A 144,179-nucleotide genomic window follows, 5' to 3' on the forward strand; every position below is an offset into this window, starting at 1 on the left:
TTTGCTGACAGGACCCTGATATAGCTGTCTCTTGTGAGGCTATGACAGTACCTGGCAAATACAGAAGTGGATGCTCACAGTCATCTATTGGATGGGACACGGGGCCCCTAATGAAGGAGCTAGAGAAAGTACCCAAGGAGCTGAAGGGGTCTGCAACCCTATAGGAGGAACAACAATATGAACTAACCAGTACCCCCCCCCCCATGCTGTGTCTCTAGTTGCATATGTAGCAGAGGATGGCCTAGTAGGCCATCAATGGGATGAGAGGCCTTTGGTCTTGTGAAGATCATATGTCCCAGTACAAGGGAATGCCAGGGCCAGGAAGCAGGAGTGGGTGGGTTGGGGAGCAGGGCAGGGGGAAGGTATAGGGGACTTTGGGGATAGCATTCGAAATGTAAATGAAGAAAATATCTAATAAAAAACAATAAAAGAAAAAGAAAAAAGAAAACCCACCAGCTTGTCTGATGGGGGTGTCAGCGTGGTAATGGACTTCAGAGAGTGTACATTTGAATTAGGCACTTTGCATTTCCTTTGCTGCAAAAACATCAATTAGGATTGAGTAATCCATGGGTTTCTCCTCCTCCCCATTTTCAGTCAGAAGAAAATCAGCACAAATTGTCTGGAGTCTCTCCTCTTCCAGCTTTGGTCATTCGTCCTCTTTAGCCCTTTCCTATGTCCTCCTCTAACTAAGCCACACTCCCAGGCCTGATACTCTGTGTACCTTACCAGGTCATTTGTCCAGTCTCCTGTATAATGAAGATATGCATTGTGTTTTCGAGGCTGGACCTATTGAGAAGGTGCCCATCTGTTTTGCTTAAGGCATGAGAAGGGCTTATTCAGAGTCCTTTCACAGGTTGGTCAATTGGCTTTGACCTCACAGCTTGGTCCCTGGCCAGTGTTGCCCTGGTGTTTTAGCCAAACAGATGTGTCTCCGCCAGCCCACCATCTGATACAAGCCAGAGAAAGGCTCATTTGTCTTTGCCAGCTCCCCCTGAACTCAGACTCTTTTGTTGAAATGGTCCTGGAAATGCTATGTTCCAAGAATAGGTCTCAGTAAGGACCCTTCCATCATCCAGGAGCCTGGTGTTTGTTCCAGTGGCATGGGTGGTTCATGGCCAGCCTGACAGGAACCTGGCTGCCCGTGGTGAAGAGGTCTCTCAGAAGGCTCTACCCTTGCTTCTTGGCTCCAGTACTCCCAAAGCTTAAAGAACAATTTTTTTTCCTATGGTGGCAGATTATCAAAATGGATCACATACTCTGCCTGGTGAAGTGACAGTGAAGTGATGAGGCAGCTGCTATGCCAATGATTTTATTCAGGCAACGGGGTTCAGCCTATAAGACATTATCTGCCCCATTTTCCAGATGAAGAAGTTGAGGCACAGAGACGTTAACGTGGTCATTCTGGTTGATAGAATCAAAGTTTCTACCCAGGTCTGAATGGTTCTAAGGACTGCTCTTTCTTTAGGTTTTTTTTTTTTAGATGATGTAATACCTTGTAATATTTTAATTACACAAAGAAACATCTCTCTCCGTATATATTTTATATATAATCAAACCTTTCCTTCAATTTATCCTCCCTTTCCTAAGATGTGCTATTCTGATGGCTGCACACATCACCCCACATGTGATGTCATTTTCTTTTTTTTTTTTTTTTTCCATTTTTTATTAGGTATTTAGCTCATTTACATTTCCAATGCTATACCAAAAGTCCCCCTTACCCACCCACCCCCACTCCCCTACCCACCCACTCCCCCCCTTTGGCCCTGGCGTTCCCTTGTACCGGGGCACACAAAGTCTGCGTGTCCAATGGGCCTCTCTTTCCAGTGATGGCCGACTAGGCCATCTTTTGATACATATGCAGCTAGAGTCAAGAGCTCAGGGGTACTGGTTAGTTCATAATGTTGTTCCCCCTATAGGGTTGAAGATCCCTTTAGCTCCTTGGGTACTTTCTCTAGCTCCTCCATTGGGGGCCCTGTGATCCATCCATTAGCTGACTGTGAGCATCCACTTCTGTGTTTGCTAGGCCCCGGCATAGTCTCACAAGAGACATCTACATCTGGGTCCTTTCAGTAAAATCTTGCTAGTGTATGCAATGGTGTCAGCATTTGGAAGCTGATTATGGGGTGGATCCCTGGATATGGCAGTCTCTACATGGTCCATCCTTTCATCTCAGCTCCATACTTTGTTTCTGTAACTCCTTCCATGGGTGTTTTGTTCCCACTTCTAAGGAGGGGCATAGTGTCCACACTTCAGTCTTCATTTTTCTTGAGTTTCATGTGTTTAGGAAATTGTATCTTATATCGTGGGTATCCTAGGTTTTGGGCTAGTATCCACTTATCAGTGAGTACATATTGTGTGAGTTCCTTTGTGATTGTGTTACCTCACTCAGGATGATGCTCTCCAGGTCCATCCATTTGGCTAGGAATTTCATAAATTCATTCTTTTTAATAGCTGAGTAGTACTCCATTGTGTAGATGTACCACATTTTCTGTATCCATTCCTCTGTTGAGGGGCATCTGGGTTCTTTCCAGTTTCTGGCTATTATAAATAAGGCTGCTATGAACATAGTGGAGCATGTGTCCTTCTTACCAGTTGGGGCTTCTTCTGGATATATGCCCAGGAGAGGTATTGCTGGATCCTCCGGTAGTACTATGTCCAATTTTCTGAGGAACCGCCAGACTGATTTCCAGAGTGGTTGTACAAGCCTGCAATCCCACCAACAATGGAGGAGTGTTCCTCTTTCTCCACATCCTCGCCAGCATCTGCTGTCACCTGAATTTTTGATCTTAGCCATTCTCACTGGTGTGAGGTGGAATCTCAGGGTTGTTTTGATTTGCATTTCCCTGATGATTAAGGATGTTGAACATTTTTTCAGGTGCTTCTCTGCCATTCGGTATTCCTCAGGTGAGAATTCTTTGTTCAGTTCTGAGCCCCATTTTTTAAGGGGGTTATTTGATTTTCTGAGGTCCACCTTCTTGAGTTCTTTATATATGTTGGATATTAGTCCCCTATCTGATTTAGGATAGGTAAAGATCCTTTCCCAGTCTGTTGGTGGTCTTTTTGTCTTATAGACAGTGTCTTTTGCCTTGCAGAAACTTTGGAGTTTCATTAGGTCCCATTTGTCAATTCTCGATCTTACAGCACAAGCCATTGCTGTTCTGTTCAGGAATTTTTCCCCTGTGCCCATATCTTCAAGGCTTTTCCCCACTTTCTCCTCTATAAGTTTCAGTGTCTCTGGTTTTATGTGAAGTTCCTTGATCCACTTAGATTTGACCTTAGTACAAGGAGATAAGTATGGATCGATTCGCATTCTTCTACATGATAACAACCAGTTGTGCCAGCACCAATTGTTGAAAATGCTGTCTTTCTTCCACTGGATGGTTTTGGCTCCCTTGTCGAAGATCAAGTGACCATAGGTGTGTGGGTTCATTTCTGGGTCTTCAATTCTATTCCATTGGTCCACTTGTCTGTCTCTATACCAGTACCATGCAGTTTTTATCACAATTGCTCTGTAGTAAAGCTTTAGGTCAGGCATGGTGATTCCACCAGAGGTTCTTTTATCCTTGAGAAGAGTTTTTGCTATCCTCGGTTTTTTGTTATTCCAGATGAATTTGCAAATTGCTCCTTCTAATTCGTTGAAGAATTGAGTTGGAATTTTAATGGGGATTGCATTGAATCTGTAGATTGCTTTTGGCAAGATAGCCATTTTTACAATGTTGGTCCTGCCAATCCATGAGCATGGGAGATCTTTCCATCTTCTGAGATCTTCTTTAATTTCTTTCTTCAGGGACTTGAAGTTTTTATCATACAGATCTTTCACTTCCTTCGTTAGAGTCACGCCGAGATATTTTATATTATTTGTGGCTATTGAGAAGGGTGTTGTTTCCCTAATTTCTTTCTCAGCCTGTTTATTCTTTGTGTAGAGAAAGGCCATTGACTTGTTTGAGTTAATTTTATATCCAGCTACTTCACCGAAGCTGTTTATCAGGTTTAGGAGTTCTCTGTTGGAATTTTTAGGGTCACTTATATATACTATCATATCATCTGCAAAAAGTGATATTTTGACTTCCTCTTTTCCAATTTGTATCCCCTTGATCTCCTTTTGTTGTCGAATTGCTCTGGCTAATACTTCAAGTACTATGTTGAAAAGGTAGGGAGAAAGTGGGCAGCCTTGTCTAGTCCCTGATTTTAGTGGGATTGCTTCCAGCTTCTCTCCATTTACTTTGATGTTGGCTACTGGTTTGCTGTAGATTGCTTTTATCATGTTTAGGTATTGGCCTTGAATTCCTGATCTTTCCAGAACTTTTATCATGAATGGGTGTTGGATCTTGTCAAATGCTTTTTCTGCATCTAACGAGATGATCATGTGGTTTTTGTCTTTGAGTTTGTTTATATAATGGATTACATTGATGGATTTTCGTATATTAAACCATCCCTGCATCCCTGGAATAAAACCTACTTGGTCAGGATGGATGATTGCTTTAATGTGTTCTTGGATTCGGTTAGCGAGAATTTTATTAAGGATTTTTGCATCGATGTTCATAAGAGAAATTGGTCTGAAGTTCTCTATCTTTGTTGGATCTTTCTGTGGTTTAGGTATCAGAGTAATAGTGGCTTCATAAAATGAGTTGGGTAGAATACCTTCTACTTCTATCTTGTGAAAAAGTTTGTGCAGAACTGGAGTTAGATCTTCTTTGAAGGTCTGATAGAACTCTGCACTAAACCCGTCTGGTCCTGGGCTTTTTTTGGCTGGGAGACTATTAATAACTGCTTCTATTTCTTTAGGGGATATGGGACTGTTTAGAAGGTCAACTTGATCCTGATTCAACTTTGGTACCTGGTATCTGTCCAGAAATTTGTCCATTTCGTCCAGGTTTTCCAGTTTTGTTGAGTATAGCCTTTTGTAGAAGGATCTGATGGTGTTTTGGATTTCTTCAGGATCTGTTGTTATGTCTCCCTTTTCATTTCTGATTTTGTTAATTAGGATTTTGTCCCTGTGCCCTTTAGTGAGTCTAGCTAAGGGTTTATCTATCTTGTTGATTTTCTCAAAGAACCAACTCCTCCTTTGGTTAATTCTTTGAATAGTTCTTCTTGTTTCCACTTGGTTGATTTCACCCCTGAGTTTGATTATTTCCTGCCGTCTACTCCTCTTGGGTGAATTTGCTTCCTTTTTTTCTAGAGCTTTTAGATGTGTTGTCAAGCTGCTAGTATGTGCTCTCTCCCGTTTTTTCTTGAAGGCACTCATAGCTATGAGTTTCCCTCTTAGAAATGCTTTCATTGTGTCCCAAAGGTTTGGGTACGTTGTGGCTTCATTTTCATTAAACTCTAAAAAGTCTTTAATTTCTTTCTTTATTCCTTCCTTGACCAAGGTATCATTGAGAAGAGTGTTGTTCAGTTTCCATGTGAATGTTGGCTTTCTGTTATTTATTTTGTTATTGAAGATCAGCCTTAGTGCATGGTGATCTGATAGGATACATGGGACAATTTCAATATTTTTGAAACTGTTGAGGCCTGATTTGTGACCTATTATGTGGTCAATTTTGGAGAAGGTACCATGAGGTGCTGAGAAGAAGGTATATCCTTTTGTTTTAGGATAAAATGTTCTGTAGATATCTGTCAGATCCATTTGTTTCATCACTTCTGTTAGTTTCAGTGTGTCCCTGTTTAGTTTCTGTTTCCATGATCTGTCCATTGGTGAAAGTGGTGTGTTGAAGTCTCCCACTATTATTGTGTGAGGCGCAATGTGTGCTTTGAGCTTTACTAAAGTTTCTTTAGTGAATGTGGCTGCTCTTGTATTTGGAGCATAGATATTCAGAATTGAGAGTTCCTCTTGGAGGATTTTACCTTTGATGAGAATGAAGTGTCCCTCCTTGTCTTTTTTGATGACTTTGGGTTGGAAGTCAATCTTATCAGATATTAGGATGGCTACTCCTGCTTGTTTCTTCATACCATTTGCTTGGAAAATTGTTTTCCAGCCTTTCATTCTGAGGTAGTGTCTATCTTTTTCTCTGAGATGAGTTTCCTGTAAGCAGCAAAATGTTGGGTCTTGTTTGTGTAGCCAGTTTGTTAGTCTATGTCTTTTTATTGGCGAGTTGAGACCATTGATGTTAAGAGATATTAAGGAAAAGTAATTGTTGCTTCCTGTTATTTTAGTTGTTAAAGGTGGCATTCTGTTCTTGTGGCTGTCTTCTTTTAGGTTTGTTGAGGGATTACCTTCTTGTTTTTTCTAGGGCGTTGTTCCCGTTCTTGTATTGGTTTTTTTCTGTTATTATCCTTTGAAGGGCTGGATTCGTGGAGAGATAATGCGTGAATTTGGTTTTGTCGTGGAATACTTTGGTTTCTCCCTCTATGATAATTGAGAGTTTGGCTGGGTATAGTAGCCTGGGCTGCAGTTTGTGTTCTCTTAGTGTCTGTATAACATCTGTCCAGGCTCTTCTGGCTTTCATAGTCTCTGGTGAAAAATCTGGTGTAATTCTGATAGGCTTGCCTTTATATGTTACTTGACCTTTTTCCCTTACTGCTTTTAGTATTCTATCTTTATTTAGTGCATTTGATGTTCTGATTATTATGTGTCGGGAGGAATTTCTTTTCTGGTCCAGTCTATTTGGAGTTCTGTAGGCTTTTTGTATGTTCATATGCATCTCATTCTTTAGATTTGGGAAGTTTTCTTCAATAATTTTGTTGAAGATGTTTGCTGGACCTTTGAGTTGAAAATCTTCATTCTCATCCACTCCTATTATCCGTACGTTTGGTCTTCTTATTGTGTCCTGGATTTCCTGGATATTTTGAGTTAGGATCTTTTTGCATTTTCCATTTTCTTTGATTGTTGTGCCGATGTTCTCTATGGAATCTTCTGCACCTGAGATTCTCTCTTCCATCTCTTGTATTCTGTTGCTGATGCTCAAATCTATGGTTCCAGATTTCTTTCCTAGGGTTTCTATCTCTAGTGTTGCCTCGCTTTGAGTTTTCTTTATTGTGTCTACTTCCCTTTTTAGGTCTAGTATGGTTTTGTTCATTTCCATCACCTGTTTGTATGTTTTTTCCTCTTTTTCTGTAAGGACTTCTACCTGTTTGATTGTGTTTTCCTGTTTTTCTTTAAGGACTTGTAACTCTTTAGCAGTGTTCTCCTGTATTTCTTTAAGTGATTTATTAAAGTCCTTCTTGATGTCCTCTACCATCATCATGAGATATGCTTTTAAATCTAGGTCTAGGTTCTCAGGTGTGTTGGGGTTCCCTGGACTGGGCGAAGTGGGTGTGCTGGGTTCTGGTGATGGTGAGTGGTCTTGGTTCCTGTTAGTAAGATTCCTCCGTTTACCTTTCGCCATCTGGTAATCTCTGGAGTTAGTAGTTATAGTTGACTCTGTTTAGAGATTGTTCTTCTGGTGATTCTGTTACCGTCTATCAGCAGACCTGGGAGACAGATTCTCTCCTCTGAGTTTCAGTGCTCAGAGCACTCTCTGCTGGCAAGCTCTCTTACAGGGAAGGTGCGCAGATATCTTGTATTTGGACCTCCTCCTGGCCGAAGAAGAAGGCCCAAAACAGGTCCTTTCTCAGACACTGTGTTGCTTTGGCAGTTCCCAGGTGGTACAGACTCTCACCTAAGCAGACTAAATTCCTAAGTTCCTTGGAGTCCCGGGACCAAGATGGCGACCGCTGCTGCTGTGGCTTAGGCCGCCTCCCCAGCCGGGTGGGCACCTGTCCTCCGGTCCGGAAGGTGGCCGGCTGTCCCCGGCCCACACAGGGTGCTGCCTCAGCGCCTCTGTGCTTCTGCCTGTTCCAGAAGCTGTCAGGTTCTCTGGCGCACCCTCTCACCTGTTCAGACTAATTTCCTAAGTTCGGCGGGTCTGGGACCAAGATGGCGACCGCTGCTGCTGTGGCTTAGGTCGCCTCCCCAGCCGGGCGGGCACCTGTCCTCCGGTCCGGAAGGTGGCCGGCTGTCCCCGGCCCACACAGGGTGCTGCCTCAGCGCCTCTGTGCTTCTGCCTGTTCCAGAAGCTGTCAGGTTCTCTGGCGCACCCTCTCACCTGTTCAGACTAATTTCCTAAGTTCGGCGGGTCTGGGACCAAGATGGCGACCGCTGCTGCTGTGGCTTAGGTCGCCTCCCCAGCCGGGCGGGCACCTGTCCTCCGGTCCGGAAGGTGGCCGGCTGTCCCCGGCCCACACAGGGTGCTGCCTCAGCCCCTCTGTGCTTCTGCCTGTTCCAGAGGCTGTCAGGTTCTCTGGCGCACCCTCTCACCTGTTCAGACTAATTTCCTAAGTTCGGCGGGTCCCGGACCAAGATGGCGACCGCTGCTCGTGATGTCATTTTCATGTCATGTAAGTGTAACTGTGAATACATGATTTCACTGTTCTGCATTTAAATTTCCTATTTAATTGCCATCGGCTTGCAGATTTTCTTCTTTCCTTCTGTGGATTGTTTTTGACTCAGTGCTGATGTCTCAGTTATCATACATGTTGATAGTGTACTTCTATTTCATTTAGGGCTGCTGGCTGTTCTTCTATTATTTGAGAAGCCCAATTTCTTCATCCATTCTCTGGTTGATGTGTAGTCTGGTCATTTCCAATTTTCCAGCATTACAAATAGTGATGCTCTGACACTCATTATTTTGTCTCTGTGTAAATGCTTGGAATTTCTTCCTCAGGAGTGGGGCTTCTGGGTCGTTGAGCATGGGCCTCTTCAAGTCTGGTTATTTCTGAATTGTGTAGCAAAAGAGCTGGGAGTTTCTCTTCCCTCGGCATGCTCATTGGTGCCTGGTATGTTTAGACTTTTACATTTTTTTTTCAGAACTCCTGATGTAAAATGGTTTATAATTGTTGTTTTCTCTAATCCGTTTCTCATTTTATAACCAATTCAGGAAAATAGAAATAAAGGTCAAATGGGGCTCTTGCTTGGCTCTGATTTGCTTTCTTAGGAGTAAGAAGCATGAGCATTAGGCGTAGGCTGGGTTGCCCAGATATTTGGATCTTTATTATGTATCTTGGATGTTTAAGATGCACAGTACCCAGAACTGACAGCTAATCTTCATATGCTTGAAAAATCCCTCATGGTATGTCTACTGCCCACCTAGGTAGACATCAGAAACCTGGAAGCCAGGACTTGGGCAGTGTTTATGATCTAACAGGCAGATGTACCCACAAACATGTGTGTGATTTAATGGATGAATGCTATGTAGGTTCTAGGCTGATAAATAGGTGGAGAGGTGCCCTGATTTTGCAGTCTACAGTGGTGGCTCTGCCTAGTATGTTGTCCTCAGCCATACTCAGTTGCGATCCTGTCTTCCCTGCAGAAGTTCATCAGGAGGTACAGTTGTGCATAGGTTGGATAGCAGAATTTATGATTTGATGCTGTGAGGACTAGCAGAGTTGATTTCTGGTGTCTACCTAGCTGGACAGGGGGGATTTTCAAGCATAGGAAGTTGTTTGGCAACATAAGGTACTGTGCATCTCAAATAGTGCAAGGTGTAGTGGGAAACACTCCACTATTCGGGAATGGAATCCCACTTTTCTGTCCCTCTGTGTGCACTCGAGTAAATCCTGTTGTCTGTGATCAAGAATGCCTTCATTGCTCTTAATTTCTATTTGCTGATGCTTTGTGTAACTATCTTGAACCCTCTCTCAAGCACTCTGCAGTACTGGACATTACTACCAGTCTAGCTTTAGAATGAGAACACCCAGACACCAAAGAGTAATTCACCCAAGGACTTGGCAAGAGGTGCTGGCACCCCAGCATTAGCCTGCCGCAGAGCCTATTAGGTGAGACCTACTTTCTTCCACCTCTTGATGCTCACCTGTCCATCATCAGACATCTGTCTGTCTGTCTGTCTATTCATCCATCTATCCGTTTTTCCTTCTTTCCTTCCTTCCACCATCTATCTATCTATCTATCTATCTATAGCACTTTTCACATTTTGAAGTTGTCTATTTACTTCCTGTTGTTCACAAGAAGTGCATCCATTACATAGAAAGCAAAGACATTCCTCATTCTCCATTGCATCTCTAGTCCCAAGCAGAGCTGACACACTGAGAGGGCATGCTAGTGAACAGGATTCTATACCATGGCTTTTATAGGGGGAGATAACCAGACTAGACTCCAACCTGCTTGACAATGTTTCTCATGCATGTTTTATTCAGTAGTTGCACACTATGACATCTCAGGCCTCAGGAGCTGAAGCTCTATCCAATGCATACTTTTCTGAAATTCCTTGAAAATTTAAAATCTTTCCAATACCGAATCAAGTATGCTTCAACATCTATGCCCTGGGTCCACATGACCATAGAAGTTCCAGGGGGTCTCTAGGTAAATGATGAGCCCCTGTCAGAGGCAGTCAGGAACCAAGTGAAGAGATGCACCCCCACCACTCACTGCCTGTCTTCTGCAGTATGGCTTTGTTACTGGAACCTGATAGCCTCAGATCTTCACTGATGAGAGGGCCAATTGCCTTTGTGAAGTACCTGGAAGGTGTCTGTCACTCAGCAGCTATTCTATTTCTATCTATTCTTTTCAGCTTAGATCTCCCCACTTACATCCTTTCCCTTCGATCCTCCCTTTTGTGTTCTCTCTACTCTTTCAATGATTGCTGTGGTTATTAAAAAAAAAATCAACACCAAACTTAATGGCCTTTGTACTTCTTTGGTTTTTCTTCTTTTTGTGGAGTGTTTATGCGTGCATATGTTTGTGCTCACATCCTTGTAGCTATGTTTATGTATATATCATCTACATATATGTGTATATATAGAGAGACCAATGTAGATGTTGGGAGTCTTTCTTAGTCACTCTCCACCTTGTTCATTAAAGCAGGGTCTCTCAGTTGAATCCAGAGTTTACCCATAATGCTAGTCTACAGCTTGCTCTGAGGATTGCCTGTCTCCACTTTTTAAGTGCTGGAGTTACAGGCAGGCCGCCATGCTTTCTGCAGCAGTTGCTGGGGCGCTGGGGATCTGAACTCCAGTCACCATGCCTACGCAGCAAGCACTTTAGCTGCTGAACCATCTCCCCAGCTTCAAGGATAGCTGTTGATTTCCAGAATTAGCAGGATTGTAAAACCCACTCTGGCCCCCTCCTCCACTCACATGGTTAAATCTGGATGCTGGAACAAATGTAATGGGTAGAGAGAACTTTAAAGAGGTGCCACAAAAGGCAAAGAAATTCTGACTGCATCTGTGGGTGCTTTAGTTTCTCTCAGACTCTTACATGTATACAGTTGTCTCCCATATCTATGTTTTTGTGTGGGTACATTGGACAAGGGGACAGTCACATTCTGCATAGGGCAAAGCTGGCCAGGCTGTCTAGAGCTTTCTCTGAGGTGCTCACAGCTATACAATTTCAACTCATGGATCACTATTTCTGTATTCCTATTTTTTGATATTTTCAGCCTGCAGATCACTAGTCAAGGAATGCAAGATATCAGGTAGGAGTTGCTACGTCAGTTCCTGGTGTGAGTGAAGAAGCAAGAGTGTGTGGAATTAGCCAGACAGTCATAAATCCAATTCTACTCCATCTACTAGCTCTGGCCTTGGGAAAATTGCTAAGTTTAACCTCTTTAACAACCATTTTCCTCATTTGTAAACAACCCTATGGGGTATTGTACAGTTTAGAGATAATGTATGTAAATCACTCACAGAGCATATACTTACTGTTCTTATCATGGCCAGGTCAGGGCCTAGCTTCACTGTGCTCCCCATTTCTGGTTCACTTCCCTAACACACACACACACACACACACACAAACACACACACACACACACACACATACATTTGAACACAAATATAGATCTAAATGCCCATATATATCACATATATAAATAACACACTACTCATACACAGATCATATGCAGCACATAAGACACAGCACACACACATGTACATACAAACATGCAATTTTGCATCACTCCATGCAAACACCCTATATATGTACTGCACACACAGGCACATGTACACACAGCATTCATAGCACAATACTCCATACCCATTGTAGGCTCCATTCCCATCCACTCATTTGGCTTGCTGAGATAAGAATCTCTTCTATGATTTGAACATATTGAAGACCCATTTGATTTCACTGAGAGAAAAAAGGGATGCAATTTGGCCATTCTACCTGACAGCAAAGGAGAAAAAGAACAACGCTTGGTTCAGAAAACAGTATAAGAAGAGAATAACAGCATCTACTGAGCTTGTTTAGTTTCAGGTAATGCACACACTCTTGGGGAACCCTAAGAGTTGGGGTTTGAGGTGCTTCGTCTCTTCTTTGCAGAGAACAGGGCTGGCTCTTTGTCTTACATAGGCATAATACCAGAGGTGATGAGAGTCTCAATAGCACCATCACCTTAAAATAGTATCAATTGCTTCTGTCCTCCTTGGAGTGTGTGATTGTGGAACATTTCTTGGGACATGTCAAAACCAACATCCAGCTGCTCTCATGAGCATTAGCAACATAGCAACTTGTTTAGGCTCACATTGGATTATGTGTTCAGACCCCATTCACTAACTAGACAACAAGAACAATACATCTAAAGGTCTATTGCATGTCACATAGGACACTCCTTTGGCAGGATGACCTGGAACATGCCCTTTTCTGAGGAGTAAATTTGATTTCGTAAGCACTCACTGCTGGCCTTCATATCGTTGCTCACCAACTCACAGGAGTTAGGTGTTGCTGTCCTTCCCATTTCACAGATGACAAAACTGAGCCAAATAACCTGCTTAGGGGAATGCTGGTGAGTAGCAGCCGGGTTTCAAAGCCAGGCAGCTCTGTCTCCCACATACTAAGCTAAATGGGATGTCTTCTAGAACATCAAGAAGAAGGTCAAAGGCACAATATTAGGAGCAATAAGCCTTCCCTGTGGGAGAATGGGCCATGTTTCCATTAGTGCTGATGTGGGATAGATATGCTTGCACCTTGAATGAAGCAGAGAACCAGTGGTGGACATGATCTGGGTTGGGTCTTGTGATGGTTTGGCCTCCATAAAGTCATGTGTTTGAATGCCTGCCCGACAGGGAATGGCACTATTAGGAGGTATGGCCTTGTTGGAGTAGGTGTGATCTTGTTAGAATGGGTGTGTCATTATGGGGGTGGGCTTGTCTGCTCCTATGTTTAAGCTTGACCCAGTGTAGAATTCCTGGCTGCCTTTGGATCAAGATGTAGAACTCTCAGCTCCTCCAGCACCAAGTCTGTCTGCATGCTGCCATGCTTCCTACCATGATGATAATGGACTAATCCTCTGAAACTGTAATCCAGACCCAATTAAATCTTTGCCTCTATAAGAGTTGCCTTGGTCATGTGCCTCTTCGTGACAATAAAACTCTATGACAGGCCTTATCTCTGCTCTCATTTCCAGCACTGTATACTTGGAATGGAGATGGAGTAAGACCACTTCTGCCATATTAGATGTTTAACCTTGACCCTTGAACACTCAGTGCCAAAGTGTGCCTCAGTCACTGTGGCTGTCTCCTGGACTCATCACCTGAACATCTTCCTGCTCTGCTTGAGAACTAAAAGAGTCTTGTAGAAGCCTGGCATGCTAGAGTTTGAAGGGCGTGGGATGGTTTTGAAGGGGCTGAATCCTTTAGGAGATGGGGGAGGTTTCCATTGTCAAGAGGATGACAATCAAAGGAGGAGAAGGAGGGATACACTGGGGACCAGGAGGAAGGTGGTATACAGCAGGGGGTGGGGCGTGAGAAACTCCATCCTGGGAGCCTCTGCTGAGTAGGCCATCCTCTAGCGAGCTTCTGCTTCCTGATACTGCTCTGCTCTGGATCTGACCTGTATGAGGTGGACTGGGGAGACGTCTTTCACCTTATGGCAGGGGCCCCCTCTTCAGCTCTGTGACTCTTTCATGGTCTAAATACCCCCTTGAAAAACACGGACACTGTAGCTATGGATATAACATTGACATAAGATTTTTGGAGGATAGTCCATTCAGTGATAAACTCAGTAGGTGTCACACTTTCCCATAGCCTACAGCTCTGGGTTAGTAGAACAGCTATTATTGGTAAAAATGTCCTGGAGAGATGGGGGTGGGAGGAGGGAGGGAGGGAGGGAGGGAGGGAGGGAGGGAGGGAGGGAGGGAGAAAGAGAGAGACAGAGAGAGAGAGAGAGAGAGAGAGAGAGAGAGAGAACACAAGTAAAGGAGGGAGGGAAGTGCAGAATTAGTTGTAGCCTCACTGTCTGTGTTAGTTCTATATCTCTATAACAAAAAGCCTGAGATATCAATTTATAAATAGAAGAGGTTTACTTGGGCCACAGTTCTGGATATCCCAGTGCACAACATGCTAGCTCTGCCCTTTGGGCCCGTGGAAGGTATCACGCAGTGTGGCACATGTGGACTCAGGTGACCAGAGCACTCGCTTCTTCCCTGATGTTGTCCCTGGTTCTGTCTTTTGTTCTCTGCAATCTAATCTCAACATGGCTGTCAGAGGAGTCCTCTCAAAATTCAACTCAGAGCATGCCTCTTATACTTAAGCTCTCAGCTCAAAACCCTCCGGCGGTTTCTCACTTTGTTCATAGCAACAGCTAATATCTTCATAATGGCGTGGCACAGCCTGTACTTTCTGCTGTGACTACTTTTTTGACCTCACATTCTTTTCTATCCTCCTGGGCCATTCTGCCCCATCACTGTCCCGGCTCTCAAATCCTTGGCTGTCTCCTGCTCCCGTTCCTGTTTTCAACATGCCCTCTTCTGCTGCTTGGCTCTCTCCCTCCCCTTAAAAAAGCCTTTGCCATGATCATCTCAGTAGTGAGACTCTCCCTGGCCACTTTGAAATAGCAAACAGCGCTTCTCTGATCCCAATGCCACTTAGCCGTCTCATGTCCCCTTTTGATCACAGCGGTTGCTACTGCGCCTAACAAACCAGATCACATACTTACCCAGTGATATTTTTCTTCTTCAAGGACCGAAACTCCATGGCAGCAGTGGAGATTTTTGTCTGATGTGTTCACAGGTGTATTCTTGCTGCTTAGAACAGCGCTAGTAAGAGCTGTGTAAGCATCTCACTCACAACCGCAACAAACTTACCCAGATTGCCTGTAGGTCAGTGCTTCTCTACCTCCCTAATGCTGGGACCCTTTAATACAGTTCCTCGAGTTGTGCTGACCCCCAACCATGAAATTATTTCCCTGCTACTTTATAACTGTACTTTTGCTATGGCTAGAATTCATAATGTAAATATCTGATAGGCTGGATATCTGATAGGAGACCCCTGTGAAAGAGTCAGTTGGCCTGCAAAGGGGTCTCAACCCAGAGGTTGAGAAACACTGCCATAGGGCATTTTTCTTGATTCATGATTGGAATGAAGGACCCAGCTCTCTGTGGGTGGTGCCACCCTTGGGCAGGTGAGTAACATTGTTGCCTTGAGTGGAGAGCAATGACCTGAGATCTAACTGACATGCTTTCTAAGGATTCTTGTGTCTTGTTTGGGAGTCTTTAAGTGTGGAATCCCTTGTATAGTCCCCGATCCACCAACCTGAGTTTTAGCAGTTAGCAGGAGAAACCCCTAAGATAGCCTGAGCTCCTGGGATATCTCAGGTCTTTTGCTTAAGCTCTGACCAGCTTGGTCCAGAAAACCATAACATTCCATCCCTCAGTGGACCTCTGGTGTGTAGGCCTCATTTCCCTAGAGTCTGTCTCTGATCTTATTTTCTTGAGCCTAAGTTTGAGGCCAGAGTGGGAGGAGACTTGGAAGAAGAGGGAGTGAGCACCTTTGAGGATGCCGAGACAAGATTTGGTGGGGGAGCCACAAGATTTCTTCGAAGCTAGGGATGAAAATTGTTTTCGGTTAGTTTAAAGGAATTGAGGCAGAGGAGCCAGTGGAGAGACAAAAGATGACCCACAAATGCTAAAAGTTAGAATCTCTCAGTAGGTTAGGGATTCTTTAAAATTATAACAAGCTTTCAGCACTTATTCTGTTTGCTGGCCTCAAAGGAACACGGAAAGCAAAGAGCAAGAATAGGCTCCAAGGCAGGTCATGAAGTCTAATGCAGCTGTCGCCTGGGCTGTGTTCAGCTTCCATCTGATTCTGAGATCCTGCTCAATGCAGGAGGTCGCCTTTGGGCTTTCAACACTGCAGGGGATGATTTAAATCTAAATAATAATAAAAAGCTACTGCTTTTTATTGGACTTTTATTTTGTAAGTGGATGGAAACATTTCATATCCACATTAGGTTTTGAAACCCAATCTAGGGACTTGCTGAGTCCCAGAGGGGTCGTTCAGCTGCCTGGGAGTTCCCTGATATTTGAATCTTTCCTCCAAGGCAGAAGGGAAAGTGCTTTCAGGGAAGCCATGATAACATTTTTTTATTTGAAAGAATTCACACTCCAAGAGAGGCACACACGTTCACAGGTACATGTGCACACACAGTCTTTTATACTAGATATTCTGTAAAATTACAGAGTTGTAGATTGGAAGGGGCCCCGGAGATTATCTAGTCTAATGTTGGGATACTTCAGATGAAGACCCTTCTGCTACATGGGTTAAGTACCTTAGGCAAGGTCACAGGCATCTAGTGGGAGAGAGCTGGCTACAATTCAGCTTCCTCGACTCAGGTCTAATTTTCTTTCTGCTACACCACATTGCCTTCCAAATAAGATAATGTATATGAAATCACTTTGAAAACTAGAATGCATTACACAAGTATTGGGCATGGTGAGAGAGAGAGAGAGAGAAAAAATGATAATGAGCTAGCTTTCTTCGGAGGCAAGTGTGACCTGCTCGGGTCTCTTTCTGAATAAAGAATATTCATGTTTCATGAACCCTATTTCTAATTATGTTTCTGCATATGGCCTCCAGAAAATGAGCATCAGAGGTGCCAAACCAAAATACATTCTTCATTCAAGTACATCGGTGAACAGTTGACCCTCCATTTTTGAAGGCTTTGCATCCATGCATGCAACCAACCATGAACTGAAAATATTAAAAAAAGAAATTTAACCCATATTGAATATGGATAGGTTTTCCCCTGTCATTATTTCTTAACCAATGCAATAAAGGTTTACATTATGGTAGGTATTATAAGTAATCTAGTGGTGATTGAAAATATACAGGAAGCTGTGTGGAGCAAATCCTGTAACATTTTATTATCAGGGACTTGACACCCACAGATTTGGGTATCTATAGAGAGACCCAGAGCCAAACTCCCCCATACCCAGAGAATGAACTCCCCCCCTCTCTGTCCACCTCTCTCTAGTGTCTGCTGTTAGTTATTGCATATAGACCAACAGGCCACAGCATCCCAGATGCACACAGTCATACTATGTCATATGTCTAAATGAGCTGGTCTAGTTCTTGATATCAGCTCCTGTTATCAAGGTCAATTAATATGTTTTCCACACCAAGAATAACTGACTAATAGAAAGGATATTGTTTTAAAAAGCCTTTAATATAGTTTTGTGATGTGAATGGTAATGTTCAAAGTTTGGTTATTAAATTGGTTTTCGTAGATTTGAAGCACATAAAATTGCTTAAAACTAATTGAAATGTTTTAATTACAAAAAGATATACTCTCTTAGAGGTAGAAGGGCTATTCATTTAATTAACAAATGATTCATCAAAAGAATAAATTGCTACTTAAGATACTGCCGATTATTAAATATTATTGCAAATTACTTGAGGAATTAAAATTTTATTTTTGCACTATTAATAGACTAATTTACTAAATCAAATATTAATTATGAATAATTTAAAAGTAGTTCTATGTTGCTTTCTCTGGTGAGTGTGTGTGCATTAGTCCTTATCCATTGTAATGTCTGTGTTTTCTAGAAGGAACATGACAGACATTCACTATCCCAGTCTATGGTTATGACAACATGTGAAATATTGGTGAGAAAACCCATGCCTCGCAGTTTGGAGGCTCTCTGGTAGTCCTGGCTAAAGTACTCTGGATGGATTAAAATGGGCTGTGATGAGTCTGTGGGCACTAGGTTTTATTTCTTATTCATTCACATGTTAGCAAGTGGGAGCCTCCTTGTTCCCAGTCCTCTCTGTGACAAGTCAGCTCTCTCCTCCCTACTTGACCCTTCACCTATCCTCCACAGTCCTCATTGTCTAGACACATCTACCCAATACACATACATACACACAGACACACACACACACAGACACACACAGACACACACAGAGACACACAGACACACACAGACACACACACAGACACACACAGAGACACACAGACACACACACAGACACACACACAGAGACACATACACACACACAGACACACACAGACACACACAGGCACACACACACACACACACACACACACACAGCCTCACAGCCATCCTGGAGTTCTTGGAGAAGGGGACATATACTAGGGCTGGCTGCATTTGCTGCTTCATTGCGTGGCTCAGCAGGACAGACTTTCCTGTAGGCTGTGTCTTTTGCAGATAACTCTTTTTAAAAAGAAACTATCAAATAACAGAGGAGTGGAAATCCAGTTGCAAATAAAACTGTTTGCAGTTTTAAGTCTAAAGCAAATGCTATTTTAATACTTGGACATGGTGTGCTGTACTGCTAGGAGAAATGACCAGGTTCATGACCTCAAGGGTAGACCAGTACTGCTCTTATGCTGGAGATCTGGGTGGCCTTCGCTTCATTGCCTTCCTGTTTCCTGCATCGTCTTCTAATGGCAGACCTCTTCCCTGCCAATGTAATGGACCTATGGCCCAGAAGAGACCATCACAACCTCTTAGATCTAGTTCCAAGAGGAGTTCGGAGACAGACACAGCATAACAAACAGAACTTCTCTGAAGTGGTCTCCTTTGTGAGCTGTAAGGGGAAAGGACTCTGGCAGTCAAGGAAGCAGCCTAGCAGGCTGTGAAAGCTGAGGGGCAAGCCTACCTGCGACAGATGCAGGGATGCAGGACTAAGGATGCCCTGATGCTTTTCAGCAGCTTAAGATTTTCTCTCTGGTATAAGAACCTCAGATAACAGAAATGACTCTCGGGGTTTGGGTGGGAAGATGCCCTACTGAAACAGTGGTTACAAGGACAGAAATTCTATCTTTAATTAGCTTCAGTACAAAGCCAAGTGTTGGCTCCCAGAACAACGTGAAGAGCCTTTCCCTTAGACTCCCCTAGACTCAGACATTCAGATGGCATCTTTAGAATCCCATTTCCCTCTGACCCACTGCTTTGCTTTGCAGAATTAATCTGGTTCTCCAGTGGCGTTCTGTTCATGTGGCAAATATCTGCTGCTGCCTGCTCCATCCACCCAGGGAGCTTCAGGCTTGCTTCTTAGTTTTCACAACGTAGAAAGATCCCTCCCATCATCATCATCACCACCATCATCAAAATGCCTCCCCCCACACACACACATACACACACATACACACACACTCACCACCTCCTGAAATCGGGTGACCAATTTAGGTTCAGGCACTTCCCTTGGTGACATGGAAGACTGAGCTACGTCCAAAGCATAGCATTGTTACCATGGATCTGGAAGGAGACCCCTTTCTGGATGACACAGAAGATGGAGTGCTATGGCTGTTACAGATGAAGTGTGGGGCACGGAAATGGGAAATGCAGATGAAGAAGCAGATGTGCCCGGATGGGACTTCAGGTACTCCCAGCAGGAAGCCTCATGGTCTCATCTGGGAAGGCTGGATTCAGGCGTCTGACCCACTCCTGTGCAAACACCAGGGCAATGGCCGACTAAACAGTTGGGTAGTGGTGATGTCCTAGAAGGAACAGGCACAGGCAGCCTGTATGCTGTACCACACAGGGCAGGACTAGCAACGGGGACAGCAGGAGAACCACCCTGCATGTACTGAGCACACATGAAATCCTCCCTCAGACCAGCTGTTTCTCTTTTCTGTTTACTGTACTGGGTTGCTCTCTCCCTTGGCTTGACCATCATGAGCAGGGAGGGAAAGAGGGATGAGTTGTGGACACTTTGCCAGGATTCTCTTTACATGGCACAGGTGTGACGGCTACCAGGTGTCACCTGGGCCTCAGACTGGTCAGGTGTGGAAAACAGGGCTGTTAACAAATGCTAATGGCCTCAGCCTATGCAGCTAACTGGAGTGTGTTCATTCATTCTGGGAACTCTCTGGGATTTCTCTCTGCCACTCTCTGTCCTGGGACGACAGTGCTGGACGTGTCAGGATGACATCTTCGGGGAACCGGCTATCATTTTTGCACTAGCTCCCTCCCTTCACACAGAAATGGTTAGCAAGAAATTCCAGGCTTAGAAATGGGTTAGAGGGTAAGGGGATGCCTGGCTTCGGAAAAGGTTGTGGGTTTGGGGAGACTGTGTAGATAACTTCACCCTCCTTCACTAGGGGCTTTCTGATCCTAGGGCCCTAAAGCAAAAAGGGATTCAGAGGCAGGTCTAGTTAGCTGTGGAAGTCCTTGGCAAGGCCATAAATCCATCTCAGCTGAGAAAACTGTTTACTTACAGAGCCAAACCAAGCAAGTCGGCCCTTAATAGACTAGAGCTGGCTGGCTGCTCCCATTCCTGAATTTGGTCCTATCCTCAAAATACTGATTTAAGGCTCTTTTGATTTCCCACAGTCCTCTCAAACTGGATGAGGTGGAGGCTTAACCTTGACTTTATGTGGGAAAAGCCAGAGGGAGTGGGAAGAGGACAGATCTTGGTGGCATGGTACTGGCTTCAGATACCATCTTCCTGTAGAGCAGTGGTTCTCAACCTTCCGAATGCTGCAACCCTTAATATGGTTCCTCAGGTTGACCCCAATCATAAGGCTATTTTCATTGCTACTTCACAACTGTAATTTTGTTACTGTTATGAATCATAAGGTAAATCTCTATGTTGTCCAATGGTCTTAGGTGACTCTGGTGAAAGGGATATTTGACCCCCTCCAAAGGGTTCGCCACCCACAGGTTGAGAACCAATGGTGTAAAGAACCTAGGGTGCAGGATGTGGCCCTGGGACTTAGAGATGAAGAGCTGGTATCTCCTGCAGGTATGACAGTGTGCAAGGCCCATTGGTGTGCTCTGGGGACACACAATGACAGCACATAGCAAGAGTCGCCAAAGGCATGTAGAACGTCTCTCCTCCCTGGGATAGAAGCTCCCAGCTCAGGACTTGGGGCTAAGAATCACGGCTAGAGTTCAGAAGATGCTGCTCCCAGGCTAGTCCTCAGCAGAGCTAGAGGGGAGCTCGACTTCCATTTTCAGGATGGAAAGAGAAAAATTGCCTAATAAATCACTCAGCACTCACTGACAGCCTGCTGGGAGGGGCACGAAGGAAGGACTTGAGAGAGACGCTGGAGCTGAAATGTGTCCACTAATTCTGTTAGACCACGGATTCTTTAGACACCTCTGCCCAGACCCAGCTAGGGCCCACCCAAGTAGGTAGGGGAAGGAGGGAGGGGGGGAAGGGCAGAATGGAGGCTGGCAGGGCGCAAGAGAGTGGGATTTCACTCAATGTGCAGGGCAGAATTCTGAATACTGTGAGCCCCAGGTGTCGCTTGTGTTGCCCTGTATACTCAGGTCTGGGACCCCGAATCCATTGAATAGCACATGCAGAAAGAGCCAGCACACTTTGACATGGTTCTAGCAACAACTTAATCTGCCTTTAAACTCCCGCTTTCCAGTGGCGAGAAGTCAGAACAGGTTGAGAGTTGGCTCCCCTCGCCCCATCTTGGGAACTTGGGGAAATGAGAAGCATGAGTGCCTGTTACTGTGTCTTTAAGTCTACGGTGGAGGAAACTTGTGGTCACTGCTTCTGTTACCTGTCAGGTCTTGGCTGAAGCCACATGTCGCTAGGCACTCTGTTTGTTCCTAACAGTCTGCAGGTGGTATTGTGGTGGAGAAGCCACTGATCCTGGGTGCTGTGTGTGAGGGAGTCCTCACCACTCACAGGTATGGTCAGCTCTTCCTCTCTGGTCTTAAGACTCCCACCGCTTTTTGAAACGAGCTCTTCCCTTCCAGTCTTCCCTGGGTGTCCTACTCTTCCAGGTGGGCAAGTGCTTTTTCCTGGGCACTTGCAACTTCTGGCTGTAGCTCCAAACTAAAGTGCCAAGAAAACTCTCCTGAGGTGAAGGATCCCAGATACCCCAAACAAAGACCTCTTGGGATAGGAAAGGGGCATGCACCTCTCATTTTCTCAGTCCCCTGAAGCCAAACTGAGGCAAATTATTTTCCCAGTCAGCAATTCAGGTTTGGTAGAGGTGGCTCCTTTTGTATCTACATAGTTCCATAGAAGCAAAGAAGCCCAGAGACGTGAGGTCAGTGGCCTGAGCACCTTTGCTGCTCTCATACCCTTTACTTCATCATCATCATCATCACTAATGCATGAACATGCATACACTAATGCATGTACACACACACACACACACACACACACACAGAGAGAGAGAGAGAGAGAGAGAGAGAGAGAGAGAAAGGGGAGGGATACTCCCCAGTATAGAACCATTGAGCTCTGTGTTGACCTGCTAAGCTGGTAGCGATAATTTATTTGAAAATAACTAAATCTTCCCTGCAAATCCATGTTGTCTGTACTTGTTCCTGCTCCTGTCACCACTATTATCAGAACTGCCAATCACATCAGAAATCAGGGAGGGACGTGCCAATTTAGGTCATTGCCCGCCTCTCCCTGGAGGACCATGTGAGTCCTCCCCATCTTTGCTAGGACTGGTCTCTAGAGGTCCCTGACTCGAAGTCCTGTCACTCCCTGGGGAGGATGGCTAGATCTCATCACGAGGACAAGCTTTCCTTTATTATCCTTCTCCAACTTTCTTTTCTAAATGTCATCCTAGCAATCATTAATCAGTGAATAAGAAGTTATAATTAATAGAGGCCCGGATCGTTCAAGTGGAAGATTATTCTTTTGAATTCTTGTATTTTTCTTGGAAGATGTCCTCGAGTTAATTATTTAGTATTTGGATTTTATTTTATTTTTTCGAGCTCCAGTCTTGTATCTGAAATGAACAAATTGATCACAGCCATGTGGGGGATGAGGGGATGATGTCTAAATGTTTGCAGGAGACTGGTGTGAGGAATCTAAGCAGGGCTGGGAGCTCTGCTGCTCCCTCTGCTGGTATTAAAGATTGGAAGCAAACAAGCCGCCAGCCTCAGAGCTGTCCAAGCCCTAGGAAAGCTCTGGGGTGCTCAGGGCACACCCAACAGAGACCAGAGCCTGCAGGTCAGATTTCAGGATGACTGGCTGAGAGTGGAGGACCCTGGTGAGCAAATTAGCAAGGAGAAGGTAGCACAGGGCTGGATTTGGTGGCTGCAGGGTCCCTGAGACCTGTCACCATTTCTTTCAGATGAAGCCATCTTATGTTTCCATGCATATTGGAAACACAGACCATTTCAAGTTCTACACTGAGCTAGAGGAAGACATTGTTCAAATGTGAGACGCAGGAGAGTGCAGATTTGAGACCATGCAGAGTCCTCGGATGGAAAGTTAAACGGGAAGAGTGAGTGGGAGTGTCTCCAGAGGTACTGGCCTTGCCTGTATCACGCAGACTGCCTCTCTCTTGCTGGTATAAGGATCATATTCCCAAGTACAGTTCATATTTATACCCCGATTCCCTTGTTGCACTCGCTGGTATCAGTTGTTTTTAAAGAGGACACCACTGTGTATTTTTCCCCTGGCTCAGCAACTTCCGGAGGAGTTCTGTTATGCCACCGCTCTCTGTGTGGTTCCGTTCATATCTTTTTGGCATTAGGTTACAATGCCTGGACCACATTCCTGCTGACCTCAGTTCACTGGTCTTGGGGATGCCCTGCGTCGACATCTGAAACGGCAGCAGGGCTCTATGAAGGGGAGGCTGGGCAGCTCCAGGGGAAGTCCTGAGCTATGCAGGGATGAGGATGAAGTGGCAATGCTGAAATCCCTGTTTGGGGGCCTGAAAGTCATTCATTTATTCACTACCCCACCAGACAATGACAGTTGTTTATCTGCCCCTGTAGGAGCAATACACTACAAGATGAGCCTATGCCTTTTAAGGACAAATATTTCATAGTTAGAGGTCTTTTCACATTGCGGTCAATTGCTGGCTAAAGTGGACTCGATTCTCTTCTTGTATCCGATTTTATTTTTATATTGTCTTTGCAGTTTCCTCCCCTTAGAGACGACTCTGCCCTTGAATGTCCGATGTTCTTCTGACCAGTAACAATGGCAGGAATAATGACACGCAGTTTGGCCATCAGTAACTGAGCACTTCAGGACCCAGCAGAAAGTCACCCTGTGTCGGAAGAACAGAGGTTACTTGGAGTAGTAGCCATCCTTCCCTGATGGTTACCTTCCTACCTGCTGTGCTCTAGTCAGTGTAAGTTCATCTACCCCCTCATCCCCTGCTGACCGAAGAGACACCAGTGAGGCCAGGTGAGAACAATTGTCTTAGTGACTCGTGGACATACCCCTCAACTGTACTCTTACAAGTCACTGTTTTAGGATAATTTCTAATATGGCAATATCACACACACACACCAATTGGGGAGGAAAAGCATGGCTATAACAAGGGCACCTTTACTGTATTTACCTTGTGCTTATGGTAGTGAGCACTTGGTGATGTTGGTCAGAGCAAGCAGAGGGAGGGGAATGGGGAGGCATTCCTGGTGTTGCCTAAAATGGAGCCCAGACTTGACTAGCTGGTTGGACACAGTGTTAAAGGAAATGAGAGGATGCTAATAAGACATACCCTTCTCAGGGATTCAGAGGAAAGAGAGACTACGTTGGGTGGCAATAAGGAAGGGGAGGCCACATAACAACAGGAGCTCTACTCTGGGCTCCAAGAAGGGAGGAGTCTGACTGTTTATCCCTCATAGCCTTGTCATTACCTCCTGTAATGTGAGAGGAACTTTTGCTACTGGGTCCTCTGTCCTGTGGGCAAGGGGGCAAGGGGATTCATACTTATATGATTTATTAGACCATCAAGCCTGCTGTGTGCCCTGGGTGTCAAGGAGCCAGGACATCACAGCCATTTCTATTGATCATGACTGGTTGGCTGTTCTGTGTACTGAAGCAGTAGGAGGGGACTCTCAAGGAACATCTGTATAGGCTCATACTACTGATATAGGCTGCCTCTAAACTGGACTTCGATTCTACTCTATAAAGAGTGGTCTTCAGGGGCACCTCTGTCAGTTTCAAATGGACGGCTTGCTAGACAAGTGGAGTCCTTGGTCCCCCGAGCCTCCTATTTAGGGATTAGGGGAATAAGAATCTGCCCATTTTGCAATCTCTCCTGATGGTGCTTCAAGGACTGGAAAACCCCTTTTTGAAGTATCCTGTCCTATGCCTGCAGGACCAGTAGGGGGCCTCATGTAGAGGCAGGCCCCATGGCCAGGGAGCAGGTCCAGGGCTCCCTTAGTTCTTGACAGGACTGGTTTTCCATACTATATTCCTCTCCCTGTGGCTTCCCCAAATATTTCCAAACTAGAATTGCCAGAACAGACTTTTCTAAAACGCATGCTTCAAGGCTCCATCTGAAATGCAGTAAGTCCAAATCTCATGGGCTAGGGCCCAGGAATAAACATTTAATTCTAAGAAAGAAAGAAAGAAAGAAAGAAAGAAAGAATAGATGATAGCCCCAAACAAAGTTTCCAGTGGTCTTTGTGCTCAGTCAGTTATGGGAATGACTGGGTTGCTCCTACTCTGCATCATATATAGGTGACGCTCAGCAGTGACCCATTCTTAAATCAATACTCAAGAATCAAAATCCATAACCAGCTTTTTGGTATATTTACTTGGGCCTTTGTGCTTGTTTTCCCCTTTTATTTTGGGGGCGCTCTGAGTCAACTAATTTTTGAGTCTTGGGAAAACAGAGAAGAATAATAACCATGAGCTTGTGGGAGGCAAACTGAGACAACATACCATCTGCAGTGAAGTCGGCATAAATCCCCCAAATGGCACCGAGCTGCCAAGATGACTCTCTAAGGCTTCCTGTCTGCCTCAGTGGAGTGCGGGCCCTGGAGAGGTTCAATTATCCTCCACACATGTGCTTTTAGGGAGCCCAGCAAGAGAAGGATCTGGAACGCTCAGTAATGAGGTTCCCAGGGTTTCAGAATAAAGGGAAGGGCAGGTAAATGGGAACTCGACTTGCGATTCTATTGTGGCTGTGATTGCTAATCATTACCCAATGTTTCGGTTGTGATACTTGCATTATTGACCTAATTGAAAAATAACTGGTGGAGAGTGTCCCTATTAGAGACACATAGTACAATTCAATATGCATTCACTCCTCCACAATCATCAGTTTGCCATGTACGGAACACCAGACAACTGAGATGACTTCTGTTTCTTTGCTGCTTATGGGGTGATGGGAGGCAAAGAAAGATGCTAAGGAGTTGAAGGGGGATACTCAGTTTCAGAAAAGTCAGGAGCTGTTTAGGGAGCATGTGGAATTTGACTTGGGCCTTGAGAAGGTAGCTTTGGAGAGGGAAGCTAACACAAGCCATGAACAGGACAGGCAACTGTAGGATAGGTTTGGGAAGACTTCGGGTTTTGTTGTGTATTTTTATTTTTGTTGTTAGGAGACTAGAGAACTTTAAGGCTAAGAAGATGCTGATGGCAGTCTGGATGCCTGAGGTCCCTGGAGCACTGGGTATCTTTTCACCATTTACCAATACCCAGGAAAGATGCCACCAACACATCCTGGCAACATTTCACTAATTCCACACAGGCTCAAGAGTCCGTTCTTACCCTGTGCTCTACAGAGCCACTAATCACATGGAGTTGGCTGATGAGGAAAGACTCCTTCTAGGCTCCCTCCCTCCCCTGCCCCTTTGGTGAGCAAAGGAATTAACATCTCTAGAGACAATGTCTGGGGGAGAAGGTCTTTTGTTTCCACTTGAAGCTGTATATAATCAAACATGAACCGTTGGATGATTAATCTGTAAACAGACTCTGGGATGGAACAGGCAAGGATGGGGAGTGAATTAATCTGGCAGGTAAACTAGGAGTCTATTGCAGTAATTCAGCTGGGAGCAACCAAGCCCATAATTAGGGCAGTGGTGATGGACACAACACGGGAGAGAGAGAGGCGGAAGACTTTTTGAGGGTACAGTTGCAAGGTCTGGAAGCTCACAGAATATCTGGGGCTGGGAAGTGGGAGAGGTCAGATGTTGGGAAGTTTGTGTTTTAGAGTATTTGATGTCCCAACAAAGGAGGGGGACTCAGAAGGACAGTGGCCTTCTAAGGGGCATGTGGTGAACTTAGTTCTGGAAAATTGGGCTGGAGATGCAACACAGTGGTGGTGGTGGAGTGTTTGTTGCTGGCTAGGGTGGCATTGTGTAAAATTTGAAAGTATATAATCAAGATCAAGTAAAAAGAGGAACTTGAAATGTGCCTTTGGGAATTGTGTCCCTCATCTTCATGAGGGTGAGGGAAGCAAAATCACCAAGAAAAGAGTGTAGAGAAAACAGGAGGAGGGAGAGAAGGGAAGGAGGCAAAAGCCCAGAGCAGCCTTTGTGGTGAGTCTTTTATAGGACAGACTGCATGCATTTATCTTCTTGGGTCTAATTGTTTCCGGCTCATTTGAAAATATCCATTTTCATGCACTAACAGTCTCTGGTGATTATAGTATACTCTGACCCGATGCTCCATCCCCTAATTAATCAGGTTCAGGACAAGACCTGAAACTCAGTCACCAGTTGACAAAAATCAGTTGTCGATCCCCAAGGACACTGGGGTTTTGTTGGTATGCAGAGTCAGGCACAGAGACATGGCCCTGCAAGTGCACTTGGGGGTGCCCCTCCCGAACCCAGGAGTTCTACGTGCTTTTTCTCTTAATGTTCCAAAGTTGGCCTTCATCCTAGACAATAGAAAAAGAAAGAGATTTCCAGAGCTTGCCTTGTTCCTGACAGATGACCAGGCAGTGTCACTAAAGTAAAAACGAGTTCCTTTGACCTCTTCCTACAGCAGTTCTTTGGGTTGATGGTTGAAAATGAATGACCCACCCAGGCCGACCCTCAAACCTGAATGTTCCCAGAGCCACAGACATGCAAAATGTCTTAGGTCCTGCCTGCATGTCTTACTGAACTGACAAGCCCCCGTTCAGTATTTGAGTTAAGCTACCTTAATGAATTCCAAAGCAGGCTATTCAAACAGGCATCTAGAAAAACTGTAGGAATCTGTGCTGTAATTATTTCAGCAAAGTAACTCTAAAGTACCATGACCCGTGTCAGCTGCCTAAATGTTTTTGAGATCATTTTCCTAGAAGCCTGTGGTGGGCCCTTTACTCTCTGGCCTTTTCCTTGGCTCTTGTCAGGTAGAGATTTTTGTTCCTCCGGCCTCTATCTGCAGCTCCCTCCTCACTGCTGGCCTCCTGCAAATGCCATCCCATGACTCCTTTCAGATCCCCAAGGTCTGCCTCAGCCTCCTGCTGTTCTTCACCTCAACTGCTGTCTGTTTCATAGGACATGTTTTTTTCCATGTACTGCATGGTTGGGCTCCCCTTTTCTAGGCAAGTGACAAGCCTGTCTTGCTATGGAAGTCAGGGCTGATTTCTGACCAGAGGAGGTATTAACCCCACTTAATCAGGATTAATGAGAACATGGTCTTCATCTTTGAGTCATCCACAGATTTCACCATTCACTTGATCCTAAGAGAGCAAGAATAAGTCTGGGTAGGTGAGCCAGGAGATTATGGCAACACTTCATCTGTGGATCCAGTATGGAGACAGGAGTAGCAAAATCCCAACCACTGCGGCTGCAGGGAAGGCTCTGCAGTTACTTGCTACTCTCACAGAGGACCTGAATTCTGTTCCCAGCATCCACACCAGATCACAACCACTCCACATAACTACTGTCCAAGGGGATCCAGCACCCTCTTCTGTCTTCTACAGACACAAGGGACTCATGGCACACATATGTCCATGCGGGAAAAATGAGCATACATAAAATATAAATAAATAAATAAATAAATAAATAAATAATAAAGAAGGGAGCCTGACCGCAGATCACCCTAAAATCTTCACAGGGGATTATGTCTTATAATAACTATAGAGTCAAAGTAGGCGCAGTTAACTATCTTCCTTCACAGATGGGAAAACTGAGAGACAGGCTCACAGTGCACATAAATCCCTGAGCACTAGACAGGAGCTCCGTCGTTTCAAGAGTCTGTTTGTCTCCACTTGGCTGTGACCTTGGGAGACACCTGGTTTCTCTGAGCCCTGCTTCCTCACCTGGGTACTGTGCAGCGCCTGCAGCCTTCCTTCCTGCATTCTTCTCATCTCACCACTGATTTTCTGCAGAAAGAGGCTTATTTTCTCAGACATTTCCTCCTCTCCAGCTTTCCCTGGGCTTTGCAAAGCAATAATTGCTTTACTACTCTGGAAGCATCAAGAAAGCATCTTGAAAAAGTACCCAGGAGGCATTTTGCTGGCTCCTCTTTCTATCAGAGGCCTGTGGAGTCCAAGCTGCTGCAGCTGTCTCCAGGAGCCTTCATTAAACCAGTATTTTGATGCTAAATCAATGTTTCCCACCCCAGGTTCCCTCTGGGAAAAGTGAGGGAAGAGACTTAGGTCATGACATCCTCAATCACATTTCTTTCCTTAGATCTTATCTCTGCTGCGTTAAGATGAGTCCCAACCATCGTGGGACTTGGCCAGAACAGAGGTTAGAATCCAGGGCTCCCCTTGGCCATCAAACGATTTCTTTTTCCTGGAATATCTAGTGATAGGCAGTATGTTGGTTTTGCTTCTTGATCTGTGGCCATTTATAGGCGATTGAAGTTCTGAGCTCCTGGTACCCTAGAGAGACAAACAGACCCACAGGTTGGTCATAGGGGCCAAACACCACAGAGCTGGCAGGATGTCCTCTGATCCAGTTCTATAATGTGTAGTCAAACAACCTCCCTGGGACTCTGGTGGGCTCTGGCCAGGGTGCTGAAGGACAGAGTTAAAAGGAAGTTGTCTTTGACTTTTCTGCAAAGCACAACCTAGCAGCCTTGCCAGAGCAGCGTGGTGAAAGCCTGCTGGGTATTAATAGCAACAGCTAACATTTATGGAGCATTTACAGTTTGCCGAATACTATGCTAAGCACAGTTAAATCCTCACTATGACCCTTGGAATGAGGTATTATCACTGCAATCCTTTGTAGCTGCGGACCCTAAGATTAAGATAGTTGAGCTACTTGCCTGAGTCACACAACTCAAACTTGGCTCCCAACACCAGATCTCACATCCTTACCCACTGGATTCTGCGAATGCTTCTCCATATCCTTTTGCTAAGGATCCCCAGTGCAGATCAGGTGACCTGAGGACACAGTTAAGAGGCTGCTTTGGCTCTGCCATTTTACAGGTCTATATTTCTGAGACCTTCAATCTCAGGCCATGGTCTTAGTACTATGAACCCTGAAGCTCTGTGATAAGTCTGTCTAGGAAATATGGCGCTTGGGAGTGATTTCTATTGTTCTCACATGAGCATTCAGGGCACCAGCCTGCAGACATTAGCATGCTTGGCAATCCACTCCTCTGCCTGCAGGGTGATTTCTCTTGGCAGGGAGTCTTTTCAGGAGGTGACTGAGGACACAGAGAAATGATACAAGGGAGATCCTCATCAATGAATAACTCAATTCTCATCTGCCTACCCTCCCTTCTCTTTTCCTCTCTCCTCCCTTCTCTCTTCTCCTATCCAGATCTTTCTCCTTGATTAATTTGGAATTCAGAAAAAAAAAAAAAACTTAAAAAATTTTTATTAGGGAGGTTCAAGTACATTCTTCTCCAAATTTTATTTCTCAATATTCCCCCTTAGGCCCCCAAACTATAGCCATCACAGTACTTGTAAGCTCACGCCCTGTCACCCTCGGAACACAGACCTGTTTCACCAGCTGAGAGGAGAATGTTTCTCCTTCAGCTTGGATGCCAAGTCTCAGTCCCTGGTGCCCAGCACCCCTGGGATGCTGAGGAAGGAACTGCTTCATCCTGAGGCAGTCAAGGGGATAGATGGTGGAAACATCTGCTCTGGAAACACATTTCTCACAGCAAATAACATTTGCATGCTTGTGCCTGCAAATATCACCGAGGCATTTGTAAAGTTAAACACTGCCTTTGCTTCTCTGGCCTTCCCCTTGGCCAGCTCCTGAGCGCTCCATGGATCAAGGAGTTCAGTTCAGGGAATGCCCCTCCCTCCCTTCCTCTCTGTCCTCTGAGGCTAAGATGTTTCCTTCAGAACCTCACAAACAAACCCAGGTTTTAAGCTGATCAGAACCCAGTGGCCTCTTCAGTTTTCTGCTTCTCACGAGCTCACACACACTAAGATGGGCCTTTCTGTCTGTATGAATATAGTGCCTTCTGTATAAGCCCTCCTCTTGTCTTGATATTTCTGTAAATGTGTATTGTCTCCCCCAGAAGACATACTCCTGGCAGAGGACTGAATACTTCAACACAGCGAATCATCTGTGCACTTGTGTTTAGAAGCACACATGGCAAGGAATGCTAAAGCATTGTCTGTATAAGATTATGAGCATAAGGAAACACACTTGTTGGCATATATTAGATTGTTAAGTGTAGTATCTAAATGGAGAGGGTGCCTCATGGACATGCAAATAGACTAGGAAGGTGCTTAAGCTAAGGAAAGGAACACAGGCGCATGTCTTCCTGATTTGTGACTTGCTTTTTCCTCCCACAAGCTCTCATGCCCTTCCTTTCCAAATTAGGTCTAGCAGAAGTGTGTGTGGCAGAGAGAAGCTAGTAGTATAAGGGCTGTTCTGAGAATGCACTTTCCACAGTCACAAGAACATCTGCAGAGTAGTCGTCAAGAAGCCTGCCCCTCAGAGACTCAAAGAAATCTAGAAGTTTCTCATGGAGGAGATGGGGAGTCCAGAGGTACACCTTGATTCCAGGCTCAACAGAGCCATCTGGGCCAAAAGAACAAGGAATGTCTCATATGACATCCATGTACATTGATCCTGAAACCACAGTGAGGATAAAGACTACCATATCAGTTCTCTGTCCCTGTTACCATGTTTAAAAAAAAATCTAGGCAATATGCCTGAAAACTAATTGCTTTGTGTCAGCTGAAGCTATAAATCTGAAAAAGAAAAAGGAAATCTTTTCTCCTGAGAAATGTTCATGGTATATGATAGTTTGAGAAAAGGAAGGGAGAGGGAGAAAGATAGAAAGAGAGAGAGAAAGATGGGACAGGAAGGAAGAAGGAGGAGGAGGAGGAGGAGGAGGAGGAGGAGGAGGAGAAGAAGAAGAAGAAGAAGAAGAAGAAGAAGAAGAAGAAGAAGAAGAAGAAGAAGAAGAATTCAGTTATTTATGATTTTTTAAACAAAATTCTGTGACTGTGTACTGTAAAGAAATTAATATCAAATATAGTTAAAGACAAGCAGACTTGTGTATATCATAGACACTGGGAAACATTTAATGAAGAGATAAATGCTGAATGGTGTTCCATGTGTGATACGTTCATAGATTTGGATATTCAAGGAGCTATTTGTTAGCCTATGACAGTGCCAGCAGTGTGTTCCTGTGGTCACACTTACCAGTGCTCTTTGGCTTGGGATGATCTGCTTAAAAGGCTGCATACACTTCAGTTATCCTGTTCATTGACCAGAACAACTAGAGTGATGCTCAGTACGAAAATGATAGACAGCCACCCCTATTCACCAACTTATCATGGTGTGTGTGTGTGTGTGTGTGTGTGTGTGTGTGTGTGTGTAGCTGGGAATCTGTATTTTCACAAGCACTCCAGGGGATTTTTATGCCCATTAAGGCTTCAGAACTATCGCTCTAGGCACCCTTAGACTGCCACAGTGCTGTCTCTCACGATTAATTCCACTCAAGCAAAACAAATGAAGGTTTTTATTATTTATAATATGTAAAAACAAAATGGAACAAAACAAACCCCATTGTCTGACCTTCCTTTGCTTCAATGCCAGCATCTAGAAAACTTAATTCATGTGAACTTTCTAATGTATGGCTAGAACTTCCCATGAATCCATTGAACTTGGCAGGAACTAAGTCAAATGACCCATATCTCTTGCATGGCAGCTTTGTGTACCATTGACCTGCCCAGGGGCAAGAATTTCAAGTCTTTTCTCATCCTTAAACAAATTTCAAAGAAACAAAGTCAATAAATATATCAAACACGAACAAGCATGGAGGGTAATATAACAGCCACCAAGCTCTTACTGCACGGCTTTGACCAGTCTTAACATGTTGCTACCCATTCTTCAACTATATTTCTTCATAAATAAAGCATTATAGGAAAATTTATGTAGACATCTCCAACCCATTCTTCTTTTCTCCTTCCCCAAAGAAACCGCTGTGCTGAATTCAGCCATTTTATTCCCAAACATATTTATATTTATTGTAGGATACGTGCATACACAATTTGCTTAGATGTGGTTTTGGACTTATAGAAATGGTATTGTATAGTATGCATTTTTCTCTCCTTTTTCCCATTCTACCATTTTTTTTATAATGCCATGAGACCACTTTTTTTTTTATTATTTTATTTCTTTACATTCCAATTGTAGCTTCCCTTTTCTTCCCCCTACCCCACTGAGCCCTTCTCCCCTTTTGATCAGAAAAAGGGAGGCCTCCCATGGATGCCAAACAGCCTTTGCATATCATGTTGCAGGAAGATTAGGCCTATCTTCTGTTGAGGCTGGATGAGGCAGCTTAGTTAGGGGAAAGGGATCCAAAGGCAGGCAGTGTAGTCAAAGACAGCTCCTGCCTGTGCTTTAGGAGTCCCACATGAAGATCCAGCTGCATAACTGTCACATTGCGCAGAGGACCTAGGTCTATCCCATGATGCTCTCTGGCTAGCAGCTCGGTCATTTTGCGTCCCCAGGAGCCTAGGTTAGTTGATTCTGCAGGTTTTCTTGGGACATCCTGGGACCTTTTTGGCTCCTTGAATCCTTTATTTTCCTCTTCCACAGGATTCTTCAAGCTTCCCTTAATGTTTGGCTGAGGGTTTATGCATCAGGTTCCATCGGAGGCAGGATGAAGCCTCTCTGATGACTGTCCTGCTAGGTGCCTGTCTGCAAGTACAGCAGAGCAGCATTAGTAGTACGAGGGGTGGGCTCTCTCTCATGGCATGAGTTTCAGGCTGGTTGGCTCTTCCCACAAATTCTGCTCCATCTTTCATCCCAGAACATATTATAGGCAGATCAAAATTTGAGTCTAAGATTTTATGGGTGGGTTGGTGTCACAATCCCTCCATTGGAAGTCTTGCCTGGTTATAGGAAATGGCAGGTTCAGGATCCATATTTCCCAGGGCTAGAAATCTTAGCTAGGATTACCCTCATAGATTCCTGGGATTTTCCATTGGCCTAGGTTTCTAGCTCCTCCCAGAGATGTTCTCCTCCAATCCAGTTGTCTCCCTTCCTCCCTTCACCTCATCCTTCCTGTTCTCACCCAGAACCCTCCTCCCATCCAGTCCCCTTCCTCTGTTCACCCTCAATGTTTAATCTATTTCCCCTTCTTAGTGAGAATCAGGCATCCCCCAACTTGGGTGCTCCTTGTTACTTAGCTTCTCTGACTCTGTGGTTTGTAGCATAGTTATGACTTTGTGACTAATACCCACTTATAAGTGAGTACATACCATGTTAGTCTTTCTGGATCTGGGTTACCTCACTCAGGATGACTTTTTTCTAGTTCCATCCCTTTGCTTGCAAATTTCATGATGTCATTGTTTTTAATGGCTGAGTAATACTCCATTGTATCAATGTACCACATTTCTTTTTTTTCATTCTTTGGTTGAGAAATATCTAGGTTGTTTCTAATTTCTGGCTATTATGAACAAAGCAGCTATGCACATAGTTGAGCACGTGTCCTTCTGGTATTGTGGAACATCTTTTGGGAATATGCTCAGAAGTAGTATAGCTGGGTCTTGCAGTAGACATATTCCCATTTGACTGAGAAACTGACCAATTTGTACTACAAGGTGGTTGTCCAAGTCCCACCAGCAATGGAGAAATGCTTCATTGCTTCACATCCCTACCACCATGAACTGTCTCTGAGTTTCTGATCTTAGCCATTCTGATGGGTGTAAGATGGAATCTCAGTCATTTGTGATTTGCATTTCCCCAATGACAGAGGATGTCATTGTGTGCTTCTTGGCCATTAGAGACTCCTCTGTTGAGAATTTTGTTTAGCTCTGTATCCCATTTTTTAATGGAATTATTTGGTTTGTTGATGTCTGGTTTCTTGATTTCTTTATATATTTTGAATATCAGCTCTCTGTTGCATATAGGGTTGGTGAAAATCTTTTCCATCCTGTCAGCTGCTGTTTTGTCCTTATGACACTGTCCTTCACCTTACAGAAGCTTTCCAGTTTCCTGAGATGCCATTTATTAATTGTTCATCTTAGTGCCTGAGCTGTTGGTTTTCTGTTTAAGAAGTTGTCTCCTGTGGCAATGCATTCAAGGCTATTCCCCACTTCTCTTCAAACAGATTTAGTATATATAGTTTCATGTTGAAGTCTTTGATCCACTTGGACTTAAGTTATATTCAGGGTGATACATATGGATTTATTTGCATTCTTCTACATGGAGAAATCCAGTAAGACCAGCAACATTTGTTGAAGATGAAGGGGTGTTGAATTTTATTAAAGGCTTTTTCAGCATCTAATGAGATTATTGTGTGTGTGTGTGTGTTTCAGATAGTTTATATGACAGATTACATTGAGGGATTTTCATATGTTGGAATGAAGCCTACTTGATTATGGTAAATAAAATTGTTGTTGATGTATTCTTGGGTTTGGTTTATGAGCAATTGAATTGAGTATTTTTGCAGCAATGGCCTGAAATTCTCTTTCTTGATTGAGTCTTTGTGTGGCTTAAGTGTCAGGGTGACTGTGGCCTCATAAAATGAATTTGACAATGTTCCTTCTGTTTCTACTTTGTGAAATAATTTGTAAAATGTTGGTATTAGCTCTTCTTTGTAGTTCTGATAGAATTCTGCACTAAAACCATCTGGCCCTGGGCTTTTTTCATTGGGAGACTTTTGATGACTGCTCCTATTACCTAAGTGGTTATAGGTCTACTTAAGTTGTTTATTTAATCCTGATTTAACTTTGGCAAGTGACATCTACTGAGAAAATTGTCCTTTTCATTTAGGTTTTCCAGTCTTGTGGAGAACAGTTTTTTTGAGATAAGACTTAGTGATTTCTTGGATTTCTTCAGTGTCTTTTTTTTTGTTTTTTTGTTTTTGTTGTTGTTTTGTTTTGTTTTTTGTTTTTTTGAGACAGGGTTTCTCTGTGTAGCCCTGGCTGTCCTCAAACTCAGAAATCCACCTGCTTCTGCCTCCCAAGTGCTGGGATTACAGGCATGTGCCACCACTGCCTGGCCTTAAGTGTCTGTTGTTATGTCCCTCTTTTCATTTCTGATTTTGTTAATTTTGATATTCTCTTTCTGCCTTTTATTTAGTTTGGTTAAGGATTTGTCTATCTTGTTTATTTTCTCAAAGAACCAACTCTTTGTTTCATTGATTCTTTGTATTGTTCTCTTTGCTTCTAATTTATTGATTTCAGCCCAAAGTTTGATTATTTCCTGATATTTATTCCTCTTGGGTGTGTTTGCTTCTTTTTGTTCTAGAGTTTTCAGACGTGCTGTTAAGTTGTTAGTATGAGATCTCACTAATTTCCTTATGAAGTCACTTAGTGCTATGAACTTTTCTCTTAGCACTGCTTTCATTTTTGTCTCATAAGTTTGGGCATGGTGTGTCTTCATTTCCATTGAATTCTAGAAAATCTTTAATGTCTTTATTTCTTCCTTGACCCAGTGTCATTGATTAGAGGGTTGTTCAGTTTTCTTGTGTTTGTAGACTTTCTATTGTTTCTGTTGTTGTTGAAGTTCAGCTTTAATCCATGGTGATTTGATAAGATATAGGGAGTTATTTCAATTTTATTGTATCTGTCGAGACTTGCTCTGTGGCCAAATATGTGGTCAATTTTGGGGAAGGTTCTGTGATGTGCTGAGGAGAAGGTCTATTCTTTTGTGTTTGGGTGAAATGATCTGTACATATCTATTAAGTCCATTTAAGTCATAATGCCTTATTTTCATTATTTCTCTGTTTAGTTTCTGTTTGGATGACCTGTCTATTGGTGAAAGTGAGGTGTTGAAGTCTCAGACTATTAGTATGTGGTTCAATATGTGATTTACACTTAATAATGTTATTTTACAAATGTTGGTGCCCTTCATATGGGGCATAGATATTCAGAATTGAGATGTCATCTTGGTGAATTTTTCCTTTGATGAATATGAAATGTCATTCTCTATCTCTTTTGGTTAATTTTGGTTGGAAGTCTATTTTATTAGATTTTAAAATAGCTACTCTAGCTTGCTTCTTGGGTCTGTTTGCTTGGAAACTTTTTTTCTAGCCCTTTACTCCGAGGTAATGTTTATCTTTGATGTTGAGGTGTGTTTCTTGTATGCAGCAGAATGATAAACCCATTTTCTTTTCATCCATGCTGATAGCCTGTGTCTTTTTATTGGGAAATTGAGTTCATTGATATTGAGAGATATTAAAGACCAATGATTATTAAATCCTGTTATTTTGTTGGTGTGTGTGTGTTTCTTTTTTTGTTTGTTTGTTTTTGTTTTTTCTAGTGTGAAATTATTTCTCATGTTTTCTTGGGTGTAGTTAGACTCCTTGGGTTGGAGTTTTTTTGTTTTTTTCTAGTATCTTCTGTAGGGCTGGATGTATGGATAGATCTTGTTTAAATTAATTGTTGTTATGGTATATCTTGTTTTTTCCATCTATGGTGATTGAATTTTGCTGGTTATTATAGTCCAGACTGGCATCTATGGTCTCTTAGAGACTGTAAGACATCTATCTGCCCAGGCACTTCTGACTTTTAGAGTCTCTATTGAAAAGTCAGGTGTAATTCTGATAGGTCTGCCTTTATGTATACTTGCAACTTGGAACCTTCTTTTATTGTTGTTGCTGTCATTCTATACATTTAGTGTTTTGATTATTATGTAGTGAGAAGATTTTTTTTTCTGGTCCAATCTATTTGGTGTTCTGTAAACTTATACATTTATAACCATCTTTTTCTTTAGGTTAGGGAAGTTTTCTTCTATGATTTTGTTGAAAATATTTTCTGTGTCTTCAATCTGAACATCTTCTCATTCTTCTACTCCTCTTATTCTTAGGTTAGGTGGTTTCATAGTGTCCCAAATTTCTCAAATGGTGCCAGAAGTATTTTAGGTTTAACATTTTCTTTGACCAATGTAATAACTTATTTTTTGGTATCTTCCATGACTAGGATTCTCTCTCCCATATCTTGTATTCTGTTGGTGATGCTTACATCTATAGTTTCTGTTCTCTAACTTAGGTTTTTCATCTCCAGGATTACCTCAGTTTGTATTTTCTTTATTGCTTCTATTTCCATTTTTAGGTCTTGAACAGTTTTATTCATTTTCTTGACATGTTTGATTATATTTTCCTGTATTTCTTTAAGGGAGTTATTCATTTTCTCTTTTAAGGACTCCATCATCCTCATACGATTGAATTTAAGGTAATTTTTTTACACTTCAGGTATGCTAGGGTATCAGCTGGGCCCTGGTGGTTCTATATTTCCCTGGCTCTTGTTGATTGTGTTCTTACTCTGGCCTTTATCCATCTGGGTTTTATGGCTATTATAGGTTTATATCCTGATTTCTGAGTTTATCTTTGTTGGATGGGTATTTTTTCCCCATTCTTTCCCCCTATGGTTTCTGTTTCCTCTTTGTCTTTTGGCCTGAATGGCCTAACATTCTGGTCACTAGGGGTTTTGTTGTTGTTGTTGTTTGGTTGTTTTGTTTTGTTTGGTTTTGTTTTGTTTTGTTTGGTTTGGTTTGGTTTGTGTGGCCTCTGGGGTTTTAAGTGCTAACTTGCCCCTGGGATCTCTAATACCAACATGACCTGGGATTTCTGGTGCCAACAGGCCTCTGGGAAAGCAGGCCTAGTTGTGGGCAGGAAAATAGAGAGCAGGGGGCAGTAGTTTACCACTTTTAGGTTTTTTAGGGAGATTTGACAGACAAAAGCTTGAGGCAGGGTTTTATGTGGCATTCACTGATTTGGGCAGGTATCCGGAATTGCAGACAGAGTTGTGGGCTTAAAATGGAGCTCAGAAAACAAGATGCAGTTCAATAAGCAAGGGATTGGGGTCATGTCTTACCTGGTTGTCCCTGGTGTCAGCAGGCCTCTGGGACAACAGGCAGAGTTATGGGCAGGAAAATAGAGTGCAGGGGACAGGGTGAAGTTTACCAGTGTTGGGTATAAGAAAGAAACAGTACTATGAATTCATTTAATTACTAGTGGCACATGCTCTGACTGTTCTTTGTCCAGTCTAGAATCATATTTTGAATGTGACCACCTCCTTTCAAACACAAGTTTGAAAACACAAGTTTGCTGGTGGTATATGGCTTTCCTTGCCTAGGGCAGATGCTCCTGTTGTAAGCCCCACTCTTGGGGACCCGTGGCTGCCAGACTCCATGTCTAGACCACTCTGATAGTAAGGCTTGACCCCTTGAGGTGCACAGAGTGGCCAGGTCCCACTCCTGAAGAACTTCAATGGCCAGGCCGCCACCCTACCCTCTCAAGGCCAGAGAGTGCCCAGACCCTACCCTACAGAAAAAAAAAAAAGAGAGAGAGAGAGTCCAAGATCAGGCTACAAAATCACACTAGTCCCTGAGTTTGTTCCAAGATCAGGCCACATTATCCCTTCAATCCCAGGCCATCCTAGAACGCAACCCTGATCCCACCAGAGAAACCCTATATAAACCCTGTTGTCTGCTTAGTCCTCTGCTGCTTCTTGCCCTCCTGGATTTTTTCCCTCCTAACAAATCTCTTGTGTGAGGTTTGTTGTGTGGTGTGACTTTTTTGTGGTGTTCCTTGGCTTCTGACTGCCAGGATCCCTTTCCCTTCAGAGCTGTAACACAAGCACGGGGAAGCCTTCCCCCACCAGAACAGAGCCATAACACATTGGGGAAACCTTCCCTTGTCAGAGAAGAGTTGTAACATTTCCATCTGGTAAGCCTTTCCACTCAAGAGCTGTAACACTTACAACTGGTGTATATGGGTGAAGTCCTGATGACCAGGCATTGGGAAATGGAGATTCCAACACATCTGTGTTGATTGCTTAAAAACTGAGTGGGAAATTTATATGTAAAATATAAATAAAAGTTAATTACTTAAGTAACAGTTTAACTGTGCGAGAGAAACGATATCCCTGGACAGTACAGATTTGTTACTAAATAAATTATACCTACATTAATTCTATAAGAGTTCAGAAGATGGAGAGGTCGAGGTTTACTTGACTCAGATTCTAATTTGCCACAGAATGGTTTCCTAGCAACCATCACTAGATGAGAATCAGCTAACTCTGCTGTTTTGAACCAGACATAACTGTGTTGGAAATATGAGTCAAATAAACGCCTGCTTAAGGTTGCATTTTACCTCCTAAAGCTGTATTTGAGATATGTGACTGCTGAACAAAGGGCTAAAGAGGTTTCCGTTTCCAGAACCTAACACAGCTGATAGGGAGAATTGAAAATGGCACTAGATTTAGGAATGTAGACGCTTATATTTTCTCAGAAAATGGACTTGAGCTGTGCTGAATGAAGAGGTGAAAGACAGGGGAAATGGGAGGAACATGGAAATGCATGCAGGGAGTATGGAATCCAGGAAATCCTTAGCCATACCCAACCTGAGATTGATGGGACCAGAATCAGCATACGATATTGCAAGACCCAAGTTCTCAGCACAAAGGAGATTCATTTGCCCCAGAGGGACAAAGGGCAGGGACAAAGACAGGAGCAAAAGGATATGGGAGAAGGGAGAAAGGAACAAGGGAGAGGGGGAAGAGATATTTGTCCCCTAACCACACATACCCCAGGGCTATCTCTGGATAGAGAGGAGACAGATGTGGCTCATAGGCAAATGGCAGTTTATAAAGGTAAAGAGGGAAATCTCATGTTAGGATGAAGTGTTTAATTTTAATTGGGCATGCTAACTAGGTGAGCCAAAGGGACTTTTAACTGCTGAACTCCAATACTTTGATAGATGGACCTTGGTAGTCAGCCTCAAAAGGAGGAAGCTGCCAAATAGGGAATAGACTTTGATGGCTAGCTTCAAGAATGTAATCTAATGGTGTTTAGCAAGGGAGAGCCAATGGGGAGAAGGACAAAGCCTGCCAGAGCCATGTTTTCCAGGCCTGGGCTGGCTTGAGTCCCTTCAAAGATGTTTCACATCTTTGCCACACTTAAGCAGCATCCCTGGGCACTTGCTCATCACTGGCTTGTTACAGGAAGTGGGCTCCAAAGGCTGGACCATGCTTCCAGCAGATAAACAGCATTATAAAGTCAGCTTATTTCTATTTGTCTCATCTTTTCTGACCATCTCATGGTGACTATGTGGCTTGAAAAGGGAGGACACTGTAGATATTCAGGCAGTACCAGGATGAAGGTCCATGAGAAGCTTGCTTGTATACTTTTGAACTTTGACATATCTATCACTGAACTCTTGGCTTTAACATAGAAAGCAGTCCTCAGGGAACAAAAGGCTTTCCAACATACATCCTTCAGCCAGTGCCATAAAAAGAACATATTTCCATTTCTAAGTGCCTCATTTAGAAATGTGACTCTCGGGCTGCTAGAGCTAGAAGAGACCTCTGCAGATTAAATGTGTCCACTGAAAAGAGGGGGACAATTCTGCCTTGTTGACAATTTGTGCCCGACTTCTCTGGGAGAGGAAATTGCCTCTTTACCTTTTATTTTTTGTACAAAGGCAGATTTATCCTCAGATACTGTCAGGGACATCTACAAGAAAACACATTTTAAAAAAAAATTAGGCTTAGCCAGTAAAACTGAGAATAAAATACAAGATGAGAAATCCTGCAAAGATTTCATATTATTCTTGAAGTTTTTCAATGTTATAAGTTTAGTTGAAATTCAAGTAAAAAAAAATCACAATTCACTTTTGTGCAGTTTTCCAGGCAAGCTCCTACTCCACACTAAGTGTCATTAGATACCAACGTCAACACATTTATCAACTAATATTTTGCTTCCACTCGTGCACTCAACTGTGAGCCCTTTAGATGCCCCTCATTTGATATAGCAACTTTCATTAAAGGTAATTAGATTCTTTGAATCCAGCCACAGCATCAGATATACAATAAGCATCTTGGTTTACAAAATTCACCAAAGCTTGGTGGGATTCCTAAGCTTTTCGATCACCTGCATTCAGCCCGTGTGTTGGTAGATACAGTGGTGTGGTGGAGCTGGCTCATTCTAGCCTGGAGAGGCATGGTATGACACTTTTGTTTCCAAAATTAAACGCTATAGACTCTCATTTAAGTGAATTATGTTCAAATCCAATGTAAGAAATACTCCAGACACATCCCTTCCTACCCATTTGGCTAGGTGCTGCTAGTACCTATAGGGGTTTGTGCCTCTTGAGTCTGTCTGGACATTCTGTGTAAGAGCTGCTCTTCTTAGCTTAAGTTCAGGGACATCACGATGGACATTATTAAAAGTGGCAAGCCCCACAAATCAAGACTTTTATTGGACAGCTGGTTGTTGGACACTTACCAGCAAACTCCTGGGGTAGGTGTCATGCCTGCCTGACATCACAGTGCACTCTAAATCCTCAGTTGACAGCCATTGTTGTCATCCCATGAGGCACCGGGACTCTGGTTCAAAGCTTAACTTGTAACTTCCTCTGTGGTAATAAACTCATCTTCTCCAGTTTCATCCACAATAACCAACAGCCAGAAGAAAGAAAACCATGAGCACGTGATGGTCTGCACACTGCCACTGGAGCCTTGTCTCCCCATGAGCACAGCTTGTGTGTGCCCTTTAAGTAAAATACAGCCAGAAAGGAACTCTAGAACCACTTTTAGACCTCACAGCAATTTGCATCCATAAATAGCTTTTAGGAATACCATTTTGTTTAGCAATATCTATCCCCATAGAAAACAGAGACCTCTTTGTAAAGCCAACTCTTCTTGAATACTCCTTATTTGTCTTCCCCAACACAATAGCTCTCCCACCTGTTGGGGAGTTCTCCCCTCCTCCTGCAGCTTTGATGCAACACCCTTTGCAGAGCTCCAGAGGAGCAGAGTTAGAGTGCCTTTGGTTCGCCATGCCTATTAGCCGATTAGCTCCTTGAGTGGGAAGCATACTCCCTCATGCTGGTAAAATCCCTTGTTTTTTCCTCTTGGTTGCACTAAGATAATCTCTAAGTATTCATCACACAGGGCAGCACACTAGGGCTGCTGTCTGGCAAGCAAAAAAGTAGCTTTCTTTCACTAAAGCTCAGGGCCAATCCAGCACAATAGAGATTGAATGAGCAGTTGGGATGAGCCCAGAACACAGGTATGTGGAGTGAGATCTGCCTCTGGTCTATGCAAAGCCAGAGGCAACTGAGGCAAGGCCACATGCCACACCCTGTACTCTTGATACATTTCTCATGATGCTAATGTACTCTTAAAGAATAAAACAAAAAGTCAGTGGTGAAAAATATACCACCACTTGGGTTGGGGATTAAATCCTTTTAGGTAGAATAGATGTGTATCAATCCATCTTTCTATCGGACTACCCACCCACCTACCCACCCTATGATCATTTATTAGATAAAACAGAAATCCTGGAGCAAGTGTGCCCAGATCCCTGAGGGTTCTTGTGCTCATGGATAGACAAGGCTCTGGTGGCAGAGTGTGCAGAGCATCTGGTTTACTTCCTTCTGGTTATTGTTCCTTGTGGATGACAAGGAAGAACATGAGTTTGTTACCATAGAGGAACTTACAGTTTAAATTTTAAACCAGGTGGCTGTTGGCCACCATGTCATCTGCAGTGTTAGGGTGAAGATAGTTTGTGTTCCCTGTGTATTCTGCTCCTTTTAGCTTTTAAACAAGGTCATTTAGAAACAAAACAAAACAAAACAGTGTATGAAAGGCACCATTGATATTAGTGTGTAAGCTCTTCTAAGCCCTGACTTCCTTTCCAAACTCCCTTGCTTTTCTTAAAGGTGTGGGGGTGGGGATTGAAACCTGATCTCCAGCATAGCCAGAGGTTTGCTTGCTCCCCACCTGATGTCTGTCCATCATGTTTTGGGGTCACAATATACCCCAGACTCTGTTCTGCTGCGGTGTCGCTTCCCACTAGTTGAGTCTTATGCTGTGTTGGTCCCACAGACGCAATTAGTTACCCAACAACAACAACAAAAGCCTGTTCTGTTGTTGGCAGGTATCATGGCACATTACCCACAGAACAGATGGCTTCTGGTTCCACAAATGAGATTTCCAGATTATGGCATAATAGTGTGTCAACAGCCACTCCTGCCTTGCCCTTCCAGCCCCTCAGACAACACATTGGAACTAGTCTAGATAAGTTCATGACCTCCTACCAATCAACCGTTCCTGTGGGTGGGAACAGAAATGAGGCTGAGGGAAGGCTGGAGAATGTGCTCTTTGAAGACAGTCGATTCATCTGCAATGTGCATCTCCTCTTGTCCTTTCCTCTAACTCTCATTTTGGGTTTCTTAAATTATCCATGTGCTGAGCAAAAGGCACTTGCTTTCTCTTCAGTCTGCTTTGATGACCATGTGGGATGGTCTCCTTGCCACAGCACTCTTCTTCCTTCCCATTCAGATTGATATAATGCCAGCAAGAGTCTTGCTGCATTTCTGAGAAGTGAGCTGACAGAAGCTGGCCACAGGATTGCCTGTCCATATTCTCCTGACCCTTCTTTCGTGTGGAGGTCTTATGTTACCCTAACAAGCTAGAAGTAGATTTTTTGTCATACAGTCTCCTTCCTACTCCACTTGCCACTGACCAAGGAAGAGCTATTTTTAAATTTTTTATTTTATTAATTTTTTAAAAAAATTATTGGGTATTTTATTTATTTACATTTCAAATGTAATCCCCTTTCCTGATTTTTTCCCTCCAAAAAACACCCTCCCCTATCCCCTTCCCCCTCCCCCTGATCAACAACTTACCCACTCCTGCTTCCTGGCCCTGGCATCCCCTCACACTGGGGCATAGAACCTTCATAGGACAAAGGGCCTCTCCTCCATTGATGTCTGAGACTAGGCCATCCTCTGCTGCATATGCAGCTAGAGCCATGAGTCCCATGCCCATGTGTGCTCTTTGGTTGGTGGTTTAGTCCCAGGGAGCTCTGGAGGTACTGGTTAGTTCATATTGTTGTTCCTCCTGTGGGACTGCAAAACCCTTCAGCTCCTTGGGTCTTTTCTCTAGCTCCTTCATTGAGGATTCTATGCTCAGACCAATGGATGGCTATGAGCATCCACCTCTGTATTTGTGAAGCCAGATGTACCTCAATAGAGGAGTGGATACAGAAAATGTGATACATTTACACTGTGGAGTAAGACTCAGCTATTAAAAACAATAAATTTATGAAATTTGTAGGGAAATGGATGGATCTGGAGGATATCATCCTGAGTAAGGTAACCCAGTTACAAAAGAACACACATGATATGCACTTACTGATAAGTGGATATTAGCCCAGAAACCCAGAAGCCCAGAACACCCAAGATACAATTCACCAACCACATGAAACTCAAGAAGAAGGAAGACCATAGTGTGGATACTTCTATCCATCTTGGGGGGGGGGGAGGGGACAAAACACCCATGAAAGGAGTTAGAGACAAAGTGTGGCCATGAAAGGAGTTAGAGACAAAGTGTGGAGTAGAGACTGAAGAAATGACTATCTAAAGACTGACCTGGGATCCATCCCATTTACAGTCACCAAACCCAGACATTGTTGTGGAAGCTAACAAGTGCTTACTGATAGGAACCTGATAAGAGCTCATTTTTAACTGGTCATAAGGCAATCAGATTTTCTTTCTTGGGATACAAAAATGGAGGTGTCAGGAAGCAGAGCATTGTAACTGGCAGACAGCAGAAGAAAGATGTGCTAGTTGTTGTTTGCCAACTTGCCACAAACCTAGACATATCTGAGTAGAAGGAATCTTAATTGAAAAGATGTCTTCATAAGTCTATGAAGTCATCGTAAGTTTCTTATTGATTAATGATTGATGTTGGAGGGTCCATCTCACTGAGGATGGTGCCATTCATGGAAAGTTGTCCTGAGTTGTATAAGAAAGCAGGCAGAGAAAGCCATGGACAGCAAGCTAGTAAGTAATGTTCCTCCATAGCTTCTGCCTTGATTCCTGCCTCCAGATTGCTGCTTTGTGTTCTTGGATGGAGTGTGACATTAGCTATAAGATGAAATAAATCCTTTCCTCCTTGGGTTTTGGCAACAGGAATAGAAACTCTAAGTAAGACAGAAGAGGTCTAAGGTCTGGGCTTGGTTCAGAGGTCCTACTTGTCTGTTTTCTCCCTTTTCATCCAGATCTTTAGGATAAATTTCAGTTTGTTTGAATGGTTTCTGTCTAGTCAAGGTGATTCCTGTGTGGCATCTCTTCTTACTCTGCTCTATTTTCTAAAGAAAAATAATAGCAACCACACAGATGTCTTGACAAAACTATCTCAAATTCTGAACGTCAAATGTCTATGGCTATATGAGCAAGGCATTCTTGAATAGAAACCATGGTCAAGTTCAATTACTGATGAAGTATGACCTTATCTGAGTGTCTGCACCTGTGGCCTACAGCTAGTGAAGCTCACATGCCTGTATGTCCCCAGGACAACATGCCAATGCTCTTTCCCCAGTTGCCAAAGGACCTCACTAAAGGAGCTTTGACAAATCAATGTTTCTAGTTCATTATACCAGTTGTGTTAGGTATTCTTTGTGCTAATCACTTTTCTTATTTGTGTTGAGAGGTGGTTTGTAGTATAGCAGAGCAGTGTCTCTCCCAACAAAGGGAACTTGGGTTGTGCACAGTTCACCAGCAAGGACTACAGCTGTGCTCAAGTTCAGGTGAAGGCCAGGTCCTCAAAGCAGGGACAGAAAGAAAACCATTCGTCAGACTTGGTTTTTACTTGGTTTGATTATTTTTTTCTGTAATTTTAAACAAATGTATACATCAAGATGTTCTGGGAACCCCTTGACTCAGTCTCTTAACTGAGTTCGTCTAACTGGTTCATTCTGCATCTGAGGACAGCCCCCTTCCAAATCACTGTGTGGGAGAGCAGAGGCACTGCCCTTGACCCTCGTTTAGGTCCCTTCTAGATTTGGGATCTTAGAGGCCAAGTCCTGTCCAACTCAACCAAGACTATTAATCCATTAGGGACAGTCCTGATATGAGCCACTAGAGAACGGCTAGCCAGCAGTAAAGGAGACTCAGGATGAGACACTGTCTCCATTGTCATATTACATGGAGGTTAGGTGATGAGCCTCACTCCCTCTCTAACACGTTCCTTTGATATATTTTTGCCTGTTTGTAAGATACTTGCTGACTCCTGTCTGACATTAAAGTCAGTGTGAGTAATGTGCTAGGCTGGCTAGATCATCCTCTTTGGCTAGTAATGTGTGACTTTGTAGCTTATACAAAGCAGGACGGTGAGATAAGTTGGGTCTAGTTTTAGCACAGAGCCAGCTGCTTTGTGCAATAAGGCTAGTGGCCCATGACAAGGGTTAGCCGAGATTTCAGCAAAAATTGGTGCTCTTCCCGTGGTCTCTAATCTCTTATCTTCTCTACCTGCATGCTGGCCTGGCATTTTCTCTTAATTCCCTAAGAGCTTATAACCAAGTAACTGTAAAATATATTTACACATTTGTGAAATGGGGGAAAATAAGACAGTCTTAGCTCATAGCCATATTACAGGCTGCCACAGTTTTCTGAACCTCACATGGTAGACCATCCCTGGGGACAAGTGGCTTTCCATGCTCTGAGTCCTGGGTGAGAAACTGTTCTTGTCCTTTCTTGAGTACACGTGTCTTTTGGCCTCTAGCCAAAATGTGTCTTTGTGACTCCTTGGGATGGGGGCAATTTTGAAATGGGTAGATCTTGAATTCACCACCTGGAAGAGTAACTACACCCCAATAGCATGATTAAAATGTATTCATATGTGACACATAAATACCATAAGCTAGACCTTAATAGACACAAACATGATATATACTACATAATATTGTCAGAGCAAAAATATATCAAAAGGCAAACTATAGGGTCATCAGTGAGTGCTGCAGTGGTTTTACAGGAAAGTTTCCAACCTCAGCCCCTCTCTCTTCATGTTCTCTTCACAGAGCGCCGCGCAATGCAAGATTGACATCATGCCGATACCTTTGAGGTTACACCAAGCCTGTCAGGCGATGTCTATTAGGTGTTTGTTTTATGAAAGGTCTGGGATTAAGGGCTAAGCGAAGAAAGAGAAAAAAGAGATCTGTATCTTACGATCGCATTGGAAGGTATCCTGTGGGTCAAACAATTTAAAGGTTCTCTGAAAGCATAAGCTACACAGCACCAGTGGCGTAAGGGGACCACAGAGGAAAGGGTTGAGACGCTGGAAAAAAAATCCACCCGTCTTATCTGGGACAGTAAGTAAACACATTCTGGATGGAGACACATCTAAATATGTTCTGGATCTAGCCACGTTCGTGAAAGTGTCGTGAGGGTCTTTGATTGGCTTGTTTCTTGAATGTCAAGGATGTTTGGGTAGATTTCCTGATGACATCACTATGGCACTTTCACGTTTGGGACTGTCCATCAGCGCTCCAAGTTTGTTAACCACTGACTTCCTATATCTTGGCAGTCCTATGAGGTAAGACTTTATTCCTTGCCTTGTCCCACATGGCAACCAGTCTGTGTCATCCCTTCACTGCTAATACATGTAAAATTAGTGTCTGTGCTGGGTAAGAAGGCAAACATATGGACATGAATGCACAGGAAAATCTATATGGGTATAGAGAAGAGTGCATACGTGATGAATTCCAGTGTGCTTTCTGTATGCACAGGTGAATGGCCACAATAAAGTGCAAGAGTTTTTATTTCCACCACTAGTTCTCATAAGGCTGCTTATTCTGTCCTGTGCTCTTGGCTAGGATTCAAGGGGATGGGCACCATATTGGGCATCAACTCAAGAAGCTTCAGTTCATTTAACCAAAGGGAACAACATATGCTGCCCTCCTTCCCCCCAAAGCACCCTTTTATTAAAACAGTTAACCACATGCATTTCCTAAAACATGACTACTGACTTTTAAAATGGCCTGGATGTACCTGATAAATCTTGGCACATTATAAAGACAACCAGAGAAATCCAAATGGTGTAGGGGGTGTGCTATATCCTACACTGGCCAAAGATGAGGCTAACAAAGTTTTAGATTCATTCTTGGGTTGATGATCAATGCGGCAGACATTGAGGAAAGTGAAGAGAATGTGCACATGACTGTAATTTAAATGAGAAATGGTGGTCTCTGCACTTTGCACCTTGGCAAAACACTCCTTGGGACTAAGTTGGGAAGAGAACAGTGGGCCCATCTCACTCGGCCTAGGAGCACAATGCGTGTGGCCTGACAGCAGCTCTCCTCATTAAGGTGATGTGTGATATTATGGATGACCTTGTCTAAGACAATTAAGAACTAAGAATAAACGGGATGGCTCTGGCCCAGCTGACTGCCAGTTCAATAAAGACCTGCCAAGCTTGGGTAACTGCAGCTGCATTAGGAGGAGCCTGGGGACTAGGCTGAGACCAGAGATGCTCTCCCTGCATCTCTCCATGCACTGATCACTTCTTCCATGGTCTGATCCACAGATGCAATGCCAGGTGTGGCTGATGTGCCAACTTTGAGAGGTAATGGCCAGGCATGCATGCACACCCTGACTTGCTGCAGTTCTCAAAGAGGGTTCATTTAGTGTCTCATGAATTTTACAATAAACCCATGGTTTAGCAGATAAGAAAACTGGGCCTTAGAGAAGCTGCTAGGCTGGCTTCAAGGCAGAAGCCCCAGGATGTAAGCAAGCGCCTTGGCTCCATATCGGATGTTAATTCTACTATAGCACACACACTTTTACTGCCTGCTATAAACTCACAGGCAGGTAGGTGATTAAGGAAGCTTCTGGAAGCCGCATCCTGGAGGGAGCCTTGGAGAAACTGGAGAAGCAGGACCTAAAAAGAGATGTTTCAGAGAGTCCCTCATAACAGTTGTCACATACTCAAACCTGTCATAAGGGGAGGAAAGAGAATTCTCTGTATGAGAATTGGCACTAATTGGTCAGAGTCATATGCAAAACCAGAGGGTGGATGTAAGGTACTGGGACTTCTAAACTGTGTCAGCACTGGCCACTGAAGCAAGGCCCTGAGAGCTGCCGGGGAGCCCAGGGAGCCCGGGAGGGTGAAGGCCAGCGTGCTGTGCGGGTGGCAGAGCAGAAGGGCCGCCAGCATGAATGTCTGCTGCTGGATGGCCGCTGCTTTTTGTGAGTGGACTGAATCTGCCTTCGCTTGGTCCCTGATCAAGTGTTTTGTTCCAGGCTGGCTTGCCATCGCCATGTAGCTTAAGTGGGTATGTAGGCTGGCTTTGAACATGTGGTCCTTCTCAAGTGCAGGGATTGCAGAGGTGTGCCACCACATCTGGCTACCTGTTTGGTTTAGGCTCACCCAGCAGCATTTTTTTTTTATTTTTTTTATTTTTGGAGAGACTTCCTGGAGAGGAGTTGGTTTCAAAATTCATAGTTCCAGTGCCCACCACTGATCCTTTGTCTAACCCTACTGGTTTGGGCAGGGTTGGCCCAGTTGCAGTCACGGCTCTCAGCAGGCCTATAGCGCCTGCCATCTGTTAGCTCTTGTGGGTTCTGCCACACTAGGTCGATAGCAGCCCCTGGGATGCCCCTAGCTCTGCCACGGCTGCCAACAACACCCAGAGGTTCCAGTTGTCCTTCTTGGTATTTGAGGCTGTGGAAATACTTCATCCACTGTTTGTTTGTTTTGTTTTCTGTTTTCATAAATGTATATGGCTTGCGTTTTCTTTTTGTTTTCTGACTCATAGCTACTTTCACTTTAGGTGGGAATTTAGGAAACTTGAAAACCAATGCTAGACCCCCACCCCACCCCCACCCCCATCTTGCCAGATCTACTTTTCTGGACCTCTTGCTGTAGGTCACCTCAAGTTATTTTTTCAGCTCTGTGGCTAGTCCTAAAAGTCTCCATATTTTTATTGAACCCAATTAACTCTTAGAAGCAATCATTACCCTCTAATAAAACAGACATCTTTTTGAAAAAGAGCCTGGAGTTACAAAATAAACTTTTTTTTTTTTGAACACAGCTTTAAAAAGAAAACAGGAGATTGGGAGACAGATATAAAAGGTGTTGTTTTTCACCATGAGTTATGGCCCCAGCCCCATGAGACATGCACAGATCCACATTTTTCATTCTCTACCCCAATGGAGAGCAGCTCTCACAGTTGGGTGTCCGGCTCAGTACTCTGTTGGTTTTTCCTGACTAAAGTTACATCATTGATTGATGGCAAATCTTGGTCAATTAAAGGTTCATTTTTCTTTTGGCCCTTGGCAAATGCAACATTGATTATGGGTTATTAGCATCCACCCTCTCAGATTCCGAATATGCTGAGAGCATTTGTCTGCATACCAACGACAGCAATAGCAACCAGGGCTCTGAACCACCTTTCTATTCTGGGCCCAAGGACACCTGCCAGCCTGTCTGACAGCAGGCAGGAGATTTGCTTTTCAGGTCCTTCCTAGCAAGATTAAAAGAAACTTCCCCCAGCCTATATTTAACTCCCTGCCCCCTACTCCAAGTCAAGACAAATGGGGATATTTTGTGATAATATTTGGAATCTCTTTACTTGTCTATTCACATATGCATCCGCTCATTGATTTGTTCATTTAATAAGTATGATTGAGTGCTGACTTCTAGGGGAAATAAAAAAGGTACAGAGACTATGGAGAGATGAGACAGGTCTTCTAAGCTGTCTAAGAAGTGTATGTCCTTTTGGCACAAACTCCTCAGAAGCCTACTGAAGCCACAGCCAGGATCGCTGCCCCAACTTCCCACAATACCCTTCCTCTGTGGCATTTTGAGGAGAGAAAAGCCCCCCTTTTTAAAATGGCATTCATTCGCATTGTCCTGTCCTCTATTTTGGGATGTCATTATGGCATAGTCCCTACCTCCTCCGGGAGCTGTGTAGAGCCTCCAGTAAGCCTGAGATTTCACAGGAATGGCCAGTAGCTGCTCTTCTCTGCATGCTGAGGACCTTCCTCTGAGAGCCCTCTGGTGGGATGGGATGGGATGGGATGGGATGGGATGGGATGGGATGGGATGGGATGGGATGACATGGGATGAGGTACCTATCTCAGGTGCACCCTGGCCCATCTCCCTGTGCTTCTGACTAGCCTCAAAGGCCTCTGCCATTCCTCTGTGTGCTTGTGTGCTTGTTCTGGTTTAAATGACTGTGACTTAATTATCCCACAGCTCAGAAATTCAGAATCCTCCCTACTGTGACCTCTGGGTCTTGGCAGGACTAAGTTCCTTCTAGAGACCATAGGAAAGGATCTAAGTCCACCTTTCCCTGCTTCCAGGGGCTGCTTACATTCTTTAGCTCCTCCCCCAAGCCCCAGCATGGAGGCCAGCAGCACAGCAGCACAACCTCTGCTTCATGACCTCAGCTTTGCTGCCTCATCTGAAAATTTTGATGCTTTTGGCTGCTTTTGTGTGTGTGTGTGTGAAGACCCTGTAATTATATTGGATCATACGACAGCAAAGTCCTCTCCCACACCCAGGGTGTTAGGGATTGAACCAGGGCCCTGCTCATGCTAGCCAAATACCCTACTTACCCCACACTGTGTCTTAAACCTGGCTATGGAAAACAACATTCCCCAGGTTCTGGAATGTGGCCATGTTGGGGGCAGTAGGGCATTATTCTGTCTGCCTTCCCAGCTTCCCTGTGCTGAGCAAGGGAAAGCTCTCCAGCTCAGCTCAGCTCCAACAAGCCTGGGATCTGTCAAACTGACAGTAATGAGAGCTAACACTTAATGAGTGCTTGTCACAAGAATCACACACCACATAAAAGCTTTAGATACATTTTCTCATTGAATTCCTCCCCAAGATCTAAGGTAGTCGAGGAAACAGAGGCCCGTGAGGTTAAATAGCTCACTCAAGATAATCAAACCAGAAAGCCCTAGAAGCTGGGAGGTTCACTCAGATGCACACTGTTCCCCAGGAAAAGAAGGCTGGCCAGGAAGGTCAGGGGCAGACGGATGAAGAGCTGTTCCCGAGTGTGGCCTACTGCAGCATGTAAAAGGCAGAGCATCAAACTTGGCAAACGCCTCTCTGGCCAGTGTCAATTAAACACCGTCACTCCAGGAGCCTGTTAGTCAGAAACTTAAGCGAAAAAAGGAGTGATGCTGAAGTAAGCATGCCTTCTCAACCAGTTACAGCACCTCTGCCAAACTTGTTAGGGGTGATGCCCCACATGTTTCCTGTATGGTTTGTAGATGAATCGGCCGAGAAAGTGCCCTGGGTGCATGTGCACGGGCGTGACATGCACATATACACAAAGTGTATATCTGAGTATATACATGGGCTATTTGCCATTGCATGAGCATACAAAGAATGGAAGTAGACACTGGTACTTCTCTACCTTACTTATTGAGTCAGGGTTTCTTACTGAACCTGAAACTCGCCACTTCTGCTAGACTGGCTAGCCAGCAAGTCCCAGGGATTTGTCTGTCTACCCTCTGGAGGTTACACAATGTTTTTTTTTTCTTTTTTCTTTTACATGAGTGCTAGGTTAATGAAAAATAAATAAATAAAAAGAAGAAAAGGAAAACATGACTGCTCCTGGCTATGGTGGAGGAGATGGTTCATTGTAGATAAAATGGAGAGTGTAATTAGAGGGAGGGACATCTAGGAGAGCCCAGAGTAGACTTGACTGGATTGAGCTGGATTGTATGAGGAAACAGGGGAGGGAAAAGGGAGAGAGGGGAACCAGGTACAGCAGCCATGATGCCTACAGGTACAAAAAGAACAAACAATTGAAACAGATTGTATAGGGAAGAGCAGTCCAGCCTCCTGGGGCTGAGTGTTTAGGGTGGGGGTGAGGTGGGGTATGCCAGCCAGGAAGGCCCTGTAACAGGTAAGGACTTAGGGATGTTGGGAAAAATCTAGTGACCAGGGTCCACTTTGTTAGTTAAATAGGCATCTCAGGCATTTGTTTCAGATCTGAAACCTAGCATCCCAGTCTTTTGTTAATAATAAACAGATAAGAAGCAATGTGTAATCGTCTCTATGATTACTTCCTGCTGACACAGGGACATCCTTGTTGGGATGGGGTGTGGAAAAGCTGTAATGCTGGCCAAGCTCCAGGAAGAGCAGGCTGTTTCACTGGCTGTGGGGCCATCTGGGACCAGGGAGTACAGGTTGTTATGGAGCAGTTTGTGAGGCTGGACCACCTGGGACTAGATGCTTTGAAGCTGTCCAGGACTCAGCTTCTAAGGGAATGCCTGGAGCTGGCGCTGGAGCAGTCTGTAGTTCATTTAAAATCTGTTGGGACAGATAGACTAGGGAGAGAAGGTGGAATTAGATAATTCAAAGGAAAATTTTAACCGTGGTGTACATTTGAAACCTTTAGGCCCCAAATTTTTTCTTTTGGTTTATAAAAAGAGGCCACAATTTTAAATATGTTAGCATTACCACTGTTTGCAATCTGTATTGAAATCTACATTGTACAAAGAACAGGAGACTCATGGCTTTATGTCATAGTAAAAGCTTGGGGACCCAAAAAAATGAGTTTAGGTTAAAAGCATTCACCATCTTTCCTCTATCCAGAAGACTGGGTATATGTAGTTTGGACAATCGTTTTCAGCATACACCTAACGCTAGGGAACCCGGGTGCATAACAATCAATTTACCCACTGGGATGTCTCCCCAGGCTCCTTGAGGGTTCTTTAACCCCAGTTCCCATCTCGTGGCCTGTGAGCAGCAGTGCCATTTCCGTGGGTGGCTGCGGCCTTGTTTTCTTTCTGGATGAGGACGAGCAGATCTTCATAGGACTCTGCTTTTATCATCTGTCTAACTGACATGTGACACCACAGAAAGGTCTCACCGTACTTGCCCTAAAAAATAGGAGTCTGCAGAGAATCCAGGAAATAAAAGTCAACTATCCAGTTGCATGTAAGGCAATGGGACAAATGTTGTTTGCGGTTAGGATTGAAGAATGTCCTTAAACCCCAGCTCTGGGGCTAACATCTCTATTGAACAGTGGTTGACTTTGGATCAGAATCTTCGAGATCCTTGGGCTGACATTCAGGGATGTTTAGGTTTGGTAAATGTTTGTCTTTGTTAGGTGGCATTTGTCTCTTTACATACCTTATTTAAGACATAAATGTCAAGCTCTCTCTCTCTCTCTCTCACTTTCATTACTCTGTGTATGTGTGTGTGTGTGTATGACCTACTAGGAAATATCCATACACATCATTATTGTGCAAACTGCCCCAAGAACCATGACATTACAGATAACGACTGAAATCTTCAAGGCCTAATATCCCGATTGGGTTTAACTCCAAGGAAAAGCACTCCAGCATCAGCAACAGATGCACCACCAGTGCATAGTCCAGCATCAGCAACAGATGCACCACCAGGGCATAGTCTACCCAAAGCAGGAGCAACTTCTGTTCTGACACGCCTCTTTTTTAAAATAGGTAGGGAAGGCAAAGACTAGAATACAAAGATTAGATTTTTTTTTCAAAGATGAAGTTACAGAGTTAATGCCACCAAACATCTGTTTGGAGAGGCAAGGAAAGCAGCGATGACTGAGGAAGATATTAAAAATCCCCATAAATGATCCACCACAAGGAAGAAAAGAAAGATTCAAAAGAAGAAAAGAACTTTAGACTGTGTGGGTGCTAGGTAAGGATTGAAGGGATGAAGGAAGCCGTCAATGGGATGAAGTGTAGCTCCAAGTGCAGAAAGCATCCCTGGCAAAGGCAGACAGCTCCATTACTGTATTCACCACGAGCATGTGACCTATGGGGAGGGGGCTGATGTAGTGTGTCTGTACACGAGCTTATAGAAGTAGAAGGGAAATTGTTTCCGTGGCCTTTGGGCACATCTCTTGGGCTCAGAAAGGAGGTGTGGTGAGACATAACAAGAGACTTAGAATGTCCCCTTACTGCTGGGAACAGTCACCCCTTCCTTGGTGGACGAGGTCCCAAGTGGCTCAGGGGTGCCAGTGGGGTGTATTTTATTTCCACAGTGAGTGCATTCCATAGCAAAGCTTGGCAAATGGTTCTATTGGTTAAATGGTTAGATGGTTAGTGCTCATTGAAACTGGGAGCCAACAGTCTTGCAGTGTTATAAATACCTACCATGCAACACACGCCATCAAAACATTTCCCAGCCACCATAGCTCAGAAGTTAGTCGTGATTCCTTCTGGACAGACAAGAATCTGGGACCAGGGACTTGCAGCTACTCAAAGTCACACAGCAAAATGTCAGAGCCAGGCAGGACATGGATGGTTTGGCTTTGTGGTTCTGTGTCCCCACTCCTTGCTCTGGCCCTTTGTCCAATCAGAATCTCTCATCACTGCTATCAATGGAGCAGAAGAAAAGCCACATTTTGAGCAGACTCTGGACTGAACAGAGGACCTGGGTGTCTCTGAGATTCTCTCATGAGAACACTTCTTTGGGCTTGACATCACTCTGTTCTCCCTCAGTCTCCACACATCTGGGCTGTGACATGGTGACATCATTGGTGGTATGTGGTGAAAGCTACTCATTGAATAACACTGATGTAGAGTTCCTTCATGCCAGGTATCGGGAATCCAATGGCACCCTGCCTCTGACCTGAGTCAGGCCCATCATTTGAAATGAACAAGTATATAGCCAGATAATTAATATTATTTAACAATAATTTGATATTAAACAAATGCTATCAGAAGGAAATATAATTCCTCTTGGGAGGAGAACCTGGAAGGAAAGGGTACTATGTCAAGCAGCGTGTATCAAAGAGAGCCAGATGAGTGGGCAGGGCAGAAGGCAGAAGGGAGAAATCCCCTCTTTGCCTGCCAGCCAGCTATTTCTGCCTCTTCTTCAGCTGACCCTAACCCTCACACAGCAGCCTGGATTCTCTCACCCTCTCACTGTTAGGTTAATGAGAGATCTGTGGGTAAAGACAGACAGAGGCAGAGGTCCCTTGCTGTACTGCGGCCTAGCAGCTTGTGCTGTCAGGAGACCTCCTTCAGTCACAGCTCCCTCCCCCTTTTGCCTCTGCAGACCAAAGGGTGGCAGCAGTTTGCAGCCCTGGGTGCTTCATAAGCCCTGTCTCTTAGCTTTACCTCTGCCCCTTACCCTGTAACTACGCCCTTCACTCAACTTCCTTCACTCATCCGCTTGGAATGGTCTGGCCATTTCTGACTGGTATCCTGACCAATAACCTTGCACAACTTCCAGTGGAGCCTCTACACAGAGTGAGGTGGCCCCTGGAATTGGACATTATGGTGGCCCTTTAGGGGTCAGACTGCAAGGATGTGGATCTTGATAGTCTTTTCTTCCTTCCTTTCTTCCCTCCCTCCCTTCCTTCCTGTGCTCCTTCTTCCATCCTTCCTCCCTCCTTCCTGTCCTCCTTCCTTCCTTTTCTCTTCTCTAACCTCATACACACACACACATATACATATATATATACACATACATATACATACATACACACATACACACACATATATACACATATACACACACACATATATATGTATATCTATACATATATATGTGTGTGTATGTGTGTATATATATATATATATATATATATGGACTCCTTTTTTAGACAGGGTCTCTCACTGAACCTGGAGGTCTCCAAATAAACTAGATGGGTGCCTATCAACCTCTAGGGGTCCTCCTGTTTCTGTCTTTCCAGTTATAGATGGTTTTTGTTGTTGTTGTTGTTTTAACAAGTATTAGGTATCATAGAAAAATATTTATAAACAAAATACACAGTAGTACTTGGCGGGTTAGATGGGGTACAAAAGAAAGACTGTGGATAGCATCAGAAAAATTCTTATCATTGTCACTTGTTAGATAACAACGCCACTCCTGAGCTGGGAGCACCAGGCCAGGGCCACTTTAGGGGCAAGGTTGAGATCAGTCACAGGGGAGAAACTCTGGAGGTTTTTAAAGAATGATATGCTACCAACAATCTACCTGGGAGGTGGTTGGAAGCTCTCCACTGGATAAAGCACCTCGGAGAAGACTCAGCCACTGTGGGGTTGTTTCCATGGGGCAAATAGCCAGGCTGGAGTGGGCTGAGATCCAGGTCCAAGGTGAGAAATGTAGCCAAGGGGGCTCAGGTGAGGCTGCTGAGAAGATGGTGCCTAAGGGAGAAGACAGGTGGGTGTTGCATGGAGAAAGGCATGTGATGAACGGGAGCAGTTTGCTTTGTGTTGTGTTTAGCTGAGAAGTCATTGGGAAAAAACAGCGTGGGTATAGAGGGTGCACGGACAGAAGGATCATTGCGAGCAAAGATTCCTGAGGAAGAAATAGGTGAAGAAAGTCTCCTTAGCATACTCCACATTGAATGTCTGTCCCATAATAGAAGGGCAGGAAGAAAGGAGGCATATACAGATGTGAGTGGGCGAGCTTTTTGAATATGTGGTTCAGATGCACTCTCCAGATGATGGGTCCTTTGTACAAAGTAGGAAATGGCACCCAGGAGTCACCTGCTCAGACTGTGGGTAGGTGTGAGTGTATGAGCATGTGTGTGCAGGCATAGCATGTGTGCTAGCACGTGAGAGCACACATGCTCATGAGTGGTTCTATCAAGACTTGAAGTTTTGATCATCCAACACTGAACAGAAAGCTCGAACTGATAGGACAGAAGGAGCCAGACCTAATCTGGTTAGCAGAGGAGGCCGGGACTCCCCAAGTGTGGTTTACAGCTTCCCCCAAGACTCGCCACCTGTCCTGAGGAGCAGCATACGAGGAGAGAAAACCTGAGGACGTGTTTCAAATGTTACCGTGACATTTATAGGATTACCGATGAAAATAGAACGTCTGTAGGCATGGCTTGCGTGTGAGAAGAGAAATTGCTCATTCAGGAATCCACCCTTCTCTGTTCTGTGGAGACTTCCTAAGACGTGAGCACCGGGTGGTGTGAGATGCCAGGTTTATATGTATGTGGCTGTAGGGGGTTTCTGCTGGCCTGTGTCAGATGCTGGAGGGAAGTTTCTAGGAACCATTAGTAGGCTGAACCTGACTCCCTTGTCTGCAAGTATCTGAAATGGAATGCCAACTCTGCTCTCCTGCCAGAAACAGCCTCAGAGTGACGCATCTTCTCCCTGTTGACTCTAGGTAAAATGTTAAGGTGTCCATTTGGTTGGTTGTAAGTGGGTGCTTCTGAGTTAGTATCTCCTCCTTATCTAATTAGCTCAGCTCATGGAAGAGACTGTTGGGGTGACTTATTGCTCTCCCTTGAACCAACCCAGCCGCCATTTAAGGGCTTCTTTGTGCCAGTACCAGGCCAGGGTTTTTACACTTTCTCATTCCGCTGTGTGGGTGATTTTAATCTCTGTTTATTAACACCTACCCCATTTACTCCTTACAACAACCTTATGGAACCTTATTAGCTTTAATACATAGATGAAGAAACTGAGGCTCAGAGACGTTGCATGAGATCAACTCTGCTAGAAGTGACAGCCCTGGGCTGGAGCCCAGTGCCTCCTTAATGACACACAAAGCCAAGGCTGCTATTGCTTCTCTCTCCTACACAGCAGCTGTCAGGAGTACCTTTCCAGGACCAAGCCATAAAGGCAGGCGTGGGTATGGGGTGTGTCTGGAAGGCCTCATCAGATACCGTGATTAAAATTAGACTTTTGTTGTTCATGCCTGAACAGTGTGTTTCCACCCCATCCCTACTCTCTTCCAAGTTTACCTGGATGGTCACTGCTACACTTTGAATCTGAGGTGTCTGTTACAGATTTGTTTGTTTTTTACCTCACTGTTTAGCTAGTGGTATTATTTGGGGAGACTATAGAACTTCTAAGATGTGGGGCCCACTTCCCAACTTTTAGAAGGAGGTAGGTCACTGCGGGTAGCCCCTGGGAGGTAGACTCTCTCTGGTTTTTGTTCTAGTCTGTGGTGTTTCCTGCTCCAGCTTCTGTCTGAATAGCTCTGCCACACATCCCTGCTTCCACACACCCCTGCTTCCACACACCCCTGCTTCCACACACCTTTGCTTCCACACACCTTTGCTTCCACACACCCCTGCTGCCACACTCCTGCTTCCACACACTCCTGCTTCCACAGAGCCACACCCTCTCACGCTTCGCCTGCTGTGACGGTAGGCACCCGCTGAAACTGTGAGCCATAATTAATAGTCCTTCTTTTATGTTGACTCTGTAGGGAATTTTGTCACAGTAATGGTAAAAAACAAAACAAAACAAAACAAAACAAAACAAAACAGAAACCTTAAGCCGGGCAGGCATAAGCCTTTAATCCCAGCACTTGTGAGGTAGAGGCAGGTGGATTTCTGAGTTCGAGGCCAGCCTGGTCTACAGAGTGAATTCCAGGACAGCCAGGGCTACACAGAGAAACCCTGTCTTGAAAAACAAAACAAAGCAAAGCAAAGCAAAACAAAACAAAACAGAACAAAACAAAACAAAACATCCTTAATATAATCACAAGCTCTATTTGTTTATTTCGTTTTAAGCTAGGGGGATCTCCGTCTGTAGCGTAGGCTGGGCCTGAACTCTCAGTCCTCTCTCCTCAACCTCCAGAATGCCAGGATTGCAGTCATATGTTACCATGGTGTGTCTCTACCATAAAGTCTTATAAAAGGCATCTGTTGAGTAGGAGAAGGCCAGTGTAACTGTGACAGTGCAGGTTTAAACCAGCTCACTCACAAGTGCATTATGACCCAGGCTGCTGTCTATTCTGTTCCACTCTAGTCTAGTCTGTCCCCCTTGGGAAGTCAGCATGTACCAGAGGGACCCATGAAAGTATCTGAAGACACAATGGCTGTGTTTCCAGAGTTTAAGTCAAAAGTCCTGACTCCAGGAATCCCAACATAGCAGTGTGGCCACCTCTCCTCAGATACCAATTGAACGGTACAAGGTGGAGAAAGGGGATTTAAGTAACATGGTGACATTGGAAAGAGAAACAGATGATAGGGTTCAGTGACCGCAAGTCCTTCAGGCACTGACATGAGGTTTAAATAGAGGAACGATTGGACAAGGGGCGAGAAGTTTGAGTACCCGCCGGGCTGGTCAAGTTTTCTGTGGCTGACTATTGTCTTAGTTTATTCTACAATGTGGATAATTGTCCCAGGGCTCTAGTCCTCAAGGATGCCTGTTGCTTGGGGATAGTATTGATCCCTGTCTTAATTATTTTTCTGTTGCTGTGAAGAGACACCATGACCAAGGCAACTTATAAATGAAAGCATTTAACTGGAGGCTTGCTTGCAGTTTCTGGGGTGCGTTCATGATCATAATGACAGGAAGCACGGTAGCAGACAGGCAGGCACGGTGCTGAAGCAGTAGCCAAGAACTTACATTTTATCCATAGGCAGAGGTTGGGGGGATGGGTGGTCAGGGAAAGACTGAGCCAGCATGAGCTTTGAAACCTCAAAGCCTGCTCTTAGTGATACACCTCCTCCAACAAGGCCACACTTAATCCTACCCAAAATAGTTCTACTAACTAGGGACCAAGGATTCAAACGTATGAGCCTTGGGGGTTATATCTCATTCAAACCACCATAGTTCCTTTTGGAGATATTTATCTGTCAGTCTTGTAACTTCTGGAACCCAAGGTGATGGAAGACAAAGGTCTCTAGAGCCGTGGCTCGAAACCTGTGGGTCTCAACCCCTTTGGCAAAATTCCACTTCCAAAAATATTTACATTATGATCCATAACAGTAGCACAGCTGTAAAGTAGCAACGAAAATCATCTGTGGTTGGAGGTCACCACAACGTGAGGAACTGTATTAAAGGGTTGAAGCATTAGGAAGGTTGAGAAGCGCTGCTCTAGAAGAAAACATTAGAGCAGAGAGAGACAACACAGATCAGTAAGGCCCATGGCTGGTGTCTTCCTTTAGCTGTTTTTGCTGATCTGAATTTCAGGATTTTGTGTACATTGTGGGCAGATGTTTTCCCCACCCCCACAAAGCTCTTCACATATTTTATTCCATTTGCTGGCAAACTATTTTTTTTAAGGGCAGAGTTCCAGACCCAGGTTCGAGTTTTTGGCTTAGCTCCATCTCTACTCCTTCATCTGCCCATTTATTCACTGGGGTGCCTTGGAGGAGGAGGACTCAGACTCTGTGTGTCAAGAACGCAGGCAGATGTAAAGCCTGCTTGGCTCAGGGCCACTGAGATGTGGACCCATAAAGCCTTCACTTTTGATTTCTTTTGCAATCTTCCCTTTAACTTTATGATTTCAATCTAGTTAGATTGTCATTACATCGTACCAGCCCCACTATAGACCCTAAAAGAGTTTTCTTTTTTATTTTTCTTTGTGGAGGTGGGGCCTCATGTAGCCCAGGATAGCCTTGAACTCAGTGTTTCAGAGAATTAGCTAGAACTCCTCCTGTTCCTTCTGTCTCTACCTCCCAAGGGTAGGCATTGCAGCCTGAGCCACCATGCCCAGTTGAGTTGTCTGTAACTCATGGCTTCCTGGCACCGTTTATTCTTTCCTATGTGATCCCTGTTGCTCCCAGCTATCCTGAGCCTTTGGAGGGACCATGGAGAAAAGGAAATCTGTAAGCAAGCATGGCATGGCTCCAGCTACAGAAAGCTTATCACGTTCATTATCTCAGTTTCTTTCCCAACACTCTTAGGGGTAGAAGTTAGAATGTTTTAACACATTGTCCTCCTTATTTTAATAGGTAAAGGAATATGCCCAGGGGCTCTTGCTTTCAGCTGGACAGAGCTTATCTTCAGTGTCAAGACTTGGATAACATGGTAGGGGTCACTGTTTCTGGTGTTACCTGAGGGCAGCAAGGATACAGGAGTTGGAGGGTAGATGTACAAAAAGGGAAAGATTGACTCCTGTAAGAGTACTTCCTGGAGAAGAGATATAAAACCCACTGATATTGGAGTGTTCAGACTCCACCTATCAAAAGGGAATAATGATAATAATCACGATTATGACCAAACTCCCCACTTAACTTATTTCTCCTGTAGTCTCTCTTATTTCCAGGATATGTATGAATACATAGTGCCTGAGAGGTGCCACCAAATAGCTTTTCTTGTAGTTCATACATTTATTTAGTGAATATATGTTGAGTGACTACTTAGTTATTTTATTGATTCCTATTCCCCCCACCCCTTAGGCACAGTTCCTAGGGCTTAAGAGCTTGTCAAATGCCTACAACACTATTTGAGACCTACAATTAAATTATTAACTCCAAGACAGAAAGCATCATTTCATAAATGCCTAATTGAGTGTCTACTAAGCTAACATCATGCCAACCAGCCAACTGTTAACAATTTAACACTTTATAATTGTATGTAAGGAATGTATATAACGGGCTTTACACCTCAAGAAGAAGTAAGGATTTTAACACATGAATGGCTAATGTTTTTTTTTAAAGACAAAGCCATGACTGTCGTCTAAGTATATAATGTGAACATGCAACAGATATTTTATTAATCAGTCAGGAAATCATAAGCTGTTACAACTAACTCAAAGACTGGAGGTAAGTAGGTCATGAAATGAACTTGCAAATAAATGCAAAACTCTTTCTAAAATGGGGGTAGAAATCAGGTTTCTATCAGACAGAATTAGTTTGCATGCTTAGAGACAAGAGTAATTTGCATTGCTATCATTTCAGTGTTTGTAACACAGAGTTAGAGAGTCTGCACAGAGATCAGGTAAACCTTAGTATGTGTAGGATGCATGTGGACAATACCCTATTTTCAAGTGAAAATAGCCAGTGATCATTTAGGGACATTTTAAGGCCTTTTACATTTCTTGTCAAAGAAAAGTAATGCTTGATTACCAACATAATAGGCTTGATTCCAGCTAGGTGTGGCTTGATTGCTTATAGAGATGGAACAAGGATGGCCTTTAATACATTGTCCTCCTTAAGCTTGAAAATTTTAACAAGTCTTGAGCCATAAATACTAAATAACTAACCACACCACATTAATTTCTATCTTGGGGCTCTCACAAGAGATCTCAGATGGACTCTAGCACCACATCTTCTATTTACTCTCTGAAGACAGCTTTGTGAATTGGTCCCCATAGGCTCATACATTTGAGTGCTTGATCTTCAGTTGCTAAGACAGTTTAGGAAGGATTAGGAGGCGTGGCCTTGTTGAAGGAGGTGTATGTCACTGGATGTGGTCTTTGGGGTTTCAAAAGCCCATGCCATTCCCAGTTAGCTCTCTCTTCCTCCTGGCTGTTGTCCCAAGAAATGAGCTCTCCATATCTTAAGGCAGGCTTACTGCTCCGGCACCATGCCTGCCTGCTGCCATGCTTCCTACCATAAAGCTCATGGACTCTAACCCGCTGTAAGCCTCTCAATAAACTACATAAAATAAGCTGCCTCTGCCATAGTGTCTTATCAAATCTCTGTCAAACTCTATCAAACTCCACCTGTAGGACCTACAAATTTGGGTGAATTCCTCTTTATTTAAAGGCCCTAAAATTCCCGGTCTACTTTGAAATGACTGATGAGAACACCCGATGTCTATTTTCCAAAGCAAACCCTAATCTAATTCTGAACTATGACCTGTTAGACAAGACTTGGATTGTCCAGTTTGTCTAATGATATTTTGGTGAAAAGAGGACCAGTTCCTACCAACATTATAGAAATAATCACATTACAATAGAAGGTATGGAAAGCCTTTTAAAAATTCCTGATATTTGAGTACTCTTCAAGAATACGGTATTTTTTAAATGTTTCATTTGAATTTAAAAAACAAACAAACACATAGTTCACTAGATTGTTGTTGGTTCTCTTAATAGATCCAGAAAATAAAACACTGAAGATCACAATATTCTAGAAAAGCATGGTAAACTCACCTCATCTGTTTACCCAGTGACATAATGAACTCTTGGTTCTTTTGGAGCTCAACAGCCTCCACTAAGGGGAATTTTGGCAGTGGTTTGCTGCACAAGTTGTCTATCCTTGGTCCCAGACCAGAGGTGTTTCAGATTGTACTTTTTTCTTTCTGATTTTAAGAGATTTGCTTGTGGATAGTGAGATTGCTCAAAGATGAGCCACAGGTCTAAACAGGCAATCACTTCTCTTTAACGGGCACTTTATATATGTGCTGTAAAGACACGTTATATTATACTTTCAGTGTACCTGTGGTTTTGTTGTGGCTTCAGAGATTAGATCAGATGTGGAATATTCTGCCCATGACATCAAATCAGTACTTTAAAAGTTTTAGATTTAAGGATTTTTAGATTCAGGGTTTGGGGACCAGAGATGCTCCACTAGTGCCTGGCTCAGACCTTTTCTAAGACAGTGACTGTGTTTCTTTACTTAAAGAATAACTTCTGGGTCACATCTAATTAGCCTTGCCCCAGGAATACAAAAGCAGTCATAGATAGCAAGCTGTGGTTACTTTATTGCTGGTAATTTTGAGTTGTGAAAGGTCTGATAACACATAAAATAACATAATAAAGCCATTCACAAAGTGTAGTCATGGGCTATGAATTCAGGTCAGTAATAGAATGACAGAATATTCAAGTCCTGAGTTCAGTTCTTTCTTTTTCCTTCCCCCCTCTCCCTCCCTTCCTCCCTCTCTCTCTCCTTTCCTCCCTCATTCCTTCCACTCTCCTCTCCTTATCTCCCCCCTCTCCCTCCCCTTCCCTGTCCTCTTCCAGTGCATATACCCCAATGATGTCAATAGGTGGTATATTTGAATTCTAAAAACATCTAAATGTATTCCATAAGGCAAAAAAAATCTTGAGACATAACATAATAATCTCCAGTCATAGTATTCGCATTATGCCAAGAACATTAGGTTAAAAATAAGCCTGGATCTTACTTTACATTTTAAAACAATTCCGGGAGTAAGTCTAGTGACTTAGGACATTGAGACATGGGATAAGACATTGTGAAGCCATGTCATAGAAGCTCCATATTTTAAATAAAAGAGGTAAGGTCTTGTTTAAGTAAGCATTTCAAATAATACTTGAGCTGATAACTGATAGCTCACACTGATGCTGCTAATAGCTTCAGGCAAAACATTTCCTGGACAACAGAGAGCATGGGAGCACTTGAAAGGAACTGTGGCTCCTCGGTGGCTTTCGAGTTCTGTCTGATCTGTGCTTTCCCCAAGGTGAGAACCTCCTAGAAGGTAGGCACACTGACAAACCCCCAGGGATCTCTCCAAAAGCAATTTCTACAGTGTTTATCTCACGTAGACAAATTTCACTCAGGGCAGGCTGCCTCTTCCAACAGCGCTTCGCATATTAGTCCCAGATCAAACAGACAGAATTATTTCTAATACTTGTATTTTCATAGCATAAAAGAAAAAACAACTCCATGATTTTCCCCAGGTGCTTTTCAGGAAATGAAATATCTCAAAAATGTTGGATTTATCCTTTCTTGCCTTTCCTTTCCTTTCCCTTTCTTTCTTTTGTTCTTTCTTCTTTTCTTTCCTCCCTTCCTCCCTCCCTCCCTCCTTTCTTTCTTTCTCTCTCCCCCTTCCTTCCCCCCTCCTCCCCCTTCATATTTAGAATCCTATTTGAAAAACGCACTATAAAAAACAATAGTTGTAACAAACCAGGTAAAAGCCCAAAACACTCGCTCCATATACCACTCCCCCCTAAGGTTCAGGGCCTTGTCATCTCAGGAGAGGGATGAAAAGATTGTTAGAGCCAAGGATCCCAAGAGATTCTCAAGATGAAAGAAAATTCTTATAATTCTAAGATATTATTTAAGTGAAACTATAATTTATCACTGCACTTTTCAAATTAAACAAAAAGTTGATATTTTAAAAACTTCTCGGTAGCTCATCTTGTAAGGAGGCTGAGTTAGGATGAACACCATGAGTGTAAGACCAGCCTGATCTACATAGTGAGTCACAGGCTAGCCTGGGTATAGAATAAGACCCTGTCTCTGTTGCACCTCACTACAAAGTTTGTAGACTGCCATGTCACAGCTGTCCGGACAGCTCTCCTGAGCTCTGTGCAAAGTGGAGGGTGCAATGGGAATTTTTCTTAGCAGGGCTTCCTCTCCTCCTCCTCATCTGGGAGCCCAACCTCCAATCTTCTGTCTGAGGAATGTTGCATAATCCTTGGAGAAATTTTGGGTTCAATTTCCTAGAATGCCTCTCTATGCAAATGAGGTATCCCTGGGAACTTAAACCTTAGCCAATGAAACATTGCTCTAAGAAGACCCACTCCCCACTCTCCAAGGATCATTTATATTGCCCTCGACTCACCCCAAATAAAGCACAGGCACAGAAGCTCTTTCATTGAATGTTGCCTAAAAGAGCTATAACAGCACTGAAATCTTCGGAGAAGACCTCCTCCCCTGGCATTTACTGCTGGACTGGGATCCTACTGACCTACCTGTTACTGACTTCACTTCATTCTTCCCTGCCTGGTGTGCAGCAGTGTCCAGATACCCCAAGGGAAAAAGGGAAAAAATGGAACCACACGTTTCAACCAAACCACAAAAGCACCAACAGTAAGCTACAACTCTTGTGTTTAACTTTCTTTCTTTCTTTCTTTCTTTCTTTCTTTCTTTCTTTCTTTCTTTCTTTCTTTCTTTCTTTCTTTCTTTCTTTCTTTCTTCCTTCCTTCCTTCCTTCCTTCCTTCCTTTCTTTCTTTCTTTCTTTCTTTCTTTCCTTCTCTCTCTCTCTCCCTCCCTCCCCTTCCTTCTTTTCTTTCTTTTTTGCTTGCGTGCGTGCGTGTGTGTGTGTGTGTGTGTGTGTGTGTGTGTGTGTGTGTGTGTTTGAGACAGGGTTTCTCTGTGTAGCCCTGGCTGTCCTGGAACTCACTCTGTAGACCAGGCTGGCCTCGAACTCAGAAATCTGCCTGCCTCTGCCTCCCAAGTGCTGGGATTAAGGGCACGTACCACCACTGCCTGGCAATGTGTTCTAATTTCTAATGATATTGACACCTGTCTCTCCTTAAACTTCTTCTCCGGTCTTTGACAAATCTCAAAGGCAGGAGGAAATCATATTAAAACCAAACATTAGAAACTACTGCTTTCAGATAAAACCACTATTTTCTCTCAAAAATTCAAGACTCTTATGCACTTGGATTTCTTTAGCATCACTTCTCTGAAGAGTAACTGTCACTGCACATATTAATTATAACTTTTAGCCAAAGTAACTAACTTGTCAGTCAGAGAGAACGGTGGAAAGGATGGGGGAATTGGATAAATTGAGAACTTTATGCTATCTACTAGATTTATGGTAGATTAGAAAAAGCTCGCAAATTTGTTCCTACAGTCATGTACTTTACATGTTTTAAAATGGCAAGATTAAACACATCTATTACCTACACCAATGGGTATAGAACTTCTCAAGCAAGCAATTAACTATTCATGGTATTCTGACTTAGAATTTAATCTAGGCCATCAATGACTATCTTTTAACTCAAGATAAGTTCAGTTTTAAGCTACTTAGGGAACCAACCCCAAGCCTTATCGCCTACATGCTAGGCGTGCACTCCACCACTCCACCACAGTCTCAGCTCCCATTTAAGGGTCCCGGAAATTATCTTCAAGTTGACATGCTATGAACACATACTTATGCTTGTGCAAGGGGTGTGTCTCAGAGGTAGAATTCCTGTCTAACATGCACAAAGCCCTAGGTTCTATCCTCAACACTGAAAAGATTTGAAATAAAGTTATGAAAATCACGCTTCAATTTCACTGAACATGCATTTATATCATGCAAGATTAATGCCGTTTTATTTGATCAGCAACCTGATAATTATAGAAAAAACTCAAGTAGAATAAATGTATGCTTTGATTATATTCAGCACAGACAAATCAAAGAAGACATAATAATGTTTTAATAAGCTGAATATTAAACTAGTTTTATTTGGTGAAAGTTTATCTTGATTATGTGAATATGGATTTTTAAATGTGTTTCTGAGTTAATTTCCATGGGAAGTTTCTTTTTTATTTTTTTATTTTTTTGTGGTACATTTAAAGTACTAGAAACCCTTTATTTATAAAAGTGTAAGAATGATGACCACTGTAAGCACTCACCACTCTAGTGGATCACTGTAGGGACTCTTGGACATATGTCTTTATTTATTGTGCTCTTGATGGGTAGGGAAGCACTTCACTTTCACAGAGGTAAGGGCCAGGCACAAAGCCACCCAGGAGAGCTTAGAGCTTCAAGGCTGCAAGCTTAGCTTCAGGTACCTAAACACAAAATTCTCTCTTGTCACAACACCAAAAACTGATGCACCTCCCTCCCGGTGGGGGAAAAACTCTGAGCTCAAAATAGGCAAACAGACAAGTAAGAGAAGCTGGCCAGATTCTCCCGGTATCGTCTTGTTACTTAACAGAAAACAGATTCCTGTGCTCTCGAATGATCAGACCATAAACCAAACTCCTAATATGCCACTACCATATCTGAGTAACTGCTCAGTCAATACACAAAGAACAGACAAGCCAATGAAACAACACGAAAACAGCGGGGGCGAGGAGATGACCAGAGAACTGTTAATCAAGCCCCTGGGCTACCTAAAATTCATTTCTCTTAAAAACTTTATGCCTGTTTTTCCCACCCCATATCCTGTTTTTTGTTTTGAGTTAAGAATTTACAGCTTGGAGCTCAGCTGTCAGGGCAAATATTGTCAGGTGACTTCATTAGGCACAATGGTGGAAGACTTCTTAAGCCCTTCAAGAATAATTTTCCAAAGAAGGAAACATGAACTGTAACACAGATACAAAGTGAACGAACATTCATAATCTAATTTAACTTAATAAAAAGCTGGTGGGATGTTTTAAGTGTTAAGAAGAGGGTAGAAAGATAGAAACAGGCATATAGGCATATATAGGGGAGATTTAAAAGAAAAGTTTCGTATACTCCTAGTGTCATTAACTGGGTCTTTGTGACAAGAGACAGATTAACAGGGAAAAAAGTAAGTACTTTTATTTTGTTGGGGAATGTGTTCTGGTTTACTTTACATACAGAATCCATCACTAAGAAATGAATGAAAAACACAGCGGAAAAAAAAAAAGACAGGGTTTCTCTGTGTATCCCTGACTGTCTTGGAGCTCACTCTGTAGTCCAGGCTGTCCTCGAACTTACAGAGATCTCCCTACCTCTGCCTCCTGAATGCTGGGTTTAATACCTGGCTGTCTTAATGAAATGCTTGCTGTATGAAGACTGGGGGTTTGTCGAACAAATGACAGAGAGCAGGGAGACCGGTGAGGACTTGGCAGCATCTGTTCAGGTTTCCCTATGTGTTTTTCATCTTCAAAAAGAAAAATGTTCATCTGGGGACTCTCACATGAGCTTTATGCCCATGCCAGGGCAAAGGTCAGAGAGACGTGTACACACTTTTGTTCAGATCTCTTCAGTCCTAAGTGTCTGACATGCCATGGTGCCATACTTTGGAGTGACATGTTCTAAACCCTGTCACTTATATGAGTTTACAAAAATAAATATAAAATCTGCTTCTTTCATAGAGTGAGTGGAAGGGGAAGTAAATTGTCTCTCCACCCAATGGGATGGGGATGAAGTTTCCTGTTTATAAGCTGGAATGATTTGCATTGCTATCTGCTATCCACAGTTTACAGAGTTGTAAAACAACTCAAAGACAGTAAAAGGTGCAGACCTCGTAGATCAGAATTCCTGAAGGGCACGCTTTAGACAGAATATAAATTTCCATTTGTGATATATTATAATCTCTCTTCTTATTCTGCCTCATTTCAGTCTTTCCCATACAAAGCTCAAAAGAATGAAAAAAAAAATATAGCACAAATTGTTTTAGAGTTTTTATAGTGGGCTGCCGGTGTGCCTTATGAAGTTTGATTTGATGACGTGACTCCTGAAGTGGGTGCCTAGGATCTATGAAGGTTGCTCTGATGTCTGGCAGGTGCTACTGTTCTGTTAAGACATATGTTAAGGGTAGGGTTCACTGAGAAGAGAACCAAAATCCAAATGAATAAATAAAATAAAATTATTAACATGCCATCAGGAAAGTGAATTGAGTCAAAAAGAAGAGCAGGATGCCAAGGGAATGTGTGTAAATGAGAATATCAGAGGCACTGTTGGTTAGGGAATGTGTGTAAATGAGAGTATCAGAGGCACTGTTGGTTAGGGATTGTGTGTAAATGAGAGTATCAGAGGCACTGTTGGTTAGGGAATGTCTGTAAATGAGAGTATCAGTGGCCCTGTTGGTTAGGGAATGTCTATAAATGAGAGTATCAGTGGCACTGTTGGTTGCTGACTCACCCCTGCTTGATTGAGATCAGCTACCTAGTTTTTGATTTTTAGTTAATGGAGATGCCCAAGACATGTAGGAAAAGTAGACTCCTCTTCTAGCCTATGGTCCAAGCTCACAATGGCAGTTCCTTTCTTCATGCCTTTCTGTAGTTATCATAGAAATTGGGGCTTTGTTGTTGTTTTGGTTTTTTTTTTTTTTTTTTGGTATTGTTTCTCTTTTTGGTTATTGTGTACTTCTGGTATTGCCAACCTCCAGTAATTTTTTCAAGTAACTTATTTTCAGTTATGAAAATACCCATGTAATGAAAAGCATAGAAGACAAAAGTAAGGAATAGCTTTTAATAAAACAAGTAGATATAGTTATTACCCATTTGATAATATGAGCACACTCACATTCTTCCACATGTAAATTTTACCCGAGAGTAGCCCCTTCCTTATTCCTGAAGGTGACTACAGTGTGATGTATAATGCCACCGAGTCCCCCTCCTTTACTTGGTTATGAGCTTTTGTTTCATGAAATGTTGTGCTTTTGAGATTCATTCATTTCATGCTGCAAAACAAAACCCCATAATTTACTAACTTTCATTAATAAATGGCAGGACTCTCAAAATTTTTTTACAGACCTTTACACCATCAAAAATGATTGCAAACCACAAATCAAAAGAAACTAAAATGACAATTTAAAAAATAATTTAACATGCTAGAAATAATAGTAATAACCCAAAGTTATGTTAATGAGAATTACAGTTCTATTCCTATGTATATATACAGAAGAATTAAGATCAGAAACTCAGGGGCTGGCGAGATGGCTCGGTGGTTAAGAGCACCAACTGCTCTTCCAAAGGTTCTGAGTTCAAATCCCAGAAACCACATGGTGGCTCACAACCATCTGTAATGAGATCTGACGCCCTCTTCTAGTACATCTGAAGACAGCTACAGTGTACTTACATATAATAATAAATAAATGTTAAAAAAAAGATCAGAAATTCAAACAGGTCCTTTATAAGCCATTTTTTTCACAGCAACCAAAAGATGACAACAATCCAAATGTCCATGAACCCAGTTCCAAATATCATAAAAATATGAAACATGCCCACTGTGTATTGTTATTCAGCTGCACAAAGGAATACACCTCTGACACATCTTTCAACATGAGTGAACCTGGAAAACATGCTGTGCACAATATGCCAGGCTAAGGGGATAACCGTTATATAATTGTACTACATGAAGTGTCTAGATAGGAAAATTCATAAAGGCAATCAGTAGATCTGACGTCCTCAGGAGCCGGGCAAGGGCAGGGAGCTATTGCTGGAAGGGTTTGTGGCAATTATGTATGATGCTATAGCTAATTCTGTTGAATCATATACTTAAATATTGTTTGGATGGAAAGTTTTCTTTTCTGTTAATTTTAGCACAATCAAATCCATATACAAAAAGATCATAAATATGCTCAAACCAATGCATGCTAATGCAGTGGGTCTCAACCTTCCTAACACTGTGACCCTTCAACACAGTTTCTCATGTTGTGGTGACCCCCAACCATAAAATTATTTTTGATACTATCTTATAGCTGTAATTTTTCTACTATTTTGGATTATAATGTAAATATCGCCTATTTCTGATGGTCTTAGGCAACTCTTATGAAAGGGCTATTTGACCCCCAAAGGGTCTTAACCCACAGGTTGAAAGCCCCTGTGCTAATGTAAGCTTTGTGGTCAGCATTTGTATTTCTCCCATCATTTCCTATGTTGAAGTCTTGACCTCCAAAGTGAGGCTGGGCCTTTGGTGGGTGGCTAGATCACAGGTATATTATTTGTTACTTTTCTGTTGCTGTGCTAAAACATGTGGCCAAGGTAACCTATAGCCGTGGAACCTATCTAGATACATAGAGAGTTCTATATAGAACCCACCTGACCTTCTACGCTGACTATAGGGTCCCAAGAATCTAGTCTCACTTTAAGAAGAATTCAGACATGTAGCCAAGGCTCTTGCTTCAGTGCTACCAACTGCATTTCTCCTGGTTGCTGCTAGCAACATGGCTGAGTGTCTACTGCATGGGGATGAGTACAGGCGGTTTAGCTAACAACTGTAGAAGTGTGCAGTTATAGATCTACGCCCGGGCAAACAGAAGACAGGAGAAACGAGGGTTTCACAAACATACTAGGAAGCGTTCTGCATAAGCTCAAGAGTGCTTTTTCAGCTGAGGACCCCACAATGCTATGTGAAAGAATCTGCCTCACTATCACTGTGCAGCTGGAAACATCAGCAGGAAACCGTCCTCACTGAGAACTTGAACTCCAGGTTTTGGGGGTTGATCTCTGGTGACCTTCAAGTCCAAACTTAAGTGTTTGCACGTGTTAAGTGGGTTTTCCTCCCTTTCTCAAGCTTCAACTGAATGTGTACTATACACCAAGCACCACGGGCTTTGATCTATCAGCGCTCAGGGAGGAACGGTACAGAAAGCATATCGAGGGGAAGAGTTTTATAACCTCAGCTTCTCAGCTGCAGGCAATCTAATAAATAGACACGGGTGATACGGCAGCAAGACAAGTAGGCGTCCCAGAATTGTCACTTCCATTTCTCTTCCAGCACTGGTTGCTGTAAAACAGGGGTTGGCAAACTACAGCCCGTGGCCAGAGCTTGACTCAAACAAATCCAGCCCACGGCCAGTTTCAGTTCACTGTCTTTTTATTTAATAAATAAAGTTGTTTTTTAAATGCAGCTACACTTATTTGTTTGTATATGATCTACGATTGTTTTCATCCTAGCGTCCTGGGTTTTGCATATCTGGGTTTGGCAGAGTTGAATAACTGAACAGCAACTGCATGGCTTTCAAACTTTAAAATATTTAGTTTCTGGCTCTTCATGGGAAATTTTCACCAACTCATGGGATGGACTCACATCCAAGGACAAAAGATTCCAGTGTGCTGCCTGGAAAGTCCTGGAAGTAAACTTTTGTGAGTAGGGATGGTTAGGCAGGAGATACTGGGGCCATGCAAAGAGTGGGTGTTTGGAGACTGAGCCTTGGAAAGCTCTCATGTGCACTGCCATTAGGGTGGCTCAGGCTCTCCAGCTGCACACACAAGGAGGATACATACTGGCAAAGAGCAAAGGCAAAGCTGGTTCAGTCTACATCTGACTTTCCTGACTACCGGGCTGAGTATGGAAACGGTGAGTAAATATCATGGGTCTGTTCCCCCAGATGCACCAGGTAGGCATATTTCATTTGATGGACAACTACCTACATGAATGGATTATATAACAAAGTGTTGAATGAAAAAGTCAGAGGCAGAATGAGATCTATGATGCTGAACTGTTTTGTGAATTAAAATTTATGCACTAAATCACTTGCTTGTATTTTACTACAGCACTCAGAAGCAAGAAGATATATAGTCAGTTCTTCCTATCTGGGTTTTGCAACCATAGATTCAACCTATTATATTATGGCTGTATGTGCTGAACATGTATAGCCATTTTTGTTACTCTCCAGCAATACAACAGCTATTTACATAGCATTTACATTGTATTAATCCTATAAGCAATGTAGAAATGATTTAACTTTACAGGAAGATATGCGTATGCTATCTGACAAATACTTGCCATTTAATAGAAAAGGCTTGAACATTTGTCAATTTTACACCCAAAGAATTTCATAGAGTCAATCCCTCATGGATACCAAAGGGTGACTGTGCATTAATCACAATGCGATTGCCTTGTGAGGGACAAAACAAACAAACAAACAAACAAACAAACAAACAAACAGAAAGTGGCTTTGAGAAATAAGAATGGACCAACCAATAGATAAGACAGTGCAGAGACTTATGTGGACAGATGGTTATGTGCTATGAGCTGAGGCATTTAACTGACTTAGCCCTCGGCATCTGAAGTCAAGGACCACAAAGTAACAGCTGAAAGGAGAGGAAAGGAAGGAAGGAAGGAAGGAGGGAGGGAGGGAGGGAGGGACGGAGGGAGAGAGGGAGGAAGGGAGGGAGGGAAGGAGGGAAGGGAGGGAGGGAGGATGGGAGGAAGGAAGGAAGGCTGGATTACCAGAGGGACTCTGCTTCTGTTATGGCTTTCAGAGTTAAATAGGTTTATGACCAGTTGATGACCTTCAGGGAATCAGGTTCCAAATAACCTATTGTATTAGCGGAGACAGCGGTAGTGGTTTCCTGTGTGTGTGTGTGTGTGTGTGTGTGTGTGTGTGTGTGTGTGTGTATTGTGTATGAAAGAGATAGAGACAGAGATACACACAGAAAGACAGAGAGAGATGGAGTGTCTGTGAGTGTGTGAGAGATGGAGACAGGCAGAAACACACACACAGAGACAGTGACTATGTGTGCGTGTGTGTGAGTGTGTGTGTGTGTGTGTGTGTGAGAGAGAGAGAGAGAGAGAGAGAGAGAGAGAGAGTCTAAGTCAAATAAAATATAGTCCTGTCCAGGGCTAGGTAGAATGTGTCAGACAGAAGAGTTGAAGTTGACACCCTTGTTGGGATCCACAGCTCTGTCAGGAAGCTGCTTTCTTTGGCAATAGGCATAGCATATGTTATTGGGAAGAGGAGAGCGTCCACTCTTGGGACACCATGAGTCTCATACATCCTGGGACTTGAATTGAGTCTAGCCATTCTTGAGAGTTGCATCAGATTCCCACACTCAGTTCTGACCTGTCCTAGGACTTTGCAGAAGCCTTGGGCAACAACTGATTAAAGGATTTCAGAGCCAACATTGGATTCTTTAGACAAGTGTCCCCCACCCTCCATCTTGTACTTGATTTCCATAACTTGGGATGCTACTTGTTCTGACTGGGGATTGTGTGGCGAGCAAACGAGGCTCATATCTGAAAGAACCCTGCAGGTAAAATACCATGAGCCTCAGTCATTTCCACATCTTAGCAGTTCCTAGAAAACAATTTCTCCTTTCAATTTACTCCATTAGCCCAGTTTGGGCAGAAAGCAAAAAGGAAGCTGGTAAAGAAACCTCAAATAGCCAAATTATTCCAAAAGACTTGAGAGGACACAGTAGCTTTTATGTTATTTTACTTGTTTTCTTCAAAAGGAATACCTATTATTACACATAATTACATCCTTCAATCTCGAACATTAAATAAAAATTAAATCAGTCCTTTCCTATGGTTTTTAAACATACCTCTCGGGCAGCTCGATTTACAGCGGAGTTCTATCAGGCAGTCCCAGCTGCCAACACTGGCCCTTCATCTCTCCCTAAAACTTCAGCCTCGGATCCTAAGAAAAACTGAGCCATTTTAAAAGATCACAAGTCAGTGGAGTTTTTGTTATCAGAAACAAAAGACATGGAAAGCCATACTGGGAGAATCATTCCTGTTCTCCATGTTGCTATAGCCATAGATCAGAGCATCGCCCAGCCTTCTTTAGAGGGGCTGCTTCTTGCAGTAGGTCCTGGGCACTTGGACAAGGACCATGTGTGTGCAATGCACAGAGAGTGAGAGACTTTGGCACATTCACCCCTCCATGGGGCATCTTTATTAGAACCTCCCCTCAAGGCCTAGGGGTCTACATAGAAGAGGACGTGGAAAGACTGTCTGAGCCAAAAGTGATGGATGCCTCCAAGGGTATAGTGTATTTCAGATAAAACAGAACTGACAGACACAGGAATTCATAGAAACTGTGACAGTACACACAAGGCCTGTACAGACTCAAACCAGAAAAAAAATCCCAGCACTGAGAAGGGGAAGCAGACACACAAATCCTACCTCTAACCAAGAAGCTATTTGCAATTGATAGTTCCTAGGAAAGGGAAAGTCAGCTTTCTCCAGTGGAGTGTCACTGGGTGTATCAACTGCAATCCAGGGCAGGCCCCATGACCAGAAGTAGTTGGACAGTTGCCTTAGTGAGGGTTACTATTTCTGTGATAAAACATAGTTGGGCTCCCTTGGTCCTGGTTTGAGCCTTGAGGACAAACCAGAGCCTGGCTTGAGTTCTGAGACCTGTCTCAGTCACTTCTGTATCAGGGTGACTCAGCAAGACCTGTTTGGCCCTGTCTCTGCCCCACCATTGTTGATATAGAACTTTGCCATTGGCCCTGTCAGTCACTCCATACCCTCTGTTACCTTTCCCCACCTCTTATGTCATCTTACTCCAGCCAAAATCCCCCTCCCTATGTTCTGAACGTATATAAGCAAGAGGCTGATGTCATAAAGTTGAGTTCCTGCTTCAACAAGACTCCTGACTCGGTGTGTTTCTTTGGGGCCATTGACATTCGCCATCCCGTTCAGCCCCAGACAGACCCCGATGGGACCAGCATCTTTCTCCTACACCTGGACCTGCCAGCAAGAAGCCGGCAAAACACCATGACCAAAAGCAAGTTGTGGAAGAAAGGGCTTATTGGCTTTTTTCCACATTACTGTTCATCACCGGAGGACTTCATGACAGGAGCTCAAACAGGGTAGAGACTTGGAAGCAGGAGATGGTGCAGAGGTCATGGAAGTGTGCTACTTATTAGCCTATTTTTCTTTTTAATAGAAATGAGCTGCTTTATTACAAAGAGTTTCACAAGATGAAAATATCTCAAAAAGGAAGCTAGGCTATCAACCTCCACCTACAGAATTGGGGGAAGACAGGGCAATGTAAGTTTTTTTGTTTGCCCAAGATGGGTGGAAAGGTATAAACAGAACCAATCTAAAAATGGCTGCTATTACCCAAGCCTGAAAAGGGGTCCTAGGAGACCCAGACCCCTTCTAAAAAGTTTAACTGGGGCATCTTAGCAGAGCTCCCAAGCAGGCACTTGGCAGTCCAGGATTTTCTCTTGTGGTGGTTTTCTTTCCATGCAAACGGGGGCAGGATGGACAAGGTTGCTCTGGGAAGAACCCTCCTAGCATCACTGCCCTGTGCTCTGGTCCCTGGGGATGTTATAATTAATATATTTTATATAAATACACAGAAGAATAGAAAATATAAAATCTGAGAAGTTGAGGGAAAGTGAGGAACTTGGGGAGAAGATGGGGCTGCAGACCTTGCTCAGGCCAACTTGATCTCTTCTTTAACCCCTTTGGCTTCTGGCTTCTCCTCCTTGGTTTTCTCCTCTTCTGTGACTTCTTTTTTCTCTTCAGGAACTTTCTCTTTCTCATGCTCTGTTTTAACTCTTTTGGCATTTTTGAAGTTAGAAGAGTTCTTGCGACCACCTTCTCCCTCCTCATCTGAGTCTGAGAACTCTTCCTCAGAGGTAATGCGTTTGTCAGAGGAGCAGATGGAGATGCGTTTGTCAGGGTCTTCCTCATCCTCATCCCCACTCTCTTCTGGGATGGAATCCTCTGGTATGGCCTGCATCTGGACCCCAGGGGCATGGGGAAGCATCCTCAAGTTCTCAAAGAGACGCTGCTTGATCTTCTCCAGGTACTCATTAGTGTTCTGGTTAGTCATATTGGAAGGGCTGATGTGAAGCTTGAAATCTGGTCCATAGTATTCAAAGTAGTCATTGTACGGCAGCTCATTAGGGATCTCTGTATCCAGGGCCTCCAGGGCCACCAGGGCCACTGCTGTTCGTAAGTCCAGCACCGAGCGACATTTCCGGATGGTGTAGCCACCTCCTCCCAGCATCAGCATGGGCAAGTTGAAACTCTTCACGAACTCCACACACTTGTCGTGTCCTTTGATGGTCAGATTGAAGCAACCTAACCGAACCCCAGACAGGGAATCTGAGCCACACTGTAGGATCACTGCACTAGGCTGGAACATCTCCATTACTTTGGACATGACTGGCTTGAAGATGGCTTCATAGGACTCGTCGTCAATGCCGTCTCGCAGTGGGTAGTTCACAGCGTAGTACTTGCCTTTGCCAGCCCCGATGTCCCGTAGTTCCTGGGAGGTACTCTCCATATTTATGAAAGGACACAGTCATGACCCGGTCTGTAGTATAGAAGGCCTCTTCCACTTCATCGCCATGGTGAATATCAATGTCAATATAGAGCACCCTCTGGTGGTACTTTAGCAGTTCCAGGATGGCCAAGATGATGTCATCGACGTAACAGAAGCCAGATGCTTCAGACTTCTTTGCATGGTGCAGGCCCCCAGCCCAGTTCACAGCGATGTCCGTCTGCTGCTTATTAAGCTTCACAGCACTTGCGACAGAGCCTCCCGTGGACAACTGACAGAACTCAAACAAGCCATCAAATACCGGACAGTCCTCACCAACGTTGAATCTCTGCATCTGCTTGCTGTATTCAGACATGTTATCTGGGCGAATAGAACGCAGGAATTTAATGTAGTCATCACTGTGGTACTTGGTCATCTCCTCAGCATTGGCTTTGTGAGGACGGTAGATTTCCATTTTTCGGTAGAGATCATAGTTGAGCAGCAAATTGTGAGTCATGAGGATTCAGTGAGGCTTCATGGGGTGCCCTTGTCCATAATAGTAGTTTCCAACGTCCCGGTCGTAGTAGTAACAGACTTTCCTCTTGGTACCCTGAGTCTGCACCATCTTGCTCGCTGCCCGGCCCTCCTGTCAGTCTCTACTTACTAGCTTTGTTAGTATGGTTTGCCCAGCCTGCTTTCATAAAGAACTCAGGGCCACTAGTCCAGGGATGCACCACCCACAATGGGCTGGGAACTTCCCCATCAATCACTGATTAAGAAAATACTATTAAGCCGGGCATGGTAGCACATGCCTTTAATCCCAGCACTCCAGGAGGCAGAGGCAGGTGGATCTCTGAGTTCAAGGCCAGCCTGGTCTACAGAGTGATTCCAGGACAGCCAGGGCTACACAGAGAAACCCTGTCTCGTAAAACCAAAAAAGAAAATACTCTACAGGCTTGCCTACAGCCCAGTCTTATAAAGGTATTTTCTCAGTTGAGATTCTGAGATTCTCATCTCTCAAATGACTCTAGATTGTGTCCAGTTGACATAAAACTAGTCAGCCAACACACCAAACACAAAATGGACTTCATGCTTTTTTGTTTCTTTGTGTTTGTGTGTGTATGTACATGCATGGATGCTTTTTGTTTTGGTATTTTTGTTTTGTTTTAAAAATCTATTTATTTTTAATTTTTGTTTTGTTGTTTGTTGTCTTATAGTTTTTGAGAGGGAGAGGGAAGCAGGAAGGTAGGGAGAATCTGGTAGGAGTTTGGAGGAGGGGGAAGACTATAACAAAAATATATTGTATGAAAAGTGTTAAATAAAAAGTATGTTAATTCCAAAACGATTTGTTCTTGTTAGTCCAACTAAGATTGTATTTGAGAGAATACAAGAAATGTGCCAGTGTAATGTGTCTCTTATCAAATATATATGATCTAAAATGACCCTTTATTTAACAGTAATGATAAAATTATAATTAAGGTCCACCAAGAACATAAAATTTATCTCTGTACATATTCCCATGAATGTTGGCTCCATTATATTCACTTTTTTTTTCAGCATCAGGTTCAAAGAGCACACAGTTGTGTGTTCTGCTGTTTCCACACTTCTGCTTGGGTTTTGAAGATGACAGTTTAGTCTGCTGCCTGAACGAGTCCTGAACTCTTGGGTTAAGGAGGTTCACCTGCTCCAGTTTTCTGAGTATTTAAGGCAATAGGCACATGCCACGCCCTGTCTTAAGCAGAGGCAAGGGCGATTCTTAACAAATAATTAAATGTAGTATTACATCACTGGTACATTTTCATGTTGATAAAATTTCCTCAGTAATCAGATTTAAAAAGTATCAAATAAGATTCTGTCATAGGAATGCACCAAGACCTATTTATATTACATTTTTAATTTCGTTTACTTGAAATACCTTCTATTATAGGTCACATTTTCATAAGTATTCTTTCATGTAAATCTTTGGTAACATTGGTAATTGTTTCCTGGGATAGAGTCATGAACCTGCAATTACTTGGACGCAGCAGATTAACCCTTCAAAACCTTTTGATGTGTAGGTCCATGTTATCTTTTAGAAACGTTGGAATACAGAGCAGTCAGTAACTCAAGAGAGTCCCGTCTTAAAATACTCCCCCACGGGATTGATTCTCATCTTAAAATCCAATCCAGGCCTATTTGAGAAATGTAACTAACAAACTGCTTCCTTTCTTTCCAGCATCCTTTTGGGGAATGTCCTTTTCTCCCATTGCCTAATTGTTTATACCAGATCCAGAAACACTCGGTGAGAACATGTGTACTATATGCTGCCATTTGATAATGCCACAGATTTTATTGCTTAAATTATCTTTGTGTTTGTGAAAAAAAAAAAGAAAAAAGAAAAAGAAAAACACTCCCACAACTGCTGCTATCTCAGACAATGTCAATGCAAATGACATACAAATGACTGGTCTATATGGTCCAGGTTCTGTGAGACTGGGGCTTCCCGTTCGGTGATGGGGAGCTGCACAAGATACAGTGCACAAGATACAGTCTCTTTTTGGACTTTGACTCTCCAAATGTCACTTTACAAGTGATGCTGTTCAGAGCCCAGCTATAGCACCCTGTGGAAGGGAGGAGGCATGTATAAACAGGCTAGCCAGCTAGTACGGTGACAAGGGAAAAGGGCAGCATTGTATGACTTTACCAAAACACATGGAGTCAGCAATAAAAAGAACATGTAGAATGGAACTAAGGACTAGAGGTAGCAGCAGGAGGACTGTTTCCCAGGCTTGAGACACAGTCTGCCTTTAAACAAGTGCCGGTTCTTACAGGAAAAAACCAGAAACATGTCCTTCCTTCCTTCCTTCCTTCCTTCCTTCCTTCCTTCCTTCCTTCCTTCCTTCCCTCCCTCCCTCCCTCCCTCCCTCCTTCCCTTTTCTTTCTCTCTTTCCTTCTCTTTCCCTTTCCTTTAATTTCCCTTTCTCTCTTTTTCTCTTTCTCTCTCTCTTTCTTTCTTTCTTTCTTTCTTTCTTTCTTTCTTTCTTTTTTCTTTTTTTCTTTCTTTCTTTCCTTCCCTCCCTCCTTCCCTTTTCTCTCTCTTTCCTTCTCTTTCTCTTTCCCTCCCTTCCTTCCTTCCTTCCTTCCTTCCTTCCTTCCTTTCCTTCCTTCCTTCCTTCCTTCCTTCCTTCCTTCCTTCCCTCTCCCTCTCCCTCTCCCTCTCCCTCTCCCTCTCCCTTTCCCCCTTTCCTTTCCTTTCCTTTCCTTTCCTTTCCTTCCCTTCCCTTCCCTTCCCTTCCCTTCCCTTCCCTTCCCTTCCCTTCCCTTCCCTTCCCTCCCTCCTTCCCTTTTCTCTCTCTCTTCCCTTGACAAGAGCTTATTTCTCTTTCTCTTCCTTTCCTTTCCTTTCCTTTCCTTTCCTTTCCTTTCCTTTCCTTTCCTTTCCTTTCCTTTCCTTTCCTTCCCTTCCCTTCCCTTCCCTTCCCTTCCCTTCCCTTCCCTTCCCTTCCCTTCCCTTCCCTTCCCTTCCCTTCCCCTCTCTCTCTCTCTCTTTCTTTCTCTCTTTCTTTCTTTCTTTCTTTCTTTCTTTCTTTCTTTCTTTCTTTCTTTCTTTCTCCTTCCTTCCTTCCTTCCTTCCTTCCTTCCTTCCTCCCTTCCTTCCTTCCTTCCTTCCTTCCTTCCTTCCTTCCTTCTTTCAGAAAGCTTCTTCTGTAGTCCAGGCTGTCCAAGAATTCCATATTTAGCCAAGGATACCCTTGGGTTCCTGAATCTTTGCTTCTGCTTCTTGAGTGCAAGGATTTTATAGGTAGGTGTTCACCACCACGCCCAGATGCTAAACAAATAAGCAAACAAACAAAACAAGAGCACAGAAAGCTAGTGCAGAGCAGCACGGAGTGCTGGGCTTGATTCGGTTTCAGTCTCTTCTGGATGAGAGTAGGTACCATTGGGAGGCACCGCCTCAGACAGAACTTTGTTCTAAGAATCATTTGCAATAGAGTCAAATAGTACTTTTCATCATCAGTGAGTCCAGGAGTTAAAGACCCAGTGTGGTTGTTTAACTAAAGTGTTATGATGTTTAGGAGCCAAACCATATCAGCTTGGTGGTGACTGCTTAAATCTCCCAGCCATTTCTGACAAGAGCTTATTTATCCCTGAGCTGCATGGCTTCTCTTTGGCAGTTCCTAGAACTGCTTGAGAATGCCTAGAATTGTCTGGATGGAAGAAGCCAGTCTCTGGTTTATGTGGTAAACACAGAATAGTTGCTTCTGAGTCACAGCAGGGAAGGAATGCTGAAGTAAGAAAAAAAAAATGCCAAAGCAATTACAGGCTAAGGGAACTACTCTAATTAATTTCTTGTTTTAGTAAAAGCAGAGACTCCCCTATAAGCCACCATAATGAACTGCCCCACTTACTTAGCTATTGTCTATCCTCAAAAACTCCACCCTTCTATCCAGCCATCCTGAAACTGCAGGTGGGACACTGCAAAGCACATTGGGTTTCCCCCGTTCGTTCCCTATTAGGCTCTCCTGAAGGGCATCCCACATGGAGACTATGAAGCCCAGGGGATAGAAAGGACTTGCTCCTTATTGTGTTTTCCCGTTGATTTCTTTTTCCCCGAGTTATCCCAGCCAGTGAGGCCCCTGGGCTTCTGGGGCTGTATGTGAGCATTGCCTGTATGTAGGTGGTGAACTACAATGGCACCTTTTATGACATCACAGGATTTTCAACCCTTTATTTGGTGAGATAACTTTAAAAAGCAGTGAACAATTCTGGGGCCTGGAAAGTGACTCCGTGGTTAGGAGTGCATATTGCTTCTGCAGAAGACCCAAGTTCTGTTCTATCAACTATCAGACAGGGGTCTGGGAGAAACAAAAGAACATTTCTCTTTTTTTTTGAAGGGTGTTTTGGTAAATAATGATCTATTCGGTGCTGGATCACATGCTGTGTGCCCAACAGAGCTAGACAGTGAGGAGGTGGTGGAAACCTAGAATCCTTGCTTTCCTGGAGCTCTGGTCAGTAGCTGATGAAAGACAATGCTGCCTCCCTTAATCTCTGTGTTCACGCACTAGTTTATAAAGAGAAGAACTTATTTTTCATTGTTCCATAGGATAGGAAGGCCAAGAATGAGATGCCAAAGGTCTCTGACTCTGATTCCAAGATGGTGCCTTATGGCGGTGTCTCTGGAGCCTAGTATGGCAGAAGAACAGGAAAGATAGTCCACTCCTACGGGCCTCTTGATGGCAGAAGTAGCTCATTCATTAGAGTGGAACGCTATGACCTAAAAACATCTTATTAGGCCAGTCCTGGTGCACTGAGGATTAGCTTTTCAATCCATGAATTGGAGTAACCTAGCTACCTACAGCAATGCTCATGGCAGGAAGTACAGGCAGAGTGGCAGGCTCAGCATGGTGAGATTCTATTTTCCATCTTTTAATTATAGAGTTAAATGCCTTGCTTCCCTCTGGATAGAATTAATGTACGCTGGAAGCAGCAGACTGTGGGATCAGGTTGTCAGGACACATGACTCTATCCCTCACTAGCTGTGGATCTAAGGACATGTTGCTCTCCTAAGCCCTGGTTTTGTCTTCTATAAAATGGGAATAATTAGCCTCTACCTCTTAAATTGTGAGGACTGTGTGGCAGAATGGATGGCAAGTGCTTTCTACCCACTAAGCGAGTGCTTCTCAACCTTCCTAATGCTGTGACCCTTTAATACAGTTCCTCATGTTGTGGTGACCAGCCCCCCTCAGTCATAAAACCCGTAAACCCACAAAACCATATTTTCGTTGCTACTTCATAACTATAATTTTGTTACTGCTACGAATTATAATGCAAACATCTATATTTTCTGGTGGTCTTACACTAAAGGGTCATTTGACTCCAACTGGGTCATGACTCACAGGTTGAGAACTTGTCGTGCTTTCAAAGCTGAGAGGTCCTCCTAGACCTTGCTTGTCTACCTTTTCCTCCCAGGTTAAGAGGTAGTTTGAGGCAAGTATGTGTGCTGGCAAGTTTTAACTGTCGACTTGACCCAATGTAGAGTTCCCTAGGAAGAGGGTCTTAGCCAGGAAATTTCAAGATCAGGCTGGTCTGTGGGCATGTTCATGTGTGGTTACCTTGTTTGTGAAGTGAGGAGTGAAATAGGTGGCACCAATTCAAGGGACAGGTCCCAGACTGCATACAATTAGAGAAAGCTATACACAGCTAAAGGTTCGTATGATCTCTCTTTGATCTAGAATGAGGATTTGGCCTTGCCGTGCCTTTCCCAAAATGATGCACCATGGCCTGGAATTTTAAGGCAAATAAATGCTTGTTCTCTTAAGCTACTTGTCATCTGAATCTTCAGCAACTGAAAGAAAACGAAAACAGAGTGGTGGCAAGGAAAAATGAAGTTTTATGACTTGGTTCTCGGAAATGATGACAGCATTGCCACCAATAACCAAAATAAGCAAACAAAAAAGGCACTGTCTACTAGACAATACTAGTCAAGAGAAGCTGGCTTACAGCACAGAGAATAGAGAACCAGGTAGACTTGGGTGGGAACCAGATAGTGAAATGCCATACTACAGACACTGGTGGTAGAAGATTGGGGCTGAGCACATGAGAAATTAGAGCTGGATGTGCTTGTTGGCCATGACAGACTCAAAAGAGCTATCTATGATTTGGATCCTTGTGGTGGGACCAGCAGGCAGTGTGAAAGAATAGACAGTCCCATAAAAGCAAGAACAGACCATCTCAGCCTATCACCAAAAGCATAGAAACCTACAAAGGATGTTGAACACACATACTGCTAATGCTTCAGGATGGATTCAGGCGTGTCCTGTCCCCAGACAGCTACAAATCTCAGTTTCTACACCTCACCTATTTGTGAAAAGGATGTTGTGAGTCCAGTTGCTTACTTCATGTGCATTCTTTCATCAGGTTTCCTTCAAATCCAGAGTGTTGCCGTTCCCAGTGACACTATAATCTCTAGAACACTGGGAGAACTCTTTGTGGTCAAACTCATGGCTTCCAGTGTTGTTGAGTCCCCCTCATTTCTCAAATAGCAAATGGAGGCTAAGTGATCTCTTTCAGAGTTGTGCTCGAGAAATGTCAGTCTCCAGAAGTGCTTCAGCCCTGAGTTCTCTGAGGGTCACTGGCACAGGTGGACATCAAGAAGAGTTCCTAGAGTCCCATCCGTGTGGAATAGGACATGCATGAGAGAGAAGGTGGCTAGACAACAAAAGGTAAGGGGCAGAAACAAAACCTTACTCTGGCATTTACCACATGACATCTGAGGAGGACAGGTGCACTCAGCGTGGTCTCCACACCGGCAGCACATGCACACTTCTGGATTCCATTTCAGATTTAGTGATGCAGAGACTGTAGAAGGGCTCAGAAACATGTTTGAACCAGCCTTTCAGGGGAGTCTGGCTCATGCTCAAGTCTGAGGATCATGGCCTAGTACAGACATAGCTTTTATAACCCCCTCCTCTATGTATGTATGTTTGTGTGTGTGTATGTATGATGTATGTATGTATGTATGTATGTATGTAGATGGGATATGTAAGATCTCTTTGATGACTCGGTGTTGAAGATGAGCTGGTCAGATAATATCAGAGGAATAAGACTTCAAAGGATATATAGGAGCTTCCCAGGAGACACAAGAGAGGAACCTTGCAGAAAGTATGTATGAATAACGCTGTACCGCACAGCTGAAAAACTGGCAGATGGAAACCTTGGGGGAGGCTGGGGCGAGAGGGGGTTGGGTTTGAGCACTTTCTGTCTGTTTCTGTCCCAACAGTCTGATTCTTTTTTCTCTCCAGCGACTGCTTCCCCCTCTTTCCCAGTTCCATCCAGCCTCCCTTTCCAGTTCTCTGAGCTCCAGCCAGCCATGCTTCTTCCTTCCATTCTGTCTTCCAGTCCTTCTCCGCCATGAGAGTCTCACCCGTAGTTCTGCCTGCTATCTCGCAGATCTTGTAATAGTAACACCCTTGTAATAGTCTTTCATTTTGCAAAACCCATCTTAGCTCTTCACCTTGACCCATTAGCCTTCTCAACTTTTTTTTAACAGCTAAAAATCCAGAGTTCAGCATTATGCTAAATTCTGCTTTTCTGCACTTGAGCAAGGACAAGTACCCATTAGTATTCAAAAATGATTTATTCTTGTGTTTTCCTCCTAATGCTTCCTTCTAATCAAGAGGACAGAGCAAGGGGGTCCTATGATGGGGGCATCCATTAGACATGACTATCATCTTGTGGTTCCTGGAATCTCCCAGGGTCAAGTGCCTTTTGCTTGGATACCAGATTTATCAAGTGAATAATGTGGTCCTTCTGGCCGGAGCTCTTTTTAGATTCTATCCACAGGAGCACTGCTACTTCATCATTTTAGACACAGGAAACCACATGCCTTGGCTTTGGAATTCTAAAACAAACACGTCAAGCCCTGGTGTTCTCTCTCTGCCCAGGTGTAATTAGAAGATTTTGTGGCATTAGGAAGGGGAAGGGGAAGTAACAACGGTCAGAAAATGGAAAAGTAGAAGTCCACGATGATCTGGGAAAAAGCATATATCCATTGTGGATAGATTATGCTAAGAGGAAGATGCAATTTACTATCATTTTTAATGCTTTGGTCTTTGCTAAAGTCAGTCATAGAAATTCTTGGAATAAGAATAGGATGAATGAGGTAATGTCTGTTGGAGACAGTACTGGGTGGCTATCTGCATCATGTCTGCTGCCATCATGGTAAACAAGTCCAAAGACTAGAAGCCAGTTTTGCTTAACGTGGACAGCCTGGATGCTCACTGCAGAGATGGAGAGTGGGAAGCTGCTAGACTCATTGGAGGACCACATCACTGGGCTCCCTGAAAAAAAGCATCACCCAGGAATCTGAGGTTACTAGCTCCCTGGCATTTCATTTTAATAAACATTCACACCGTCATTATTAAAAATTTGGTCCTAGAAACAAAGTTAGGGTTCCAATATGCTTTATAGCATCATAAAGGTTCATTTTTAAAAATGTGTCATGAGAGAGTTGGGGAAATGGCTTTGTGGGTGAGAACACTTGATACACAAGCACGAGGACCTGAGTTCAGATTCCTGCTCTGTGATTAGAGCTGAGCGTGGCAGCAGGAAAACGTATGCCCTCAATACTGTGCATGTGAAGATGGGGAGGGGGGCTTCTTGTGACTTGTAGGTTGCCAACCTAGCTCAGGTCCATCGAGAGACTCAGTGATAAAGAACATCTAATATCCTACTCTGACAATCTCACCTACCCACAGGGATGCTTACTCCCTACTCCCAACTTACATGTTCACCAGGCACACATACATGAATGAATGAACAAGAGAGTAAATGAGTGGGTGGGTTGCTAGTCCCACCATGAGAGAAGGTTGGGCTTTTGTGAGTTGACTGACTCAACCTTATTCCTCTCCAGCTCACTCACTGTTCTTCAGGGTCTACTCTTGTTGTTGCTGCTAGCCTGATTCCTTTTTGCCCCTATTAAAAAAAAAAAAAAGATAGCATAACTTCTTGCACCCATGGGCTGGCTGGGTTTGTGTGCCCCAAATTCAGAGTCTAAGCCAATGGGAAGGTGTGTTTTTCCCTGTCTTACTTTTTAGTTTCTTTCTTACTCTCCTCCTCATGCTACCCTCAGCCTTTCCTCAGCTCAAGAATTAAAAACAACTTACCCTGCGTTGCCCAGTGACCTCAAAGGATACCTAATATAGGGGCTTTCCAAAGAGCAGGTCTGAGCGCCAGATTCCTTCAGCAGAGTCTCACCATAACCATCTCTGATTCGACTTTGCAGCACCTTAGCCAAGAGATAAATCACCAGTGATATGCCTGAGTGTGCCCGCGACTAGACCTTGCAAACAGTCATTTCTCTTGCTGCCAGATGGGAGAAAGCCTTCCGAAATCCCTGAGCATCTGAAGGCCTTGCCACTTCCCAGGGAGTTGTTGACATACGGGTTTTTCAATTACTGCAGCCCAGTGTGGTCCAAAGGGAGAGTGAAAATCTTCCTTCTGAATTTCTAATGAATGTTCCTTTCTCACCTTCTAGGGCTTCCTCTGGGAGGCTGGGTGGGCTCTGGATAGAGCACAGCTGGCCTCTCTGTGTGAGCACTGCCTGGGAACGGTGTGATCCCAGGCCTGACTTTGGTGCAGCTCTGTAATGAGCTGAATAATTCGAAGTGTTGAATTATTCACAACGCTGCCTCTGCTCACCTGCAGAAGGCACCAAGAGGCTACTGAGAGCCCTTGCAAAGAAGCACAGGCAACCTGGGCTGGGGGTCTTTTACCTAAGTCTGCCTCCTGCTTCCAGGGGCTCTGGATGGGTCTGTGAGAAAACGTCCTACTCTACCATTGATCTGTTCACTGGATACTAATGGTTTGAACCAAACACACACACACACACACACACACACACACACACACACCACATTTTTCTTACCGAGGCAGGACAACCTAGAGCTGACTATGGATCCCAGGTTGGCCTTGACTTCTGGCAATCTTTCTGTCCTTCCTTCTTGAATACAGAGACCACAGGCCTGAGCCACCCTTCCCATCTTTCCTGGACCTCTCTTCTATGAACTCACGAACTTGAGATTCCCCAGGCCTGATAGCAAATCCTTGCTTGGGGGGAGCTTAGGTTAAACGTGAGCAATTAAAGCGTTCCCAGCTTTAAACTTCTCTTTGTTGATATTTTAGCTTTCACTAGGCTTTCTTCTTGCCCAGTCTTAGCCAATAGCTGCTAGCCTGCTCATTAAGGTCAAAGTTTACCATTGTCCAGATAGCCTTCTGGGCTTGGTGCAAAATGCAAGACTCCTTTCACTGACCTTGTATAGGGAGTTCAAAAACCCTCACATCCCTCTACCAACAGAGTGTCACAGGTAAGAGCCCTTTCAACTAGTACCTGAGATTCCTGGAATGGCTCTCCATGCTAGTGAGGCAGCTCTGTACCTTAAGCCTTTAGTCAATGGCATTTGCCCATCCTGGATATTCCTACCCCTGTCCCCAAAACTATACAATCCTTGAATCACTGCAAATAAAGCTAATCTGCCTCCCCTCACAGGGTTTCCTAATCCCCCCACCCCCTGCCATCAGGGTCTCTGCTCCCGTTGCCCTTGTGGACCTCTATAGGCCAACAAAAGGATCCCTGGGGGCAGGGAGGGTCACAAACAACACGTGGGAATTCTGTGGAGATGTGTGTGCATGGTGGTGGCGAGATATAGTTAGAGACAGGGAGGGTATGTAAGGTCAGAGAAGTTGGAAGGCTCTGGCTTCCCTTGTATTATGGCATGGAGGCAATTTGAAGTACTTTATAAGGAGCTAGTGAGAGACAAGGGGACCTATAGTGCCCTGGTTTCCCTCTGAGCCAGATGTTAACCTTGCTTTTGGGTAACAAGCAGATTTGCCCTGCCTAGATGTGGTCTTGATGCCTAGCTGACTCCAGTCAGCATTCTCAGCTTTGCAGGATGAGGACCGGAGGCTTTTATCTTAGCCCCGATGTGTTTTCCAAAGTCCAAGGCAGTGCTTAATAGACAGACCAAGATCCACAGCCGGGGAATGTAAAGCCGTTTCCTATAACTTTTGTAATGGAATTTGCTGACTACTTAAAAAAAAAAAAAAAAACCAAAACAATTCATAGCATCATAGCTTAGATCTTAAATACCAACCTCAAGATCCTATAGACTGAAGGCTTCCTTGTCTGTCTGTGTCACTATCAGGAGGTTGTGGAGCCTTTAGGAGTGAGGCCTGGTGATAGAAAGATACAATTCATTAGGGGCATGCCCTTGAAGAGGATCCTGGGACTGGTACCTGTTCCTTCTTTCTGTCCTTCCCACCATGGTGAAGTGAGCAGCTTTGCTCTATCATGTGCACTAGGCCACAGCCACAGCTCCAAAGTGATGGGAGCCAAGTGACCAGGGACTGAAACCTTAGAAACAATGAGACAAATAAACTTTTCTTTCTTTTAAGTTGATATCTATCTATCTATCTATCTCTATCTATCTATCTATTTATCTATCTATCTATCTATCTATCTATCTATCTATATCAGTTCAGTTCAGTAAAAAGGCTGACCAATCCATGTTATCCCTAGAATAGTGTTCCTGTATTCTGATATGCTTTCCAGCATAGGAAAGGGAGTTGAGTTATGACGGCTAGACTAATTATGTGAATATCACTCCTTACAGAGTGAGTTCTGTTGATACAAGGCATTAATTTACAATTTACCACATGAGATACCATAAGGGAGAAAAAAACAGCACAAACAGAAGATGCAACCGATGAGCAACAGCTAGAGATAATAATTGGATTTTCTCATACCAGTTTTGAGGAGATGCAGAGGCTGTGTGTGGTGGGATCCTGTGTAAGAGAGCTGTGACCTTACTGTGAATTATGGATAGGGTACAGTGCAGGATGTTCTTCTCACAGATGGCCTTCTAGAAATAATTGCATAAACTACACACTTGAAAGCAAGGGCATGAGGAAATACCCTGGCATGTCCACGTTATCTCTGTGAGAAACACAAAGGCCTGTGAGGAATAGTCTTGGCTTTCCCACATGACCAAAGATGCTAAGACATAACATCAGCTGGTCCTCCTTCCCGGTACTTGTATTTGCTTAAGCTAACTGTAAACCTCACCTCCTGTTTTACTTGCTTTAATAATAAAAATGAGAAGTACTTTGTTTGCACTACTCTTGAGCGCAGAAGCCTGGAGTCACCTGATTTTTCCCCACTCAGATCTTTAGAATATATCCTTCAATCCTTTTGACTTAGCCTCACTCACCAAGGGATAGATAAATTGGCAGGGTATAAACTTGCTTTTCTGGGCTGAGGCTGAGTTAAATGAACAAGAATGCTACAATCTATTAGTGATGCCTGTTGTGGATAAAGGTGGGAAAGTTCCACAGCCTTTGATATCAGTGATCTATAGAATAGAACGCTACCGGAAATTCTCTAGGCTGGATCCAGACCTATCGCTGATGTCTGCTAGAGAGGAGGGTAGGTGAGCTTGTCAGGGATTTGTATGCAAACTGGATGCATGACTGTTGTAACCAACTCGATTTTCCATGGTTTTGTTTCTTTTCTCAGACTTCTGACCCAGGAGAAGGACATATATCTATTTTCAAGCCCACAAGGAAGGATTCCCCCAGACTTTCCCCGTTGTGCTCTATGGTAAGTATAAGACCCTGGCAGGACACTAGGTGAGCACTTGGTGTTCTCCCATTGAGGCCCCTGATCTTCTGGATGTGTGGAACTTGCTTTTGTTATATTAAAGCATGGGGGTAGGCATATCTCCCACTGAATTCTAAAACTCTGTAATTCCATCACAGCGTAATCCTGAGGACCTTTCAGTAGTGACACACTGACATTTGTAGCAGGCTTGGAAAAGGCATTTTGGTTTCTATTTCTATCACACGCAAAATGGTCTGTTCCTACGTTAGCTCTAGACCTTCTTTGCTAAATGCCCAGAGAGAGAGAGAGAAACAAAAGGACAGGGAGGGAAAGATTGCCTCAGACACTCAAGAATCTCCAAATCCCTCACTAGATGAAAAGCAAATTAAGGATCCTTGACAGGTTAAAATCAAGTACCTGGGGTGTCTCTACTGGAGCAAATGAATTTTCAGTTTAATAACTTCCTTACAATTCCCTTGATCACTCTCTTCTGTGATCCTTTCGATGGCATAAGCTTATTTCTGGTTTGTGTCATGAGTTTTAAATATGCCAGTGGCTTTTAATTAAATCCTTGTTTATTATGCAGTTAATGGGCTAAGACTAATGACCAAAGGGGAAAAAAAAACAAGCTTTCAGTCATATGATACTTGAGAAAAATAATAAAGTGGTTTATTTAAGGGTGAGCCAGCATAAATGCCATTTCTCCTATTTGTTCTCCTACATGAGTTCTGGAATGATTTGGAACAGTCAGTCACTCTGCCTGGGTGCATCAAGAAATTACTATAAATCTATCTGCAGGAACTGGGAGATCCAACATCTCCCTCTAGCCAAGAGCTACTGCGAAGTCTGGGCACTCTGCCATCTGTAACTCCATCCTTGATATTTGAGATGACAGATCTTCAGGGTCACCTTCCTCCCTTTTCAGTGTGGAAACAGAAGTCAAGTGCTCACTCTGGGAGCTCAGCATGCACTCGCTCAGTGCACAGCAGCTGGCTCCCATTCCCGGCCTCACCGCTCCTGACGTCTCTACCCTTCTCCAGATTCCTAACAGTGAATTTGGACTTAAAGACTTGTGTCTCCAGTGCTCGGATCTGCAGTAATGCTCCGTGACCATAGGATCATCCCCTCAGTTGGTCTGCACTGCATTTTTAAAACCTGTCTACATACAAAACAGGAATAATAATAGCATGCTTGAGTCTACTTAAGGGAGCTGTTCATTCAATCAGTTATAGAAGCAAAGGTTCAAAATGGAAAGAAGAGGTCTTTGCCTACCCAACGATGTAGTTTCTTCGGCCCTGGGAAAGAAGGTGACATAGGCTGAGAACTGGACGGTTGGGATCCCATAAGGAGTATAGACAACAGTGACCCTGGGGCATAGTGGTGAAAGTAGAGGTTGACTTCCAAGTTGACCATCAGAATGTTTCTCATTCTGCTCACTTAACCCAGGACAGTGACCTCAGACTTCCCTATTGGTCATGAAGGAGGAAGGACACATAAGACTTGGTTCCAATGATGATTTTGCAGTCCTAACTCTCAGAGGCCCTAAGCCCATGGTCCTGAAGATTCTATAGAAGGAATTAAATGGTTCTGTAAGACGGAAAACCAAACATCTTATTTTCGCAAACCTCTCACTGAAATTAAGTTATTTTCTTCAATTATAACGTGAGCCAAACAACAATAGTTTTAGCAGAACAGGTCTCTCTCTCAACACCAGAAACAGAAGATGTTTTCATGTGGCATTGTGATTGTTTCTCATTCTTTAAAATCTCATTCATTCTGATTGCTGCTTTGAAATTGCAAAAGTTATTAGGCCAGCTGCTGGAGCTGGCTGAGTTAATAAAGGAGCACATACATAACATTATATCACGCATTTTATTAAAATATTTTTTCTACTTCAGTATAATTGGTTTCCTTTGAGATTCTGGGTATGTATTTAAAATCACTCTGTAAGGGTTGGCCAGACGCTACAGCCTAAGAAGGTTCATTCTATCTATCTATCATGGCCTCCTAGGGCTGCTGAAGGCCTGAATGTGAGTCCTGGGCTCAATGTGACCAGGCATCACCTCAGTGCTCTGAGCTTCCATTTATGACTACAAAGACCAGAGGCTAAGTACCCATATGGTTGATGAGGACATCAAATAAAATAACAAATGTCATGATGCTTTGTAAACTATAAAGCTCTATGCAAATCCCCAGCAATGACAGCCATTCTAGGCATTTCTTGCTTAATGTTTCTAGGCTCAAGACAGTGATGAGAGGCGAGCTGGAAGTAAACTGTCTAGAGGCCAGATGCTTTGTGTGCAAAAGCCGGAGAAGAAAAGGCACATGGAGCCAGAATTATGGGACATTTCTGTGCTTGCTTAAGGATATGAAGGAAGCAGATAGATGGGGTAAAAAAAAAAATCCCTGTTTGTTTTGACTCTGAGCTGAGGGTCACAGTAAATTTGTAAAATTCTATAAATTTCAGTGTGCTGCTCTGGATAATGGGGACAATAGGAAGTAGTAGCTATCCAACTAGTAAGTAGAGAGACTTGTGAATTAAAATTAAATCATATTTAACCCTGGACTAGCATGTAGAGTTTTAGCATGTAGAATTGAACCATGTAGTGTTTAAGGGCTGTAGTTAGACACTTTTCCGAACACAGTATTCTTTTTAAAAAGTGTGTGTGACTTATGTGTTTGCTCAAGTATTTGTGAGTGTGCAAGTTCCACAGCATACATTTTGGGGTGAGAGCACCACAGGTGACAGTCCGCACCTTCCACCTTGTTTGAGATAGGATTTCTTCTTCACCACTGTGTCTACCAGTCTGGCTGGCCCAGGGCCTCCTGGGGATTCTCCTATCTCGGCCTCCATTGTGACCTAGAACAGTGTGATTACTGACACACTTTACTATATAGATTCTGAGGCTCCAAACCCAGGTCTTCATACTTGCAGAGCAAGCACTTTCCTCATTGAGCCATGTCCCCAGCCCCACATTGCCCTTGCCATGTCCCCAGTCCCACATTATTCCTTAACCACTCGATACAGAACAAATGAGAGAGAAGAAGACTTGCAGTGGGGCATCTACACGCTAGCCTCCACAGCTGCAGGTCCAGAGATTTGCTTTCCAGCACCTTGTCTTAGCTGACCATTCTGAACATTATCTACAGAACCTACAGCTGGCCCTCACCTCTCACCAGCTGAACTGTAAAGGGCACCGGCCTCCACAGTGCCACGGAGAACCTCACCACACTTGAATCCCCTTGGCTGTGGTGGTCAATTTTGTGTATGGGGACTTTAATTTTAAATTAATTAAAATAAATACAAATCAAGGAAAAATAAAAACATTATTCCATACTTGCCCAAGTCTCATTTCCATTGCTCAGGAGCCTGATGTGCTTTGTGCTACCACAGGGTTCTAGAACATGCCATGGTGTGCAAATGTTACGGGGCAAGGCTACGGTGCTGGCCACCAGTGTGTCTAACCTTTCCACATTACCATACAGCTTTGTCATCTACAGAGTTCACACTCCAGAACCTCACACTTGAAGTACAAAAGTAATCTTAAAAAAAAAAATCTCATTAATCTTTTAAGTAAGTTTATGACTTTGTGTCTGGATGCATTTGCATTACAGGGATACATGTGGCACATGAGTTGCAGGTTAGAAACCCTGGATAGTTTATGTTAAACAACAACAACAACACTCCTCACACCCCAGCCCCAGCCCATCTAAATCTTAGCAAGCTCAACCCACTGGCATGTGAAGGGATTTCAGGAGCAACAGAACTGTGGAATGGTTATATACTAAAAGTGGGGAGGTTGTTAGATTGGCTTACAGGGTATGTTTTATGTAGTTCAACAATGGCTGCCTTCACATTGGAGAAGTTGAGGACCAGTAGTTGCTCAGATCTGTGAGGTTGGATCCCTCAGCAGCCCCAGTCTGGCTCCAAAGGCCTGGAGCATTTCTGGAGAGCCCACGGTCTTCATTCACATTGCAAAACCAAAGGGGTAGGGTTTGAATGTCAATGAACAACACAGCAGCAGTGGTGGTGGCAGGAGCATGATGCCACAGAGTAGCTGAACTTGCCAGCACAACATGAAGGTGGCAGGCAAAGAGCAAAAGTGTTTCCTTCTTAGACCTCCTTTTCATCTGAGCTGCCCTGCAGGGTCTGTCCACATTAGGGACTTCCCACTTCAATTAAACAGATCAGGAAAACCCCTCCCAGCTGTTCTTAATAGGTGGCCTGTTAGTTGATTCGAGATCCCATCAAGTTGAAAACCAAGGTTAACCATCACAACATGGAAGACCCATTTACATAGAGCATCAAGCTCTCTGGTGCCCTGCACAGTCTCTAGACGTCGTGAGAATGGTCTGTGCAGGAATGAGGAGAGGCCACTGCATTCTGGGGCATCATAAAGACGAGGCTTATAAATTTACTCTTTCCGCCTGAGAGAGTTTGTTTCAAATTATTTTATTTGGAGATGTTCTACTATAGCACTTCAAATCTCTATCTCTCTCTCTCTCTCTCTCTCTCTCTCTCTCTCTCTCTCTCTCTCTCTCTCCCTCCCTCCCTCCCTCCCTCCCTGTCTCTCCCACACACAAATTCCTCACTTGCCAGCATATTATTGACCACCAGTCATGTTATTGATTGGTAACTTACTGAAATTCATATCTCAGATGGTACTTAGGAGAGAAATGGCTGCAAGGGACCTCTAGCATCCCCCTTCCCTGCCTCTCATCACATACCACTACTTTGTGATTCACAGAGAACTTTCTATAAGAAGTTTTGCAGACCTTCTCTACTGTCTCTGCCTGTTGCGTCTAAAGTCAGCCGGAGGCATGGATGAGAAGACGTTCAAAAGGCTTGGAGGGAGGGCACAGCTCTTCTTCTTTGCCAGATGCCTCTCTACAGCCTGGTTTCCCACAGGAACTTTTGGCCTTGGGCTGGAACATAAGCCTTGGGCTGGCTTTTATCCCAGCGTTTCTCTTTTGGTAGCACTAAGGCCGGAAGCCCTCACAAAGCTGCCACAGCCTGTTTCGGCAGCTTATTTAGACTAGAATTCCAAGGCTTAGCCAGATAAAGTGGATAAGATCCCTCCCAGTGCCCAGCTGCTGTGACTCTTATCACAGGGGTGCCAAGGGCATCTTACTCCTGGGCACTCACAGAACTAATATACCAAATTTCCATTTTTTTTTTTTTTGCCTCACTGTTCATCAGTATGTCCTTTAAAATCTGTGAATCTGGGAGATCCCTTGCTTTACAAACCACAGTAAGGGCTCTGAAATCTGAAAGTGGTCTTTGTTGTCATTGGTAAATGCCATTGCCAAGACTGTGGGAATGAAACAACGGGTGACTCCCAGATCTCCCAGGCCAATATCCATAAAGACATCCTCCTGTGGGACCATTCCCCAATGTTTGCTATCTCACCCGCCTTCCTCCCCACTAACTCCCTCCAGATCTCTTGACAGCTATGTAAAGCCATGTTAGCCCAGGCAAGGCAGACTAATTTTAAGCCAAGAGCAAGTAAAAATATAATTAAGAAGGCAACCTGTTTTCCCCAAAAGCATACAGTTCTCTGTTGATTTGTGCATTTTTTAAGTGTCAGTAAAGACAAAAGACAAGCATTTGTCAATAAAGATACAGCTGCTCATTTGTTTGTAGAGCTTACAATTAAATACAATAGCTTGATGGGTTTTCTTGTTTGTTTGTTTGTTTGTTTGTTTTTTTACTTTATTTCTTCTTGTTTGAGACAGAGTTTTTCTGTGTAGCCCTGGAACTCACTCTGTAGATGAGGCTGGCCTTGAACTCACAGATCCACCTGCCTCTGCCTCCTAAGTGCTGGGATTAAAGGCATGTGCCACTATGCCTAGATTTAAAGATCTATCTATCTATCTATCTATCTAATGTGTATGGGTGTGTTGTGTGTGCATACATATCTGCACACCAGAAAAGGGCGTACGTAGGATCCCATGGAACCATAGTTATAGAAGATTGTAAACCATCATGTGTAGGCATTGGGGATGGAGCCCAGTACCGCTGAAAAAGCAGCCAGTGCTCTTCTCTTAACCAGAGAGTTAGCTCTCTAACCCCAGCTTGTTTTAGAAAAAGAAAAAAAGAAAGAAAGAAAGAAAGAAAGAGAGAGAGAGAGACAGAGAGAGAGAGAAAGAAAGAAAGAAAAGAAAAACAGATTCTGCTGCCCCATACCATCTATTTTGAAGGACAAAAGCAAAATGAAATCTTTGCCTGATACAGTGAGCAGAGGAAAATAAAATCTTGTATGGATTCCGAGTTCTCTTTGATATGAAGAAGGAACCAGCATCTAAATTGTGCACAGGGGCAGGGTGGAGGCTGCCTTTGCTTACTGTTAGCTCAGCACCTTCCTGTTGCCCCGAAGAAGCCAAGAGAGTAAGCTTTCCCTGTCCCGCTTCTCTTTCCGGAGGGTCCTCAATTCCTCTGTTTGGGCAGGTGAGGCAAGCAGGGCTATATCCTCAGAGCTCAGGGGCCTTGCTGCCTGGCTCCCTCTTCCAGAAGCTTGTTAATATGCCTGCTCAGCTAGCAATCTGAAGAAGGTCGCCCTGTTCCCAAGAAGCCATTCAGTCATAATAGATATGGTTAGAATGATGGGCCAGAGGCTGTGGGTTAGGAAAACACATTAGAGAAGGCCCGAGACCGCAGTAATTAAGTGACACGAAGGAATGGGAGTTAATGAAATCTCAATTCCACCGAATGTGGCTCCACCACTCTCCCCTCTGCCTCCCTGCACAGCAGTCTCAGGAAGTGACAGGGAGGACTCTGGGGCTTGGGGAGCTGGTGTGTGCTCCTCTGGTCAGGGAAAGGAAGGGATACCCCCATCCCATTCAGCTCTCCAAAGAAAGATGGGATACTGGCTGATTTTGTGTGTCAACTTGACACAAGCTGGAGTTATCACAGAGAAAGGAGTGTCAGCTGAGGAAATGCCTCCATTAGATCCAGCTGTAAGGCATTTTCTCAATTAGTGATCAAGGGGGGAAGGGCCCATTGTGGGTGGTGCCATCCCTGGGCTGGTAGTCTTGGGTTCTATAAGAAAGCAAGCTGAGCAAGCCAGGAGAAGCAAGCTAGTAAGAAACATCCCTCCATGGCCTCTGTATCAGCTCCTGCTTCCTGACCTGCTTGAGTTCCAGTCCTGACCAATTTTGGTGATGAACAACAATGTGGAAGTGTAAGCTGAATAAACCCTTTCCTCCCTAGCTTGCATCTTGATTATGATGTTTGTGCAGGAATAGAAACCCTGACTAAAACAGATGGGGAGGCAGGTGCACTAAGAACCCCAGTTGCTGGCTCTCTCATATTCTTTGGGATCTTGAGGTATAAGTATGGACTAGTCTTTCTAGGCTTGTTTCAGAGTTTGCAAGTCAAGAATCCTTATTCCTAGGCTATTTCAAAGAATACAAGTCTTTTTTATTTTTAATTTTTCATTTTCCATTTATGTTTTTATTCTGTGAAAGTTTCATATCCCTATATAAAGAGTTTTAGACATTTGGATCATTGTCCTGTCTCACCCCATCCCTTCTCTTATTGAAACCCTACTTCTGACTAGTTCCCTCTTCTCCTTTTATGATGTGTGTTTGTGTGCCTGTGTGCATGTATATGTGCCTGTATGTATGAAGAGGTCTGTGTGCATGCATGTGTGTGTGTTCCTGTGTGTATTTGGGGTCTCTCTCTCTCTCTCTCTCTCTCTCTCTCTCTCTCTGTGTATGTATTGGGGAGAATCTATGTATATGTTTCTCTGTGAGTGTCTAGGTCTATGTGTGTATGTGTGTGCATCTGTGATGTGTCTATACCTGTTCTGGGAGGTCTGAGAATGTAAAATACTAAGGTTACACTCAACCCCAGTAGGCTAAAACAAGGCCTCTAGAAGAAGCCTGACTGGATTCCTCACCACCCCAGCTGAGGCAGGAGGAAAATGAGGCCTGTGTCAGAGAGAACATACTTTGATGATTGAAAGAATAAGTGCTCTTCTGGCTAGAATTTAGGTTCCTGAAAAGAAATACTGAGAGTCTGAGAGAGAGCTTCTAGCAGAGATGACAAATAATGACACTCTATACTCCCTCCAGAGGCCTATAGGATACATCGGAGTTGAATAGGCTAAGACACATGTTATAACTAGGAATGAGCCCCAGAGGGCCTGTAGAGGGCTGAATCATAGAGTGCTCAGGGCATAGGCAGAGGGCAGAGGAGGCAAAGTGGGAGGTAGAGTTGCGGGGGTGTAGGGAGAGGGTTGAGGGGAGGGCTTGGAGGAGTGAGTAGGGATCGGGTCATCAAGCCAGTAGGACATTAGATGGCATTCTAAGGACATAATCAGACTTCTCATTGAGAAGAACACTCTGGCTTCAGGCATAGATAAAAGAGGACCTGGCAGTAAAGAGTCCACAGGAGTTGGGGTCAATAATGGATATCTTAGTAGTAGGGAGGCAAAGGGGTTAAGAGATAAGAGGGAAGTGGCATAGGGCAGGTAAGGTGATCTAAAGTGATTTTTCTTTTTGAGGACCCTGTAGACTACAGAGAAGAGTCAGGCAGGACCTCAGAGGCCTACTGCTGCCCCTCCCAGGCTACTTTAGAGCACAGCGTTGCTGCAGAGGGATGACTGCAAACAGTTTCCCCAGCCCTCGCTTTTCCAGTGTATCCACACTCACTGCACATCTTCGCTCCAGGATACTGGTAGGTTGGCTTATGTCTATGTAACTCTGCCATCACAGTGGAGGTCACAACTGAAGTGACATTTACCCTGGTACATACCCAGGGGCCTGCTTGGGGCTCAGTCAACCTGGCTCAGCTGTAGAGGGGATGCTCCTGGGCCTTTTCTGATGTCAAGCTCTGTAGTTTGCTGGCTTCTGATTCACCTGGCAGGGGTTCCTTCGGGATCATGGCTGGACTTTCTAGCCAACCTGAAATTGTACATTGAGGGTTATTTTTGTGCATAGGAGCCTTCTCTGGGTAGTTTATTTATAGCTATCCCATTCTTCTGAGGAGTTTATGGTCCCCAAAAGCTCATGGCCCATTGGATTAGACTCTGATTTTCAAGGGTGAAATCTTCCTGGCCAATTTCCACTCTCATTATCACCACAATCTCCTGATGCTAATGGCCCATCCTGTCACATCGACAGAAGGAATTCAAATAAGCATTTCTCTGTTGAGCCTGTCCCCCTGGAAAACCTGTACTATTCTCTATATCATATTTTACAATGTCCAGCCTACAAGTTATTATTTAACTGGAGGAAACAGGTCATTATCTGAGAAATCCCTGTCACTTTATGATGCTGAAGCCTACAAGACATTTGTCTGACTTCAGGCCTTCTGACCTGACAACCCCTTTTTAATGACAGACAGCTGCTAACTTTGGTTGGGTGCTTATCATAAATCAGACTCTGTGTTAAGGGCTTACATTATCATCTTTAAACCTCTTAGCAATGCTATGTCTACACCAGTGTTGTCTCAAGTTTTAAATAAGGAGAGTTGGTATGGAGCTCAGAAAGTAACAAGGGAAGCAGCATCGTGGCATTAGTCAGGATTTTAGAGCCCCCATCCTTACTTCCAGTAAACCTCTGTATCCACCAGGGAGGTCACTGCTCCAGTTTTCCAGTTCGTTTCGCATCAGTAGCTTCTCACTGCGTCCCTTCTGAAAACAATAAGCAGATCAGGTCCAGGGGAAAAGGCAAGCTTCAATAATAGGACTAAAACCACCATCTTTCACAAAATGGTACTTTGGAAGAACAAAGCCAATTCTCCTTCTACCCCGCCCCAAATCTGCATCTAGTTCTAGTTCTAATGTCTGAAGCTCCAGCATTAGAGATTAATTGCTTAGTAAGGGTGTCCTTTTCAAAGTAGGAATCATCTAGGGACCTAAGCCAGGAATGCCAAGGGTATCCATAGTAACAGCCCCGAAAGATTGAATAGCCCAGGGAGTCCCAGGCAGTGTCTGTGGACACTCACAGGAGGAATTGCCAAAGACCAGTCAGCCACCTGGCTGCTGAAAGGAGTTCGGAGATGAGACTCATCCCTAAATATTCGGCTGCTAGACTCCCTGGATTGGTGCTACCTCCACTGGGGGAGACACAGCCAGTGCAGTGCTGACCAATGCCACTGGAACTTATTTGCAGTTCCCCAAAGTAAGGTTAGGAAATGTCTTCTTTGGAGAGTACCCTGATCTTGAAAGGGTTGACTTTGGCTTCTGGAAAAGGTGACTCATTTGCTAACACATAGGGGTATGCAAGCAGTTAATGGAGGGCTTGAGGTCAGAACACTAGACCACCTCCCCTAGGTACCAGGTACCAGCTACTGGCTTCTCCACAGCCCTGTGAGGACTGTTGTTGGGTTTTTGTCTGGGGAAGACTCTGTTATGAGCTGAATCACGTCTTCCCAGAGTTCTGTGCTGAAGTTCTAGTCCCCAGTGCCTCAGAATGTGACCTTACTTGGAGACGAGGTCTGTTTTAATGAGTGACCTTATAGGGAAAGCAATTTGTACACAGAGACCACATGCTACAGAAGAGGGTGACCATCAGATGAGTCAGCCAGGAGTCAGACACTTGCAAGCCAAGCAGAGGGGACTCAGAGGAAACCAAACCCTGGTGCTTTGATCTTGGACATCAAGCCTCAGCAAATATTCGAGAACAGATTCTTTGGTCTAAGCCTCTCAGCCTGTGGTAGATTGTTTTAGAAGTCCAAGCAAACTAGTACAGACTCCTGCTTAGAGCTAGAACAATCGTCTCTAAAATGGAATGAGTCTAGGTGGTTCCTTGAGATGAAGGAGGAGAATATGGCAATATTCATACCTACAGATTTTCATCTAGTTTTTATTAATTTGTCTTATTCACTTTACATCCTGCTCACTGCCCAGTCTCCCCCTCCCACAATCCTTACTCCCATCCCTCCCTCCCCTTCTCCTCTGAGTGAGTGTGGGGGAGCCCTCCTGGGTATCCCCCACCCTGGTACATCAAGTCTCTGTGAGACTAGGCACATCCTTTCCCAGTGATGCCAGACAAGGCTGCCCAGCTAGAGGAGTATATCCCATGTACAGGCAAGAGCTTTTGGGATAGCCCCTGCTCTAGTCATTCGGAACCCACATGAAGACCAAGCTGCATCAGGAGAGATGGCCATGAGAATGAATTGAAATCTGCAACTGATGGGGTAGGCAGGTGGGGGCGGGCATCTCCAGGATGAAACAGAGAGAGACCTAGCATAAGAGTCAATGGGGATGACCACAGCTTTGGGGATAAGAGACACCAACTCATCCATGAAACTTTTGACTAAAAAATGGTCCTGTCTACAAAGAAATGCAAGGACAGGGGATGGAGCAGAGACCAAGAGGATGGCCAACCAATAACTGGCCCAACTTGAGACCCACCCCATGGGCAAACAGCAGTCCCTGACACTATTAATGATACTCTGTTACACTTGCAGATGGGAGTAATCTAGTTCTTTTAATTTTGATTTCTCACATATACTCTAAAATGCAGGTAATGGAAGGCTATGGGAAGATATGCAAAAAATATGAATATGTAACTTACTAGAGAATATGTACTTACAAAGTAAGCAGTGAAGGAGCCTGGAGGCTGAGGCAGGAGGTCAGTTATTGGGACAGTTCTAAATCTCAAAGACAAATAAGCATAATTTCTCTTTTCATAATTTAAGTGCCCTAAAGACTTTATCATCCATTTATACTCTTTCCCAGCGTAAAAAGAAAGGAAAAGAAGAAAAAAAAAAAAAAGAAAGAGAGAAAAGTTTGGGGAGCTAGCTATTCTTTGCCTCTATCAGGGAGATTTATGTTGTCATTACTATAATTGTTATCTATGAGTGTTTGTGAGTAATGGTTGGTAGAAATGTCTTCTATCGAACGGACGAGAGGCAACAGAAAATCAATCCATTAAAATCTATGCTTTTCTTACGCTCCTCAATTTGGCTCCCCCTCCTGTTTTTTTGTTTGTTTGGTTAGTTGGGGTTTTGTGTGTGTGTGTGTGTTTTGTTTCAGCTCTTGAATAAGGGATCTCATTCTTTAGATACCAGAATCTACCAAAATATTAAACCCTAATACTATTAGGGGCAGACACCAGGCAGGCCTCTGCAACTTTCCCACACAGTCTCATCCACACCAAATTCTAGTTGCAGAGCTGATTTTGAAGAGCCTGGCCACACCAGGGGAGGTGGACCTCCTTAAGTTCTGTCTCCAACCTGATTTATGACTCCTCCTTCAAAACTTGTCAATGAAGCAGTTACAGCCTGCTGTGGTAGTACACACTTGCTCAGGAGGGTGAGGCAGTTGGGTTTTGAATTGCACGGTAGCCTGAATGTATCTCTAATCAGAGACCTCTATTAGAAACTGCACCTGACCTTCAGCTAAGATACATCACACAGGTGCCCTTGGGGGGATAGGCCTTAGGACCGTAGTTAGGAACTTAGAGTGTGAACCTTGCATGATGACCCTCATCATCATAAAAAATACAACTTCTGTTATACTAACTTTACATTCTACCTTCTTGTTCACGACACTGAACTACAAAGAAAGTTCTAGAAAAACCTGGGCTACTATCAAGACCCTGTTTCAAAGAAAGAAGGGGATGTGAAGGAAGACAAAGAAGTTATTTCTGTTACCTTATTTTGACTAAAAATTTTAAAAAGTTCTTATGGACTTGAGACCCTAGAACTCCATTGTGGATAACAATGAATTTTCTCCATCAATCACCACTCCTTACACAGTTATTCATTTATTAGCCTGTTGGCTTAAGGGTATCAGAAGCCAAAAGAGGCCAGAGGGTAGTCTAAGCTTCTAGTTCCATGCAGTGTTTATTGTGGCTCCTGGCATTTCCCTTTCTGGAACCAAAACTTCCAGGCCAGCAGAATTTAAGGTCAGGGGAACAGGAAACAAAAAAAAAATCTTCCTACTGGGTCTGGGGTAATAGTGAGTGGAACTATTCCCTTTTTCATGTTTTGATTCCTGGACCCATGGATCCTGACTGTGGGAGAAACTGTACCATATAATGGACACTGATATATACTGCCTTCTAGAGGTCGCTGCCCCAGCCCTCCAGGCTGCTGCCATCTAATCAGTGCTATAACTGTGTCTTCAAAAGGCCATTCCATCCTTCTATCAAGCCAGAGCTATTTCAGGATGGTGGGGAACATGGTAAGACTCATGGGTTCCATGAGTATTGGCCCACTTTTACACTTCTCTGGCTATGAAGTGAGTTACTTGGCAAGAAGGGATGATATAGAATTCCGTGTTAGTGGATAAAGCATTCTGTAAGACCATGGATGGTGGTTTTAGAAGAAGCATTACAAGTAGGAAAGGCAAATCTTTAACCAGAGTATCTGTTGCAATAAGAACAAATTCCTGGTATCAAAACCCGTATTAATTAGAGTTTTTTCCAAGAAACAAATACACACACAGACACACACACACACACATGATTTATTAGAACAGCTTACAAGTTATGGTTTGACTAATCCAACAATGGCTGTCTCCAGATAAAAAGTCCAAAAATTCAGTAGTTGTTCAGTCCAGAAGGCTGGATGTTTCAGCTAGTCTTCACTATATGCTGGAATCCTGAAGAAGTAGGCTCTAATGCCAGTGAATGAATTTGCCAGTAAAATTGAAGGCAAGCAGGCTATGAGCACAACTTCCTTCTTCCATGTCCTTTATATAGGCTGCCACTAGAAGGTGTGGCCAGATTAAAGGTGGATCTCCCCATCTCAAAAACAAAACAAACAAACAAACAAACAAACAAAACTTGTATTAAAGGCGGGTCCACTTCAAATGATTTAATTAAGACAATTTTCTCACAGGTGTCCCTCTTGGGTTTATTTAATTCCATGTGTGGTCAAGTTGACAACTAAGAATAGCCACTGCCGTCATGTTCTCTGCTTCTGGTGACTTCTTAGTGTCTCTGTACAGCGTCTGTACGATGGCTACAGGCTGTCTGTATGTTGGCTGTACAGGATGACAGAAGGCTTATCAGGCTGACAGCAAGCCATTGCCTTTATTGTTTCCATTCTCTCACCAGTGAGCATCTTCATCTGCAACCTCAACTTTGAGGTGGACCAGAAAGTGAGACTCAGTGGAGCACAGAATTTCACAGTGCTTTTGTAGCATACATCAAAGCCTTAAGATTTTATGTATTGCTTGACTTAGAAGCTCCACTCTAGCAATTCATATGGAGGGATGCAGAACATATTTATATAAAGACTCAACTATATGGATGCTAGTGTTCAAATTCGTGTGAGCACAGACTGAAACAATCTTCATCCGTCAAAGAAATGCAACTAAATCCTATAAATATGTTCAGGTAAATAATATACAGCCATATAAAATGACATTGTACAAGATATATATGAACTTAGAAAGATGTTAATGGTATATATTAAATTTAAAGATGAAGTTATAAAATAGTACATGCAACATAATGTTTATAGTATTTCTTAGAAAAGCTTAAAAAGAATGTAAAGCTATTATTAGTAATTATATTTGGCTTTAAAAGTTAAGAACAAGTTTTATTGTTACTGTGGTGTGGATGTGGTTTGAATATGTACCCCTAAGAGTTTCTGCATTGGGAGCTTGGTCCTCCTAATGGTGGCGTTGGAAGGTGGTAGACCTTCAAGATGAAGCACCTAGTGGGAAGCAATTAGGTAATTGAAGGGGCTATCCTCAGTACTCCTTGTGTTATGCTGAGTTGGTCCTTCTGAGAGCAAGTCAGTATGAAAGAGAAAGCCTGGCCTCTGTTCTTTGGTTTCCTGTCTGGTCCTGGGATCTCTTCATCTCCCACACCCTCCATCTGTGATGCCATTTTCCAGGAGACCCTGCACTATGCTGTTTGAACTTTAGGTTTCAATACTCAGTCTTGGAACTCAATGCTCATTGAGCTCAATAAATCTCTTTAAAAAGTACCCAGCCTTAGATATTTTATCATAACAATGGAAAGTAGATGAATTCAATTGACTTATTTTTTTAAACTTTTTCTCATTAATATACTCTGCTTAAAGAAAACTCATACACATACACACAAACACTAAACACAGACACCTATGTCACTATTGGACATGAATGTTTGTAGCAGCCTTGCTCACAGTAGCCAAAATGTGAACATAATACAACTGTTCATAAACTAGTGATAGACAGAAAAAGTGTTTATCTATACAAAGGAGTATTATGCACACATTAAAGGGGTGGCATACTGATATGTAAAACAGCATGGAGGTAGCAGGACTGCATCCAGAGCTGACCAATCCCCAGAGACAACAAACAGATACCCTAAGAGTCTGTCTTCAATATGCAGACCAACCAAAAGAGAACCCACACCCCAACCTTCTTATTCATTGGCCTTTTGGATTCAGTGCTAGCTCCCTATCCTATGAGTAAGGGACCAAACAACTAAGGACTTGAGTACCTCAAAGCCTGACCTGCCAAAATTATTCAAATTAGGTCATCCCAAACCTACTTCCCTGGCCCTGTATGTTCCTTTCATCAGAACCTGCTAGCGCACATCCACATTTCCATCACACCCTTTATCTTCCTGCACTGTAGCCTCTGCCTCCCACGCCTCCTGGGACCTGCGAGTGAACCCATGCTATTCCTTCAACACAGTCATCTGTGCCTGTGTGTCTTGCCAACTATGATGAAAACACTGCATGGGTGCCTTTAAAGCAGGTACTCCTGGAAGCTCCTCAAACCCTGACTGGATGCACTGTAAGAAGTCACATGACAGCACAGAAGTCAGCAGGAACCAAGGGCAGCTTTTGAAACCACCAGACGCTTCCTCACAGGACAGTTAGGAAACACAGCTATCAGACATTTCTGCTCCATGGTGGGTTTCCATGGAGAACGGGGTTCTGAAGCTCTGTATTGCATCTGCTTAGACACATACGAGTCTATGCACTTTGCCTCCTTTTTGTCTCTTTGGTCAAGGGCATCTCAAGAAGTAAGAATGGGGTGTTTGGTTTTGTACTGTATAACAGCGTGCAACCCGGCAGAATCACAACAATACATGTTCATCCTCTCAGCCTTGAATTCTGACAATGCACCTCAAACATAAAACAGGACCCACTGTGGAGGACTTAGTAACAACACGTAGCTCTGGTGCTGATCATTCAAACACACAGCTCACAAGAGAATGCCAGCCCTGCCTGGTTAACACTTTAGACCTGTGTTTTGTTTTGTTTTGTTTTGTTTTGTTTTTATTTTTGTTTTTGTTTTTAATATGGTTGTGTGTGTATGTGTGTGTGTGTATGTGGTGTTATGGTGTGTGTGTGTATATGTGTGGTGTGTGTGTGTATGTGTGGTGTGTGTGTGTGTATGTGTGGTGTGTGTGTATATGTGTGGTGTATGGTGTGATGTAGTGTGTGTGTATATGTGTGGTGTGTGTGTGTTTTGTGTGGTGTGTGTATGTATGGTGTATGTGTGTGTGGTATGATTGTAGTTTACCTATGTGGGGTAGCATAGTGGTATATGTATGTATTGTGTACACACAGGTGTATATGGAGATACACATGTCCATGCATGGGTGCAAAGACCAGAAGAAGACATCAGGTATCTTCCTGTATCACTCTCTGCTTATTCCTTCAAGATAGGGCCTCTTGCTGCACATAGAGCTAAGCTGGCAGCCAGCAAGCTCCATCAGTCCTCTTGTCTCCACCCATTACACTGTTGGGGTTATGGGCATGTGTCACATTTTCAGCATTTGCCATGGGTGCTGGGGATTTGAACTCATTTCCTCATGATTGCTCAGTGAACATTCTTAGCCACTAAGCCATCTCTCCAGCTTCAAGACTGCCATTTTTAGTGACCATTCTTAACACCAATGATAAACAAACAGTTGAGTTTGCTGACCACAAAAGTCGTCAAAGTGTCTCCAAGGGTTTGTTTGATTTGGTGAAGATTGTACCCACACAAGAGAGAAGGGAGAGAAGCCTAGACGGTCTGCAGACAAATCCAGTGCTATAGGAGGCAGCCCTTCTAGGAAGTGCTTCTTATCTCATGGCACCAGATTCGAGTGCTGTGAGCATCTTGCCAATACAGAAAATCAGCCATGTCTGACTAGGTCTAGTGAGCAGGGATCAAACCAAACTGCACACCACCCCAAAGCAGCCAGGTCTACACTATTCTTGCTCAGAGCTCTGGGCCCTCATCCCTCCTAAAAGGATTTTAATCAACAGGAAACCATAACTGTGAGTTTCCATGGTGCCTTCTGTCAGTCTACATGTTCAGAGCCTTGCATTCCTGAACTCTGCAATAGGGGTGATGGTGATCATCACTAAACAGAAATGCTGGGACTATTAACATGCTAAGGCATGTACCACCTTCACATGCACCGATGGAAGAAAAGACAATATTCCAAGCTTCTTGGTCCTTGTTAGGCAACTGAGATCCTATTTTATCTTCCTTAAACAAATGAACAAAGGAAGAAGAGGCTGCAAACTGTTTCAGAGGGTGAGTCTCTTTCTTTCTAAATAACATTTCTCCTCTGGTTGCATTTTGGATCACCTCTAATGTACATTTGTTTCCAATTTCCCTGCAGCCACTCTCCAGAAGCGCAATGTTGGTTCTTTGTCTTACGGATATTTCATTTCCTCAATCACGTTAAATCAAACAAGCCTCCCGTACCAGCAAACAGAACAGAGCAGCTCTGGGCCTCTGAACTAATTTGCACTGGTAAAAACTGATCAGGCCTTCCTCCAGTGTCTTAATTAGGAGTCTTAATCCCTTTGATTTAAAAGCAGAAGAAATAGAAGATATAGCTGGAAACCTATCATATTTATTTAATACAGACAAATAGGGTTTCCAAAGTCCATTTAATATACAACATCAACAGAAATATATGTCCCTCTCTTTCTAATAAGTCTTCCAGGATAAAGCATGGTTCACGCTTAGATCGGAATCATTCGTTTTCATGTTCTCTTTCATTTAAAGAGACAGTTATTTCCAGCCCACTCTGTATTTCCAGAGGTTTTTTGACAGTCTTGCTTTCATTTCTCCTGGACCATAAGGAAAGAGTGGCACAGAGAATATATGCAATATTGCTCATTGAATTGTTTAAAATGAGATGAATCGGTGGTGGCGGGTGGAGGCTGAAAACAGAGTAATCATGATTATGAACTGTCTGCCCTGGATGGGCCTTTGGGTACCGACACTGGTATGCGTTCTGTGTAATGAGAATGGCTGTTGAACTCCAGCTAAGACAGCTCAGGTCTTGGGGAAACCAAAGGATGTGGTGGAGGTGTTTGATACAGCACTTCTGGGAGGGTGGTGACATGTGCGTGCTATGTACTTCCCGGCCACCTGCCCACGTCCATACACACTGATGTCACTCAGCCAGACAATCAGGGAAAGATTCTGGGTGGCTTGCTCGCTACAGGACTTCACGCATGTAGGCATTGATTGAAAGACAGACGAGGGTGCTGGCAACCAGGTGAACCCCAGGCTCTTCCCAAAGGATTTCATGCAGGACGACAGGGGCCATGTGGACCCGATGCTCTACCCAGCCAAGTAGGCCACTTTTCTCTTACAGAAAAATACAGCTGCATCCCCAGAAATGAACTGCATCATCTTTAGAGGTGTGAGGAGCGGGTGTGGCAGCAGTGCCAAGATGGCGCCCGGGACTGCAGCTAAGTCTTATGACTTGCACCTGACTTCCTAATACACCTGAAAATAAGCCACGACCATCGTGAGAGCTGCACAGGTGCACCATGATGCTGGCGGTTTAAACAAGTCCATATTTGGTGGAGACATGCTCCTGCCACCCTGATTGGCTGAAGCTGCGTGCCTGGTGAGGTGACATGGCCTGCTGTGAGTGGATGGGGACTGAGAAGTATATAAGAGTGAGAGGCCTGGGGTTCGGGGGAGATAGATGAGGAAAAAGATGAAGAGAGAGAGATGAAGACTGAAGTTTGCTGAATAAACTGTTGTTAGAAGGACTGGTGGTCGTGTTGTTCTTGCTGGTCGAGAGTGGACGCGACATAGAGGCACACCTCTGCTTTCCGAGGCTTCGCAGCAGTGAGCTCCATGGGTGCTCACTTCTGACATTCATGCCTTGGATGGTTCCAAAGCCAGCCCCAATACCAAAATGGGTATAGTTTCAAATGGTACTCACTCTGCCAGGCCTCAAGGGCTCAGGTTCACAGAACAGGCAGCATCTTGCCCCTTATCATGTAAAAGAAGGCAGCCTCTTCAGAGATGGTTGTTATTGAATGGGCACGTAGTTGACCTCTCTGTGCTGGTGAGACTTAAAAGAATTAGTTTGGTTAACTTTCAGTGACGTAGCTAGGAAACCTAAGTGGGAAAAATGTAATCTGGCTTTTTGTGTTACCTTTTGTTTGCTCACGGTGCTAGGGATGGGTCTCGGGGGTTTGCCTATACCTGGAAGGGCTTGCCCACTGAGCTGTGTTCCCAGCCCTTTATAACACACTCTAGCATACATAGGCATACCAGTTTCCATGTCTGGAGGTCACTATCCTATCTCTGCCTTCATCTACGCCTACAGCACTTCTGTAAGGCCACGTTCCTACTTTATAGAAAAAGCGAACCCAAATAAAACTGCCTAAGAAAGCAAGCTGTGCACACCGCTGGGAAAAGCGCTGCACCAGGGTTAGGCTGGGGCTCTCAGCTCTCAGACTCGAAAAGGATTTGGAGGAAACGCACTGGTTCTTTGTGTATAACTGGGAGCTTTCTAAAGGGCAAGGATGACAGATGACATTGGAAAAGCTAATCCTCAGAAATATCTTCAGCCCAAGCCCCTGCCGTTTTGTTAACAATATTGAATGGCATTGTCCCTTAGGGGATGCTCTGCTTGAGAGAAGATGAACTGCAAAAATCCACACCCTATCCAAGTGATCAGTAATTCCAAATGCCTTGAAATCTAAAGCTAACAAGATTTCATTGTTTACTACTTCTTGGCACACACAACCATTACACACACATAAAGCCTGGCATTACACAATTATCTTATAAAGTGGGCTTCCTCCTGCCCCTAAAGTGTTGCTCAGCTCTGCATCAAGTGGCAAATGCAGGAAAATACAACAAGAACAACAAAAAAGCCTGGGGTAACTGTAGTTACTGCCTTGCCCTGGAACCAAGTAGGACTGGGGGTGTTTGGACAAAGGCAAGCCTTGTTTTCCCCAAAGATATTTCTGGTCTTCTGTAGCCCCATCCTGGGAAGAGAAGAGCCTCATAAACTTGTGAAGCAATCACAGATTGTCACGCCCAGCTGGCTATCAGCACAGAGCACTGTAATCCCTGAAGAATAATCATGGTTTGAGCTACTGTTGGGCCCAAGGAAGTTTTACCCAAGTGTTTTTAATTGGCCAGACTGAGGGAAATTTGCTGCAGAGAGCTTGCTCCCACTAAGGGCATGTCTCCCTCACCCGTTTTGTTTGATGGGGTAATTGGGACTGTTTAATAGATACCAAACAAAATAAATGGCCATTTGACAGGTGCTGAATGAGAGATCAAGTGGGTTTAAAGCAAGTGGCTTGACACGGGTTTGCTAATGCAGGAGCCCAGTGTGATCAAGAACCCAGGCCGCATAGGTCAGAGGGCACAGGCCATGCTTGTAGAGACAATGGCTTGAGGGCTGACCTAATGCCAGAGCAGAGCCAGGACTGCCTGAGGCTGGGGCACATCCTTGATCTCACTGTGATCTCCTTGGCTTCAGTTCTGCAGCCTTGATAGAAGGTGACATAATTAACCAGCTGAAACTGGCAAGCAATTAAAGAAAGCCATTATTGTTTACCTAAGCTCTTGGTTTGCTTAGGTCTCCTTAACTTTGAACTCACTTCCCTTTTCTACTTCAGTATTTGACCAGGGTACCACATTCAGTCCTTAGGTCTCCTTAGGCTCCTATGGATAGTGATGGTGTCTAGGCTTGCCTTGCTCTGAGGAATATTGGTCAGGTATGTTGAATGCTACTGGGATATTTCTGATGTTTTTCTTATGATTAGACAAAAAAGGATAACTTAATGCTGGCATAATTAAGCCAAGGAGGCAAGATTAACCATGTGTAACAAATATTTGTAATAATTCTCTCTTCTCCAAACATAACAACACACACACACACGTACACACATATACACACACATACACACACATGCACACACATACACATATACACATACACACACGTACACATACACATACATATACACACACATACACACAGTGCTCACACATTCAAACAGAGTTGGACTTGAACATAATAATCTAATTGATATGTAGGTGAACAGAGATACAGGGACAAGTTTTATGTCACCTGCCACCATCTCTGCTGTCTTCGTGTAACTCTGGGTTACAATCACTTTAAATCTTTCAGGAGCTATTAGTCACTTTTTAAAATCACAAGACTTTGAAATTTATGTTGACAAGTGTGAGTCTTCACTTTTTTAAAGCGACTCACATATCACCTACAGAAGAGAATCGTATGGACTATCTAATTATAACTATGTAGGCTTGTGGAAGATTGGAAGGCTTGAGTTCCAGTCGGAGTTCTAGTGCAGACTAGCCAGTGTGGCCCTAGGCAAGGTCCTTGACCTCTCTGGACTTCATGCTTAGCTGGCAGGGCTATGGTAGGTTTGTATATGTAAAATCCCCAGTACAATTCCTGGCATGGACTGAGACCTGTACTGAGATTCAGCACAAGGTAGTTCCTGCCAAACTTACTGTGTGAGCAGAGCTATTAGGAAAGGGATACATACCAGTTGATATTTCTATGACTCTTCATCGTTTGAAAGGCACTTACTCACTGTTTAGGGTGATAAATAGTATCCTAGTTCCTCCAAGTACAAATAAAAGAAAATGGGATTTATGTCAAGCAAGGGTGACTTCAGTTGTTGACCATGGAAATAAAAAATTAGACTCAGAACACATTTTCTGGAGGCTGAGGGCTAAGATCCCAGGGCAGCCATAGTTTGGGCGTCACCATCTAGAGCATAAGTTCTCAGCAGGCAGGAGTAATTCCTAGCTCTAGGATGCTCAGGATGCAGCTTCTAAACCCACATCTGGCTCCTGGGCATCCTCCTGCACTCTGCCCCCTGGGCCAACCCTTAGTTACCGGGAACTACTCTTGCTTCAGGGCTGCACCAGGGTTCTAGAGCCTCACTTGGTTTCGAAGCACTAGGGAGCTCTTGGGCCTGTTGAGAGTGACAGGCTCAGTGGGTTACAATCACGGTATTAACTACTAGCCTTGTGGTGGGCTGTGCAGGAGTCTCCCTCCTTATCTAAGAATCCATGTTTTCTACCATGCTGTCCCTACAATAGGTGCATTGGTAAGCATGTAGCAGGGATATAAAGAACAAACAAATTCCATTTGATGATTATCCACCCAACTATACGCCCACTAAGGGAAGGGGTTGGTTTTTTGTTTTTTGTTTTTTACCTCTATTCCAGTACCACGGTCCTTATTGTAAATTCCTTGATCAATGGTGATTTTATATTGCATCATAAAATAAAATATATTATGCCTGGTGGGGATTTGCCTTCATGCTGAGTTCTGATGGCAGGGCTCTGTCCCCATCTTGGTGATAGGGACTATCCAACTTGTTCCTACGTCTGTTTTCTGCTTTAAAGGGTACCTGAATTTTACTTGGGCATATGGCTGCCCCAGATTGGTCTTGCACTGGCCAAGGGGATGGCAGCCACACATGAAAGGTAGCCTCCAGGAACTCTGTTTTTTCCATTCTTCCTCCAGCTGACTGGACTACAGATGTAGTGGCAATCTGTCTCCCTGAACACAGGGGAGGGGAAACGACTTGGGCATAGTGAAGCAACAAGAGAGAGCCGGGTCTCCAACACTGGGGATTGCATGCAGGTTCAGACTTTGAGGGTGTCAGAGAAATAACTCCATCTTCCTGAAGCCCCTGTACTTAGTGTCTCTGTGAGCACTGGCAACCCTCTATCCCCAGTGACAGCCTCATCTGGTGCCGCTATCACCCAGGGCCTGGCAGGCCATCTTCCGTCCATCTACACATTTTCATCCCACCTCACAGAGCCTCTGGGGAAACCACTCAGCAGCCAGGAGGCAGCCACCCTATGCAAGTTCCAGTCTGAGTCAGCAGCAGTTTGGAGTTTAATGAGATGGCACTAATGATTGTGCCTCCCTGAGGTAAGTAGGCTGCTCTTCCCTGGGGACCGATGGAAGAAGGTCACAGCATTTCTGTGGTTGCTGGGTTTGGAGGTCAAGGGGAAGGGAGGACTCCCAGAAAGGGGCAGAGAGGCCATTGACCTACTGAAGGGGGAAAGAACAGCTCCTGGTCCTGCTTTGTCCTGGCAGGTGCCCTTGAAAATGCTCCTTCTGCCTCCCCAGAGCTTGCCAGGACCTGCTGTCCAGGGTTTTGTCAGGTATGTAGTGGTCCTGGACCTCCTAGAGATTTGCAGTCCTGAGTGACGGGGTGGGTCCTGTTGTAATCTGTATTGCTCCGGGTTTTCTCCGGAGGTCACAGACCTGCCTCTTGGACCACTGCCCTCTCCACCTCTACTCACAACCTCTGCCCAATCAACACTTCTCACCCCTTAGGCCCCACCCATCCCTGGGCCATATGCCTTCAGTGGTTTGTTTCTGATCCCAGCTGCCCAGAACAGGGAAACAGATATTATTGTAACTGTTTCTACTTTGGATTTGGGGGGCATGGATGCCAAGTATCCATTTCTAACTCACCAAGAGCACTCGGCCCTTGAGGAATTGTGTTCTTGTTTTATTTTATTTGCATGTACATGCATTCCTGGGATGCTTATGTGTGGGTGAAGTCAGAGGGAATGTCATTCTTAGGCATTGCCTTCTCCCCTCTCCCTCTCTCCCTCTCCTTCTCCCTCTTTCTTCCTGTCTTCCTGTCTTTCTTTTTCTTTCTCTCTTTCTCTCTTTCTTTCTCTCTCTCTCTCTCTCTCTCTCTCTCTCTCTCTCTCTCTCTCTCTTTCTTTCTTTCTTTCTTAGATCAGGTCTCTCAATGAATGCCCTGGAACTCACCAAATAGGCAAGGCTGGTTGACCAGTGAGCCTGGAGAAGCTGTATGCCTCTACCTTTCCTGCTCTGGGATTACATATGTATGCTACCATACCCATCAAAAATTTTTTTACATGATTTCTGGGGATTCAGTTCATGTCCTCAAATTGCAAGGTAAGCACTTCATTGACAAGCATTCTCTCTAGCCTCTACTCTTCCTCTATTCTCCCTCCTCCTCCCCTCCTCCTCTTCCTCTTCCTCTTCCTCATTCTTCTTCCTCCTCCTCTTCCTCCTCCTCTTCCTCCTCCTCTTCCTTATCCTCCTCCTTCTGTGCTTATAGGTTAAGCCCTTGATTAAGCACCTATCCTGTAAATGAGTACAGTGAATTACCTTTATCAGGTCTGTGTTGTTAGGATTCCCATTTTACAAAAGAAGTCTGAAGGCTCAGGAAGAGCCAGTAACTCGCCAGTCATGGGCATCCAGCTTCCAGCAAGTGAACTCCAAAACTGGGTCCTGTACACAGGGGTCTGGCACACATGCTCCTCTTTCTGAATGCTCAGGTGAATTACAGCACCCTGAAACATGGCATCTAGGATACAAGTGCAGATAATCTTTGACAAGAGGAACAAAGGCCAACCCTAGGTGAGAAGCATGAACTCTGATGGGTCTGAGGTCAGCATCCAGGGTGAACAGGAGCCAGGAGGCAAAGCTGGAGTCACAAAGATGGAGAAGGATGCAGCTGAGGGTAAAGACTATTAGGAGCTCACATTGTCCACTTAGATCAACATGAAGACACTGGAGGCAGGGAGATGCCTTGTGGCTTTGCAGGCACAGCTGGGGCCCTGGCAAGGAGAAGCACTAGGGAGCCTGTAAGCATGAGTATCTAGTGCCGCTCTCTGTGCAGCCATTTTCCTCCAGGTTCTAGAAAAAACAGAAGGACTCTAGGTGGGCTAGGCAGCATCACCAGACAAGTAAGAGACCCTCCAGACCAAGACCTTGCCTCTCCAGATTTGCTTATCAGGTGCATCTCTTCCAGCTGATCAGGAGGCCTGAGGGTACACTCACACACACACACACACACACACACACAGAGAGAGAGAGAGAGAGAGAGAGACAGAGACAGAGACAGAGACCGAGACAGAGAGAAAGACACACATACATAGACATACAGACACACACATGTATAGATACACATACACACATATAGATGCACACACACACAGACACACACACATAGACACACAGACACAGATACACACATACACACACACACACATATAGACACACACACACAGATACACACATACACACACATACACACAAACACACACAGACACACACACATAGACACACAGACACAGATACACACATACACACACATACACACAAACACACAGACACACACACATAGACACACAGACACAGATACACACATACACACACACATACACACAAACACACAGACACATACACACAGTCACACATGTATAGACACACATACATATACACACATAGATACAAACACACACAGACACATACACACACAGTCACACACAGACACATACATACACAGACATAGATGCACACACAGACATACACGTACACACACATATAGACACACACACAAGTGCACACACAGTCACACACAAACATGTACACACAGTCACACACACACACACACACACACACACACACACACACACACGGATCTCTTGTCTCCAGTCTTGACTTCCTGTAAGCTTCCCCCAGTTTCAATGCTTGCCAAATCAGCCTTCCTCTGCCACAGCCCCACTCCATTTATTTTCAGATTTTAGCTTTAAAATAGCCTTGCTGATAGGTGCCAAAACCCAACAGACCTGAAAACTGCTTACCAGGATGAAAAGCTGAAGGACACTGGTTTTCCAGATATGACTCAGGAAAGCCTCATCCCACACTGCTTGCCTTCTCCATCTGCAGACAGGGTGACACGCCCCCAACCCCAACCTTCCCCAGGCTTTCTTGCTTGGCACACATTTCAGTGAAAAGTGTATAAGAAGCTAACAAGAAGAATAGCTTCTAAAGGCTGCACGACAGGCCGGTATGAAAAAATAATCCATTCCCATGTGACAGAGAACTGAGGCAGGCACTCCAGTCAGACTCAGAGTGGACTGAACAACAGTTCCCACAATGCCTAGGGTAAGAAGAAAAAGTAGGATTGAGGCAGGGCAGTAGGCAGCAGTGAGTGTCCTTGGTCTATCTGTCTCTTTCTTCCCATCCTTGGTCCTTCTGAAGCTTCAGGTGTCCACGAGGAGTTGCCCTGGGAGTTATGCCAGGTATATCTCAGCCATACAGCCTGTGCTGGCTATTTCAATTATTCAGCTTGGTCAACAAACTGTAGAGAGGCCTCCAGCACTGTGCTATCTGTCCTTGGGAATCAGAGCTATATAAAGTAAATGCAAAACACGTTCTCTGCCTTCTAGGGGAGCCCAGAAAGCACACAGTATTATAAGTGTCACACCACAGGCCACCTACCGGCTTTGGAGGTTAAAGAGGACTCTGTGTGTGGTGGTGGTGGTGAGGTGACCTTTAGGCAGAGACCAGGAAGATAGATAGGAATTGACAGTTAAGTGGCAGGGAAGGTAAGCAGGGGGAAAGGTGGCACTTGCAGAGGGACCGGCCTGTGCAGGGGGGATGGGGGTGAGAAAGAGCAGGCTGTGCCCTGGAGATAAGGGGCTCAGTGTGGACGGAGAATGCTGGGATCAGGGGAATCAGGCATAAATGACCTGGAAAACCAGTAGAGCTACCCAAGGATCCTGGAGACCTCGTGTATTGGTTACTTTTGATGATGTGGCAGAACAATGGACAGGAAGCAACTGAGGGAGAAAGGGCTGATGTCGGCTTGTGGTTGGGGGTATAGTCAGTCCATCACAACAGGGATGGTTCCACAGTGGGAGCAGAAGCTCTGGCTATAACAGCAGGGCCATGTGCCTGCTTGCTCACATCCAGATGGGTGGGGAAGCAGAAACGGGGGGGGGGGGGGATGCAGGAAATGTTTACTTAGTCTTAGGGACAGTGCTACTACATTCAAGGTAGGTCTTCTCTCTCCCATTCGCCTTTCAAATGCCCTCATAGCTATACCCAGACCTGAGCCACACTAATACTGCAGGAGTTTTTTTAAATTCAATTAAGGGGATGAAGCTGACCATCATACCTCAGGAGCAGCTTGAAGAGTTTGGATTTCTTGGAGCAGATTTTGCTTCATTGCCCTTAGCTTCACAGGATGCTTGATGGGTATCACCTCCCAGCGAGAGGGGAGTGAGTGTTGCAAGGCTTTACTGAGATAATACCTGCTGGGTTCTGAATCTTAGAATCCTCACACTCAGGCTTCAATATAAAGACTTGGCTTTGAGGACAACAGGACTGGAGGCTAAAGACAGGGAAATGACGGAAGCTCAAGGCACAGATGGCCATGCAGGGAGACAAGTCGACAATAGGATCTGCTGAGTTGGTGGCTGTCTGAGGGACGGCAGGAAGGAACAGTTGAGGTGAAGAGCCTTGTGTCAGTCAGCTTTCTGTCACAGTAGCTTCTTGCTCGAGATGATCCCTTTAAAAGGAGGGAGAGGGGCTGGGGGTAAGGGGGCACTTGCTGTACAAGCATGCAGACCTGAGTCTGAATCCTCACCTCCCATGTAAAAAGCTGGCCATGGATGCCCTGTGCCTGTGGGACAGAGACGGGCAGATCCTGAGTGCCTAATGCCCTGACAACGTGGCCAAAATGACACGTTTTTGATTCAGTGAGAGACCCTGTCTCAAGGCAGTAAGGTGGATAGAGATAACAGAAGATACCCAACACCATCCGCAGGCCTCTATGTGAATATGCACAGGTACAGGTACCTGCATCCTCACATGCACTGCCCCCACATGCACAATAATTAATAAATTAATTAATTAATTAATTAATACGTAAATGGAGGAAGGATTCATTTCTGCTTATCTTCTCAGTCCATGGCTACCTGGGCCCGTGCTTTGTGCTTATGAGATGACACAGTAAATCACAGCAGATGCAGTAGGCATGTGGTAGAGGCGGTCTTTCAATTTATGGTAGCCAGAAACCGAGGTGGGACGTGTCCCTTTGAAGGTCGATGACCTAATTCCTTTCCATTAGCTATCATCTCTCCGTAGTACCTCACGTTAGCAATCACGTCATCAACACACGGCCTTTGAGGGACAATGTAAGATTCAAGCCACAAGAAGCATTGGCTGTAACTTCTGCGACCTCTGAGAGAGTTCAATGCTTAGCCTCGCCTCCAGCCTTGCTGGCTGGCAGTCCAGTCTCAAAACAGCTTCTGTAGCCCAGGCTGCAGTTCAGACTTTGCTCAGCAGCTGTAAGGGGCCACTGAGGATCTTGGTAAGAGACTAATTAAACAGTGCTGCCCTCAGTTCTGCTAGCCAGGCAGCAAGGCCCTACAGTGAAGCCACCATGGCTCTTTAGCAGCATAGCTGGCTCCCATGGGGAGGCTATAAAGACCCTCTGCTGCATCCAAAGTTCAGCTCAAAGGCGTTCACATATCCTGGGTAGCTCCTCATCCTGTGGCCTCTTCCTCTTCCTTCATCCAGAGTGCCCCAGTGACAGAAGAAACAGAACAAGACCACAGGGTCTGTGATCTAGACCTCGTATGCACGATACTCCCTTATCGTAAATATCCATCTCGACTTTGCCCTTTATTGCATAACATAATGCTTATTTTCATTTAAAATCACATTAACTGCTTCCGATGAGGTGATTTTACCCAGATCTTTAATCGAAGTAGCATGCCAGGATGTCGGACTACCCTCAAGCCCGGCCTCCTGTGTGTTGTGACCCCAACAGCAGCAGAATGCCAAGCTGTAGACATCTAACTGGGAGCACCCTGTAGAACCTCAGTTGGACTTTTTGCTCGCTTCTTCCCACTTGGATGCTCTTCTCTTCTTGAGTTATCAAGCTCCTTACACTCCAAGACCCAGATGTTTTCTCTCAATTGAAAATTACCCAGCTTATTAATTCAACAGAGAACCCAGGAGAGCCCCCTTCCTGCTGGCCTCCCCAGCCTCACTCCTTACACAGAGACTAGCTCAGCTTTTCTTTGAGTAGCACTTATGCAGATCAAACAGTCAAGTGATGACACAGCATTTTGCCGCTTCTCTCTCAAAGACGCGTATTGAACAATTATGTGCGTGGGAGAGGCGCCAATAACGGAGCACCTACTCTCCTGCCAAGCTTCATAGCTGTTGTCCCCTATTCAGCTTCCTGAGAGGCCCACAGACTTGAGTTTGTGAAATGATTTGCCTAAAGCCATACAGGTACTTTGTAATAGAACCCCCTCGTCGTTCTGTTGAGGTAAAAAGCACACTCTTACCTTAAAGGAAACAAGGGGCAGTTTATTCTGGAGCTATTTTGAGGGGCCATGAGAACACAGATTTAGGTTAGCTCCAAATTCTATGTCCTAACGTGGAAGCGGTTTCATGAAGTTTTATAGTTTTACTGAGCAAAGAAAGTGGGTATAACCAGAGAGGTGATTGGTGACTCGCTTTTCTGTAGGTTTGAGATGTTCTCTGATGGCATCGGTAGCTTTTGGGTTGGTGGAAGCTAATGGTTTGCTAAGTTAGTAGATTCCAAAAGATTTTTAATCTATTAACCAAAAGATGCTAGTTCTGACACAATAAAAGGGCAAGGAATGATGGATCCAGAGGGCTAGAACTAGCCTCAGAGAAGGTAATTAGCCCCCCACCCCCACCCCCAACCTGACCTGTCACACTGCAGTCTCTGTACAGTACTGAAATTCTAACCAGTCAGCCAGTCTCTGCAGACACAGCTTCTTCTCAGGAGTTTCCGTTCTCAGTTCTTATCCCATTGTTATGGAACCCGACTTTGGTGTGTATGCATGTGGTGTGCAGAGGACGATGTCAGGTGTCTGACTTTTACTCCCTTGAGATAGGGCCTCTCACTGAATCTGGAATTAGGTGTGGCAGCCAGTAAACCCCACTGATCTCCGGTCTCTGTTCCCTATAGCACTGGGGTTACATGTGACAATACAACCTCTCCTGGCTTTTTACCTGGGTTCTGGGGATTCAAACGGGTTCTCCTGCTTGTGCAGTAAGCGCTATGAGCAGTTAATTCACCCCACCCCACCCCCGCCCCCAGCCCTGGAATTTGATTTTGAAGCCTATTTTTGTCCTTCTGGCTATGTGAAGGTGCCAGTGGCTCCTCGTCATCTTGTGAATTGGAGCCCACTACAACACTCTGTCCACAGGCTGAGAGTAACCACTGAGGGTCTCTGAATGCCAAGTGACAAGTGGGATCCCTGACAGCATGGTGACAGCAACCTAACAGCTTCCAGGATAGCTCGAGGCGGGTCTACTCTTCTTTTCTCCAGTCCTTACACATCACTCTGCCAACAAGAGCCAGAATAAAGGATGCTTTTTAACTACTTAAAGAGTTGAGAGGAGGCTTGGGACTCTCACCAGCCTTTCCAAAGAGAATAGGAGGGACCAGTTCAGCTTTCTGCACACGCAGGTCTAAGTCTCCAAGCTGCTCACATGCGCCCTCTGCAGGGCTCTGACAGCCTTGCGGAAGGAAGCTCGGCTGTGGGCCGCAGTGCTTCAAGAGCCCCCTCAGAGGATTTGTACCCCAGTCTGGCTCCTTGGTCTCTTTTCTCTCAGGAATTTCCCAGGTCTTGGATCTCCAGACGCTGAAACTCCTGGTCTCCTAGGCTGGAGGAGGTCTGCTAGCAGGAGTGAAATGCTCTCATACCTTCGAGGTCTTGTGTTTTGACCTTGACAGGGTTTACTGACTTGGATAATCAAAAATTAGATGTCCAAAGTTCAGAGTACCCAGTGCCTTTTTTTCTGTGCATGATGCCACTGTCTCTGTTTGTACAATTTGAGCTCCAGATTGTGATGTTATAAACGGGGGTGGGGGGTGGGGGGAAGGTAGGTCTCCTCTCTTTGCTTTCCCTTCCTGTCTGCAGCTGCACGAACCCCAAAACCTCTTCTTACACACACACACACACACACACACACACACACACACACACACAGAGAGAGAGAGAGAGAGAGAGAGAGAGAGTTGTTTTAGTCAGCAGCACAACTCCAGGAAGGAGGAGATAAATCAATGTTTGCTTAAGGAGTTAAAAAAAACAAAAAACTCCCCCTGGAAAAAACAAAATGTGATTTTTAAACTATCAAAGCAGGCTTTAGGAATCACAGAGGAAACTAAACCCTGGAAGCTGGTGAGTGGTACTGGGTACCACCAGACTCCCTGGGCTGTGATTAATCACCAGGTGCCATCTCTCTCCACCTGGCTCCCGCTTCCCTGCTATCCCTGGTTGGTCACCTCATCTTCTTCTGTCCCTGTGGGATCCCTGATCAGCCCACAGAGAAACAATTGAGGCCTAATGTTAAGATAAGATATACCCCCCACCACCACCACGTACACACACACACACTAGCTCTAATTTTAATTTTGACTTCAGCTCCTCATCATTGCTGTTTCTGTCTAAGATGTGACTGTGTCCCTGCTGTGCTGGCAACAATAAGCATCAACATCCCAAGAGACTTCTGGGATTTAACAGTGCTTTGTTTTGTTTTTGTGTCTATAGACAATGTCTCACTATGTAGCCCAGGCTGGCCTGGATCTCAATATCGTACTGTATCCATTTCATCAGTGCTGGGATTAAAGGTGCATTCAACAGCATCTGGCTTTAAGCACAGCTTCTTGCTATTGCAATCTAATTTTTAAAATGTCATGAGAGCCAGCAGCCTTCCTACGTAGACCTGGGCTTCCAACATGGTGTCAGTCTTGAAGCTTCCCTCTGATCAGACCTTCTAAGAGCAAAGAGCTAAATTTAGAAGTAAATAAAATAGAAGAGAAAAGAGGAAAAAATATCTATCCAAACAGGACATGTGACGAGGTGATTTTAAAAAGAGAGAAACCTTCTTCCACTGAGAAAACTTCCCAAATTGCATGTTTTATAGGACAAGAGCAGAAGCAGGCTCAGAATTAGGAGTTCTTATTGAAATTTTAAAATGAATACACATAAACGAATATGTATATATGAATTTCATATATGATTGGAACATAAACACATTCTAAAACATAAATATAGACTCAAAGAATACTCATAAACAAAACACACTCTCATAGCCATCACTCAAACCAGGAAACAGAATGTAAATGACACAGGACACACCAGGAGTCCTTTAGCCATGGCAGCCATTGCTCTTATTGACCAAGTTTGAGCTTTGTGGCTTTGTGGGAGAATAATCCCATAGCATGGACTCCTTTGTGCCTGCCTTCTTTTGTTTAACATTCTATTGGTAAGAGCAAGTATGGTTTATTCATTTTTCATTATTGTGCAGTATTCAACTGCCTGACTATATCATTGTGTAGCTAGTCTACCACTGATGGACTTTTGGGCAGCTTCTAGTCTGGTTCTTGTGAATAATGGTATTCTCAACAATGTAGTTTAGTCTTTGAATTCACATGGAGGCAGATCTAGTAGTGCTGTTATAGGGTCATGGAAACACACACACACACACACACACACACACACACACACACACCACACACCACTTGAGGTACTGACAAATTGTGACCAAAATAAATGAATTTAGACTTCTGGTAACCCCACACCCAGTAGTATCAACAGTCTGTGATCAGATAGGGGTAGGACACTTCGTGTTTGTCATTTAATCATCATTTCTCTGATATGCCAACATTAAATACTTATTTCTAAACTTGTATACTGTTTAGATAGTCTGTCATGGGATGTGTCTGTTCAAGCATTTTACCTGTCTCTCTATGGCTTTCTGTGATTCTCTTATTGACTTTGGGGCTTATGTGTCTGTAGAAGGGCATCTAGTTGGTCTGTTCTTATTGGTATTTGCATGGCTACACTTGCTGCATTGGGACTCCTAGAGGAGTACAGCCCAGAGCTCACTGTGCCTCAAGTCTGACCTGTCACTGAAGAGTTTGGCATCTTATTCTTCAGTCCCTCTTTATATTACCATCCTATACCACAGCCTGGCATGGTGGGGAAGGATCTAGTGGAATTTCAGTCCTCATTCCTTGATAGATTTCCATAAATGAGCCTGAGAGAGCCGACCGAGCTATTTGACAAAGTGCAATTGCCTCTGTCCAGCTCTACAGATCCTTGTAGGGGACTGTACTGCAGCACAGCCTGGCTGTGCTCTCTCCCCCTACCACCCATGGTAACAAGCAGCAACAAATTGATATTGATGTCGCCTCCTTCCCTGCCTTACAGTAATAGCCAGGCCTCCGTTTATGTCAGAAAATGTGAGCTTTCCACCCCACACCTGTTCTGGGATTCTGCAGCTGCCATCGTAACTGATAGCTTCTGTTTTAAGAGGAGAAAGAGAGTGGGGCTCAAGCATTTGTCTCTCTCTGCTTCTGGACTGTGGACGCGATGTGACTACGAGGCTGTCTCCTGCTCCTGCCATTGTGCCTCTGCCACCATGCCTTCCCCCACTGCCAGGGACTGTGTCCTTTTTAAAACCAAATCCCTCACTAAGCTGCCTTTGTCAGGTATCTGATCAATGAGAAAAAGCGAAGCATTGGATCGGGCTCCAAGCAGCTGTGACCTGATTCCTAAAGGATGAGAAACTTGCTTTGAGTTGGCCTTCGTCTCTAGGGTCCCAGTGCCTACATGCTGACTGTGACGTGAAGTCCAGTGTAGGATGTCCATCCGGCCACATCAGGGCTCACCCCGTTTCAGACTAGGGGACTAGTTCGGATCTCATATTTGAGGACTGTGGCTGCTCATCTTCTGCTTAATGTGAGATTTAGCTACAGCACAGTAATACCAAGCTGATTTTTCTTAAACCATCAGCTTCCATCTAACCTATATTACTGGGTCTTAGTGACCCGTGGCCTGGAATTCTTTATGCAAAAGGTATCTCTGTGGTCTAGATAAACTCTTGTGCTCTGGCATTTCCCTGCTTTCCCGCTGTTTCCTCCGTAACCTTTTACTTCCTTTGTTCCTTCCCAGGTCTAGCAGACCTTTGTCACCTGGACAGGATCTGCTTAGACAGCTTCCAGACCACATCAAGAGATTTTAATTTCCTCCCAGCTTTGTTAGCATTTCACATTGTTACAGGTCAAAACACAGGGGTATTGACGAGGAACTAAGAAATGTCACTAATGTGGATCCGGAGCACTGTGATTTCCCTCCCAGTACTTAGAGCAGTGTGCTATGCCCCTCGTCCTGGGGAGCTTAGCCCAGGACTGACCCCCTTCAGCTTCTTTCTGCCACTGCTGTTAGGAGGGCTGTCACCCTAGGCTGGGACATGCCAGTGCATGTTAGATTTGGTGAGGGGACTGCACTAGTGGCTGCTACGAGTCAAAGAAAATTCTCAAAGACTTAAACTCTATTTCCTAGTGATGAGAATTTACTCATTCAGAAGGCATCCATTCTTTTGTAGCCCTGGCTCCTCTGTTTGATTCTTTTACTCTTTCAGGGGCAAGTATGAAGATAGTAATAGGAGTGGCAGGATGGAGCTGTTGACTTGTGTCTTCCCATTCTCTAGCATCATAAATGTAACGAGGATAGAGCAAGGGCAGGCAGTGATGGGCAGGGGCTTCAGGGCACAGGATGCAGTTGGTTGTCATTAGAAACAACTAATACTTTGGGAACGTCCTCTTATTTGGGCTCCTGGGTACTACCCTGAATTGAGTTTCTCTTTTGTTCTTCTCAAACACTTGCGTGCTTTCAGGATCAGCCCCAAACCCCTTTCTAAGTTCACTAAGAAGGTCTCCGCCATTCTCCCAGCTATAAATGCAACCTGCCACCACAAGCCTCCATTTCAGCCCTGGTTTTTCTTCAGAGCTACAGAAAGTGTATCCATTTGCTCCTTGATCTGTTCACTTGGCAGTTGCATTGGTTAGTGTCTCATTACTGATGCAAAATGTCTAAAGTGCTCAGTTTAGAAATAGGAAATGTGTCGGACATTGAGCACTCTGGAGGCAGAGGCAAGCAGATCTCTGAGAGTTCAGGGCCAGCCTGGTCTACAAAGCAAGTTCCAAGACAGCCAAGACTACATAGAGAAACCTTGGCTCAAAAAACAGACAGACAGACAGACAGACAGACAAAAAGAGGAAATGTTTACTTTGTGTATGGCATATATATGTACATGTTCATATGTGAACACACACATGTGTGTGTAGTTATATATGTGTGCAGAGGCCAGAGGTAGATGTCTTATTTTCTTAATTGATCTCCACTTTACTCTTTGAGACAGGGTCTCTCACTGAACCCAGAGCTCACTATTGGCTAGACCAGCTGACAACGGGCTCCAGAGATCTATCTGCCTCTTCTGAATATCACATCAGCACTGCGGTTCCTGGTGTGGGGATCTGAACTTAGGTTCTCACGCACAGCAAGCGCGTTACCCACTGAGCCATCTCCCCAGACCCCAGAAAGGTTTCATTCACAACTTTGGAGGTTTCAGGCCATGATCAGTAGGTTCCATTGCTTTGGAGCCTGTGGCCAAATTGCAGACCATGACCAGCCTGTACAGAGGAGCCTTCTCCTATCATGGTGGTTGGAAGCAAAGAAAGAGGAAGAGCAGAGCTGGGGTCTGTAAATGTCTCTGAGGGCATCCCCCATCACCTAGAGTCTTCCCTTAGGCCCCACCTTTTAAAGGGCCAAGCACATCCTACTAGCACTATGAACTGGGGAACAAGCTTATGACATGAGCCTGTGGGGTATGCTGAGGGTCCGAAAGTGATGTTAGAAGCCAAGACCAAGTATGTGATCTTCACGAGTCCAGGAGGCATCTCAGGCCTTTCTCTCTGTGCCCTCTGCCCTTCTCACTCAGCACCTTTAAGCAGCTTCTCCACAGGGAGACATACTCTGACATCATTTCCCGCCAGAACTCCTGCAGCGGCTCTTCACCAAGTCTCCTCTCACCGCTCTTCCTTTGATTCCATCTGCTCTGCAGGAGAAATCAGCAAGTGAGAGCTTTAAAATGAGAACGGGATTACACTCCCTCCCCCGCTTAGAGCCTGCAGGGGCCTCCTGCTGCATTTATAAACTTTTTAATTGACACATAATATTGGTTTCTGGAGTACAGTATGCTAATTTGATCCATGTATACAGTGTGCAGTGGTTAGCATTTAAGCCTCCTTAAACACTGACCACTTCCATATGTTAGGAAACTCCAGTTTTTTGGCAAACTGCTCACAGACTGACCGTCACACCAGCCCATAGTTCTCACCCCTGTGCCTCGCTCCTGCTCACCTTTGGCCTCTCTTTGGTTCAGTCCCTAGGTCTTCACTCGGGAAGTTCCCCTTGCCTGGAATCCTTTCCTCTCAGGCTTCACCTAGCACCCGTCACAGCTGCGTCCCACCTCAGGCCAAGCCTCAGCATGGGTGCCTTCCGGTTCATGTGTATTCCCTGATACTGTTCATGTCTTCAGAGCCCTTCGAAATGTGTTTAATTTAAATGAAATGATCTCTCTCTCTCTCTCTCTCTCTCTCTCTCTCCCTCCTTTGCAAGTATGAAAAACTCTCTTAAAAGTCAGCACTGCCCTTAGACCTGGGAAGGCATGGCTTTTCCTTTATACCTGAGCTTTGGAAACCTGGCTCCAACCTTCTTCTGGCTTTGGCTCACCTAGTGGGGTGAAGCATCCACAGGGCCCACAGCTCCCATCCCAGTGGACAGATTTAGCAAATAAAAATACTAGATGCATAGTCCAATTGGAATTTCAGAGAAGCAATCACTCATTTCTTAAGTATGCCCCCCCCCCATTCAATATTTGAGAGAGATTTATATCCAAGCACTTTGGGTCATTTGGAATTCAAGTTCAGCCTTGTGTTCTGGATGCTATTTGGCAGGTCCAGATCCGTTTTCCAGATCAGATGCCAGCAGACTATAGACTATAGTCTAAGGCTTACTTATCTTTGTGCAGAAGGGTGTACTGAGATGTAGCCACACTCATGTCTGGATTGTCATCAGCTGCTTTTATGCCTCAGTGGCAAAGGTAAATAGTTGTGACCAGAGACTGTATTGTACACACGGTGGTTACTATCTGACCCTTTACCACAAGATCAGATTACACACCAGAGCTTTGAGTCCCTGCATCAACAGTCCAGAGTGTCCAGACATCCTAGGGGCTCTTTGACCTGTTAAGGTAGCCCAAGGAAAAGGGTGTCCCTGAACATTAGGCCCTCACAGCAAGAAAAGGGCTGGGTGGAGCCTGTAGGCTGGACCCTACCCTTTCTGTTCTCCCTACAAGAATCTGAATATCTAAACTTGCGGTCTGTCTTTTCCTTTTACTAGGAAGACCTGTTTTTCAAGGGAATGTATCCTTGTGACCTTGGGCGTTAGATTTGATTTAACTGTTAAACAATTAATTATATGTTAGACTAGGCCCCTTCCTGTACTCTTGACTTCCCGCCTCAAATGTCACATCAGCTTTAGTCAAGACAAAGAAATGTCATCAGTGGTGCCACCTGGTGGTGAGTTCTGCTATCACCATCCCTTGCAGCCTAGCTCCCCAGGGATGAGCTCAGGGGCTGAACTCCCATCAGGACTGTTAACAAGTCAAGTTCTAATTGTGTGGCTTTTGTGAAACATTAAGGGAATACGGAATAATATTCTGCATAGTTATCTTCACAAATTCGTCATTTATGGGTGTCCCATCCAAATACTTCCTGGTATTGTCACGGTGCTTTCCCTTCTGTAAAATGGGTCTGTATGTATCACAATGTGGCTTCCACTGATAATGGGCCTCTTATAGCATCACCCTGCAGCCTGCCCAGCAAGCCAGAACTCTTGTCCTGTTAGAGCTGTCCTGCTCTATTAACCAAAACAGAAGTAAGCAAGAAGCCATTTCCCTCAACATGAAGAGAACAGAGGTTACATTTCAGCAGACTAGACCCTTGATGCTGGCCTTCTCTTGGTACCCAGACCAAAATAAAGGAGAAGAGATTTCTGAAGAAGAGGTTGCTGTAATCTCTCCTTCAATTCCTGAGACCTGTGACTATGTCTTGCCAGCCTCAGCAGAGAGAACACTTAACCACAGAGTTGACTCTGATATTTCTGTTATTCCTCAACAGCCCTTGAAGCCTGATCCTCAGTCAGCTCATCAGGCAGAGTCCACGGGAGGTATCAACAACCATAGCAGAAGAGTCAGGGTTCATTGGGGTTAACCTCCACTGATGCCTGAGCTGGAGATCAGTCGGGGGTGGGGTGCTAAGCTGTTTGTCAGAGCCAACATCTTGTGAAAACAGCTGTCTCCCAGCAAGCCTGTGGGTGAGCTGGGAGCTCCCTACAATCTGCTGACACACCATTGAACTTCACATTACAGTTGGAAATACTTGGAGGGAGCTCAAGGAATAAGGTAAGAGACTGGAAGCAGCACGCTTGTTACATTATACTTTCCTTAAAGATCAATAGATGCTTCAAAAAGAGTCCTCTGATGGCGGGTTGTGTGTGGCTTGGATGAGAAACAGTTCTATGCTTCTGGCCTTGGGGACAGCCAATCTCACCACCCAAGAGACACCCTTCCAACTCTTTGTTTGTGTGTGATCAGATTTGTGGGAAAACAAGTTTACCTTGCCTTTCACTGCAGACTTCTGGAATAGGCAGTGAACCAGGCAGGGGAGGGGGTAGATTTATCAGATCTGGGCTGGCCTGCTGATTTCTAGGTACATTTTTTAAAAATGCATATATTTAGCAAACATTAAGAGCCCTATCTATGTCTATGTCTCAGAAGCTGCACTTAGAATAAACATATCTGACTTGACAATGGCTATGACGTATACTGTCTGGGACCTGGAAAGGCTTTGGACAGGTAAGTACTTTAGCTGTGCTTTGGCCAGCACCATGTAATGAGACAGATGATGGCAAAGGAAAGGGATAAGCTAGCAACACAGCCCAGGAAGTTCACCGAGAGAGGTTCAGCTCCAGAGGCCCCACTTCCCTGAGGTACTCAGACTCAAGAAAGGGCACCCAGGCCTACTGAGTCTGTGAGTTATGGAGACTGGGAGGCAACCTCAGAACACAGTATGTTCTGCCCATGGTGGCCAATAGGAAGCGGTTCTGTGCTTTTTCTGGGGAGTTGGTAGGATGCACTCTCGGTGGGAAGGTTCATAATGGTAAAATTCCTCCCAGGTAAACTGTTACCCTTTGATATGTTACTGCACATTTCTTTATTTTCTATTCATTATCCTCTTTCCCTCTCCAGGGCATATGCACCATAATCACTGATCTTGCCTGTCTTGTCTCTGCTATATCCAAAGCACGCATATACACTAGTGCTAGATGTACCAGTCTCTCCTCTCTCCTCTCTCTCTCTCCCCTACCCCCTCCCTCCTTCTCTGTGTGTTTCTCTCCCTGTCCCTTCCCCCCCTCTCTCTGTGTATAAACAAAGATGGATATTACCTTTCTCTTCTAAAAGTTCATCTGGTTTGATCTAGTCTATTCTACTCTTTTCCACAGGCAGTCAGCAGCATGGACAACCACAGGATAGTCACTTCGTTGGTAGACACTTTGGTGTAGTCTGGGTGAAGTCCTCCTGAGTCCACCTTAAGCTGTGAATGCGGGAAACCAAGGCAATGACAGTGAGGAGGGAGGAGTGGGTCAAACCCTGGGCTATTGAGTAGCTGTAAGCATTAGAAGGCACAGTGGTGACATGAGAGACCCACTCCAGTGAGGCCAGTGCTGACACCCCAAGCTGCAGTCTAAGGCTTCAAGCAGACTGGAGTGTGAAGGTCCAGCAGTTCCACCAATGCCCGGGACACACAGGACAACCTACTGGGCCAATGGCTGCCTGTGCTGGTGAGATCTGGAAGGCCACACACTCACTTGCCTGTGACCGCAGGGGAAGGTTTCTGCTTCTGCTGTCTACAGCTATTTTATTATTTGTTTTTAGCACCAGCCTTATGCCCATGTCCTGGCTTTCCTAGAGGAATTGCTTTGTTACTTAGAGTTTTAAACAATCTAGGAAAAGTAAAGCTAAGTAGATATGTCTTTTTAAAAAATCCATACAACTCTATAGCACATGCTGGGAAGTAGATATGTTATGCTCTTGGTGTCTGTGGCTTTTCATGAGATTTCAGAGAAATGTAAGAGCCCCAGATGATAGCCTTCAAGGGGTACACAGTCCAGCCGGTGTCTGTGCATGCTTCCTAGGCCAGTGCTACAGGATCAAAGGTCTCAGTTTCAAATTTGAGGTGATTTGGCTTTAGTGTGATGCCAGAGTGATCTTCAGGCTCTTCTCATCCTCTCTACATGATATGATTAAACCCCGCTCATGTCTACCAGCTGTCCCATTTTGCCCAGGACAAAGAAGGTTCCAGAACATAATCCTTTCAGCTTCAAAACTTGGAAAGTCCTGGGCAAACCTGCACGCATTCATTATGCTGTTGCCGGTGTTGCCAGCCAGTTTGTCTTGGCCATATCACATCAAGTTTTTGCGATTTCTTTCTGCCCTGCCATCTCCTCTTCCCCCTCTCCTCTTGCTTTCAATTTTCCTGCCTGATCACCAGTCTCAGACGCCACCCTTTGACACCATCTGGATTGAGAGTTGCTGAATGAAGAGCATCTCTGGACAGCTTGGTCACTGCTGAGGATCTTGCAACTAAATTACTTTGGGACTCATCAAAACCACTGCCAGCTCCGATGCGCCCTGAAAAGTGAGGCAGGGTCAGGGAACAGTGTCTCTGTTTGTGGTACTTAAGCCTGGGCCATCATTCACGCTGTCAGGGCTCTGGAGAAACAGACTGTTAACTGATGCATAAGCATGGCCAGGCAAAGGAGGCCCCACAGAGGATACTTAGCTTCTGCCTGTAACTGATGGCCTAGCAGGAACCATGTGCTGACTAAGCAAATTAGTGAAACAACAGCAGGCATGTCTGTCCAGATAAATCTCCTCGCTGAGATTTGAGCACAAGCAAGCACTTAGCAAACCATTCAAGATGAGAGCCGCCAGAGAACACTGTTATCTTCTTCCTTGAAGGCCATACCCTGGAGGGCCTGAAACCTCTTTAACCTTACATCCTACCTTTCACATAAGACAGAGTAAACTGTCTGTCACCTAATTACATCTGACATTACTGTTGATGAACAAGAGAAGAAATGTGTGGTCAGGTCCAGTGATCTGCAGGACTGCAAGCTTCTCTGGCAAGTCTAGGTTTAGCAGAGGCAGTTCCAATCATGGCCCTGCTGTGAGTCTTTGAGAAGAGTAAGAAATGGGACTGAGACAGGTTGGGAGTGAAGGTTTTCATTAATAAATTACTCACACTGAGAATACCCCATGGTTGCAATCATGCCTGATGCCACAGGTCACCTTGGAAGGTCTTTCTCTCTCATTTCTGGCTTTTATTCATGAATGAAAAGGAAAATATCTTTTATTTTATTAATTCTGGACTCGTAGCTCCTGGTTGAACCTACTCCTTTTCATATACATGTATTAGTCAGTTTTGTATCTTTATAGAAGATGCTTTAGGTAAGAAAATTAGTTACTTTTCTATGCTATGATAAAACTCCACGACCAAAGCAAACTCAGGAAAGAAAGATTTTAGCTTGGCTTATGGTTCCAATAGAGTGTTTATAATGGTAGAGGAGGCAGAGCAGCAGGTGGAACAAGAAGCTGAGAGATCACATCTTCAGCCACAAGCAGGAAGTAGAGCAGGGGCAAACAGGAAGTGGGACAAGGCTCTAAGTTCTCCAAGCTGCTTCCAGTGAGGTGCTTCCTCCATCGAGGGTACATCTCCTACAAGTTCCAAAACTTCCCTAAACAGTGGAACCAACCAGGATCAAGTATTCACATACATGTGCCTTTGGAGGACATTTCTCTTTCAAACCACCATAGCAGGCTACTTTATAAAGAAAACAGGTTTATTTAGCATATAGGCCTAGATGTTCAAAACCCAAGATCAGGCAGTTCCCATCAGTTTATCCTCTGTCAAAGACCTAACTTTATATGTCCCAGTGGTGGGAACATGTATGGAAGGGATAGAGCTTGACACAGGAGACTAGAGAAGCTAGGCTCTCACAGTCTACTTCTAGGATCCCTCCCAATGATCTGAGCACCTCTCACTAGTCTTTTCTCTTAAAGGCTCCATACTATATCAGTCCACCAAACCAAGGACCTAATTTGTAATTTATGAACCCTAGGAGAACAAACTACGTTGAATCCATAGCTATGTATTTATATCTAAATCCATGATATTCTCTCTCTCTCTCTCTCTCTCTCTCTCTCTCTCTCTCTCTCTCTCTCTCTCTCCCATTATTTTCTATCCATTTATTTACCAGCACAGTAGAAATAGTACTTTGAAATGAGATAGGGTCTGTCTTAGTTAGTGTGAAGAGACACCATAACCACAGCAATTCTTATAAAAGAAAGCATTTTACTGGGGCTGGCTCACAGTTTCAGAAGCTTAGCCCATTACCATCATGCCGGGGAGCATGACAGCACACAGGTAGACATGGTCCTGGAGAAGTATCCGAGAGTTTTACATCTAGACCCTCAGGCATCAGGAAAAGAAATACATGGGGTCTGGCTTAGTCTTTGAGATTTCAGTGCTCACCTCCAGTGACACACTTCCTCCATCAAGGGCACACCTCCTAATCCTTCTAATCTTTTCAAACAGTCTAACTCCCTAGTGACTGATCATTCAAATATGTGAGCCTATTCTTATTCAAACCATCACAGGGCCTTTTCTCAAATAACAGAAAAGTATTTATAAGATATTAAAGAAACATTTGCTCTCTGAGTCTACCCTATATCTTCCTAATGTTCTAGAAATACTGTTCCTGTCACCTTACCTGACTTCTTCTGCTTCAGAAGTGGTCTGACTCTGTCGTTCAGATGGTCCAAGGGTAAGCTCCTGATTTAAGCAGAGCCAATCAGAATCCAGCTAGTGAGAATGATCCCTGCCTCTTTCTGAGACTGCTAAGGTTTTCTGAAATGATCACTTCCACTTAGAGGAAGGCTCACTGAAATAACGCAAGAAGCAAATGGGTTAAGAGATTAAACTGGGATGGATGGTGATGGTCAGAAAAATCCATGGTCATTTGGAACCTCAGAATGCATCCTTAGCTGTAAACAGAATTACTGCAGATGTGATTTGTTATGATGAAGTCACACTGGACTAGAGTAGGCCCTAATCCAATGAAGGAATGCAGGCTGATGCACTAAGGAAGGATGTCAGCAGAGGACAGAAGCTGTGCCTGGGATGCTGACAAGAAAAGATCCTACTCTGAGTCTCAGTGGAGACAAAGACTCTATTGATGCCTTGATTTTAAACTTGCACAACTCCGAGAGGGTGAGTATCTGGGTTTGTTGTTTTATTTTTAATATTTTGATAAAGTAAACACAAGATGAAATTTACCCTTTTAACTGTACATTCAGACTGATATACAGAATATTTCATTGTTTCAAGCTACCAGGTCTTTACTTTGCTATTACTTTGTAATAGTAGCCCCAAGAAATTGATTCAGATTTGTAGAAACAGGATAAGTCATAAAGATACTTTTTAAGTCCAGCCATGCCTGAATTCCACTGGGCTCTCTGATATGAAGCAATAAATGTCATTGATTTATTTCCATTATTTTAGTAGTTTTATTTTTTATTTTTTGCTTCTTCTCTATAAAAGAATCTCAACTAACACAAATGGAGCAGGTAGATAGAAATGCTCTTATTATTTTTCCATAAATAGAGGTCCCTATACTCTAACGTGAACTATTTGATTCAGAGCTGTATTCTATTCTACTCTGGACCAAAAATTATCCCATTAGTCCACCCTCTCATAATATTAGTATGCCCAGGAGGACATTAACAAAATATTCTATTTGATAAGCACTTTAAAGGCAGGAGTTATAGAATATTCTGGAAAGTTTTAGGCCAATTAGAAGGAGCTTCATTTACTAAAATGCTAGGTAGGGGGATATGGAAGAGAGATGAGAATCAGAGAGGTGAAGGAATAGGGTGAGTCTGGAATAACTCCCCAGAAAGCTTCTGTATGCGCATAGCTCTTCCAAGGCAACTCTAGGTCTCGTTTCCAGGGGATGCAACTGATGATGTGTAACAAACAATTAATTTCTGTCAAATACCAGCTAGTTAATAAAAAAAATGTTTGAGTCCAAGACAACGCCACGAAGAATGTACTTACAAATAAATGACATTGACATTTAGCCAGCCAACCATGTCTGTTGCAATGTTTGATTTTCACAGGACTTGTTGTTTTAAATTAATTAGTTACACATTGATTGGTACCTCTGTTTGGTGAGATTTCATCCAGGTGATCATTATCTAATAATGAGAGAGCTATAAAATTTGTGTCATGATTCGTCTAAGAGCCAAGTAATACCAAGTTCAAAATGAACCCTTACACTAAAGTTCAGTCTTATGACATAAGGAAAATAAGATTTGGATATATGTGGAGAAAAGTTGAGGGTCACCACTTGCACCTGCAGTACAGATGAGTGGCAAGTGGCCAGAATGAGCTACACTGTTGTGTATAGTTTTATGCTATCACCTTTAGCTCTGGGAAGTGACCGCATTATCAGCCCCCTCCTGGCTTCCCTTGAATCCTTGGACAAAAGACACACAGAGACAGTTTGTTCCTTTTCAACTTGCCTTAGGACACAATTGCTGAGCGCTACTATCTCCCACCTGGAAAAGTGTGTCCTTAATAAGATTTTTATTTCCATTCCTCCCACCTGCCTTCAGTGGCTAGTCCCACTATCTAGTCCCTGGCTACCTGCCTGTAGTAGTGATCACAGGTCTCAGTTCCCCCAAAGACCTCACATGGTTGCTGCATTCTTCTCCCTTCAAAGCAAGGCAAAAACTCTCCCTCTCCTTCCTTGCTTCTACCTTTTTTCTCCAGGTACCTAGAACTCCTGTCTTTCCCTTTAGCCCAGCAACCTTCCCCCACTTTCTTTATTGACAGATCAACAACCAATTGGGGAACAGGACCCCAGTATCAGAACTTCCCCCTACACTATACTTTGCCCTTAAGACTGCTATGAACTTCTAGATCTGGGCAGGTAAACATCAGAAATGGCACTGGTTACTTAGCTTGTCACTCTGCAAGACTGTCATTCAGTCTGTAAACCTGCATGAATAGTTCTGGCTTTCCATCTGGCTAGCTTGACCAGAAAAGGGTGTGAATACCATTGTTGTATTTCCTGGGGGATGTGAACAGATATATCTCTTCAGCCCAAATAGAGTACCAATAACAGGCTATCTCTAACTTGGTTAACTGGCAAGTTTATCAGGATTGCTTATGCATGCCTGGGTTTGAGCTACTTACAAAAGTATGGGTGACTCAAAAACATTGCAGAAAAGCCCACCTCAGGACAGCTCAATGAAGTTTGCATTCCTGGAGCTCCCTATACTTCTAGGCAGTCCCACTGAAAAGTTCACTCTTGCTCAGAAATCACTGCCTGCTCCCGTCACCTTGAGGAGGGCCTCATGAGTCTCATAACTTCCTAAGTTTCCTGACTCTTGTTTTCTAAGTTTCCTGAATCTCTTAAGTTCCCTTAGCATTCTGAGCTCACAAAACTTTCTGTTCTGTTTGTCTACATAGCAACTACCAAGACCTGAGGTTCTGCACGGAGGAAGCAGTGGGCTCCACCAGCTAACCCCTGGTTATTAGGTAGAGACTAACTAACCATGGGTTTTAATAGATTGGGCATTCTAAAGGGTGGCAAATGCCTATGAACTCTGAACCCCAAGCTTGTTCCTAAGTTCTGAGGGGACTGCTGGGAGCCACAGGCACACTTGGTTGGCTCAGCTCTTACAGATGTGACAGAAGCTGGTTTAAGATGCCATTAGAGCAAAAATCCATATAGCTGCCTCAATGGCAACTTTATGACGTTTATCAAAGCTACCTCAGCTGAGTCTCCTATAGACATGGGCCCCTTTTCATTACCAACTTGTCTTTGTCTGCATGGTTTCTGTCTGTCCTCCTCTGGATCCAGACCAGTTCAGTTTGGGTTTAATCTACTCTGGCCCAGACATTGGGTCTCTGGCTCTTTCTTCAGAATGGATGACACACAGCCCAGTTTTACTCTGACCCTTGGACAAGGAACAAGTCTGATGCCCAGTTTCTGACTGATAACCCAGGAGATCTCTGAGCTCTGCCAAGTTCCACCTAGAAGATCGACAGACAAGAAGAATATATAGAAAATTGGGTCTGAATCCCTCTCTACTGCTGGAGGTTGGCTGTCTATCATTCACTGGCTGTGGACTCAGGAACTTTGCATCATCTGGCACACATGCAAAGTAGATCTCATGCATAACAACATCCCCCCAAAAAAACATTAAAGGAGGAGGTGGTGCAAACAGGAACAGGTGAGAGAATTGGGGGAATCGGTAAGAGGCCCTTGAATGCTGGGGAGCAACATGGCTACCTATATTTCCAGAACTTTAGAGGGACTGAGAAACTAACCCACATTTCCTGACCCAGATTCTGTGGTGGAGAGAATCTGTTCACTTGCTGAAGAAAGGCTAGGAGAAAGGCATCCATTTTGTGCAGTGGTCTTCAGGGGCACATTCTCAGCCTCTCACTCGAGGTCTCACTTACAGAAGAGAGAATGTCCCTCAAGTTCTTGTCTCCTGCTGACTGGCTGGGACTCTGTTACTCCACCCCTGGTGAACTGTGAATTTCCATCAGACAGGAAGCCTTGAGTCGTCAGCTGTGAAATTGCTCACTAAACACTTCCAGTGCCTAGTTATAGCCACTATTTCACTTACTTTTAATATTAGAGATTTCTTAAGTGCCACAAAGCCGAAGCCCAGCCGAAGCTAGGTTTACATCAACACTTGTTTAGGATGGATCTTTGGGAAATGTCCCTTGGGTGTCTGAACGGCATCTTGCCAAGCAGCTGCAGACCCCTTTGTTCAATGCTGGCCAGTTTGCTGCAAATGAGTGCAGTATGATCCCTGCTTTCAGATAATTATCTATCTGTTTTCTGTCCGTATTCCCTTGTGCATCTTAAGATTCCATACAAGGAGGAGATTGCATTTTACATGAACAACCTATGAGATTAGAGTTGCACAAGGCCATTTTCAAGGCATGCTTCACCTGCTTTTACTGCATCCCAGAGATGAAACAAAAACTGGGTGCAGTCTTTAAAAATATTCTCAAGATTTACAAACATCTGACCAAACTAAAAGGGATAGAAGACTCAAATCCATAATGTTAGAGATATTAAGAGACCACTTACAAAAGATTCCAGTGAAATACAGATCATTAAGGCAGGACATGTGTTTCATTGGCTCCATGTCTTAGGGTTTCCATTGCTGTGAAGAGATACCATGACCAAGGCAACTCTTATAAGGACAACATTTCATTGGGCCTGGCTTGCAGGTTCAGAGGTTCAGTCTGTTATCATCAAGGTGGGAGTTTGGCAATGTCCAGGCAGGCATGGTGCAGGAAGAGCTGAGACTTCTACATCTTGTTCCTAAGGCCAACAGAAGATTTGCTTCCAGGGAGCTAGGATGAAGGTCTGAACACCCATACCCTCAATGACACACTGCCTCCAACAAAGACACACCTACTCTAACAAGGCCACACCTCCTAATAGTGCCACTCCCTGGACCAAAAATATTCAAATCATCACACCTCATTTTATTGAGACATCACTGAGGCTTTAAGAAGGCCCAACAGGTTATCTCTTGTTACAGAAGGAAGCCCAGAGCCATATCCGTTTGACTTGAGGGACAGTTTTCTTCCTATAACATCTTTGGTTTGCACTTTGATGCCTAAAACACATTCCTACTCAACAAGTGAGAGTTAAAAGAATAAACAAGAAAGACTTTAGACACCCACACTGTCCATCAAACAGTGAACTCCATTCATACAATTTAAGTTGCTAGCATTGCAGGGGGTTCAAGGGCATCACACTTACTCTCACCCCATAGAGCAGCCAGGAAGAGAGTGTTTATTTATGTATAAAGAAAAATCTGGGAAGCCAGGGGTGGGCAGGTGCCACGTCAATAAACAGATGTAAGTGATGTAAAGTGAGAAGGATAGACAAGTGGAGCGTTGCAGCTGCTGAGGGTCGTGAGTTAGTCAGTGGTCCTGATGCAGCCAGGGGCCAAGTCCATGTCTGGCTGATGTGACCACTGAAGGCCATGTGGATGTTCACACTCTGGGCTATGTTAATATTCAGGGATGTGGGAGAACTGGCCCTGCCCCTCATGAGAGAACTGGCCATGGTGGGGCAGACAATGAAGTGGGCGTGGGAATGGGAGTGCTGCCCCCACCCCCACACCAATGTAACACTAGCTTCAGTTGATGGATTCTGGAGCAGATGCAGGCAAAGAAAGACTATTCCTTCCTGGGGGATGGGGGGTGGAGGGATGGCAACCAGGAATTTGACTATGTTCCAATGAGTATATATGAAGGACACTATTGGATTTGCTTTTTCCTTTATTGGGTGTGGGGAGGTCACCAGGGAGAGGGTTAGATATGAGAAGACTAGGAGGTGAGTGTGATTTGGGTACATGATGTGATATTCCCAAACAGTCAATTATAGATAGATAGATAGATAGATAGATAGATAGATAGATATAGAGAGAGATAGGAAAATCAGACTTCTGGAGATTGCTAGACAAGCATGAATGAATATAGAAACTTCATGTAAGGAACTTAAGCATAAAAAAAAAACCCCAACAACTTTACATGTTTGTCTCTATTGTTCTCTATCTTACTATTTGAAACAGACTCTCACTGAACCTCAAGCTCACCCATTTCAGTTAAACTGGCTGGTCAGTGGCCTCTGGGATGCTCCAATCCCTTCACCCCACCTCCCACTGGATGCATAGACCCATAGTGCCACACCCAGTTTTATGTGACTGCTAAGATCTATTACTCTAGGGTCCTCTTTTCTCATAGGTATTCTACCCATTGGGATATCTCTCTAGTCCTTTGTCTAAAGTTTATTCCACATTGGCCTTGAACTTCTGACCCTTCTATTTCCACCTCCTGAGTATATATATCCTAACAGCATGTGCCACCACAACTGGCTGAATTTAAGTCCACATCTTAATCAGTGTTCTATTGCTGTGAAGAGACAGCATGACCAAGGCAATTATTATAAGGGAAAGAATTTAATAGGGGATGACTTACAGTTCTAGAGTTTTGTTCATTATCATCATGGCAGGAAGCATGGTGGCACAAATGGTGTTGGAACAGTAGCCGAGAGCTCGATCCTGGTCTGCAGGCTGAGAGGGAGACTCTGGGAGTGCATGGGCTTCTGAAACTTCAAATCCCATCCCCAGTGGAGTGACATACTTTTTCCAACAAGGCCATCAAACAGTACCCCTCTCTAGTGACTATTCAACTGATTGTGTTATTTAAACCACCACAGCCCATGCACAGGTAGCAGAAATGATTGAGAATGAGGACCAAGCTCAAGCTAATCTCATGCTGTTATTTTAGACCCCAGCATCGGCTAGATTAAAATTGTTAATGGTTTAACTGGAATCTGTGTATACATGCCTACAGAGAGCAAGATGTTCACATGATAATGACCCTCCTTCTGAAAGAACATACATGTAGGCCATGTGTGTGACAAGAAATCTATTTTCATTCATCTTTATTGGTTTAGACACAACACTGGACACTACATTACAGGCTGGTTGGGAGGGTAATGGGTAGATATACAAGGTGTAGTAGTAGCACTTGGTCTGTAATAGTTTAGCACTCTTGCCAGATAAGACTCAGACAGGGCGTCAACATTACTTAATTCCCTACACATGTACATAAACAGACTAAAGCCTACAGCTTCTGCCCACTCTTTGGTTGAGTGTAGGGTAGAGATATGGAGGAAAAGACAACTGGAACAGCCAGGAAAGGGTTAGGGCTTGGATGACCTCGGTTCCAGTCTTTCACTGGCTCACCAGTGCAGTACCTTCTGACTAGCTTTTGTCTCTAGTGTTAGAGCTCCAACCTATGTTTTCTGGGTTGCAACCTGACAAGCCATCTGCCAAGGTGCACACCTTCACACACACACACACACACACACACACACACACACACACACACACACACACACACATACACACACATACACACACACACACACACACACACACACACACACACACACACACACACACACACAAACACACACACCTTCCTGTCTATAGAGGATAAAGTGAAAGCCCTTTAAGTATCTTAAAGGCTTGAGATCTCTCCCTCCCTCGCTTCCCAGCAGCTCACCCCACCCCTCCTTCTCAGGCACTTGCCATGCTTGCTATCCAGACTTTAACCTGAGTAAACTCTAATTCTACCTTTTAAAATACTTCACAGCTTTGCCTAAGCTCTTATGCTACAATCGTTTGTCTGCTCCCCCTGACTGTGAATTAATTAATTGTTATACAAGTTCTTGATATGTAGTCCAGGATGGCTTCAAAGTAGTGATCTTCCTTTCTGACTCTGCCAAGTTCTGTGGGCCACCAGACTCAGGAACTGTCACCTTCTGAAGGACAGGGCCTGACCACTGCTGCACTTCCAGGGCCTCCCCTGGGGACAGCAGCCTGTCTGCCACACTGAACATGAGGCTTAAAAAACAGCTCTGTGAGCTAGCTCAGCAGCTTCTGGTTTGTAGCTTTTTTTCTTCTTCTTTTTTTCTGTGAATAGAAAATTCCTGTGAACTTTTAGAACTCATTTAAAACTTATAAAGCAATTCGTGAAAATATATGTAAAAGACAGATCAAGACCTCGAAACCAGAAGAATGACAAATTACTGTGGCCCCAGGTTCTCAGAATCAGCTTTGTGAGGCAATGGGACAGAATTCGTTTACAATTTCTTGAATACCTATTGTGTACTGGGCTTTATGCTGGGCACCTTACTTGAATAAAAGATGGTTCTTAAAGATGCCATAGTCAGGCAGAGCAAAGAGATGATAAGTAGATATGTAGTTAAAATGCAGTGTGGTGGGTGACCTAATATTTGACACAGAAAAAACATTGAGATTACAGAGTCCTATTCTCTGCTTGGGGCAGACTCAACCTATTTCACTACACATTCTTTCCTTTGCTGTCTTAGCATCACGTGTAATTTGAGCCTCCAGAGGACTCCCATTAACTAGGGTCACTATTCTTGTTTAGCACAGACATGCAAGATCTTGGGGATTTTGACATTTGTCTGATCTGTGAGTGCTGAAATGAAGAGGAATAGCCTTAGTGTTGGGGTTTCTGGCAGTGCCTCAGATCCCCCTGGGCTCTCAGGGGCAGGGACAGAAGCCAGGAAGACTCCAGAGGCTCACCTGCAGAAGGCAGAATGAGAAGAAAGCCACGGATCACACCTGTTTCTTTGGCACCATCCCACGACCTGCTCCAGCCTCTTGCAGCAAAATTAACTGCCCTGACTCCACTTCCCTTACCTACTTGCAAAAATGCCTTCAAGTTTTAAGATCCAACCTTAAAGTATTTAAACTAAATCTTGTCAGTGATGAGAGTTCTTTTATTTTTATTTTAATTTTTTATTTGTATTTTTTTTTTTTATAGCAAGGATCTGAAGCTGTGAAAATGGCTTCCTGGGAAAGGAAATTTTCAGATGGAAGAAGTTTTAAGAGTATAAGTACTAAGTGTCGAGGAACTTAACTAAAAGAACATTGCAGGTAGACACGGTGCCATTTCTGCTTTGTTCCATACTGAGAATGGTGTGTAACAGCCATCCTTTGGGTCTTGAATGAGTGAGATTATTCAGCAAGCAAACACAAGAGGACAAATTACAAGCAGAGACAGATAGACAGGTGGAGGTGGCAAGCAGAGCATCATCAGACTGGCTGGTTACAACATCCAGCAGAGACCTCCGGAAGAGCTGGATTGAGAGCAAGCAACAGTAATATCATCAAACCAGGGGCTTACAAACACCCATTAAAAGGAGCCACGGAAGCCCTACTGAAACAGTCTTGCTGCTGGTCCTGATTGAGTCTCAGGCAGATCACAGATTCAGTCCGTGAGTGAACTTCCAGCTTCCTGTTCCCGCAGCAGCAGGAATTTTTATACCAGGGAATAAACAATAAAATTTCAATTGGAAATCGCTTACCTACTAGCCATTCCTAAGGGCACATGTTTGTAATGTCCTTAGCCCAGAGATTCTCAATCTTCCTAACACTGCGACCCTTTAATATAGTTCTTCATGTTGTGGTGACCCCAAGCTATAACATTATTTTTGTTGCCACCTCATAACTGTAATTTTGTT

The 144,179-nt window shown here is 44.1% G+C and overlaps 1 long non-coding RNA gene and 1 pseudogene across 5 annotated transcripts; one reads left to right on the top strand and one right to left on the bottom strand.

Annotated features, from left to right (window-relative positions):
* Positions 1-8,231: 8,231 nt before the first annotated feature.
* On the top strand, positions 8,232-93,906 carry Gm35240. Of its 5 annotated transcripts, none has more exons than XR_381705.3 (4): positions 8,232-8,316; positions 24,019-24,288; positions 91,957-92,040; positions 92,839-93,906. It is a non-coding gene; the product is annotated as a predicted gene, 35240 (long non-coding RNA). The 5 variants fall into 5 exon arrangements; XR_381706.3 differs by having other exon boundaries at positions 92,966-93,906; XR_381707.3 differs by having other exon boundaries at positions 24,019-24,232.
* Positions 77,675-79,547, bottom strand: Gm4864 (predicted gene 4864; annotated as a pseudogene).
* Positions 93,907-144,179: the final 50,273 nt, after the last annotated feature.

This window comes from Mus musculus, chromosome 12, assembly GCF_000001635.26.
Source record: "Mus musculus strain C57BL/6J chromosome 12, GRCm38.p6 C57BL/6J".
Classification (NCBI taxonomy): domain Eukaryota; kingdom Metazoa; phylum Chordata; class Mammalia; order Rodentia; family Muridae; genus Mus; species Mus musculus.